Source organism: Schistocerca cancellata, chromosome 2 (assembly GCF_023864275.1).
Source record: "Schistocerca cancellata isolate TAMUIC-IGC-003103 chromosome 2, iqSchCanc2.1, whole genome shotgun sequence".
Taxonomy (NCBI): Eukaryota; Metazoa; Arthropoda; class Insecta; order Orthoptera; family Acrididae; genus Schistocerca; species Schistocerca cancellata.
In genome coordinates this window covers 255900889-256045067 of record NC_064627.1, presented here as the reverse complement: position 1 = coordinate 256045067, position 144179 = coordinate 255900889, and the positions used below count along the sequence as shown (strand labels likewise).

Genomic DNA, 144179 nt, shown 5'->3' with positions numbered 1-144179 from the left:
ACACTAGTATATCTGATGGATTCATACAGCTTATAGGAACTAAGTTGGAGGAGGACATCTTACATCTGTTCAAATATACGCTTACCTCGACTTAGTTTTCATTTAATGAACAATATTTCGAGCAAACTGATGGTGTTGCTATGGACAGCCATTGCCCCCCAGTAGCTAACATTTTTATGGAAGACTTCGATGAAAATGCACTTCAGTCAGCGATATTGCAACCTAAATATTTCTGGAGATATGTTGACGACACCTTGATAGGTGTCATGTATAATTTTGCTATATGAATTTTTTTGTATCTGAATCGATTGTGAGTGAGCAGTGATGTTGTAAGCTGTATCGCAGAAGTTACATGAATATCTTTGAACTGCGTGAGAGCACAGTGGAGCTCATATTTCTCCCTTGTGTGTTTACTCTGCAGAGATAGTCTACATATTAGCACAAATATTTTTTATGTTAACATAGAGATGTTCTTGCTATTATATGGAAAGTGTCTTGTCATAAAGCAACTCTGTTGGCACACTTCTCTGAATGCACACAACAACTATTTTATATAATTGTGTTTGCTCTTGATAACTATTTTTCACATGCCACCACTATAACTTTGTATGCAATGATTTTGGTCACACTGGAACTAAGTTTGCACATTACATTGAATGTAACGGGGTGTTCCCATGCCATTTGTCTGTATTATGACATATTGGACTTTATATATACTCTTTTCTTGCTGATATTGCTACCTTGATTATTTGCTTAGTTTTAAGCCACTTCTTTGATGTTAAGATGTACTGTATTCTGATATTTGTGCTCTTTAAGTTAAGGTCAAAAATTCTTGTCACAGAGCAACTAAGTTTGCACATTATTCTGACATGTGGACTTTGTAAATACATTTGAAAATCTGATTATTTGCTTAGTTTTAAGCCATTTAGTCAGTGTTCAGATGTACTGCTTTCTGGTATTTTCTTTCTCATTTTGTTTCTAGATGTAATATGTTTACTAGTTCACCATTGTATTTCATTGCCTGGACATACCCTCTTGTTTTATATGAAGCATTGCACTTTATTTGTGCTCTGCACAGTGGGGAGCCACTGTTAGCTCTCACATTTTATTTGATTATCCCCTGGCTCATGGAGATATGTTTTTAATGAATGGTTAGGTTCTTGCTACAGTGTGGATGGACCACTTTTTTAGCACATCCTGAGCTTGCTACCTTCTCATTACTGCCAACACGAATTTTTCTGATGTCGGTGCCAGTGGGTCTGCAAGATTGTCATGCAGTGTCCAGTGATACCGAACACTGCTCATGTTGGTGCCAGTGGGACTGCAAGACTGTCCTTTACTGGTGAGTTCTCCCAAATATTTCTGATGTTGGTGCCAGTGGGACTGCAAGATTGTCCTGCACTGGTCTGTTCTAACAAATACTTCTGATGACAGTGCCATTGGATCTACAAGATTGTCTCAAATAATATTTATACTGTCACTGTCTGTGTCATATAGTTTGCCTACGTGCTTATGGTTGGCAGTTATTTACAAGTTTTACTGCTGTGAGGAAACATTTTGTGCCGCAACCTAGGGTGGTGACAAACATTTTCTTTGCAATTCGGACACTACTGTGTGCAGTGCATATATGTGTTCTACCAGCTCTCTGTTCTAAGAGTCTACACATGTAATGGAGCATGAAGTGCAGTGAAGGTACCCTAATATTTCGCAAATACTATGCTTGTAACAAACTGTTTATGTCCTGCAATGATTTGTAGCTATTTTCAATTACGCAACTCTTTATGTCAAGCAATGATTTGTACTTATTTTCTGTCGTGTATAGTTTTATTATTACTTGTGTACTCATATTGTATCTTTAAACTTTTGCATTCATCTTACTACATCTTTCTATCAGAATACTGTTTTTGGAAAGTAAAATTCCCCAGTCTCAGCAATGTCAATGACATCACCTCACCTGTGAAATTTTGGTCTGCTGGACTGTGGGGTAATTATGGGTGTCACGTACAATTTTGGTATATGAATTTTTTGTATCTGAATCGATTGTGAGCGAGCAGCGATGTTGTAAGCTGTATTACAGAAGTTGAGTATCTTTGAGATGACGAGGGTGCAGTAGGGCAGAGAATGTTTAGCTTTAGAGAGACAGAGTCGAAGTTCAGCTGTGTTAGAGTTAGGCTGATAATGTTAAGCATTGTTAGTTAGGAAACTATGGCAATATAATGATTCAAATTTAATGTCTCAATTTACCATTTTGTTCAATCAACATGATTATGAAACTGATTTGTGAATGAAGAAATCTAATGTCATGTCAGGTAAAAACAATAATGATGAAATTTCTTTTTTTTTTGCTATTGCTGCACCATCAGACTAACTTGGTTATTGTACTAAAAGTTATTAGATTTGAGAGATAAGAAAGATGGCTGTTGAGAAGTTCATTAAATTTAAAATCTGCCTTGAGGTCTTTTTCTCAATATGAAAAAAAGCATAGTGTCATGAGCTGTAGTAAGTTCGCTTAAACAAGATGTGACATTGGTAACCTCTGTTGTAATGACATTTATATGGTCCGTTAAAGTTTTGTGCCTGTCAGAGAGTGCTTTGTGACTGTCACAGAGTGCTTCTAAAAATTGTTTTTTGCTCTTCGAATTTGTGATTAAGCTCTTCAAAGATGAGTAGCCTATGCATCAAAGCGTTCTGTAAGAGATTCATGATTTTTAGTACATTTTCATTAAGTTCTTGAAATTGCTTTGTAAGGGACTCATTACTGTTTTTAAGGTCGTCAAAACGAGTGGGCTGTTCATCAAAACGAGTGGATTGTTCATCAAAACGTGTCATAAATGTTTGGTTGTTTTCTTTGAGTTGAACAGCAAAACGAGTGGATTGTTCCTCAAGAAGTTCATTATTCTGTTTTTGCATTTCAAGTCAAATGAAGCTGTTGCATAACAGTTCTGTCGGAAAAATTCCGAAAAGGCAAAGGTAGTGGATCTTCCATGGTTATGTCTGTGATATAAGTGTTCTCTGAAAATAAAATATCAGAACTACCATGAACATTATTATCTGAATGTGGAGGTATGTCAGTATCAAGATTGTCTACAACGTTCATGACCTGACTATCCAGTTGCAAAGACACAGTATCTTGCATTATCATGTCAGTAATATGGTTAGCATTAGTAGCTACAGAATGATCAGCAAAGGTATTGTTGCTGTTGGTTGCATTTTGCAAATCAGATTTTTTCAAATTCATCATAGTGTGTGATTTGCTGACAAACGTACTACACAGTATGATAACAGAGAAACATAGGAGACAAATCAAAAATGTAAAAGACAACATTGAGAACAATAATGTCAAAGCTCAAAAGGTAAAATACAGTATTAGCAAAATATGCATTGTGCTAAAGCATAATAATAATTAAAGACAGAGCAGTATACAATTTCTGACTATTTCTCAAAAAGTTCCTACATCATCCATACCATACAAGGACATTGTGTTTAAGCAAACTTACTACAGCTCATGACAACAGTATGTTTTTCTTTTTGTATACTGAGAAAAAGAGCTCAAGGCAAATTTTAAATTTAATGAACTCCTCAACATCCAAACAATACAATCTGCTATATTCCCTTTTCATTATGACAAATGATTATTATTACCGTGCAGCTTTGCTTTCACATTACAACAGTTCATTTATTATCACAACTCAGGCTGAAAATCAGAAATGGATTACTTCAGTCCATATTTTTGTTGTTTAAATAGAACTTTTTCACTTGGCGACCCTGCCAGGATATGAACCTGAAATCTTTCTCAATATACAAAACAAAAAGAAATGTAGTGTTGTCATTTTTGCACATATTCCATTTTCTTCCCAACCTTTCTCTTACTATTCTTTTTAATGGATGATCCAATCAAGTATGTTCGATAAACTGTTGCAGCTTTAGCATAGTGGTGTGGAAGACATAGCAGTACTGCAACACATTATCCAGATCTGTGCTGAATGGAGGTAAAGTGAAAAGATAATGATTTTTTTATTTATTCAATCAGGTCACTTATGTTTTTCAGAGACAGTTCTTGTGATCAAATTTGGCACAATCAATGACTCTAGGTTTCATGTCCAAGTTAATTATTCAGCCAGTTTATACTGTTCAGGCAATGGCCTTGCCATAATAGATACACCGGTTCCCGTCAGATCACCGAAGTTAAGGGCTGTCGGGTGTGGCGAGCACTTGAACTGGTGACCATCCGGGCCGCCATGCGCTGTTGCCATTTTTCGGGGTGCACAGAGCCTCGTGATGCCAACTGAGGAACTACTCAACCGAATAGTAGTGACTCTGGTCAATGAAAACCATCACAACGATGGGAGAGAGGTGTGATGACCACACATCCCACCTGTCTGCATCCACAGCTGAGGATGACACAACAGTTGGATGGTCCCAATGGGCCACTTGTGGCCTGACAACGAAGTGCTTGCGTTGCTTGCTTATACTGTTCAAAATTCTTGCAGTCAGATTGTCAACTTTTACCGTGTGAAAGACTTCCCTTTTCATTATGACAATTAATTACTTCTGCAGTGCACATTACAACAGTAGAAGTTTCATAAAGACACATTTATTATCACAGCTCAGAGCTTACAATCAGAAACAGATTACTTCAATCTATATTTTTATTATTTGAAAAGAACTTTCACTATATTTTTATTTCATTTGATAACTTTCAACCTTTGTAGTTTGTCCACATGGAGCAGCAACGCTTACTTCTTTTCTGGAACACCTTAAATCCCTTCATCTGAACATTTGCTTCATCACAGAAGTGGAGAAAAATGGAGACCTCCCGTTCTTACATTTCTTGGTCTGCAGAAAAGAAGATGGTTCCTTGGGTCACAGTGTGTTTTGTAAACCAACTTACACTGGCCTATATCCACGAGCTACGAGCTGCCATCACCCTTCTCAACGAAATGCGCAATGGCGTGTTACGGACTCTCGCTCATAGAGCTAGAATTATCTCAGATGCAGGGAGCTTATCAGCAAAGCTTAGCCTTCTTCGTCCTGTGTTTGTACAAAACGGGCACTCTGATAAACAGATCCCGCATGCGCTGAAGCTCAAGAACAGCCGAAAGAAACGGAGAACTCCACGTGAATGGTTTTTATATCTTATGTTGGTGGCGTGTCGTTTAAGACCGGCAGGCTGTTCAGTAAACATCAAATTAAATGTGTCTTCTACCCTCCAGAGCGAGTCAAACTATCCTGGGTTCTGTTAAAGACAACCTAGGTCTAAGGAGAGCAGGGATGTTTAAAATCCCGTGCCAGTGTGGGAAATCATACATTGGCCTGACGTGTCGCAGTGTTAAGGATAGATGCACTGAACATAGAAGTCACACCAGACTCGGTCAGCCAGAAAAAGTCTGCTGTGGCTGAACACTGTCCTTGACATGGCACACAGCATGAACTACGGAGATCCTTTCGTCCGCTTCCTGTAATGGAACTCATTAAAGAAGCAGTCGAAATAAGTATAAGTAACGACATGATCAATAGAGACAAGGGATTTCAACTCAGCAAGGCGTGCGATCCTGCAGTGGCGGTACTAAGCCACCGCCGCCAGCAGACGAATGTATCCGGAGTCCGCACACTTAAAACTCGGCGCCAACGCCATGCCTGCGCGTGCGCTGGGTCGCTATTTGAGGCCACGCTTTTCCCGCATCGCGGATGCCAAGACCATAGTCCGTTCCTCCGGCAGGACCACATGTCGCCGAGCTCTATGATTCGTCTACAGGTTACGTTATAGCCGCTCCCCTTGATGCCTGCTCTTTTCTAGCGAGTCAGCGTATATATTGGCGAGCCATTGCAGCAACACGTCAGTCAGCTCCTGAAGTTACCGAGCAGCTGCCTCGTTCAAATATTGTGCACCTTCCATAGCACTGTCCGACGCGACGCCTGTGAGCCAAGGGAGCACTACTTCCTTTTCTTGCCCATAGACTGTTGTTACAGCTGCTGTCTAGTTTCTGTGCAACTTGTGTATAATCTTTCCCTCCCTATATTTTACCTCTGTTACCTTCAGAAATTCCATGATTGTATTCCACTTAATTTTATCAGAAGCAATATTGAAGTCTACGATTGCTATAAACGTAAACTTGCCCTTCTTTTACCTATCTTCTGAGATAAGCCGTACGGCGAATGTTACCTCTCGTGTGTCTTCATTTCGCTAGAACCCAACTTTTCTTCCCCGAGGTCAGTTTCTATCATTTTCTTTCTGTTCTTTTCTCAATACTTCTTGTCAGTAATTTGCAGTCACAACTTATTAATCTCAGACTGTCAGGACTTACTTTCTTTGGTATCGGTTTTATTAGAGTATCCTTGAAGTCTGACACCGTTTTCCGTTTTTCATACACCATCTGGCACACAAAGTGGAATAGTTTTATCACGGCTGACTCTCCCAAGGATGTTGTTTACTGTAGAGGCGTTGTTTCGGCCTAGTACTTTCAGCGCTATGTCAAATTTTTCATAGTATCTTGTTGGCCAACACATCTTCATCTAATTCCTCTTCCTTTTCTATAACATTGCCTTGAAGTTCATTTCTCGCATATAGGCACTCTATACCTTACATCTTTCAGCTTTCACTTCTTTGCGTAGTAGACCTACTGATTTTCCACCTGAGCTCTTGATGTTCACACACCTGCTTATCTTTTCTACAAAGGCCTGTTTAATTATCCTAGAAGTGATACTTAGCTATCTTCTAGCTTCCGTAGACTTGTATTTATCCTACAGGCAATCCAGCTTAACCTTTTTGCACAAATATGTCAATCAAATTTTTTAGACGTCTATATTACCTATTACCTGGTTATTTGATGCATGTTTATATTTTCTCGTTTGATCAACTAAATTCAGTATCCCCGTTCTTTCAACGTCTGCACGTTTGGTCTCCTTATTTTCCTCCTTTACTGCAATCTCTTTAGTTTTAATCTACTTTTCATAATCAATAAATTATGGTCAATGTCCAAATCTGGCCCTTTAATGTCTTATAGGTTAAAATCTGTTTCCAAACTCACTGTCTCACCATTATATAATCGTCTGAAACCTTCTAATATCTCCAGGCCTCTTCCATGAATACAACGTTCTTACATGATTCTTAAACAAAGTGTTGGCGATGATTAAATTATACTCCGTGCAAAATTCTGTCAGGCAGATTCCTTCCTTGTCACTTTGTCCGTGACCGTATTCTCCTATTATTTCCCTTATCTTCCTTTTCGTACTATCGAATTACACTGATCCATTACTATTAAATTTTCCTCTACTTTAACCATATAAATAATTTCTCTTATCTCATCAGAGATTCATTCAATCTGTTCATCATCTGCGGAGATATTTGTTATATAAACATGTACTACTGTGTGGGCGTTGGTTTCGTGTCTATGATGGCTATGATAATGCATTGACTATCCCAAGAGGATGTCATCACCACTTAACCATACTGCAGAACTGCATGCCCTCGAGAAAAGTAACGGCTGTAGTTTCCACTTGCTTTCAGCTTAACCGCATTACTGTTTTCTTATGCATCATTAGATCTTTTCCTGTGTTGCCCCTAGTTGATTTTGGATTCATAACCCTATATTCGGATTACTACAAGTCCTCTTTATCCTGCCACCGAACTTCTCTAGTTCGTACTACGTCTATCTTCCACCTATCCGTTTCCCTTTTTAAATTTTGTAGCCTACCTGTCCGATTAAGGGGTCTAACATTCACAATGTCCGCCTCCATAGCTGAGCGGTCAGCTCGGCCGAATACTATTCAAAGGGGCCCGGGTTCGATTCCCGGCTGGGTCGGAGATTTTCTCCGCTCAGGGACAGGGTGTTGCGTTGTCTTCACATTAGCATATCAATCCCATCGACGTGAAAGTCGCCGAAGTGGCGTCAATTCATAACACTTGCACCAGACGACCGGTGTACCTGACGGGAGGCCCTAGCCACACGACATTTCATTTTTTTCATTCCACAATTCGACCCGTAGTACGCCAGTTTCGTTTTTCCTGATAACGGCAACCTGCTGAGTAGTTCCCAGTCCATATCTGGTACCCAGAAATTTTGCGTCAAACTTCGAGAATATTTAGAGGATGTCTTGAGAAACAAATCGAGGATAGAAACCCATGCCCAGAAACGCCACCTAACGGCGCTACAGAGCGTCTAATTTGTAGGCGCTTCCACCTGCCACGAGGCCACCCCTTCGGCAGTAAACGTGAATTTGTGTGCTGACGCACCTTAGGGGGAACGGACCGTAGGAGAGGCAAACCAGCTCTCTGACCGGACACGCTGAGCTACCGTGCCGGCGTATGAAACTTCCTGGCAGATTAAAACTGTGTGCCGGACCGAGACTCGAACTCGGGACCTTTACTTTTCGCGGGCAAGTGCTCTACCAACTAGGCTACCCAAGCACGAAAATCTCATTTTGACCTATATTTTTCGTTGCATTTGTCAGGAGCGGACGTCCGATGACACTCGTTTAGGTTCTGTGTTGATCCGTGCACTCAGTTTTTTTTGTTGCAGAGGGTAGCTACCATGCCGGCACGATCGTTGTGTTTGGTAGTTCCGGACGTAACATGACATCCGTTAAAGTTCGTTTGTTGATTCTTCCGCTCAGTTTTTTTTATCACAGAGGCCAACCAGCTTTCTGACCAAACACGCTGAGCTACCTTGCCGGCCTGCGTCAACTAGAGCTGAGCAACGGGCCGCACGGGAGTGTCCCGGGGGCCCGCGCTAAAAAAAAAATCTTATTTTGTTCGTTTCATCTGCTCATGGCGGACGTCACAAGACACCCGCTTCAGTTCGTCATTGATCCATTAATTCAGTTTTTTTACTACAGAGGGCAGCTAACCCTCTGACCGAACACGCTGTGTTATCGTGCCGGCATTGTCAGCTTTGAATGCGATGCTCTGTTGCCACAGTGGAAGATTGTTTCGGAAATGGGATTCCATCCGTAGTTTTTCTCCTGGAACCCTCTAAAATCTCCAATATTTCTTGCCATACAGGAGAAAAATAAACTGCAAGTGGAAATACGTGTCCGAAACCATCATACACATAGGCAACAGAACATCGCATTCATAGGAGACAATGCCTTTCACTGCAGCGTCTCCGTCTTCACCGCTGGCAATCGTGACAATCAATCCGTCGCGATCACTGGATAACAATCAACGTTGTGAGACGTTCCATCAACGGTCCGTCAGCGTGCAAAGTCACGTTTGCTGCCGAAGTTTTTACCTAGTGGCAGGTGGCAGCGCCTATAACTACGACGCCCTGTAGTGTCGTTGTTTGACGTATTTGTATTTGAAACGTAAACTTTTCGGTTAAGTCCCCATGTAAATCCACTCGAATTTCACCTACAACATACCTTACCTCGCGCAGTGTTATAGAATGTGGTGCATGCATGATGGTGTGCAGGCACGTGTTGCTGCTAATCTAAGACGACGTGCAGTGCGCCAATATGGACAGGTACAGTGCTGCCTGCATCTTGGCCTCCAAGATCACCTCAGTCCTTTGGATTTTTCTGTCTGGGGTCATCTCAGAAGTGAAGTGTACAGCGCTCCCGTTGATACAGTTGAAGAAATGGAACAGCGAATTGTTCAGTCTTCGTAAGCTTTACAAGGTTTTCTGGAATGTGTTGAAGTAATTTGTAACTCACTGCACAGACGAGAGCCGTATTTCCTCCATATGTGAGGACAACACATGGGGACCTTCTTTCACAAGTATGAGTGTACAGTAGGTTACTACGTGTCACATGTAACGGGCCGCAGTAATATTGTATTTATTCTTAGGGTAGACCTTGAGTGAAATTTCAGCACAATTAGATGATGACTTAGTAAAAAAAGCTTGCATTTCAAAAACATATGTTCTAACTAGGACAATATTTGATGTTGGCGTCAGTGGTGGGTTCTAAACATACGTCGACAATTATCTCTCGGATGGGATACTAGTATTATCGAAAGCAAATAAAAAAAGACACACGTAATAGTGGCATGGAATACAGAAGTTGACAACATCGGTTGTATCGTGTACTTCCGTTGACCTATATAGATCAGCGGAAGAATAGGCTACTAGTACAAGCGAAGGCGAAAAAAAAGCAAGAAACGTAAAATTTGTGTCCTGCACCTCAGTTGAGCTCTACAGGTCAACTGAAGAATAGGATACTAGTACTAGAGAAGGCGAAAAGAGCGACAAACGTAAAATCAAAAGTAAAACTTCTATCCTTTACTTAGTTGACAGAGATAGATCATCTGAAGGACAGGATACTAGTGTTAGAAAAAAAAGGGCAACATACGTAGCATTGGCATGGAACACCTCAGGTGCACCTTCTCAAGTACTACTATCATCTGAAGAATAGGATACTAGTACTGCCGAAGGCGAAAAAAGCCACAAACGTGAAATTTGTATACTACTCTTCAGTTGAATTATGTAGAATAGGATACTACTTCTAGCGTAGGCGAAAAAAGGCAACAAATGTAAAATTTGTATCCGGCATTTCAGGTGACCTATATACGATACTAGTACTAGCAAAGGGGAAAAATGCGACAAACGTTCTAGTATTAGCAACGGCGAAAAAAGCGACAGACGTAAAATTTGTACCTTGTACTTCAGTTAACGTATGTAGGTTAGCTGAAGAATATGACACAACCTTCGCAGTTCAACTGGAACACAAGCTGCCAGTGTTATGTATGACGCCTTTTTTTGCTTTCGGTAGTACTAGTATCTTATTTTTCAGTTGACCTACGTAGTCAGGATACGGATGAACTGCAAAGAAAACAGCAATTGGAACGACTGACTATGAGAAAAAGTTATAATCCAAAAGGTGTACACAAATGATTTAAAGTTACCACAAGCGACAAAAAGTGTACACAATATCTATCTCTTAACAACACATTCGATTATTTTTATTTACGATTATGACGCTTTGCCACAGAAGATAACCGATTTGTTATCTATGGCTCGAAAATAAACAACCAATATCTATGACTAAAATATGACATCGTTGGTCTAAGCCAACGAGCTGTATCCCACTCTTCAGTTAAACCGTTCGAAGCAAGTACAGAGTGAAGTAGCGCAGTAGTTAAGACTCCCGATCCGCACTAGGGTGGAGTGAGGATCAGATCCTCGTCCAGCCAAAAGATAAAAATTTCTTGTACTTTTTTAAGTCAACTTCGACTAACGCCTGGGTGGGTCTTACAGGAATACTACGGACGTTTCCATGAGTATTCTCGTACGCCTGAACCAGTTCTTCATATTTAATGATCTCACGGCCGACAGACGCTAAAATGAAACATAGCTTCTGACCAATTAGTTCCTCCCTCGGCCGCTGACGTAAGCAAAACGCTTTCACCTCCCAAGTTTCTGTAATGATTGTTTCATGGTTATCGTGGACGTGTTCTGTTCTTTGTTTCTTGTTTACATGTTTGTAATCTGATTTACTGTGCATTCTGGGTGAAAAACCGGTATTGCATGGAAACGTGTGGCACGATCTTTTAACGTAGCTTCATAACAGCGTCATTGATGGGTTTCGGACTAAGCCTCTTTCACAATCGCCGCTTCTCTGATGTGCTTTGGACATACATAACACCAGAACTTACTTACAGGCTGATTCAAAAGGTAGGTTTATGTATATAATTTATAAATGTAGTAATGAGCTTGTCATAAATGAGTTTATCTGGGTCATAATCAATTTGCATTCCCAGTGACATCTCGTGGCAATATGACACTATGAGTTGGTCAGCTACAGAGGAGGCGGTATGTGGCGGAAAAAGCCGTAAAGTAAACAACTACCGCAACTCAAGATAGCAATAGGGCTTGACCAGAATCTATGCATTCGTACACATCTTCTATACATGTTATTAATTAGAGTTCCCCGCCACATTTACTTCAGCCTAATGCTAATCTCAGGATCTACGGTAGGGCTTTTGATAACGTTTTCGCCAATACAACGTATACTGTTTCATGAGGCAGGTTTGAGCCCATAATTTATAAATATTTCGTGTAATGTGGCTCCAATATGATGAATTTAAGTCCAGTGCCATTTTTTTCTGTATGTATGTGAAGACTAATATCAGAAAATACAGTAGGGATTTTGATACGGATTTCACTAACAGAAAGACTGGTTCCCGAAAAAAGTTCCTGTATATAATGTATTACTGCTACGTCAGGCAAAGTCGTCCAGCTGTAGATTACTGCTGCAGATACTTGCGTTAGTGCTACCCATGCGAAGCAGGCGTGGTTAGCTAGTTACACAACAGTTTGTTAGAACGCATCAGCATCTCTCCAGTCCCAACCAAAGTATAAAAAGCTCTTTCCTTTTGAGCTGGAAAATTTTTGACTAACACTTGAACTTCTAATTGTTGATTGCAGGTGAGTCAGTGATGTTACCATGCAAGAACTTACTCAAGAAATATTATCGATGAGCCGGCCGAAGTGGCCATGCGGTTAAAGGCGCTGCAGTCTGGAGCCGCAAGACCGCTACGGACGCAGGTTCGAATCCTGTCTCGGGCATGGATGTTTGTGATGTCCTTAGGTTAGTTAGGTTTAACTAGTTCTAAGTTCTAGGGGACTAATGACCTCAGCAGTTGAGTCCCATAGTGCTCAGAGCCATTCGAACCATTTTATTATCGGTGAATATCTGAGCATGGGCGTACAGAGAAATTTATCCAAACGGGAGAAAAATTATAAAATTGCCATTTTTGGTATAACAGATTAGATAAGTTTGAAAAAGTGTCGTACCCAAAGCACTAATTTTGACGCGAAGTAAACAATACCTCTCGGATCGCAAACAGTTCATAATTATCCACTTAATACACTATATGATCAAAAGCATCCGGAGAACTGGCTGAATATGATTTACAAGTTCGTGGTGTCCTCCATCGGTAATGCTGGAATTCATATGGTGTTGGCCCACCCTTAGCCTTGATCACAGGTTCCACTCTGGCAGGAATACGTTCAATTAGGTGCTGGAAGGTTTCTTGGGGAAGGGCAGCCCATTCTTCACGGAGTGCTGCACTGAGGAGAGGTATCGATGTCGATCGGTGAGGCCAGGCACGAAGTCGGCGTTCCAAAACATCCCAAAGGTGTTCTGTATGATTCAGGTCAGGACTCTGTGCAGGCCAGTCCATTACAGAGATGTTATTGTAGTGTAACCACTCCGCCACAGGCCGTGCATTATTGAACAGGTGCTCGATCGTGTAGAAAGATGCAGTCGCCATCCCCGAATTGCTCTTCAACAGTGGGAACCAGGAGGGTGCTAAAAAAATCAATGTAGGCCTGTGCTCTGATACTGAGCCCGCCCCCCCCCCCCCCATGAAAAACACGACCACATTATAACACCACCGCATTCGAGTTTTTTACTGTTGGCACAACACACACTGGCAGATGACTTTCACCGGGCATTCGCCATACCCACACCCTGACATCGGGTCGCCACATTGTGTACCGCGATTCGTCACTCCACACAATGTTTTTCCACTGTTCAATCGTCCCACGTTTACGCTCCTTACACCAAGCGAGACGTCCTGTGGCATTTACCGGTGCGAAGTGTGGCTTATGAGCAGCCGCTCGACCATGAAATCCAAGTTTTTTCACCTCCCACCTCACTGTCACAGTATTTACAGTAAATTCTGATGCAGGTTGGAATTCCTGTGTGATGGTCTGGATAGATGTCTGCCTAATACACATCACGACCTTCCTCAACTGTCGGCGGTCTCTGTCAGTCAACAGACGAGGTCGGCCTGTACGCTTTTCTGCTGTACGTGTCCCTCCAAGTTTCCACTTCACTATCACATTGGAAAAAGTGGACCTAGGGATGTTTAAGAGTGTGGAAATCTCGCGTACAGAGGTATGGCACAAGTAACTCCCAATCACCTGAACACGTTCGAAGTCCGCGAGTTCCGCGGAGAGCCCCATTCTGCTCTCTCAAGATGTCTAATGACTACTGAGGTCGCTGATATGGAGTACCTGGCAGTAGGTGGCAGCACAATGCACTTAATATGAAAAACGTATATTTTTAGGAGTTTCCGTATATTTTTGATCACATAGTCTACTTTTAAGACAAATACCTAAACGGTACGAATATTCCAATAGTGTATGCTACCTCTTTTATTCAACAATCTGATATAATATCATAATTATGGTTATATCCAGCATAATCACTAAGTTATGAAATACATATATATATTCAAAAAACTTACTATATTCCAATAATGTTGAGCTGACAGTAAAATTAAACATGTCAAATTTAAAAATTCAGAACGACTGAGACAACCCTGTCGGACATCAATAAAAATAACCGCCAAAAAATGTCGCTTTAATGTTTGACGAAGAGGAGAAACAATGAATAAAACATTAAAGAATACTCATTCAGCTTTGAGGACATTTACATAACTTTGTTCGCTAGCAAAACGTCAAATCTGGTCACGTTAATGGATTCGTTATATCTCCTCGTTTTTAATGTTGACAGTCGTAACGAAAGTTGAACCATAGAAAAGGCCAAACCAAGGACCAGCATTCGACTGGCTGAATGTGAGGAAATTCCCAAATGGTCCAGTAGGGCCTACTTTTGACAGCCTAAGACTGAACCAAGGCATTCCTCATCTCTGTAGCTTGTAACATCATTGTACAGTCAGGCCAAATTGACTCAATAATCTATAGTTCTATGGCTATATTTGGAGTTGTGTTACACCCCATAGAGTTTGAGAAAGCCCCAATCCCAGGACATTTCACTCTTTCTTCCTCTCTTCTACCGTTTCTTAAACTGATGCATGTAGCTCCCTTGATGAAGTGTAAATGTACACACACACACACACACACACACACACACACACAGTATAACATGCTCGTGTTGTGTTCTTCAGAGAGCACCACAGTTGCTTTACAATACAAAACTGAATGTAGATTCAGAAAACCATCGGTCTTCTTCGTCCACAGAAACGGTAAACTTGCGGCTCTCATATGGGGATTGAAAGACGGATGGAGGGTACGTACAGTGTTGCCATGTTTATGTTGTTCTGGGAATTCACGGACCAAAGAATTGCAGTCCGATAAGCGGTGTGTGAGAAAGTCACAGCGAAGAGACTGCGGAACTATTTCGGTAAAGTTTTGCATTCATTTTGACTACAGACGAGTGACCAAATAATCGCCACATGCAGGAACTGGTATAATTTCACGTGTGACAACGACAAAAAGTGTGAGATACATAGCGATTGTTAAATTCATGTATTCCTCGTCTGGCTCAGCATTGGTAAACCTGTAATTCAGTAGATTCGTTGATAATCATTGCTAGAAATGTGTGAGAATTCCGTATTGGATAAAAACCTCTATCCAGGTTCCAGGAAGTGCAAGTGCCCGCCCCCCTCCCCTGCGGACATCTAGGTGCCTGTGAGCGTTATCTGGGGCTTTCGACTATTTGTTCATATTTCACCATCATTGGCTTGGTGGCTCACTGCTTTACCCGTAGTGCTCGATTACTAATCCGAAGGTCTGGCTTTCGATAGTACTTTTATATGTCACTTACCACTTCTTGCACGTTTATCATTCAATGTGAAAAATACCGAGGCACGCGTTGGTTTGAAGTCCATGTAAAATTCTGTCCTCCTGTAACTGGCTGGGTAAACTCATTTTAAATGGCGGAGCAATGCAAAGGCATATGTCTTTCATTAGCTGGTAAACCAACATTCAGTTTAATGACAGTTGTATCTTTACGCCCAGGTTTCCTGTCCACGTGCAGACAAGCGTAATCTTCTTCACCGTCTTATTGTATGCACTCCGCCATATCTCTCCTCGGCCTTAACGTTCCTGTCTGAACAACGCAGCAGAAATACTCGTTCCCATCAGAGAGCGAAATCTTTCCTGTTCCACGCAATTATTCAGCTGTGAAGTCATTCTCAATAGCTCTTTGGAATGACCTTCCTCATTATATTAGAGAAATAAATACATCTGCAACTTTTAAAGACTACTAGAACAACAATGGTATATACCGTTGTTCTGTACGCACACCTTTGTTGCATTATAATAAAATACGCTTCTCTACCACCAGACCTTCCCCAATCCCAGCGGGTGCAGTCTATCTCAGTTTCTCTCCTTCAGCGCTCGCTGATATAAAACGTCTGTTCTGTACACCCATAAATACATTTCGTATCTTATAATGTCACTAATCTTTTCATTGTTAATAGCAGCAAAAGTTAACAGTAGTAACACCAGTATTATTACTGCTGTTATTACTAACAGCGTTAGGTATATATAAATCTCGCATCAAATCATTTTAATTTAATGACTACCATTTAATTACTGTGTATCATATTAATGTTTCATGTAACCTTGATGTAAAAAGCACAGTATGCCTAAAGCTATGGTTCGATATAAGAGAGGGCGTGAAGTCCCTAATCCGATGAAGTTAAATAAATAAAACAGAAGAGAATAGAGCAGCACCACGTATCGGAAAGTGACAATCTGTCATCCTACAGCTTGGAAGACATCGATGCAGCGGTCAGTACGTGTAGCTAACCAGCCGAATTATTTGACATAATAACAAACAAACTTAACTGATCTGATAACGCGGCAGTGATGGCTAAAATTTATCAGCTACTGGCCGATTAGTGGATGTTGCTCAGCTGCTTCTTTGTCCGTATTTTGCAGTAAATAAATGCTTGGAAAAGTTTTTTTTTCATTTTTAGTTCATTCTAAATGGTTGAACGAATTATTAATTGTTCTTTTCAAATGAATGGTACTGCCACAATCACTCCAGCAACATCCAAAACAAGTGACTAGTGAACGCAAAAAACCGCATTTATGGCCAAATTTTGGCCTGAAGAGAATTTATTTTGTGCAACGTACGTAATAAAATGAATGAGTTTTGAAAACGTAAGGACATGGTAAAAAGCATCCAAAAAATATCGAGAAGGCTCTAAAAAGTTCTCTTCAACTAAACGTGGACTTAAATGTTACTAACCAGTCTAACGACTTCAAAAAGTGTAGATGAGCCACTAATATCGGTCTTTTCTAGTATTTTAACAAATTTCTGCTCACCACACCCAGCCCGCCCCCAACATTTCTGGAATCGTGTTACACTGAGGGTTGACTCTTTCAGTATGCACGTCACATGTGTGCCAAATATAAGTGACATTACACAAGGCGCTTCAGAGTTATGATTATTCATTTTGCAAACTTGCGCTGGAATCATATCAAATTAGTATATCACTTTATTTATATTTTTGTGTCTACATTTGGGATAAGTGTAAGCACAGCACAGATCAGAATAACACTGACCATAGAAACATGGAAATCAATCATTATTGCGATGTACTAGTATTACAAGTAGCGGTGTACAAGTACTGAAAGCCTAAATTTTGCTTGTGCATGGTTTGCACAATATGTCTATTTCAGAATTTCAGGGCAAACTTGTTTCACACGATTATGTGCTGCACTACGCATATATGTTGTTAGAACTGAGTGGGAATGAACGAAAACAGAAGAAAATACATACCAGCAGCGAGATTCGATTCACAGACCTGGCGCTTACATAACATTAAGGAACAAGCGCTTACTCGCTCGGTTTAAAATTTTCAAACTCGATTTTCTCGAAAACAGTTGAGAGTTGGGTATTTCTGCTCACGCATGTTGGAGTCCTAGCCGTGCCTTACATAGTCTGTCAGTATGAATCAAATCAGTGAGGGGAAGCTCGTACGGCCCCCTTGTGATCTAAAACACACTCCACACAGTCCGGGGCCAGTCTGTTTCCCAGGCCGCTGACCACAGAAAGACGAAGTTACGCTGAGGTGGCAAAAGTCATGGAATAGCAATATGCACGTATACATATGGCGGTAGTATCGCGTGCATTGGTGCAGCTGTCATTTGCACTTAGGCGATTCATCTGAAAAGGTTTCATACGTGATTATGCCCTCATGACAGGAATTAACAGACTTTGAACCTGGAATGGTAGTTGGAGCTAGACGCATGGGACACTCCATTTCGAAAATCGTTATGGAATTCGACATTCTGAGGTCAGCAGTGTCAAGAGTGTGCCGAGAATACCAAATTTCAGGCATTACCGCGGGAAACACCGTGAGCGACGGTCTTCACTTAACGACCGAAAGCAGCGGCGTTTGCGTAGAGTTGCAGATGCTAACAGAGAAGCAACACTGCGCGAAATAACCGCAGAAATCAATATGGGATGTACGACGAACGTATCCGTTAGGACAGGGCGGCGAAATTTCGCCAGTATAGCCTAGTATAGCCTAGACAGATGAGTCCGGATTTCAGTAGGTAATAACATGGTAGGGTTCGAGAGTGGCGCACACCTCACGAAGCCATGGACTCAAGTCGTCAACTAGGCACTGTGTGAGCTGGTGGTGGCTCCATAATGGTGAAGACTGTGTTTCCATAGAATGGACTGAGGTCTCTGGTTCGACTGAACCGTCATCGACTGGAAATGGTTACGTTAGGCTACTAGGAGACCATTTGCAGCCATCCGTGGACTTCATGTTTCCAATGAACTGTGGAATTTTTGTGTGGGATAGCGCGCCATGTCACCAGCCACAGGTTTTCGCGATTGGTTTGAAGAACATTTTGGACAATTCGAATGAACGATTTGGTCACCCAGATCGCCCGACGTGCTGTAGAACATTTATGGGACATAATCTAGATGTCAGTTTGTGCACAAAATACTGTACCGTTAACACAGACGGCTGGAGAGGTAGCGTGGCTCGATACTTCTACAGGGGACTTGGGGACTTTCAACGACTTGTTAAGTCCATGCAACGTCAAGATGCTGCACTACGCCGGGCAGAATTATGTCCGACACGATATTAGGAGGTACCAGATGACTTCTGGCATCTCGGTTTACAACTGCTGTAGTTTACGCGCAGAATAAATAGACTAAAGTCTTTAACGCCTCTATGGCTTCTCGCTGGACAACCATCAGTCTGCACGTAGCTGATGCCCCGCTAACAAAATCGCTATATCATCGCAACCTGTAGAGGGGTGAATACTTACACCTTCATCCTCATCTCCAGTACAGTGCTCTCAATGTCTGAAGCTGAAGAAATTACCAAAAAGGATGAAAGAGGTTCAAAAATGGCTCTGAGCACTATGGGACTTAACATCTGAGGTCATCAGTCTCCTAGAACTTAGAACTACTTAAACCTAACTAACCTAAGGACATCACACACATCCATGCCAGAGGCAGGATTCGAACCTGCGACCGTAGCAGTCGCGCGGTTCCGGACTGAAGCGCCTAGAACCGCTCGGCCACCGTGGCCGGCGATGAAAGAGGCAGATGCTTCTAACTTGGAACACTAAATGCTTAATATAAGGTTATCTATTTTGTATATTAGCTAAAATAACTATAGAAATTGTATTCCAAATATCCACAGCGGGTATTGACTTCCCAGATTGAAGGAGCAGTGCATGTTACTGCGAAGAGCTACATTATATGCTGCAATTTAGCTTGATTCTCTTCATGTGCCATTTGCTCTGTCTTTAAGATTCAAATCAGATGACTCTTGAAAGATATGTTCCGTTCTATAACGTACTAACTTTCACATTGGGCAAATCTCTGTACATCATATCATATTCCACATTAAACCACAGACAGTGTCATTTATTGTTTATTTGTTTACTTATCTAAGATGTACCATGGGATTATGCGAGCAATAGTCAGTACACAGTTTACAAATTTGATCAGAAAAGTTTAAACAAAAGAACTGAAGAATTAATAAAACACGAAAAATATTTTTGAGAGATTATATGAATAAACCGCAGATTACAGTGAAAAGTTCTCAACTTTTGCGACAAACTCCAGTACATATTCAAATAATGTACCACAAGAGTAGCTTTCATTTTGAATTTGAATACTTGGGGTTTATCACTCAACCTCTTCATTTATACTGGAAGCCTATTGAAAATGAAACATGCTAAATAAAAACATCTTTCTCTACAATGCTTGAGGAAGTTTTATCCAAGTGCTTATTGTTTTTCCGTTTATAGTGTTCACCGAATGAATGTTGCAGTTTCTCCTGAATGAGTCAGTAGTGTTAACACCAAGTCCCACAGAGGGACAGAATTAGTGCTACCTCACCTGTTGATTAATAGTAACTGTCGATATTTCTGATGTTGGTTATCTTTGTTTGTGTTGACACTTAGTCTGTGTGTGGTGTCTTCCTTGTTTCTCCTCTGTGAACCGAGGTATTAAATTTGCTTGCACATTTCCTCTTCCTTGCATTTGTGCCTTGAGAATGGCAGGGTGTGCTCCTGTCGAAATATCGGCGGTGTTCGACGACGTCACCCAGCAGCAAACCCGTAAGTTATTTGAATATGGTTTATTTACTTAGTTAATGAATTCGTCTGGAAATCGAATGCAGAGTATGGAATATTGTTTAAACAAGGTAGACAATGTGTGGAATATTGTTTATTTAAACAATTTATGGGATTCAAGGCAGTGTATGGAAAATAGTTTATTTACTTATTTTAAAAAATTTTCAGGGAATCGATCCCCCTCTTTTTGCCACTCCATAACCCGCCCTCCCCACTCACCTGCTCCCTACTCATCCTCCCCTCTTGTACGTGGAATTGGCAGCTCTCCGGTGGAAAGGAACAATCTTATGAAGGGAAATTAAAGTGTATTTGTTTATTTATTTAAAAAATCAGTTTGCAGGAGTTGGCTTTCTCTTGCTCGTCATTCTCTGCTGTTGGAAAAGATGCATGTCTTGTAAGAAGTTATAAAATCGATCGGTTTTCTTTTTATTCCAGCCATGCAAGGAATACTGTCATGAAACACACATCACATGTAAGTTAAAAATCTTTCGATCGCGAAGCACGCACCGCCCGCTGTCCCCTCTGCACTGGACCGCAGAGAATGCCACCACAAACGCTTCGAGGAGTGGGGATGCGGGCCCCACAAAGCGATGACGCTGCCGTCTGCTGCCCAACCACGCTCAGGGGTGTCAGTTTGAGTCCTACGAACATTAGGTGGTGGCGTCCCTTTCATACTTGACACCTGAGAATACCTGTCGAAACACTTGTCGACATAGACACCATTGCTGGCGCAATGACGCATAGCTTTTGTCCCTGCAGTCCAGCGAGATGTTTGCATAGCAGATCACCCTCAGCAAGATGTTTGCTATGTATGTGCATATATCGCAGATGGCTCTGAGGACCCACAGTAGCTCGAGTTATCGTTCGAGTGTGGATCCGTGACACATGCACATACATAGACATATGGAAAACAGAGCAAACGCACTGCAAATGTGGAATATGTGGCTGGAGGCAACTGGATGCAGTCGAATACTGTGCTGTACTATGCCTCCCAATCAGAGAAATAGTGCATTTGCGCTAGATGTTAGCAGATTTACTACTTTTACGAATCGAGAGGTGATATCATGATCGCATGGGTAGAAGTGACATAAAAAGATCGATAGAACTGCGAAAAATGATGGAAAATACTCAATAATTGATGGAATATAGACCGAAATGAGGGGAAACTGAGAAAGTACTTCATGCTTTCTGGTTGGCACAGAACAATTCTTGTACATGGGGCAACTATACGACAGCAAGAGGAATCTGAGAAAACATCGATATGAAAGCGAAGGGAACCAGGGAAACAGTTACTTTTTTGAAACTTCCTGGTAGATTAAAACTGTGTGCCAGACTGAGACTCGAACTCAGGACCTTTGCCTTTCACGGGCAAGTGCTCTACCAACTGAGCTACCCAAGCACGACTCAAGCCCAGTCCTCACAGCTGCCAGCAAGTTTCATATCAGCACACACTCCGCTGCAGAGTGAAAATCTCATTCTAGTCACCTTTTTTTCCGCCGAGGCAGCATTCTACTATATGTCTATTGAGGTAACAGTGATACATACTAGTTGACTACTGTATTTGACGCTTTTCAGGAAAACAGAGAGCCATCTGCCTCTAAACTTACATGCATCTGCGTTAAAGGATGACAGGAATGGATGGAGTGATCGATTGAGATGGAGCTGTAACGAGATAAGATTTAATGGCAGACTGATGATGTACTCTAGAGAGGGAGATGTTGCTCCAGGTCATTTGACCATTTTTTCAGCTTTTCTGTCAGGATGCATCAGTCGCATGACATAGCATGCATTCGACTCATATACAACTGCGTTTTCTATGTATGTCTTAGAGCATTGTCTCCTTGCAGTCGTTAACAGCAAATCTCTCGGTCGTCAGAGGACTTCCGTCTCATGTTTGAGGAAATGTGACCATCCGTTTTGACACGTTCCTCTAAACGAATGAAGATTTATGCGATGTACTCCATTCCCCTGTCGCATCTTGTGTATAAAATCGTGACTTCAGTTTCATCACTAAGATGATTCTAAGTTATCGATAGGTGTTTGTGAGGCACTGCAATCCCCATGTATACGTTTGCATGACAGATGTCCTGTTTACAGAGTTAGTGGTGGGATGAAATGTAATTTCACATGTCAAATGCCGCTGCTCTGTGTTTATCTGTTTCCTTCTAAGAGATATTCTCCATTACTAACGATCATTTTATATAGGAGTGATGCGGGCATAGTATAATTTCTGAACCATGATTGGATGTGAACAGTGGATGCTATACATCTCTGGAAAGCTGTATTGTGTCCGTCTGGGGTAGCTGCACAGTCGGGGACGCCGTGTCACAGTCCGTGCGGCTCCCAACTTCGGAGGTTCAAGTCCTCGCTTGGACATGGGTGTGTTTGTTGTCCAAGTTAGATTCAGTTATTTAAGTAGTGTCTTGCCTTAGGGACCGATGACGTCAGCAGTTTGGTCCAATAAGACCTTAACACAAATTCCTGTATTGTGCATATATCACACAGAACCAATGTTTTAAGGAAGGAGTTTTTTTTTCATTTTACAATTTGTTAGCATAGTTCACCGTAGGGGTACCTGCAAGAAGGATGTATGTCATGCATTGTAAATATATTTCTTACATTGGAATGCTAACAGCACTGCTTTCCACACGACTAATAGGTCAGAAACTGAAGCGATCAAACATTACACCCTGTTTTAAGCGCAGAACCATGTAGCCTTAAGACTGCATGTGTTTATGTTCTCTCTTATCAATGCCCTCTTGGTACTGATGCTAGACACTAGAACAATACTCTAGAATTGATAACATAGTTGATTTAGTTAAAATGCTTTGAACTCCATCTGTCTGGAGCTCCATCATGTATAAAGACCACTAATTTCTTGTTCTTCTTAACTGCCTGCTGCCCGCATCTCGTGGTCGTGCGGTAGCGTTCTCGCTTCCCACGCACGGGTTCCCGGGTTCGATTCCCGGCGGGGTCAGGGATTTTCTCTGCCTCGTGATGGCTGGGTGTTGTGTGCTGTCCTTAGGTTAGTTAGGTTTAAGTAGTTCTAAGTTCTAGGGGACTGATGACCGTAGATGTTAAGTCCCATAGTGCTCAGAGCCATTTGAACCATTTTTGAACTGCCTGCTATTACATCACAACACTTTCAAATCTACTACTATATGCCGATAAGAGGTGCTAACCTCCTCAACATGGGTGCATCTGGAGAAATCTGAAGTACTTGGGTGGGCAAGGACTCGGCAGGCTCCATTCATTCACGATACATGGGATGTAGTGGTCCACTCTTGGTCAGCTGCTAATTAAAACTGTAATGGTGCTGCAGAGCAGACTGTTCAAAGACAGTGAGAGAGGATCTTTCAGTTTCTAACTTCTAAGACTGTGGGAATGCCCTGTGACTGCCATCTCCATAGAGACAGATCGCAAATTACATACTATGCTCGAAGTGTTCGAAATATGTAGATCACTGTCTGGTATACTTTGATAATGTATATGTTCGAGAATTAACAATGAATGGACGTATTGAACAGACATCTACCTGCATTCGCAATGGTACCCGCAAAGTAGAGGAGGGACGATGTAGTGATGATACTGAAATTGGAACACATGCTGTCATATCACTGGTCGGTGTTGAAATTACTGTAATATTGCTAAAATTTTTCACACTTTCAACTGTCATGCTTATTATTACAGACATCAATGGCGCCTTTTCCATCATATCCATCCACTGGTATGCTGTTGATTGCCACATAATGATTGACTGACATTGCTTGTTTGAGATGCAGAACGAGTATTGGTGGAAGGGCAGCACCATCTTGGGGGCGGATAGCGCCGAAATAGTGATCACATACATGACAGCAATAAGAGGAATCAATCTAAATGGAACACCGAGTCATCGGCTATCCTGTGACTGTGAGAGATGATTTTAAATGTAGAGGTCGTCAGTCACCTTCGGACAGCAGTTTGGAAACGCTCCACAACATTGCAAAATTCTTACAGTTTCCTTATATTGTAACTGTTTTTTATTTAAAATCATCCACTGTGTGTGGTGTTCAAAAATCGTTCAAATGGCTCTGAGCACTATGGGACTCAACTGCTGTGGTCATCAGTCACCCAGAACTTAGAATTATTTAAACCTAACTAACCTAAGGACATCACATACATTCATGCCCGAGGCAGGATTCGAACCTGCGACCGTAGCGGTCACGCGGCTCCAGACTGTAGCGCCTAGAACCGCACGGCCACTCCTGCCGGCTGTGTGTGGTGTGTTAAAGTATCAGCAGTAACAACAAGATTACACTGTGTGACGTCTAAGTTTCTGTGAGAGGCAATGGATCAGAACGTGTTAATGTCAGTTTAGAACCTGACACAGATCTCATAGTCGTGACAGAAAAACAAAATTTATGACAGTGTACAAAAGGCATTCAAAAAGTTTTGCACAGTCTCTAAGTTTTTTATTTTTTGCAGGAGGAGGATGAAATTTTTTGTGGACGTACTTGAAACATTCAGCTATAAGTTGATTTATTTTCTTTTATTTACAGGTGAGCCATAATGGACCGTGAAGTAGATGTCAGGTTGCAACAACGTTCGGTCATGGAGTTCCTCTTCAAGACTGGCGATGACTCTGCCACGCCGATTCATAGGAAGTTGCTCCCTGCTTGTGGGGAGGACACAGTGGATCACAGCAGTATCCAGCGGTGGTTGCAGAGGTTTAAAGAAGGTGATTTCTCTCTGCTGGGCAATCCAAGATGCGGTAGGCCATTGATGACAGTGAGTGGTGTGAATAAGGAGACCATTGATCAAATAATCCAAAATGACATGTGTGACGACACGACATCTTTCTAAAATGACTCGTTTGTCATTGGGTAGTGTGGTATCACTGGTACAGTCACTAGGGTACAGAAACATCTGTGCACGTTGAGTGCCTAAATTATTGACTGGAGAAATGAACACGATTAGGAAGAATGTGTGCGAGGGTCTCATGAAGACCTTTAGTGAAGAGTGGAAACAGTGTTTTGATGGTGTGATTACCCAGGGTGAAACATGGTTGTTTTTATCCGAACCTGAGGGCAAAACCCATATCATGGAGTGGCGCCATCTGGATTCCCCTCGGAAGAAGAAACCAAGACTTTCACAAACAGCAGGCCGAAAGGTGACGGCCTCCTTCTTCTGGGATCAGTGTGGTGTCATTTTCATTGACTTTTTGGAACCTGGCTCCACAATTAACCGATACCGTTACTGTTTGTCACTGGACAAGCTGCGACATGCCATCAAGACCCACAGACCACAGCTTCAGGCTCAACACATCAGACTCCACCATGTCAATGCCAAAACCCATACAGCCCTTATGATGCAGGGGAAAATCAGGAAAATGGGTTGGAAAATTGTTCCTCATCCTCCCTTCAGTCCGGACTTGGCTCCATATGATTTTTACCTCTTTGATCATCTGAAGGCACACCTGCACGGTAAAACATTTGATAGTGAGAAAGACCTTATTTCCAGTGTCAAGCGATGGTGTAAAAGTCAGTCCTCAGAATTTTACCAAAGTGTATTTACATCATGGGAACAACATTGGGACAGATGCATCATAGCTGATGGAGGCTACTTTGAGTAGGCTCAATGTATAGCTAAATGTTCCAAGTATGTTCACAAAAAAATTCACTCTCCTCCTGCAAAAAAAAAAAAAAAAAAAAAAAAAATAGAGATGACTGTGCAAACTTTTGGAATGGCCTTTGTACAAAGCGTGTTACAGCAAAAAAAAAGCAATCTTTCAAACAATGACACAGGGTCACAGGGAGCGTCTCTTGCGACTGAAAGTATAGTTTGTGGGATACGGTCATTTCCTACAGTACAGGTGATGAAACTTTAAACTGGTCTGTGCAGTGGATCAATATCTGTATATTTAATAGGATTGCCACATGTTCTCGGCGCCGCCACACATACGGTACTCGTTTCGATATATGAGAAGAGAGAGATGCGGTAAAAATGTTATCGAGTTTTCTGTCGGCTGAAGTTAATGGAGCTTTCATAGTTTGTTATTTTTCTCTTTTAGATGGTACAGAATAATGATGACAGCATGTTGGAGAGATAGAGGTGAATGGGCGCTGAGGGACTTGTATCTACTTCGGACTGCAGTATTTTTATGTAGTTTGGAGAAGCACAACAATGCAATAGCAAAATTCTCGTCCTTCTCCCAGTTCCTGTACTGTCTTTTATACTACCTCATGTTGCAGGAGTGGGCTTCATTTGGCGCTGACCTTACACATAGTGCACAGTTGGCGGAACTACGACATGTCCCTGTTTCCATTGAATGGTCAAAACACAGTCCTGACGCTCTAACTCAGCTTAGCCTATTTCTACATGAGTTGCAGAAGGTAGCAGATCTAGCTTTCTCCGACTTCTACTCAGTTCCGACTTAAGTTGGAACAATCACATGTGCAGAGCTGCAGGGGTGGTAGCGCAGAGTCTGAGGTCAGTTGCAAGATGCATAGAGAATACCTAAAACGATGTTTGAATTTTACTGTAGCAGATAGGTTCGAGAAAGGTGCCTCGTTTCGAGAATGAGAGTGCCAGAAATATGATTCACTAGTGGCTGTAGTCATTAAAGGACTTCTCCATAGGATCAAACAGAGGTATGTGGTTGAATGGAAAGACTTGATTCCAAATCCGAGACTGCATTTCTACTGGATAGCGTAACACTATAGGTCTGAAAAGCTTGTGTAGATTTCTTACGACCTCAATCAGCACACCATCTACCGTTTGTGATCCTTCTCAATCAACCTTCACCTATAAACCAGTGGATATATCACAGAACCTCTGATATGGCATGGATACATAATGCGTTATAAATACTGGAGAAATATCTAGAGGCCGCGTGAGGGAGTTGCAAATACCGGTTTCGTACCACGTTCCATAGCCGAGTCACTTTCTAAATTCGGTATTTTTAATATGAGGTTGCACCGTCGGCGACGTGTAGCCGCATTGTTGGTCTGATAATATACACTCCAGCGATCACTGTCAGTGTTGCGATATTTGTCTGGAAAATCCACTTCATTTGGAGGTAATGCCATACCTCGATATATAAAGCCAGTATAGCTTTTAACATAGATACTTGTCTGCACCTGTAGAACCAAGACCGCTTGTGACACTAACATACAGTAGTTGTTTTTAACATCTGGCGGTTTGTAAGACGATTAAGCCTCTCTTTCTAAGACATAGTGGTCCTACTTGCAGGAAAAACTAATGAGACATGTCCAGCCATCGCTGATTTTCGGTCAGTATTATTACGTATCGCCGGCAGTCAGGTATTGGCGAAGTTTATTTTTAGGGGGTGCGTGATAGGTTCGCCTTGAGCATCAGGCAACTTTTACGGAGCTACATTCAAATTTTGTTCGAAGTCGTCTGCAATATCCACTTATAAACAACCTAGGAACGTCGTATGCGATATCCACTTCTGAAGACGCTGGCAGATACTGCAGTACCGTAACAAGTAGTTAAGAATTTATTGTTATTAGTCCATGCATGACACTTTATTGCAGTATCAATTTAACGCATCTAGGTGTTTGTCCATGACTGAAAATAATGAACAAAAAGTAAATAAACAGCAAACAACTTCGATCTTCAAATCAAATGTAACTCACTTGTCGCAATTACGACATAATTTCGTTGTTACAACTACATGACTACATCTACAGGATTTCTTTGCAATCCAGACTTACGTGCACGGCAGAGGGTTCATCGAACCACCTTCGGACCATTTGTCTACCGTTCAACTCTTTTAACAGCGTGCGGGAAAGAGGACCACTTAAACGTTTCTTACGAGCCCTGAATTATATTATTGTTATGGTCATTTCTTCCTGTGTAAGTTCCCGAGGAAATAATGTTTTGGCATTCAGAACAGATGTTGGTGATTGAAATTTCGTGTAAAGATCTCGCGGCAACGAAAAACGCTTTTGTTTTCGTGAATGTCATCCCAACTCGCTTATCAAATCTGGGACTCTCTTCCCCCCTATTTCGTGACATTACAAATCGTGCTACCGTTTCTTGGACGTTTTTGGCGTACAGCGGCTGTCAAGGATCCCATACCGCGCAGGAATACTATAGCAATGGACGAACAAACGTAGTGTAGGCAGTGTTTTCAGTAGATATGTTGCGTATTCTTAGTGTGTGGCCAATAAATCGCAGTCTTTCGTTTGCCTTCCCCATAAAAGTACCTTTGCGATCGTTCCAGTTTAAGTTTTACTGGGTGAATAGACAGTATTTCGACTTGTGTTTTTTCATGTAACCGAAAGTTAATTATTGTTACTGGACGCAGCTTTCGTGTTTAATGTATTCCTCATTCAACAGAGTACACTCCTCTTACACCACACGTAACTGTTTCAAAGTATTAAATTGTTACTGATGTTACCAAGTTGCAGTGGTAAACTAAACTTGCCGTTTTGAAACATAGGAAAATATTATAGCGCAATATGGCAACTAAGAAGCGGTCTCTCCAAATAAACAAACATTTCCGGTTCAAGTCGTTGCAGTAGGTCTACTACACAGTAACGTAAATTAGGAGAAAAGTCCATTAGAAGATCGTTATCAGGAAAACCAGCCCTCATACTGCAGACTGCCGCTACAAGAACGAAAGTTTCCAAACATGTCAATGAGTAGTCGAGGAAGTGGACGCATTCTGTCTACTGAATCGCAACGCACGCCACTTACGAGGGGACCCGCCGAGTGTCATAGCCCCGATCTTGCTGAAACTTCACTCAGTGAAAGAGGGGACAAAATAAGCGAACACGTGTCTCGACTTATCTGCATGCATTCGACCGCTTCTGAGAAAACGTCGGTCAAAGTTGTCAATGTGCTGTTGCTATCGTGTAGATACCTTTTAGCGTGTAAGGATTCAATTGAAGCGGTGGCTCAGCGGCTACCGTAGCGACTTCAGAACTTTGCGCTGCGAGTTCGAAATCCGGTTGCTCCTCCCCCCCCCCCCCCCACTCTCTGAATTATCTACGACTGTTTATTCCAATTCGTGTTGAAAGAATGTTGTCAGTATTCGTCAGTTAATTTACTGGGTAATGAAAGAAGTTAAAAAAGTAAACGAATGAGAAAATGATGTGAAATATTTGTGAATGTCCTTGCAACCTTACAGGTTGTAAGGAGGTTGAAAAATATTGCACATTATTTTCTGATTTGTTTATTGTTTCTTTTAATTCATTAATTACACAGAAAGTTAATTGACGAATAACGACAATATTACTTTAACATAAATTGAAAAAAAAACATTCGTAGATAATTCTGATAGAGAGCAAGAAAAAAATAATAACAAAAAAACCAATATGGTCTCGAAGTCGGGAATCAAAGTTAAGAAGGAACGACGGTAGCCACTGAGCCACCGCTTCAATTGCATTCTCGGGCGCAAAAGGTATCTACACTATAGCAACAGCGCGTTGATAACTTTGATCGTCGTTTTCTCGGAAACGGTCGAGTGTCTGCAGATAAGCCAAAACAAATGTTCTCTTATTTTGTCCTCTCCTTCACTGAGCAAAGTTTCCGGACAATCAGCGTATGGCACCTGGCGAATTCCCCTCGTTAGTCGAGTCGCTTCTTACGCCCGGCGAGAACACTCAGAGTAAACTGGGCCACTTGGAAACACGGCGAGCGAGAATAAACACGTTTTCCTCCTTATAAGGCAACCTTCTACAGCTAAAATTCACGGAGTGTTGGTCAGTTTGCCTCAGATATTTCAGAACTGTTTCTTGCGTTAGGCCTGCCGTATATGCAAAACGTAAACATTTCATTTCATGTAATATTTATCAGTATAAGACATGACAAGAGCGGACCAGTCCCTTCTGAGAAAAGTTACGGGTTCTAAGTTGCTCGACTACGTAATGACACGGGTACGGATTTGCGATCTCTGGTTTATGCCCTCGATTTCCGTGTTATACATACTTGGCCACTGCGTTGCAGCTGCAGTCGTGGAGGAGGCAGTCTGTTTCCTACTAGCGCTGTTTTCGCAGCAGATATTAACCGCGACGAATCATTCACTTAACGCTAAATGGCCCATCTGGCTGAGGCAGACAAGGGCGCTGTAATAGCACTCCATGCAGAGGGGTTTTCAAATGGTTATGTACCAAGAACTATGGGTCTTCACAAGTCGGCGGTAGCTAGGTGGATTAGACGAAAGGAAGAGGGTGGTAACCTGAACAGAAGGCCTCATGGCCGTCGCCGCAAAACAACAGCAACTCAGGATCGGCAGATACGCCGTTTCAGTGAGAACCACCATTTTTTAGTGCACGACAAATTCAGCAGACTTTGGGTGTCAACGTTAGCAGTAAGACCGTCACTCGTCGTCTAAGGGAAGGTGGACTGACAGCAAGAAGCGCTGCTGTGAAAGAGACATTAACTGTTTCCCACAGAGAAGCCCGCCTTACTTTTGCTGCTGAAAATGTCGACAGACCTCTCCAGTTTTGGAGGCGAGTGATTTTCACGGACGAAAAAGTTTTCTGTATTGCATCAACCGGTATAGTACTTGTTTACCGGCCAAAAGGTGCTAGGTATACTCCAAAATATATTTACAGTTGCCGAAGGAGTGGCAAGGAGTTGGTAACGGTATGGGCATGGATATCGGCCGAAGGGTGTGGGCTCCTGTGGGAAGTGGAAGGAAGACTCGGTGCGCGCAATTACATATCAATTCTGGAGAATGTGATGTTGCCTTCTGTGACAGCGAGATTTGACGATGATCAGATCATGTTCCAACAAGATCGCTCGCCTATTCATATGTCACGTGTGGTAAAGAGGTGGTTCGACAACCATAGTAATATTACTGTAATGGAATGGCCACCTAAAGGAGCTGACATGAATCCCATTGAGGCCGGCCGGTGTGGCCGAGCGGTTCTAGGCGCTACAGTCTGGAACCGCGTGACCCCTACGGTCGCAGGTTCGAATCCTGCCTCGGGCATGGCTGTGTGTGATGTCCTTAGGTTAGTTAGGTTTAAGTAGTTTTAAGTTCTAGGGGACTGATGACCTCAGTAGTTAAGTCCCATAGTGCTCAGAGCCATTTGAACCATTTTTGAATCCCATTGAGAATATTTGTGCAGAAATGGTCAGAGTAATACGGGAAAAGGGATAGTCACCGTCGACTCGCCGACGGCTTTCTGATGTGATCTATGACGCTTGGAATGAGTTAGTTGAATCTCCTAGTTATGTGGCTACAGTTGTGGGTTCAGTGCTCAACAGAGTTCGAGCTGTTGTGGAAGCCGAAGGAGGCTATACGCGATACTAAGCAGCATCAGCAGAGGTGTTCTTTTTTTTCAGCCCTTAACTAATCAGCTGCAACAGATGTTTCAAGTTATTTTTTTTACAGACGTATATTTTATATAATTTTAAGGAAACGCAGTAAGTGGAATCTGGAAAACAAATTAATTCAAAAGATATGTAATACTTAATTTGCTAAGAGAAGAAATACTCACGTTATATATTCATGCAGTCTCTAAAAAATACATGACACACGTGTATATGCAAGAAGCGTAAAAAGCAGATCAGCACAAACGAAAAATATTGAGGAGAAGCTCGCCAATGAAGGTGTAATTGAAGATAGAAGGTTGGGATGGAAGGGGGGGGGGGGGAGGGAGGGGTAAGGAGGCCCGAGAAAGAAGAGAAAAATCAAATACCCAATAGATTTCGTTGTCGCTGCACAGGGCGGTTGGTATATGCGATTCGGAGCAACATCAGAAGAATAGTTTAATTTACCGATTTTTGAGGCTTTATTTTGTGACGGCTAAACAGTGCTGCTTCATGAGACCCCTATCTGCCCACATGTGGCTAGACATCAGAGGTGTAAAAAATTTTGAGAGGTGCCGAAGTTTTCTGGAACAGTAACGTGTTTTAGACAAGAAGATGATTTTTAGTTCATTTCATTTTAACCACTCACAGTGCGCTTTGAGATTCTAATCTATGATTTCATTTTATTGTTATGTGTCTTTTCTTCAGTGAAAGTGAGCGGTAGTAAGTTTCAAGTTATAAAGAATAACTGGAAGTTTTTAATTTGTGGAATAGCGTATTTAACAGTTAGTATTTCCAACAAATCTGTAGTTATAGGACATATTAAGAAGCAGGTCAAAAATGGCATTGCGGAAAGATCAGTTGGTCTCTAAAGTGTGACGACGGTCAAATAGCAAATACAAAACTATGGGTAACAGCTATTGTTGATGGTGAGGAGCCATAATCGATATGCCACTATTCTGTAATTGTATTTCTGAAGTTTATCGTCGATCCTAGAACTGAAACCGATACTCTGTTTTACGTAAAGAATATAACCTTCAAAATTTATTTAGCAGCGCAGAATAGTAATACACAGTGTATGGATCAGGAACCTAATCCCACTGCCTTTAATTTTATTCTCACAGATGACATCGAGACAGTAAATAACAAGAGGAATAACAAAACTCTCAGAATCAATATAGAAAATTCAAGTGACAAGTGGATTCAAAAGTTTTCTATATTAGCGAATAATTGCTTTCACTGACTCCTTCATGCCTACCTACGTTTTCTCAGTCAGACAATGTTTGAAACTAGGACTAGCAAGGTAAAACTTTTTTCCACAAATTGTCAAATTGGAAGTCGAACAGCAAGTTACATAAATTACGATGACAACAAACGTTTTTCAAGTAGACTGATCACTGTAGGAATCCAACGCTTTTATTGTGTGTTACACGCGCAGTATGTAAACTTGCAACGCCACCAACACGCAATACCACTAAGCTATGAAACAACTGTAGCAAAACGGAGCGTTCTCGTTGTCCATGTGATGGATAAGACGACTAATTCGCAACATAATTGTGAACGTAAGCAGCAATTTATGTTATAAAGACAATGTACAGAGGCCACAATTGTAGAATTAGAACACCATTGGGGAACTCTGAATACTTCGAAATAAGACAAGGACTTAAGCAAGGAAGTATTCTATCTCCTGCGCTTTTCAATGTTGTGATGGAGGGAATGAATAGGGCAGTTAAAGATATAGTAAAAGAAAAAGACAAAAAGATGATTTTTGCAGATGATATGGTAATATGGGGTGATAAAGAGGTAGATGTACAGTTTCAGCTTGATGCGTGGAAGGAAATAATGAAAAGGTATGGATTAAGAATAAATAAAGACAAGAGTGAAGTAATGGTATTTGGAAGAGAGAAAGGAATCAATGGAAATATTACCTTGAATGGAGAACCCCTCAAAGTAGTAGAAAGTTTCACTTATTTAGGGAGTGAAATATCTAGGGATGGAAGAATAACTAACGAAATTAATAGGAGGTTACAGAAGGGAGGCAATTTCTACCAAACAATAAAACATCTGATTTGGAATAATGAAGTTCCAGAAAGAGCAAAACTCCTGATGTATAAGAATTATTACTTCCCTATTGTCACCTATGGTGGAGAAACATGGACAATGAAAGAAAGGGACTGGAGCAGACTGCAAGCAGGTGAAATGAAATTTCTCAGAGCAGTAAAGGGAAAAACAAGAATGGACAGAGTAAGGAATGTAGAGATTAGAAAGGACCTCAAACAAGAAAGTATGAGAGAAGAAATTGAAAGAAAGAGATTAAGATGGTATGGGCATGTTAAGAGGATGCATGGGCAGAGACTCCCCAAAATTATGGAAGAACTAAAGATGGATGGGAAACGACCTAGAGGGCGCCCAAGAACACGGTGGAAAATGGGAGTGAGAATATCTGTTGAAAGGAGAGGTGTGACCTGGCAGCAAGTGGAGGAAGAAAAGTGGTGGGAGGACCGAGCCAAATGGAGAGGACTCGTCAGCACCCAGACCCGGCAGTAGCTGGAGCGGGATTCGGATATAGATAGATAGAAGCAGCAATTTCTGTTGGAACGTGCTTCCTGGACCAAATAACATATATTTCCTACGTCTTCAAAGCGAATAATGTACTAGCAAATGTAATTAAAGGACATAAAAATAACGAGTGGATCTACTAACATAATTATGAACCACTCAAAAACGTAAATCGATGGTCACATAGTTATAAAACGTATTCTACGGTGTTGCCATTGTCCACTAGACTAGCAATAGGAAGAAGACGTTCCGCTCAGGTGATGTGCTGAGATAGCTAGCACTGGCGGAGCTAGCGCCTCGAAGGCGCCACAGCATCGTCTGCCGCCACTTCGTGAGAAACGAAATACCTCAAATATAAGCCACTGTGTTGTATTCGCATATCTGTGACTTGGCGCTAAAGTGTGGTTATGGTTAGTACGTATGCTCAGATTGCGAATCTAACATCATAAATAAAGACAAGGGGGAATGAATTAGGCGTCCTTCCTCTTTCGTAACATCAAATATATTTTAGTCATTCTGTCTTAAATGAATTGAGCAGAAAATCATTCACCAGAAGTGAAAAACTATTTAGCAACACCAGATGATATTAACAGCTTGCCGGCGCGGGTTAGCCGTGAGTTCAAAGGCGTCATATCGGAGGGGGCTCTCGCTCGTTTTGTCCACGACTGTACATGTCCTTGCGGGTGTTGCATTTCTTTCCAGCAGTATACGTAATTAAATATGTAGGTGAGAAACTTAGAATACGAATCGGCATTTAGTATAGCAACCATCGAGTGGCGTGCAAAAAAATAAAGAATAGGATAAAAACATTACCTTTTATTCTACATGTCTGGGAACAAAGCTTGTACAATTACGAGTATAATATCATTTTCATAAGCTCAGTATGAGCTATTAGTTGTTGCTGGTATTCTCACATTACATGTTTTCATACCTTTATTGTAGTGAAATTCTCAGTAACGTCGTTGAAATCTGTTTCATTTAAAACAGTGATTCCAAACCTGGGAGTAATTACACCCTGAGGGATAAACTGAAATTATCTGAAGAGTAAAAACTGAACGATTCGATTCTGTTTCAGTCACGAAACTAAATTATTTTCAAAATATCATTACTATTATCACAGTTTTGTAAGATTCTAATACTGATTGTATAGGTTATCAATGATTACTTTTTCTCAATTAGTAGCATTAATGCGACGAAGGTAACAGGTTTCTCACATAGCTAGCCCACTACACACATACGTTGTTCTTTGTCATTACTGATGATAAAAGTGAGGCATATACGTAACAGGTACTAAATATCTCAAGAAACTGTATTCTCCAGGTTGTAGATAGTACCTACAGTTGTCCAGGAATTGTTTCACTACTCGCTTCGAAACAGATAAGTGAATTAATTGACAGCACGACACAGCAGTAACTACATAAGTGCTACTATAGTGCCGTACACATTGTTATTATTATTATTATTGTTATTATTGCCACTACTACTACTACTACTGCTACTACTACTGACTGTGGGCAGACACAGTTTCTGCCAGTTCGGAAGAAGGAGTGCAGCAGTCAAGTGATTTATGAACAATAAGTATAGTGCACACATTTTAACTTGCTTGATTTTAAATGGGGTTGCAGAGTGCAGGTCAAGCAAGTAACAAAGAGGGGGGGGGGGTGCAGATGGACGGGAATACTAGCTAAGGTCAATTGCACTTAGCAGAAGAAATGTTGGTACACACATTTAAAGCTTTTCTTTCAGTTGTTAAAATGGAGAGACTGACTAGTCGTTACTGATTCATTGTAGATTGAAGATAATTTTTTATTCGTTTCGTCTCGCATGATGCGTCTGAGGCACAATTGGTGAAGAACTATTGGATTATAAGTGATGTATAGCGTAATTATCCAATAAAGTCCCATTAAATTAAAAACTCAAGGATTTCTTGAGCTGTCCATCTAGCAACTACATCCACATTTGTATCGGACAGAGCAAAGTGACGCATTAGTTAGCACACTGGACTCGCATTAGGGAGGACGATGGTTCAAACCCATGTCCAGCCACCCTGATTTAGGTTTTCCATGATTTCCCTAAATCGCTTCAGGAAAATGCCAGGATGATTCCTTTGAAAGGGCATGGCTGATTTCTTTCCCTAATCCATTTGGACCGATGACCTCGTTGTTTGGTCCCCTCCCCTGAATCAACCAAGCAACCCACTTGTATTGGTTGCACGCAGAGGCCTTCAATACTTTATTTCTTGATATTGTCATAACAGTTCTTGTATAAATCAGTCTTTGCATTCAAACACTGACTGACGAATTTCTTCTTGAATTAACAATCCAGAATCATGAACTAGTTCACCCATCATTGTTTTATTACCCTTCCTTGTTCCTCTTCGGTCAATGTGAATTCTATATCACTGCAGTTTTTAGTGTGGCCTATAGCACTGTCTCACCCCATACCCCACCCCCATGAACCACGGACCTTGCCGTTGGTGGGGAGGGTTGCATGCTTCAGCGACACAGATAGTCATACCGTAGGTGCAACCACAACGGAGGGGTATCTGTTGAGAGGCCAGACAAATGTGTGGTTCCTGATGAGGGGCAGCAGCCTTTTCAGTAGTTGCAGGGGCAACAGTCTGAATGATAAGCTGATCTGGCTTTGTAACATTAACCAAAATGGCCTTGCTGTGCTGGTACTGTGAACGGCTGAAAGCAAAGGGAAACTACAGACGTAATTTTTCCCAAGGGCATGCAGCTTTACTGCATGGTTAAATGATGATAGCGTCCTCTTGGGTAAAATATCCCGGAGGTAAAATAGTCCCCCATTCGAATCTCCAAGCAGGGACTACTCAAGAGGGCGTCGTTATCAGGAGAAAGAAAACTGGTGTTCTATGGATCGAAGCGTGGAATGTCGGATTCCTTAAAAGGCAGTTAGGTTAGAAAATTTAAAAAGGGGAATGGATAAGTTAAAGTTAGATATAGTGGGAATTATTGAAGTTCGGTGGCAGGAGGAACAAGACTTCTGGTCAAGTGAATACAGGGTTATAAATACAAAATCAAATAGGGATAATGCAGGAGTAGGTTTTATAAATACAAAATCAAATAGGGGTAAATTCTTTAATAATGAATAAAAAAATAGGAGCGCGGGTAAGCTACTACGAACAGCATAGTGAACGCATTATTGTAGCCAAGATAAACACGAAGCCCACTCCTACCACAGTAGTTCAAGTTTATATGCCAACTACCTCCGCAGATGAGAAGAGATCGAAGATATGTATCATGCGATAAAAGAAATTATTCAAATAGTGCACGGAGACGAAAATTTAATAGTCATAGGGGACTGGAATTCGATAGTAGGAAGAGGAAGAGAAGGAAAAGTAGTAGGAGAATGTGGAATGGGGGTAAGGAATGAAAGAGGAAGCCGCCTTAATCATAACTAGGACATCGACTGTTCGCAAAAAAAAAAAAAAAAAAAAAAAAAAAAAAAAAAAAAAAAAAAAAAAAATCCACGGTTTCTTCAAAATGCAATATGTATGACATCTGTACAATGTTTAGTTCTTGTGCAATAAATGATTCAAATGTGTGAATTTTTAAGGGACTAAACTGCTGAGGTCATCGGTCCCTAGACTTACAGGCTACTTAAACTAACTTATGGGAAGAACAACACACACACCCATACCCAAGGGAGGACTCGAACTCCGACGGGAGGGGCCGAGCAGTCCGTGACATGGCGCCTTTAACCGCGCGGCAATAAATAAATGAAAGTGTTCCGGGACTTTATGTACACCCTGTACTACATAAATCTACACAACATGTCAATGGTAACTGCAGATCGAGACTTGCTGTCGCCTCTGTTCCTACTTTCAAGCCGGCAGGAGTGACCGAGCGGTTCTAGTCGCTACAGTCTGGAACCGCGCGATCGCTGCGGTCGCAGGTTCGAATCCTGCCTCGGGCATGGATGTGTGTGATGTCCTTAGCTTAGTTAGGTTTAAGTAGTTCTAAGTTCTAGGGGACTGATGAGCTCAGAAGTTAAGTCCCATAGTGCTCAGAGCCGTTTGAACCTATTTTTAAAAGAAACGACGTGCATACTAGGGGCGCTAGATGAGTAAACTCTGTTTTATGGGGTTCATATTTTAGCAGATAGGTCATTTAATAGACAAGAAATACTGACGGATGTCGCAAGAAGACGCGTTTTCTAAAATCATTCAACATTACAGTAGATTAGTCTTCGTTCCGTGACAGTTATCAGGTTATAAAAACCTTGTCAGTGAATGAAGAACATGGAACTAAAGAGTCAGCGGTTTCCGGAATGACGATAAAACCAGGTGGAAGAAGATTTCCTACTGGTTTAGAGTTGTAGCAAGTCTGGCTTTCTCCGGATTTGTCTTCGCACTGACCATAGCAAAGACTGTCCATTGCGGGGAGGGACTGTCTTGAGATAAGCCCGAACTTGTTTCTGTTGCCGGAGAAATTAAAATGATAAAACAATATATTAATAAATACTCTTTGCTAAATATTTTCTAAATGATGACGATTGTGTGCGTAATTTCGTTCAACGGACATTAAAAAAAAAAGTCAGATCCACGCACACTTAACTGCTCCCCTGCACACGTATTTTTTTCGCCACTTCACGCGAAATATAGTTTTGAGACTGTTCATGTGCTTTATTAGACTGTAACTGGTTCCAGAGACATCTTTGCTTTGTACATTTTTATGCCGCGACAAGCTTATATCCGTGACTTCGTCCGCGCATAAAATACGCCGGCGCGAGAAGCAGCTCACAAAGCTTTGCCGTCCTGCCGGCACATTTGATTTCAGCAAGCGTCAATGTCCTAAGGTGTGTAACAGCACATGCTTTTATGGCAAAACTGCGGTAACTTCCATTCTACCCGACGTGTCAGAATGAAAGCTGTATCACATTTTACGTTAGACCTGCAAAAATACAACTGAAAATCGCATCCAATTCCGTGCATTAGTTTTTTGCGAGGTGCGCTTACAGACATACACACAAAAATTCTAAAAATAATTGTTTTCGCTTCGATAGGTGTTATAAAACACACCGTCATAGTCAGTTTTCTTAAATATCTCCTACATAGACACATCTTCAAGTTACAATTTTGTTACATGTGTCAGTTCACAATGCAGTGGATACCGCTGATCCTATCATTCAAAGGGTATCGGCTTATATGCAGCAAAGCTATGTCCAATACTGAATGAGTTTCGCTGCCAATATCTTGAATAGCTTGGTGGACGTCACTCCAGATCACCATCCTTTGAAAAATTGTTAGAGATACCGTTAAGGGAACACTTCCTTTGAACTGTAACGCTGACAATATTATTATGAAGTACAGATTCAAGAGCTACACCATTCTTCAACGCTACCAATTTGTAAATTGAAAACTATTAACCTGTTATCAAAATAACTGTTCAACCAATTAGCTGTGTTCGTGCTTCACGCTTTACGATTGAGAAGATACAGTGGGGTGGGGTACTGCAACGTGCTAATGCTTAAAACGTACATCACAGATGGTCAAAGCTGCGCACTATCAAAATTATTGCTCAATTTTTGACGCAAAATCGATTGCAAGGTTGTTATTTCACCACTGTTCTGTTTTCCTCTTTATAATATGACTTCAAGTCGACGACGTTCCATTGTGGTATTAAAAACCCTCAAGTATATACCAGTACTAAGGGTGAACAAAAAAGAGTGCTAAATAAATGTCTACTGTATTCGAAATCATCCAAATAAAAACTACAGTTTCCAGAATGAGATTTTCACTCTGCAGCGGAGTGTGCGCTGTTATGAAACTTCCTGGCAGATTAAAACTGTGTGCCCGACCGAGACTCGAACTCGGGCCTTTGCCTTTCGCGGGCAAGTGCTCAACCATCTGAGCTACCGAAGCCGGGAGCTCAGATGGTAGAGCACTTGCCCACGAAAGGCAAAGGCCCGAGTTCGAGTCTCGGTCGGGCACACAGTTTTAATCTGCCAGGAAGTTTCAAAAACTACAGTGTTTTATGATGATAGCAAACACAAATAGCTGATTCCTACATAGTTACATGCCGAGAATCAACATACTTTTTTATTGTTTAAACTTTGGGCTATATTTGAACAAACAAGGTCCTTACCTTATGCTTCAGTGGTTCCCTCTTTTCAGTCAGCAACTTTGGAATCACTATTTAAAATCGATGTCACCCACTTAATAATCTTCTACTTTGTAAAAGAAGTTGACGATTGGCCTCCAAGCCCCGATTGTTAAATGTCTGTACCTCTCGGGACTTGGGCCGACTGCCCTTTTTGAATCACTGTTGCCAACGTCAACATTCCCGCGCTTTTACATTTTGTGCTGGGTGGCGTTAGTTGCATGCAAGGGGTTTGCCGCATAAACTAAATGTCACTAAGAAGTTATTGCTGGCCATCTGTTCTTCGTCGTGACGCCAGAAACATTATTAATCAGTTGGCACAACGTTGCGAACTTAACCAAATGGTGAGCTAATTCACCTTTTTCACTAGTCTACTTGCAACAAATAATTGCTATACTTGAAGTGACTGTCAATAACGAAAAAAAAAAAAAAACCTCTGACTTGACAAGAGTTTTCGCGCCCATGCACGGGGCCCCGTAGCATTTGCTAACTCCTGTTACGTGGCTAATCCGGCACTGCGAGAGGGAATACGTGAGAGTGCGTGAACTCTATCTTTTTAATTAGCGCCATACGATCATTTCATTTCACTTCTTCAGTTTTTCGTTGTGCTACTCCATGCTCACCTGAGACTGAGGCGGCATTACCATAGCCTTGAGCACAACGTAATATCCAGCCCATCTTTTTCCAGCTACTGTTGAATATCTTTTGATTTATCCTCTGCAGTCTTCCTCGACATTTATTTCGAATGTATTTTGCATACATATGGAGCCTTGAACTCCAAACTGCTTCCCATTTATTGAACATATTTATACCTTGTTTGGGATTGGATTAAAAACTGTATGGTCCTGGGACGCCCCCAGGAACGGAGGACAGTGGCAGGCCGCCTCCTCCGCCACCCTTTTGGTCTGCCACGGCACTGGTTAGAGAAATGGAGTAGACTAGGACGGAAGTGGCGTCCAATTGAAAGATTTGCCCACGGCCCTTGAGTCACACTTTAACAATCACTTCAGCACTTCCCCCACCCGCCGGCCTTGGGATTTTCCCCCACTATAGCTGTTAAGCTTGCGTCACACAGGACGCTGCTCGGCTGCTTGTTGCCGCTAGTCAACAAGTGACTGCGGAGGTTATATCACAGAACAGAACACGCGGGAATACGGTAGGCGGCATTTCAATATCGTTATAAATGTATTGTTGAAAGTGTGAGAACATCAAATGTGTTCAACTTTACAGTTCTTTATAGAACTCTTGTAACACCCATTATCGCTTACTGCAAATTTTACTTCACTTTGTGGCGTAGCCTATAAATGAAAATAACTTAGTAACTGGTATGTCGATCAAACCGGTATCGGTAATGTTTGTTGTTTCACTTCTTCATCTGACACATGATTTACATGAACATTACTGTTGCGTGACAGTGATGGGATGATATACACCATCATATATGGTATCGGTGTTGTTAATACACGTGGGAATGGGCGTTTCTTAGCTCTTTTAAGTCGAGCTAACCACGGACAGGTGATTTTTCCAAATGATTTCGGGTTAAGTAATGTAAAAAGCAATAATTAACGTTAGGCCTAACTGAATTTGAATTGTACGAACTGTCAGTGCACTGTAGTGTGCAGCGTAACTTCTTTTCTACGTTATATTTGCAGTCTTTCGATCGTAATAACCTGTCTCACAAACTGCGTTTTTCATACGATTGCAGTAACATACAATGGATGGATATTTGAGACAAGTATTGCATTTATGTAATTGGCAAAGATATGAAAACAACATTTAGCATCCTGTCAGCAACAGAACACACTGTAACAGGAATAGCATTGAAAAGGATATTTCGCCTTTCGGCACTCACGAAACAAGTTGTCATAGCCTTATTAGAAGTTTTGACTTAACTGTTCTGATATATGGTACCAGTACTAGGTCTGCTCTGTAGACCTAGTAACTGGGCACTTTTCCGTGACTAATCAGCAAGACTGCTAGAATAATGGAGAATACCGTATGAAATATATTTTTCTGGGTAAGATTGTGGAAGACCATGTTTTTTTTTGTAAAAGCTCTGCTTAGAAGTTCTGCGTACGGACACTGAGGCAGCGTTGCAACTATAAAAGTGCATCTTGGCAGATGCATTTATCACAGATATCAAAGCTACTGGGGAGGGTAAGTTTCGATATGTAGTTGATGTTACTTGTCAAAATAGATTTGTAGTTAGTTTGCATTGTTAGACAGTTTTATAGAGCCATCAGAGAATCGACCAGCGTATGGTGGCATGCAAAGTGTTCATAAAGATGTAGCATGTAGATAAACAATCTCATCCACGAAGATGGCTTGTCATAAATCTTCATTGATCTTGCACATAGTTGAGTCAGAGTCTTTAAGTCAGAGAATTTTAATGAGTTGGAATAGATTTTAGCCCACCATTGACACAGCAGGTGAAATGTGTGTATTAATCTGACAATTTTTGAAATGTGTTCAGTCCATCTTCATATACACTGTTGTGTTTGTCCTGTTTTCAAATATGCATGTAATCTGTACAGATGTATATTGGTACTGGTTTCTTATGTACCTAACTCAATACTGGCACATCAGTAAGTACCATCATTGACACAGTACTATTTATTTACTTATGTTGTTTGTTTTGGCAAATGTCTGATCAATAATGTATATAGTCCTGAAGATGTAATGATCACAATCTGTAACAAATTGTGCTGATAATACATTTCAGTTGTGCCAGAGGCCGTGGATTGGTGGTAGCTTTATACTGCAAGTGAGAAGTTGCTGCAACAGCACATTCACTTACACCATGAATAAAATGATTCTAATGAGTCATTTTCCATTTTTTTGAGACAGTAATAAATTTGTTACTAACTTAATAAATACCTCAGTAGTTTAATTGGCTCCAACCAGCTCTTATTTTTTTTAAGTGTCAGAGATTAGAAATCATGCAACTGTGTGCTGCTAAGAAGTAGAGTTTTTCATTTTACAAAAACAGTCAATGAGAATGTTTGGAACTGTGAAACGAATCAATGAGCAACAGAGATACCAGTCAGCATGAGATCTTCTCATTGTGATTCCTTGTAGTGTCAAGTTTTGTCTTACATTTGTTACCGCCAACTGTGAATCTAAAATCTCAATAGTGGAAGTGCATTAGTACAAGGAACCTTAGACATGTTAATTAAAAAACACAGACACACGTCATCACAATTTCTGGACAGTTTAGGCCTACTCACACAACATATATAATATTGATGATGCCAGATACTGATCACTCATCAGTCTCAAAATACATACACCATAATAGCTGTTAATAGCTTGGCTACATGTAAGTGCACAGTTGGAGGTCCGTATTTAACCTGCTCGCCCACCATTCTCATAACATTAACATATTTCTCAACAATTCTGATAGTGCATGGTACACTTTGCAATAGAGATTTTCATCACTGCAGTTAACACGGTCTATTCTCATATGAAGTCACGGTCCAAGTCCTTCTACCGCCTTGCATCTGGCTATTTATAGTCTCATCCTTTGGGCAGTAATGCATCACTTCATGGTTTTTAGCATAGTACAAGAGAATGCTTCATTAATTTACGATACAGAAGGCAGAATATATAAAACTTGTCCGGCTGGATTTTTAGCATCAATTACTTAATGCACCATGTTGTTTGACTACTTGTGTTTTACAGAAACATGAGGCACTACTATTTGATTTTATAATGATACTGTACTTTTGTGTTCAACAAAACTCCCCCGGCTTCTAAGAGAGCCACCATTTATAATTTATTTAACAGAAGTTTAAGCTTTGAATATTTCCCTTAAAAATCAAAGTTTGAGAGGTCTAAACATCACTGGGTTCAGAAAATTTCAGGCAACAGTGCTATGAGAGCAAAATTTTGAAATATTAAAACATATGAGTGGGTTGTGTGTTGAAATCATATCTTAATTAATTAATAACTTTTGACTTACAGAAATTTAGTCAAAATGAATCACTGTCTTAGAATCAGGAACAATTGATTTACAAAGCTGATTATTTTGTTGGTTCTTAAGTTTCAACTTCTATCCGTGTATTCTTGCATGGTAGGCGTAATGAAATTATATCTTCTAATTTACAGCTACACTCCACAAACCACTGTGAAGTGCATGACAGAGTGTATGACACATTGACCCAGTCATTAAGGTTTTTCCCATTTCATTCATGTATGGGACATGGGAAAAATGATTATTTGAATGCCTCTGTGTGGCTGTAATTATTCGAATCTTATGTAATGGTTCCTATGTGTGTAATATGTAGGGGTTTGTAGTATATTCCTAGTGTCCTGAAACTTTGTTAGTAGGCTTTCCCAGGATAGTTTGTTTGTCTTAAAGAGTCTGCCACTTCAATATCTCTATGACTCTCTCCCATGGGTCAGATAAGCCTGAGACAATGTGTTGGCTTTCTCTGTATATGTTCAGTATCCCCAGTTAGTCATATTTGGTACAGGTCCCACACAGAGCAATATTGTAGAATGGGTCATGTGAGTGATTTGTAAGTGATTGTACTTCCCCAGTATTTTACCAATAAACCGATGTCTGCCTCCTGCTTTACACACAACTGAGCCGATGCGATCATTCCATTTCATATCCCTATAAAGTGCTACACCAGAGTATTTGTATGAATTGATAAATTCCAGCTGTGATTCACTGATATTGCAGTCATAGAATACTACATTTTTGTTTTCATTTTTTGAAGTGCGCAATTTTACTTTGCTGAACATTTAAAGCAAGTTGCCTAACTTTGCAACACTTTCAGATCATATCAAGATCTGGATGAACACTAATGCAGCTCCTTTCAGACAGTAATTCATTACAGATAACTGCATCATCTGCAAAAATTCTGAGGTTCCTATTAATCTTATTCACCAGGTCATTAACAAACAGCATGAACAGCAACACTTCCCTGGGGCACATGTGAAGGTACTTCATCTGATGACGACTCCCATCCAAGACGACATATTGTAATGTAAATGGATAGATAAACACACACATACATACAGATTTAACTGTTACAAGCTATCAGAGCCAGTGGCTCCTTCTTTTGGGAGAAGAGAGTTGAAGGGAAAGGAAGATAGGTGAAGGAAAAGGACAGGAGAGGTTTAGGGAAAGGGGCACAGTTAAGAAAAGTCACCAAGAACCCTGGGTCAGGGGAAACTTGCCAGACAGGATGAGAAGGAAAGATTGATTGTAAGACAACATACTCAGTCCAGTCACAAATTTCACTTGAGGACCCATATGATTGAACATTTGACAGTAAGTGTAGATGTGGTACTGAGTCAAATGCTTTTCAGAAATCGGTAAATACTGCACCTGCCTGTCTGTCTTGATCCAAAGCTGTCAGTGAGATTATTGTTAATTGGGTTTCACATTATCAGTGTTCTCAGAATCCATACTGACTGTCGTCGAAGAGGTCATTCTGTTCAAGATACCTTATTATGTTTGAACTCAGAATATGTTCTAAGACTCTACAACAAATTGATGTTAAGGATACTGGACAATAGTTTTGTGGATCACTTCTGCTATACTTAGATGGGTGTGACCTGTGCCTTTTTCCAAATCTCATGTGTTTTCCTTTCTAAAGGAACATGTGAAAATGGAGTTAAGCATTTCATCATTTGCTTTGCTACCCTCAATTTCAATTCCTGTGTCATTTGCTAGGTTCTGTGTACACTAACTTTGGTGCCACTAACCACTTTTACATATGAGCAGAATTTCTTTGGGTTCTTGTACTTTGGTAATGATTGTTGTCACCACAGCCTGAATTAATTAACTTTAAAGGGAAAACAATTAGCCTACCTCACAGTGTTCATGGTTAGAGACAGTATATTTCTAACGATGCTATGTGAAATCCTGTACGAAATGTAAAATTTGTTGTGGCTGTATAAATAATAGTTTATACAAAATTAATTTTAACGATTAGTTGCAAATACTATTAAATATCAGTTGCGCAGACAAGTAAGTGTGATAGTTGCAGACCATTTGAAGAAATATCATTAAGATAATGTGGTACATATTTCACACCGTATTCTTATTGCCCCCATTTGCTGAGTAATACTGGATAGTCCATCACTGAAGGGGGAATGAACTGAGTGTCCCAGCATTTACAATGAAATCATTCAGTGATATGTTATCATTAATTGGTTGACCTATTACTTTCTTTTGATTATTGGACACCTGATTAATGCGAACTGTGCATGTTGGTCCAAATGTATGGTTATCCAGGAAACATAACCATGGAAAAATGGCAAAGTAATGTCATAAACAACATGACTTACTGCTTTGCATTTGTTGATTATGCCACAACGTATAGTAAATGTCATGTCATAAAGTATTGAGCATTAATACTTAACTTGCAGCATTTGATCTGTGGAGCATGAGGAGTTAGCAGTTAACTTAAGCTTTGATATTGGGTTTTTGCATTAAATGATGAGTTCTCTTCATCATTGATGCATCGTGCTTGGGATCATGGAGGGGGGGGGGGGGGAGCCTTTGTAACTTTGCTTCAAATTACAGTGAAGCGTCCTGCTGAACTATGGCACTCTGATGTCATAGCCTAGAACATATTCTGAGCTTGAGCATAATGCGATATCTCAGACAGAATAAACTCCTTGCCATCCTGTACAGATTCCAAAAAATCAATCATGCAAAACCCAACTTGTGCTTTTCTAATGTTAAAATACTGAAGGCCATGAGTTAAGATAACTAAGTGCATGAGTATGTATTGATCAAATTCTGAAAAGCATTTAACTCTGTACCATATCAGTGTCGATTGGTGAAAGTACTACCATTTAAATTTTTAAAAAAGTAACTGGATCGAGGATTTCGTGGTATGAAAGATACAGCATGTTATCGTGGACGGAGAGTTGTTGATAGAAGTAGAAGTAACTTCATATGTTCCCTAGGAAAGTGTGTTGATACCTTCACTCTTCATGTTGTGTAATAATAGTTAACAGATAATATTAATAGTAACCTCAGAGTTTTTTGCTGTTGTTGCAATTGTTTATAGTGTAGTATAATAGATTAGAAAATGAAACACTTGAAGTAGTAAATGAGTTTTGCTATTTCGGGAGCAAAATAACTGATGATGTCAAAGTAGAGAGGATATATAATGTAGACTGGCAATGGCAAGGAGAGCATTTCTGAAGAAGAGAAATTTGCTAACATCGAGAATAGATTTAAGTGTCAGGAAGTTGTTTCTGAAAGTATTTGTATCGAGTGTAGCTCTGTATGGAAGTGAAACGTAGGCGATAAATAGTTTAGACAAAAAGAGAATAGAAGCTTTCGAAATGTGGTGCTACAGAGGAATGCTGAAGATTAGATAGGTAGATCACATAACTAATGAGGAGGTATTGAACAGAACTGGAGAGAAGAGAAATTTGTGGCAAACTTGACAAGAAGAAGGGATCAGTTGGTAGGACACATTCTGAGGCAACAAGGGATCAGCAATTTAGTATTGGAGGGCAGCGTGGAGGATAAAAATCATAGAGGGAGACCAAGAGATCAATACACTAAACAAATTCAGAAGGATGTAGGTTGCCATAGGTACAGGGAGATGAAGAACCTTGCACAGAATAGAGTAGCATGGAGAGCTGCATCAAACCAGTCTCTGGACTGAAGACCACAACAACAACACAATAATAATAAAAAAACCACTACACAAATATCCACTCAAATCAGCATGGTACAAATATTGGCAACTTGCCTTACATGCACAGAAATTTAAATTTGTGTGCTTTACAAACTTCAGAAATGTAGTATGTAATGAATACAATAATAATGCATCACAGTTTGAATCAGCCAACTCAAACAAATACCTGGGTTGTACAGTTTGTGTGAAATTGAAATGATCACATATGCTCAGTCATCGGTAAAGCAGCTGACAGACCGGTCCATTGACAAGGCACATGGGAAATATGTTTAGTCTACAAAGGAGACTACTTACAGTACTTTCATGCTTCTCATCTTAGGATATGTGCAAGTATGGGTTCTATATCAAATAGGACTAACTGGAAATATTAGATATATTCAGTGAAGGGTCACACGGATAGTGATGGGTTTGAAAATGGAATTAAACTAAGCAAATTAAACGAGCCTTCGGAGCATTGGGATCGTTTTTACAGTGGAGACAGTAGCATTCAGACAAGATCTGGTATGAGATACTTCCTTCCAAGTTACCTTTTCATCTACTGTCAGTCCTAAGAATGTAAAACAGCTGATTTCCCTGAATGTTTGAACACCTTGGGGCAGTAAAATTTTGCTGTTGGGTTTTATGTCAAAAACTGTAGGCATACTTTATTTTATGTACCTTTTCAACTTCTCACGGTGTAATGAATAGTCTATTAAATTTCGGGGATGCAGCTGCGCAAATAAAACTTCCTCCACTGATATTTCGGCCACATATTGTCCAGCCATTCTCAGAGTGAGTCACAAGACTGACAATAAGATACCAAGCGCAGCCTTATGTGCTCCGCCGCAGTGGTATTGTGCATGCGGGTCACAGACACTGGTCATCGGCAAGGAAATATGCTTACACATGCGCCGCCTGTGGCGAAGGCGACTGGTGTTCGATTCGCTTATCGATGTATGTTCGGCGGCAGTGACACCATGACAACTTCTCTGCAGTTTGATTACCTCGAGCCGGATTCCATGCTTTGTCCAAATTAAAAACATTATCTCTATTTATTAAATTACTAACTAATCTAATCTCTATAGATTCCTTGAAAACAGAATCCCAAAAGGAAGAGGTGGATGTTACAATCTTCACATCACTGTAATTCAGGGAATGCCCTGTATCAGTGCAATGTCCGGCAACAGCTGACTAGTCTCTCTCTCATAAGCATGTGTCTCTTCAATGCTCCACACATCTCTCATGAATGGTGCGAGTTGTTTGACCTATGTACGATTTCTCACAATTTCCACAAGAAATCTCATACACACCTGCTTTACAAAGCAGTAAATTGTCCTTTATAGAGCCGAATAAAGCTGCAATCTTCGTAGATGGCCGGAAGGTCACCTTAACACAGTGTTTCTCAAGAATATGGCCTATCTTCAAGGAAAGAGCACCCACATAGAGCAAAAACTCATTTGATCTGAAGGAATTAATACTTCTTCCCCATCATATGCCTGCATTCCAAGTTTTCCATTGAATGATCTAGGAATTTGTTGCGGAGAAAATCCATTTGCTTTAAAAACGCTCTTGAGGTGTGTGAGCTCTTCTTGCAAATTCTCTTTATCGGATATAAAACGCGCCCTATGCACTAAAGCCTTAAGGACACCTATGGTCTGTGAAGGGTGATGGCAGCTACTCGCATGTAGATATAGATTTGTGCGTGTTGGTTTTCAATATACGGCATGTCCTAATGTGCCATCATCTTTACAGTTCACGACAACATTCGGGAAGGGGAGGCAGCCGTCATTTTCTATTTCCATAGTAAATTTTATAGTAGCATGGATATAATTCAAATGCTCAAGAAATTGATGTAATTCACCCATCCCATGCGGCCATACCACAAATATGTCGTCCACGTATCTCCAGAAGACCGTTGGTTTAAAACTTGCTGAGTCAAGTTCCTTGTTTAAAAAGTCTTCCACGGATAAATTAGCTAGCAGGGGGGAGAGGGGGCTTCCCATAGCAATGCCATCAAGCTGCTCAAAAAATTCACCATTAAAGTGAAAATATGGTGATAAAACCACATGTTCAAATAAGGCCATAATGTTCTTATCAAAATGTTGGCTGATGAGAGATAAAGAGTCCTTTAAAGGTATCGTGGTGTTTAATGATACCACAACAAAACTAACAAGCACCTCTGTACTTTTCAGCCTTACATTGCTAAGTCTCTGAATAAAATGCATAGAATTATGAATGTGATGACTACATTTTCTTACCAATGGTTTTAATAAGAAAGTTAAATATTTGGCAGTAAAATACGTTGGTGAACCAATAGTGCTCGTTATAGTCCTCATAGGCAAGTCCTCTTCACTCTCATTCTTATCCATCTTTTGAAGTTTAGGAAGACCCTAAAATCTCGGTGGTACTGCACCTCGCACTTTTTAAACTTATTGTGACTTCCTTTGGTAGTGATGAAGCATTCAGCAAGGCAGCAGTCTTATTGTCACCTTGTTGGTAGGATCTTTGTTAATCTTCTGGTATGCACCAGAACTAAGTAGACCTCATGTCTTTTCCTTATAGACTTCTGGAGACAAAAGGACGGTAGCATTACCTTTATCAGTATGCAGGATGACTGTCAGTATCCTCACACAGATTTTGTATTGCACATCTTTCTTCCTTGGAAACATTACTTCTTTGTGGATGATTTGTAATTGCTCGACAGGTGTCACATCTGATTTCTTCAGTGGAATCCTCTGACAGTGGTCGGACAGCTTCTTCAATGGCACTGATGAAAGATGATATCGGCAAAGTCTTCGGACTAGGAGCAAAATTTAGCCCTTTACTTAAAACGGAAAACATGTCTTCGTCCACACACTCACCCGTCAAGTATATGACAGGACGTGGATTCGCGAAGTGGCTACAAAAAGACAGATTGCAAAGTACAGGTGATTGGGCCAGCCTTGCCAAGTGGACTCTGTTGTTCGATGTCCTGTCATAAATTTTATGAGCAGATTGATTGCGTTGATATGGTACGCCCCCTCTCCCCACTGGTAGTTGATTTATTCATGGAAGACTTCGAGGACAAGGCACTTGACTCAGCAAATTTTAAACCAACGATCTTCTGGAGGTACGTGGACGACACATGTGGTATGGCAGCACGGGATAAATGAATTACATAGATTACTTGAGCATTTGAGTTCTATCCATGCTACTGTAAAATTTACTATGGAATAGAAATCAACAGCTGCCTCCCCTTTTTGGATGTTGTCGTGTGCCGTAAAGATGATGGCACATCAGGACATACCATATATTGAAAACCAACACACACAAATCTGTACCTGTGTGCCAGTAGCTGCCATCACCCTAAGGTCACAAGTGTCCTTAAGACCTTAGTGCATATGGCGCACTGTATATCCGATAAAGATAATTTGCAAGAAGAGCTCACACACCTTAAGAGCATTTTTAAAGTGAATTTATTTTCTCTGCAACAAATTCGTAGAGCATTCAATGTAAAACTTACAATGCAGGCATATGATGGGAAATAAGATTGTAATTCCTTCAGATCAAATGAGTTTTTGCCGTATGTGGGTGTTCTTTCCTCGAAGATAGGCCGCATTTTTTAGAAAAATTGTGTTAAGGTGATCTTCCGGCTACCCGCAGAGATTGTGGCTTTACTTGGCTCTGTAAAGGAAGATTTACTGCTTTGTAAAGCAGGTGTGTGTGAGATTCCTTGTGGAATTTGTGAGAAGTCATACATAAGTCAAACAACTCACACCGTTCATGAGAGATGTGTGGATCATTGAAGATACACGCACTTACCAGCGCCAGACAAGTCAGCTGTTGCTGAACATTGTATTGATACACAGAGCATTCCATGAATTACAGTGATGTGAAGATTGTAATATCCACCTCTTCCTTTTGGGATTCTGTGTTCAAGGAAGCTATAGAGATTAGATTAGCTAATAATTTAATAACTAGAGATATTGGTTTTAATTTGGACAAAGCATGGAATCTGGCTCTTGAGGTAATTAAACTGCAGAGAAGGACTTCATGGTGTCACCGCTGCCGAAAATACATCAGTAAGCGAATCGAATGTCAGTATGCCTTCACCACAGGCGGTGAATGTGTGATGTGGAAAGAGAAAATTATTTGAATAAATTCTCGTGAGCCAATCATTGATGTACAGGTATATCAAGAAAAGCAATGTATCCATCTATCGCCCACCAGACTCATCTCCTGATGTAATCAAAAACATTAGAGAAAACCTCAGTTCGTGTGTACTTAAGTAATCTTTGGTGGAGACTTTAATTATATACTGAGAGATGCTGCATGAAGTGTGCTTGGCTGTCAAGAGGGCAGTGTGTGAAGCCTTCAATAACTACCGTAGCAGAAAATTGTCAAGTGTTCCTTCATGAAACCTGGAGAAATTCTGATCGCATGTGAAGGCACGAAAGTTAGTGTCCAGTCTCTAACGAATGAAGCAGGAGATGAAATTAAGGGTAGCAAAGCAAAGGCTGAAATGCTTAACTATGTTTTCAAATGTTCCTTTACAAAGAAAAATCCAGGAGAATTTCCCCAATTTAATGTTTTTACCACTGAAAATATGAGTGAAATAAGTATTAGTGTCACTGGTGTTGAGAAACTGCTGAAACGGTTTAAACTAAAAAATGCTCCAGGGCCCAAAGGAAATCCTAGCAGATTCTGTACTGAATTTGTGGCTGAACTAGTCCTCCTTCTAACTGATATATTGTAGATCGCTCAAACAGAAAACCGTGCTCAGTCGTTGGAAGAAAGTACAGGTCACAGCTGCCTCCAAAGAGGGTAGTAGAAGTGATCCACAAAACTACCATCCAATGTCCTTGACATTGATTTGTTGTAGAATCTTAGAATATATTCTGAGCTCAAACATGAAGTATCTTGAATGGAGTGACATCCTCCATGCCAGTCAGCATGGATTCTGAAAACACTGATCATGTGAAACCCAACTAGCACCACTCTCGCATGAAATACTGAAAGTTTTAGATCAAGGCTGTCAGGTAGATTCAGTATTTCATGATATCTTAAAAAGTATTTGACTCAGTGCCACAACTACGCTTATCATCAAAAGTTCAGTCATATTGGGTCTCAAGTAAAATTTGTGACTGGACTGAAGACCTTTTGGTAGGAAAGATACAGCACATTATCTTGGACAGAGTGTCATCATCATTTCTAGATGTAACTTCAGGTGTGCCCCAGGGAAGTGTGTTGAGACCCTTGCTGTATGTTAATGACCTTCTGGACAATATTAACAGTAACCTCAGAATTTTTGCATATGTTGCAGTTACCTATAATGAAGTACGGTCTGAAAGAAGCTGCATAAATGTTCATTCAGATCTTCATAAGATTTCAAAGTGGTTTGGCAACTTGCTTCAAATGTTCAGAAAAGTTAAATTGTGCACTTCAAAAAATGTAGGAAAAAAGTATTATCCTATGACTGTGTCAGTGAATCACAGTGGAAATTGACCAACTCATACAAGTACCCTTGTGTAGCGATTTGTAGGGATATGAAATGGAATGATCACATAGGATCATTTATATGTAAAGCAGATGGTAGACAGTTTATCGGTAGAATACTGAGGAACTGTAATCACTTACTCATGTGATCCATTCTAGGATATTGCTCAAGTGTGTTGGGCCTGCATTAAATAGGGCTAACTGGGGATACTGAATGTATACAGAATTGGGAATATGAATGGTCTCACATTTGCTTAACCCATGGGAGAGTGTTATCAGGATGCTGAAGAAACTGAACTGGCACACTCTTGAAGACAGGTATAAACCCTAGAAAGTCTACCAATAAAGTTGCAACAACCTGCTTTAAATGATGATGTTAGGAATATACTACATCCTCTTACATATTGCTTACATACAGAATAATTACAGCATGCTCAGAGGCATTCAAACAAACTTGCATGAATGGAATGAGAAGAAACCCTAATAACTGTTACAATGGTATGTATCCTCAGTCCCGCACTTCTTGGTGGTCTGCAGAGTATAGAGGAAATAGATGTTGATGTAGAACAGAACCTTTTTGCACACTCCACTGTTCATAATTCCAGTCATTTCTATTTGGTGTGGATTCGACATACTTTAACAGTATTCTAGAATGGCTTGCATGAGTTTTGTAAGAGAACCCCTTTGTAGACTAATTGCATTTTCCCAGTATTCTGCCTATGAAGTTGTGTGCCACCTGCTTTACGTATGGCTAAGTCAATGTGATCATTCCATTTCATAACTGTATGAATTGTTAAACCTGGTATTTGTGAGTTGACTGATTCCAATTGTGACTCATTTTATTGTAGCCAGAGAATACTACATGTTTGCATTTTATGAAATTTCTGAACATTTAAAGTATGTTGCTTCATCCTTGCACTGCTTCAAAATCTTATCATTGCCTGACTGAGTATTTGTGCTGTGTTTTTTAGACAGTACTTCATTACAGTAACTGTATAATAATAAAACAGAGGTTACTGTTAATATTGTGTACCAGAATGTCTTAATATACAGCAAGGGAGCCAATTCAATTCCCTGGGGCATGTGCCTAAAGCTGTTTATAAATCTCTGGATGACTCCATTCAAGATGACATGCTACATCCTCCCTATCAAGAAATGTCAATCCAGTCACAAAGTTTTTTTGATGTAATGTATGACGGTACCATTGTTAATAAGTATCGGTGCAGTGCTGACGGTGAGTCAAATTCTTTTCATAAGTCACTTAACTGCCTTGATCCATGGATTTTAGGATGTCAATGAGAGAAGCACATTTTGAATTTTAAAAAACCAATATTTTTCAAATGCGTACTGGTTGTGATGGATGAAACGTTCTGGGAAAGGGGTGGCTGGTGAGATGCTCAGAGGGATGCAGCTGGTTTGCCAGCTAAGAATGCAAGAGGGAGGGGTGACAGGCGCATTAACTCCTGCCACCCAAACCTAGTCCACCAACAGATTTCCCATGCCATATCCTCACACACCCTCAATCCTCCCACCACCCTCAAGAATTACCTATGATGGAACTCTCCCCAGTCAGCCAATATCACCTTGCACTGGAACAACTGAATCATAGGGTTTTGATTATCTCCCATTGTTCCCTGAAATGAGGGAAATCCTGCCCAAGATCCTTCCCAACTTTTCTAAACTGGTGTTCAGTCACCCACCCAACCTACACGTCATCTTAGTCGACCACTGTGCCACTCCTACTTTCAACCTGCTACAAGGATCATAGACCTGTAGAAGATTTAAGACCTGCCCAAACCACACACCCAGAACTTTCTACTTCAGTCCTGTCGCAAGCTTACCCTACCCCACCAGAGTCTGGGCTGTCGCTGAGAGCAGCCATGTCATAGACCAACTCTACTGCAAACACTGCACAGTTTTTTATGTAGGTATGATTACCAGTCATCTGTCCACCAGGCTGAATGGCCACTACCAAACTATTCCCAAGAACAAAGGGTTGAGGTTGAGTTGTTTGGGGGGAAGGGACCAAACAGCGAGGTCATCGGATTAGGGAAGGAAGTCAGCCATGCCCTCTCAAAGGAACCATCACGGCATTTACCTGAAGCGATTTAGGGAAATCAACGAAAACCTAAATCAGGATGGCCTGACACGGGATTGAAGCGTCGTCCTCCCAAATACGAGTCCAGTGTAAGAACAAAGTTGACCACACAGTGGCACAACATGCAGCTGAACACAACATGCTCAGTTTAAATTTCTCCTTCACAGCTCGGACCATCTGGGCCCTTCCCACCATCACCAGCTTCTTTAAGCTACACAGTTTGAAGTTACACACACAACACATCATTTGCTGCTGTAGTTGTCCTGGCCTCAATCTCTGGTAACCCGCTATCCCCACATGTTACACCCAACAGTTTCTCCTCCCTTTGTCCTGTTGGCTCCTCCCAATCATGTCCCCATGTCACCTTCAGCAAGCAGTGCTCTCCACCAGCTTCAACAGAAGTGTCCAACTTGTGCAGCTGCCACCCCTCCCTCCCACATTACTAGCCCGCAAACCAGCTGCCTCCCTCTGAATCGCTATCCAACCACCCTAACCCCTCTCCTTGCCTTCCAACTCTCTGTCCCTCTACCCACCCAACCACCCCACCCGACACAAACCTCACTTCACCCCAGTCCACCCTACATCAGTCCACCTGCTGAAATGAGGCATTGACATTGTATGTCCAGTTGGCACCATGTTTGTTTGTTTGTGTACTTTCTATGTGTATTTTACAATAGCTGAAAAGCCCCCCAGGGGGTCCACAACTCTTTTGTGGATACGTGCGTAGCGAGTACAGGACCCCGAGCTATGTGGCCCTCCTTCCTTTCCAGGCTGCATACCTTCCTTTTCCGCACCCTTCCCCATCCCCCATCTTCGCCCCCCCCCACCTCCGCCTCTTTCCTTCCCTTTCTCCCCCTCTGGGAGTATGTTTTGTGCCTACGTCCGGAGACGGATGCTCGAAAATGTAACACATTTTTCACTTTCTTCGTTTTCTCTGCTTGCATGTCTTCATCCTTCCTTTGTCCTTCTTTTTTCCTTACCTCTTCTCTTTACCCTTTTCTCCGCTACAGCGTTTGAGACCTCTGTTTTTCCCTTTCTCTTTTTTCCTCCGTGTGCGTGTCTGAAGGCCGACCCACGCAATTTCATGCGCAGCCAGTGACAGGGTAACGCATAATTCTCTGCCCCGGGTAGACAGGTAGGACATGTACGTACCCCCTGGTAACGGCCAGGCCCAGGGAGGGGTGATTACCCGAGCTGATACCTTCCGAAAGTGCCGATTGGTCCTTCCGTCCGTTTCTCGGGAGGTGTGACCTGAGGTGTGAACAATCACCCAAGGTGGGAGTGCCCTCAGAGAGGGCCCCCAAAAGGGAGGAGCGCACCATCGGAGACGCCGGTAATCATGGGGGATCCTTCCGCAATGGTTTCCTCATCTTCTACTATGTCTGCTCACAAGCGTAAGTTCAATGAGTCTCAGCCACTGACAGTTCTTCCATTGTTGCCACAGTTCCTTGTTGTTTCTCGGTCAGGCGAAGGTCACGACTTCTCCACAGTCAACCCTTTCATTATTCAGAAAGGTGTCGACGCAATTGCAATTCCTGTAAAGTCTTGTTCCAGATTACGAAACGGCACCTTATTGTTAGAAACAGTCAGTGCCATCCAGGCACAAAAATTGCTGCGTACTTCACTGCTACACACCTTCCCTGTCCAGGTGGAAGCCCACCGCACTTTAAATTCATCACGTGGGGTCGTTTATACACGCTCCCTCGACGGATTATCCGACAAGGAAATTCAACACTACCTGTCTGACCAGGGCGTAACGGCTGTTCATAGAGTCATGAAAACCTCCGCCACACACCGTCAGGTGGCTTGCGGAGTATGGATGTAGATGTAGAAAAGGGTTGACACGAACATCGTTCCAACCCGTACTGTCTTCTTGACATTTGACAAAGTTCAACTCCCATTGAACATAAAAGCGGACTATGAGATAATTTCCATTTGCCTTTACATCCCAAACCCTACACATTGCTATCAGTGTCAGCGGTTCAATCATACCAGCCAGTCCTGTTCCAATCCGGCCAAATGTGTTACGTGTGGCAAGCATGTCCATGAGGGTGCTTGTCCACCTCCATCCCCTCATTGCATCAACTGTATGGGTGACCATGCTGCTTCCTCTAGAGATTGCCGCATTTTTAAAGACGAAAAGCTCATTCAGGAAATCAGAGTGATTTGCTGCTTGAAAATTATTTGCCAGTCGAAAGCCCACTGTGCCTCAGACAGATAAATACAGCACTGTCCTTGCCTCTCCTCGGCCAACAAAGGAGGTGGCCATGCAGACTTGTGATCTCACCTTTAGTGCCTCGGTCGTCACATCAGCCAGCGCAAAGATCGCCCGTTCAACCTCCCCACTTTCGCCTGCTCACTCTAGGGCTCACCCTTCATCAGGTTCTGCTAAATCTCGAGCCCAAAAGTCAGACACCCGGACTTCCAAAAAAGAGCCTACTTGTGAAGATTTTTTACGTACCCCAACTTCACAACCATCGGTTCCTCCTTCATCTAAACATCCTGTTTCCAAGAAGGCTAATAATAAACCCAGTTCCTCTTCTTCTCCGCCACGGCGTGTCTCTTCTACAGCACCACCTGGTGGTAGCCGCCATCGGCCGTCATCTGTATCGCCGAGGCGCCCTGCTGGCGGCCGATCAGCCGGCCGATCGCTGGTGGCAGGAGCTACTCCTGAACAACCTATAGATCAGGATCTTCTGCCTTCGGCTGAATGCCGTTCCACGCTGTTGGTTGCAAGCTCTGAGCAGTCGTTGAGTTGACGGCAACCTTGGTCACATTCTTCCATTTTCTGTCCACCCTATGTCCATTATCCATTGGAATATCCGCGGGATGAATTGTTGATCCTCTTATGATCCTACTCGCCGGTCATCTTCTGTCTTCAGGAAACAAAGCTGCGTCCCCACGTTCACTTTGTTTTCCCCTATTTTCAGTCAGTTCGATTTGATCTCCCCTCTGTTGAAGGCACTCCAGCCCATGGAGGACTCATGATTCTTCTCCATGATACTCTCCATTATCACCCAACCCCTTAAACACTTCCTTCCAAGCAGTCGCTGTCCGTCTTTCCCTTTCTGGATACACCTTCTCTTTTTGTACTGTATACATTCCATCGTCCACACCAATGGCACGAGCTGATCTCCTTCATCTTCTTGGTCAGCTTCCACCCCCCTATTTGCTGGTTGGGAACTTCAATGCCCACCACCCGCTTTGGGGATCTCCACATCCTTGTCCGCGTGGCTCACTATTGATAGACATCTTCTACCAAGCAGATCTTGTTTGCCTCAACACTGGGGACCCTACATTTTTGTCTGCCTCCACAACAAATTTCTCTCATTTGGACCTTTCGGTCGGTACTGTTCCGCTAGCTCGGCACTTCGAATGGTTCGCCTTTACTGTTACACACTTGAGTGACCACTTTCCATGTGTCCTTCGATTGCAGCCACAACTGCCATATATGCGCACGTGACACTGGAAATTTGCCCAAGCTGATTGGACACTTTTTTCGTCTCTAGCGACATTCGATGACGATGAGGTCACTCATATTACAGACGTTATTCTTACAGCTGTGGAACATTCAGTACCTCGCACCTCCGAATTTCGCGTTTTCAGACACCATCCTACTTTGGCCAACTGTATCCACTATAAGCAGTTCCGTGCACGATGCCGTCGTGTCATCCGTGATAGCAAGAAGGCAAGTTGGGACTTCTTTACTAGCTCATTTAATGCCTTCACTCCCTCCTTGGAAGTTTGGAGTCAGATTCGACAGTTGCCTGGCGCGCCTAGTTTTTCCCCTGTCTCTGGGCTCACTGTCGCCCATGATACATTAGTGGACCCCGTCGCAATTTCTAACTCATTGGGTCAACACTTTGCTGAGATTTCGAGCTCTTCAAATTACCCGCCAGCGTTTCTCCCGAAGAAACGTGCAGCGGAAGTGCAACCTCTTGCTTTCTCCACTCAAAATCGTGAAAGCTATAATACTGTTTTCTCCATGCGGGAACTCCAACATGCACTCTCTTCTTCTCGCTCCTCCGCCCCAGGACTGGATGGTATCCACATCCAAATGTTGCTGCATTTATCATACCATAGTCTGCGTTACCTCCTTTGCCTTTATAATCGAATTTGGACCGACAGTACTTTTACCAGACGATAGCGGGAAGCTATCGTCGTTCCTGTTCTGAAACCTGGAAAGGACAAACATCTCCCCTCTAGCTATCGCCCCATTTCTCTCACGAATAGTGTATGTAAGGTTTTGGAGCGTATGGTGAATTGCTGTTTAGCTTGGTGGCTGGAGTCCCGCAGTCTTTTAACACCTGCCCAATGCGGTTTCCGAAAGCATCGTTCTGCAGTTGACCATCTTGTTGCTCTCTCCACTTATATCATGAACAATTTTCTCCGGAAACACCAAACAGTAGCAATATTTTATGATCTGGAGAGAGCATACGATGCCTGTTGGAGGACAGGCATCCTCCGCACACTGTTGTCTTGGGGCTTTCGAGGTCGGCTGCTCCTTTTTCTTCCCGAATTTATGGCAGAGCGCACATTTAAAGTGCGGGTAAACACTACTCTCTCCCGCACTTTCTCCCAAGAAAACAGGGTACCCCAGGGTTCTGTGCTAAGTGTTGTACTGTTTGCCATTGCCATAAATCCAATTATGGATTGTCTCCTTCCTGATGTCTTGGGCTGTCTCTTTGTGGACAATTTTGCGATCTACTACAGTTCTCAACGGACCAGCCTTCTTGAACGACGTCTTCAGGGATGTCTCGATTGCCTCCACTCTTGGAGCATCGAAACAGGCTTCCGCTTTTCTCCCAGTAAGATCGTTTGTGTTAATTTTTGGCATCGTACGGAGTTTCTTCCACCCTCTTTACATCTAGGACCTGTCAACCTTCCATTTTCAGACATCGTTAAATTCTTGGGTCTTATGTTTGACAGAAAACTGTGCTGGTCCTCCCACGTTTCCTATCTTTCGGTCCGCTGTCTGCAATCCCTCAACACCCTCCGTGTCCAGAATGGTACGTCCTGGGGAGCGGACCGAGTGGTCCTTCTCCGCCTCTATCGCGCCTTAGTGCGCTCGAAATTGGACTATGGAAGCATAGTTTACTTCTCTGCTCGGCCGTCTATTCTTCATTGTCTCAACTCTATCCACCACCGTGGATAACGTTTAGTGTCTGGAGCCTTTTACACCAGCCCTGTGGAAAGCCTTTATGCTGAGACTGCTGAACCCCCGCTATCCAATCGGCGAGCTGTCCTTCTGAGTCGTTATGCTAGCCACCTGTCTTCCATGCCTGCCCATGCCGGCCGATGACATTTTTTTCGACGCCTCCTTGGATTTAGGGTATGCAAGCCGCCCTCCCTCCCATCTACCACCGGGAGTCCGCTTCCGTCAACTGCTCCATTCTCTTTCCTTCCGCTTTCCTAAAACCTTCTTGACAACTTGGTGTACAGCACCGCCTTGGCTCCGTCCCTAGACCTGCCTGCTCCGTGACCTTCATCAGTTTCCCAAGGATGGTACCCCTTCACTCGTTTATCGTCAGGCATTTGCTGCTCTATGTGCACAAATGAAGGAAGCCACATTTATTTACACTGATGGCTCGAAAACATCGTTAGGTGTAGGGAGTGCCTATATTGTTGGCGACACCCCAAATCGATTTAGACTTCCCGACCAGTGTTCGGTTTATACTGGGGAGCTTTACGCTGTTCTTCAGGCTGTCCAATATATCCATCGCCATCAGCGGATACAGTATGTTATCTGTTCAGATTCTCTCAGCTCTCTCCTCAGTCTCCAAGCTCTCTACCCTGTCCACCCTCTGGTCCACCGGATTCAGGACTGCCTCCACTTGCTCCACTTGGGGGGCGTCTCTGTGGCGTTCCTCTGGATCCCAGGACACGTCAACCAACCCCCTTCTATAGTGGTTTTTTAAAGCTTTTCTTCTGTTTTTAGTTTCTCCAATTTTTTGAGTTTTGTTCCCATTGCTGCTGGTTTTCAGTTTCGGGGTTTTTTTTTTTTTTTTTTTTTTTTTTTGCCCCCCTAAGTAACAGACCGGGCGCTAATGACCGTAGCAGTTTTGCGCCCTAAAACCATAACAAAAAAAAAGAAAGAAAAGGCTGAAAAGGGTTACTCCACAACCCCGCAAGTCTTCTTTTTTTGTGTGCATGCCTGTCAGTGACTCAATGCATCTGCTTTTCAGTGACTGGTCTCCTTCAGTCCCAAAGCTCTTTCAAAGATCATCAGTTTTCATTATTATAAAGCAGAACAGCATGCCATAAAAGCATAATTTCTTAAGAGACAGCATAAGAACAAGACACTGTAGACATTGTAAATATAAGACTGCTCTTTTTTAGTACTGAAGGTCAGGCCTTCTGTGTCATCTTTGGGGCACCAAATCAGTATTTAATGGTAATAGTGTGGCAACAGATAATTTATGGAAGTAATTGTGCATCCTCCACTGCAAATGTACAGTCATGGGAATCGCGCCAGGTTATTAGTCTCAAAACCTAGTGATTTGTTCTTTTGAAATTTCCTGTGAGATTGTGGTATATGACTAATTTTACTTGCCAAGGTGGCAACAGCATTGGCCCTGTATTATTCTGTGCACTCGGTTGGTGGGCTCATTTTTGTGGTAAAGATCTGCTGTATATGTAGCATGCTGCTGGAAATCCTTATATTGATAATCATTTGCTTGCTTGTGGAGTTTCGTTTGCTGATGAGGTGTGTATGGGAACTGGGAGTGGCGCAGTAATCCTTAGATCAACAGATACAATAACTAAAATATATTTCATACTTAGCCATATTTCTGTAGAAGATAATTCTTTAGAACGATAGGTAATAAAATTATTCAAAATAAAGTTTGTCATTTCTTCAAGACAACACAGTAAGATGGATTTGGTAGTGCAAAACGTGCCAAACTGAGCTTCATGAATTTTTCAATTTGTTGACCCTAATTTAACTTTTTATTCACTCCAAGGACTTTTACTTAATATGTTTAATTTAGTGTATAACCAGTAATGTGCATTTCTGGTCCCAACTGTTCATTTTTTTCTCTTTTGTTTCAAATTGAACGGAGTATCATGAGATAAAGACTATAACTATTTTCTGTGTCCATTTACACACCTATTCAGCTACCACCTGAGCATGTTGACATGATGATCACATATGAATACCACATGTTACACTTTTGACACATTTTTGTGCATTGATATTATTCAGCCTGTAGTAACTTTCTAAGGAACAATTTCTTTCAGCAGTTTTGCAATGGCAACTCTTGACTTTTATGGTGAGACAGGGAGTCCACCCTGCAGAACAGTTAAGATGGTAGCTGCTGCCATTGGTGTGAAACTTAACAGCAAGTTTGTAGACCTTGATGCTAAAGAACATCTGAAGCCTGAGTTTCTGAAAATGAATCCCCAACATACGATTCCTACAATAGATGATAATGGTTTTTATCTTTGGGAGAGGTGAGAACTGTTCTAATAATGTTCTAGCATTTAATCAAGTTCAAATAATTTGTGTACTTCATTTCACAAAAGATCCCACATTCTTTATATATCATTTTTTAAATAATATATTCTTATTATTAACCACAAGCACTATCAAGAGTAGATGTAGTGATTTGTTTTGGTCAATTACAAAAGTCCTTGAAGAGGACGCCATGTGACACACACACACACACACACACACACACACACACACACACACACAATATATTGGCTATACATGGTTGTTCCTGCAGACAAGTTTTGTTGGAGATGAAAGAATTGTGGTTAGGGAAAATTATAAAGGAGAGGAAGTATCAGTATATATATATATATATATATATATATATATATACAGGGTGTTTCAAAAATGACCGGTATATTTGAAACGGCAATAAAAACTAAATGAGCAGCGATAGAAATACACCGTTTGTTGCAATATGCTTGGGACAACAGTACATTTTCAGGCAGACAAACTTTCGAAATTACAGTAGTTACAATTTTCAACAAAAGATGGCGCTGCGGTCTGGGAAACTCTATAGTACAATATTTTCCACATATCCACCATACGTAGCAATAATATGGCGTAGTCTCTGAATGAAATTACCCGAAACCTTTGACATCGTGTCTGGCGAAATGGCTTCACATGCAGATAAGATGTACTGCTTCAGCTGTTCAATTGTTTCTGGATTCTGGCGGTACACCTGGTCTTTCAAGTGTCCCCACAGAAAGAAGTCACAGGGGTTCATGTCTGGCAAATAGGGAGGCCAGTCCACGCCGCCTCCTGTATGTTTTGGATAGCCCAAAGCAATCACACGATCATCGAAATATTCATTCAGGAAATTAAAGACGTCGGCCATGCGATGTGGCCGGGCACCATCTTGCATAAACCACGAGGTGTTCGCAGTGTCGTCTAAGGCAGTTTGTACCGCCACAAATTCACGAAGAATGTCCAGATAGCGTGATGCAGTAATCAGTTTCGAATCTGAAAAATGGGCCAATGATTCCTTTGGAAGAAATGGCGGCCCAGACCAGTACTTTTTGAGGATGCAGGGACGATGGGACTGCAACATGGGGCTTTTCGGTTCCCCATATGCGCCAGTTCTGTTTATTGACGAAGCCGTCCAGGTAAAAATAAGCTTCGTCAGTAAACCAAATGCTGCCCACATGCATATCGCCGTCATCAATCCTGTGCACTATATCGTTAGCGAATGTCTCTCGTGCAGCAATGGTAGCAGCGCTGAGGGGTTGCCGCGTTTGAATTTTGTATGGATAGAGGTGTAAACTCTGGCGCATGAGACGATACGTGGACGTTGGCATCATTTGGACCGCAGCTGCAACACGGCGAACAGAAACCCGAGGCCGCCGTTGGATCACCTGCTGCACTAGCTGCGCGTTGCCCTCTGTGGTTGCCGTACGCGGTCGCCCTACCTTTCCAGCACGTTCATCCGTCACGTTCCCAGTCCGTTGAAATTTTTCAAACAGATCCTTTATTGTATCGCTTTTCGGTCCTTTGGTTACATTAAACCTCCGTTGAAAACTTCGTCTTGTTGCAACAACACTGTGTTCTAGGCAGTGGAATTCCAACACCAGAAAAATCCTCTGTTCTAAGGAATAAACCATGTTGTCTACAGCACACTTGCACGTTGTGAACAGCACACGCTTACAGCAGAAAGACGACGTACAGAATGGCGCACCCACAGACTGCGTTGTCTTCTATATCTTTCACATCACTTGCAGCGCCATCTGTTGTTGAAAATTGTAACTACTGAAATTTCGAAAGTTTATCCGCCTGAAAATGTACTGTTGTCCCAAGCATATTGCAACAAACGGTGTATTTCTATCGCTGCTCGTTTAGTTTTTATTGCCGTTTCAAATATACCGGTCATTTTTGAAACACCCTGTATATATATATATATATATAATAGACGGAAACATTCCACGTGGGAAAAATATATCTAAAAACAAAGATGATGTGACTTACCAAACAAAAGCACTGGCAGGTCGATAGACACACAAACAAACACACAAAATTCAAGCTTTCGCAACCAACGGTTGCTTCATCAGGAAAGAGGGAAGGAGAAGGAAAGACGAAAGGATGTGGGTTTTAAGGGAGAGGGTAAGGAGTCATTCCAATCCCGGGAGCGGAAAGACTTACCTTAGGGGGAAAAAAGGACAGGTATACACTTGCACACACACCCATATCCAACCGCACATACACGGACACAAGCAGACATTTGTAAAGGCAAAGAGTTTCGGCAGAGATGTCAGTCGAGGCAGAAGTACAGAGGCAAAGATGTTGTTGAAAGACAGGTGAGGTATGAGTGGCGGCAACTTGAAATTAGCGGAGGTTGAGGCCTGGCGGATAACAAGAAGAGAGGATATACTGAAGGGCAAGTTCCCATCTCTGGAGTTCTGACAGGTTGGTGTTAGTGAGAAGTATCCAGATAACCCGGACGGTGTAACACTGTGCCAAGATGTGCTGGCCATGCACCAAGGCATGTTTAGCCACAGGGTGACCCTCATTACCATCAAACACTGTCTGCCTGTGTCCATTCATGCGAATGGACAGTTTGTTGCTGGTCATTCCCACATAGAAAGCTTCACAGTGTAGGCAGGTCAGTCGGTAAATCACGTGGGTGCTTTCACACGTGGCTCTGCCTTTGATGGTGTACACCTTCCGGGTTGCAGGACTGGAGTAGGTGGTGGTGGGAGGGTGCATGGGACAGGTTTTACACCGGGGGCGGTTACAAGGGTAGGAGCCAGAGGGTAGGGAAGGTGGTTTGGGGATTTCATAGGGATGAACTAAGAGGTTACGAAGGATAGGTGGATGGCGGAAAGATACTCTTGGTGGAGTGGGGAGGATTTTATAAAGGATGGATCTCATTTCTCCTCCATTTAGCAACCGACTGACATCTCTGCCGAAACTCTTTGCCTTTACAAATGTGTGCTTGTGTCTGTGTATGTGCGGTTGGATATGGGTGTGTGTGCGAGTGTATACCTGTCCTTTTTTCCCCCCTAAGGTAAGTCTTTCCGCTCCCGGGATTGGAATGACTCCTTACCCTCTCCCTTAAAACCCACATCCTTTCGTCTTTCCCTCTCCTTCCCTCTTACCTGATGAAGCAACCGTTGGTTGCGAAAGCTTGAATTTTGTGTGTATGTTTGTGTTTGTTTGTGTGTCTATCAACCTGCCAGCACTTTCGTTTGGAAAGTCACATCATCTTTGTTTTTGTGTGTGTGTGAACAGGAACTAGATGTAAAATATCTAGGTACATGAATAATAGGATGAAAAATTTCAAGTGAAGGAAAGCGAGGTTATGGGGAAAACAAAGATGGGGGCAGTTGGAGGAATAGAGAAATGAATTACAAGAAAGGAGCTTATTTTTGGGTTGCCTTTCCCCTCCCAGAGAGAATACAAATGACGGAGATAATGAAGAAGTTGTTGAAGTCTTTATGTTTTTGCACACAAATTGTTCAGCACAGTAGTAGAGCTTGTAGTTATCCACAATTTTGTGGTGGGCATCACACAGGTACCATCTGGTTAGTTGTCATACTAGTGCTTGTGAAACAACTGCATTAGATGTTGGTTGGATTGGTGTACGCAGAATTTTGCACTAGTTTGGCTCACAAGGGAAGGAATAGTTTGCAGTTTTGATCTCGGAAAACACACAAAAATTTTTATCATTTAATTAAAGAAATATAAAGATGGATCTGTAGTAGATTTTAGTTTACAATTTGTGTACTGTAATTAAACAGTTTGTTATGAAATTTCACTATAAACAAAATTTACTTAATTTACTTCTATTAATGGATGACTGAGATGAATAAATAACTGGGGTATGATGATTAATAATGCAAAAGGACTACAAACACTATGGCAGCTTTGAATTTTGAGTCTTGACAACACTTGGTATTGCCCAGCCCCCTATTTCAGTGGCCCTTAAAGAGCACCAGGCTCGGCACAAACACAAAACATGTGAAGCACTGGAGTGCATACAGTAGCAGCTCATATTTTTATGCATAAAAGACATTGTGTTAACTCCCACAGCGACAACAGCAATATGCAGATGCTTAGAGAATAATTCTTTGGAAAATTGGTATAGCTTGGAGAATTTACCCATTTCATTTCTGAGTTGCAGATGAAAGTACGGTATTAATCAACTTTAAACCAATGTTTTATTGCAAATTTTCAAAAAACTTGGGTGTAAGAGAAACAGAGAGAGAGAGATTTTTTCCGAAATTTATGTTAGTATGATGCATTGTTGTGTGTAAGAGGTCTGTCCAAAAAATTTCAGAACATTCGTAATTTCATGCCAGTTGTGTGTTGGAGTGAAATATGGTTGGTGTCCCTGTGTTTAATGTGACTGCCAGAAGTTTCATTGTTGTATGTCTTTTAGTTATTATCCAGTGCTGTATTGAGCAGAACATTGTCACACAGTTTGCAAATTTCGAGATGACGTGGTTAGAGGAGTTGTGCACCTGCATTAAATTTTGCATGGATCTCAAGAAAACCTTTATAGAGACACACCAAATGATGCAGGATTTCTATGGTGACAAGTGCTTAAGCAATACTCAGTGTTAAGAATGGTTCATATGATTTAAAAATAATGAGACAGAAGTTTAAGACCCTCGTTTAAGATGCCATTTATTTACTGACGATGTCAGGAATATTAATGAAATTGTGCATGCCAATTGGAGACTGACTGTCAGAGAGATTGTAGAAGAATGTAACATTCCAGTTAGATCATTTAATGGAATCCTGACACAGCATCTTGGAGTGCATCGTGTTGCCACCAAGTTTGTCCCACAGTTCATGAATCAAGACCAGAAAGACCTTCTCCTCTCGATCTGTGGAGAGCTTTTCGATCACGCAACTGAGAACAACATGTTCCTTAAGAGAATCTTAACTGGTGATGAGATGGGGGGGGGGGGGTCTACAGTTACGACGTTGAGACCAAGGTTCAACCTTCACAATGGGTCAGGAAAGATTCTGTGATACTAAAAGAAGCTTGTCAGATCGGCTCAAAGTCATGCTGATGGTTTCCTTTGACTTTGAAGGATTATTTCATCATGAATTCGTCTCACAGGGACAAACTGTTAATCTGTGGTAATATCGGGACGTGATGCATCATCTGCAAGGAAATATGAGAAGGAAACAGTCTGAAATGTTGCGAATTCATGACTTGCACAGTGATAACGCACCTGCACATTCAGCCCTGTTAGTATTATTGCACAAAAAATGATATCTCTGTGCTGCCTCATCATCTGTACTCCCTAGATCTGACCCCTGCAGAGTTTTTTTTTTATTTTTATTTGTAAAGTTGAGAACCCCATTGAAAGGACAAAGATTTCTATTGTGTACATAGTTCTGCGTAGTCAGTGCGTACACAACTTTCCCACTAGAGCGCGCCCCGCTAAGCACAACAGCGCAGGTGCAGCGCTCGTCCGTCTCAGCACTATGAGATGGCGCTGCCATAGAGACGGACCAAATACTGCTTCCGCCGATCCACGTATTAATATGTAACGCAGCCAATGAGATTGCTGCTAACGTAGAATCTTTTCTCCTCACGGTTCACACTCGCGCAGTGATACATGAACGCGTGAGGTATTATAACGAGTGTACAGACCTCCGATGACCAGTCTGCATTAGTCTGTACCAGTCTGTACGAGTTCAACATTTGTCTGTACCAGTCTATAATCGAGATTCAGTCTGCACCTAATAAGATTACCATATTCCTATACATAGCCATGAAGATAAATGTATAGACACTTTTGTCAAGTATCAGAGATATATATTTGAGAATAAGATTAACGTACCGATACCAAAGGAACTTCAGATTGTCAACTGTAAATAGCATCCAGAACCAAGTTAAGTAATTTTTACTCTTGTTATTATTTTAATAAATGTGTGTGAAATTTGATCAAGTTCTGTTTAAAGTTGGTCACCGTCAATCTGCTACTCTAAGCGTGCAAGTGGCATTTCTATCGTCTGACCTAACAGCAGAAGATAAACACGCCATGTTAAGACCACGAGACATATTCCTGTCACAAGTCAAATAATCTGATGGTGTGTGTACTGAAGGTCGTACACTACGCACACCACAATTTGCAATTATAGCTGAGATAAAAGAAAATTTGAGGATGGAACTTAGTGCAGTCCAGCAAGAGACATACCAAGACTGCTTCCAGAAGTGGAAACAGCATTGGAAGTAGTGTTTCAATTGCGGAGCAGAGTATTTTTAAGGAGACCATGCACAATGAGTAAAAGATAAGCATAAAAAAATTTGTGGACAAAGTTCTAAAATTTTTTGAACAGACCTCGTATATGGGAATGTCATACAGCTCTTGAAGGCTGTGCAGACAATATAGTCACTTTTCAAAGAATGGCATCAGATTTATTTAGTATATTATGCTGTAGAATTAATACTCGTGACACAGTCAAGGTGTACAGGACATTTTGGTATAGTGTGCATGTATAAGAAACTAATGACATTCACAAAAACAAGTTTGAGGTAGTAAATTTCTTTGAAATCCCTGTTTTCTTAAAAAAGTAATTGTCTCTTCTAACTTGCATTGATTTTTATATGAAAGAAATGTTTCTGATGAATTATCATTTTAAATAGCCGTGCTATAGCTGCTTACTTAGTGGACCAGTATGCCAAAGATGATTCTCTGTATCCCAAGGATGCTAAGAAGAGAGCTCTTGTGAATCAGAGGCTTTTCTTCGATCTTTCAACACTTTATGGTGCCTTTGCTGATTATTATGTAAGTAACAGATTTATAGGTTAAGAGCTGGATAGTTGTTTTTCATTGATTAAACGTAGAGAGGGTGTGTGGATATCTGTGAAGTTTGATTAGGATATTATGAAAGAAATGCAAAGTCTACACATTTATAGAAAGGTACATCAGCATTTAGCCACAAGCTTGCATAACAAATATTATATACAGGTTGGGCACACTGATTAAGTGGAACGTAGTGACCATTCTGTAACAAAATCATTTTATTGTATTTCTGGGCAACATATCATGCAATAGTAGACTGGTTCTTCTTCGTGGTAAGTTGGCATCAAATGCTTTGAATCTGTTACATAGTAACACGGTAACTAAAAGAATACAAGAAAGGCCTCTCTCAGCCTGTTCAGTTTCTAAGTTACTGTGTAACAGATTCAAAACCTCTGACTTACTAAGGAGTCGAAACCAGTCATTATAGTATTTGTATGACCCAAAACTGTGAGATACAATTAAGGAATTTAACTAGTTTCTTACTGATGATAGTTTTCCACCCAATTTATTCTACTGTTTTCATGTAACCTGTCCAGTGCTCAGTTACGCTAGTTACAAGGAATATAAATAAAACCAACTGGATCAAGAACAACATTTATGCAAGGGTAAAACTACATTTCTTCAATACGCAGTGTTAAAAGGCAATATAAATTGTAAAATAGTAGCTACATTTAAAAAACTACACTGTTAGGCAGGGAGAGGTGAAGAGCACGAATGCTCTATATTACTACCCGTCCAAAAATTATTTCTGCAATAGTTCATTTCATTGTTAGCATTTCAGTATTTTGTTTCTTCATTGTTGGTCATTTATTTCCTTTGGGTTTGTTTTGCTACCAATAATGTGACACAGTAAATCAGTGGTTAAATCCCAAGGTCAGGTATTAAATACCCAGTTGATGGTAGAATTTTTTCTGTCACTAATCGCGATTATTCGTGTTTGTCGAAAATGCCATGTTTTACTGTTGTTCGTGAAGTACCGTTGCCCAAGGTGTGTAACAAGGTAGTGACTGATATGCACAGTGGAATAACAGGTGGTTGCTTATTGACCACAAACTAAGTAGAGCTTTAGAGGACAAAGGTCCACACTTGATTACAGCTGAAATGTCCTTGTGTGATGATGCATAGTGAGTGCCCATTACAATGAAGTCCATGATTGTTGGTAGTGGCTATGAACAGGGAGGTGCCATGGATGCATAGTGACAAGATCCCTCAAGGTTATGAGGTATTGGGAAGTTCAGGCATAGATCCAGTGGAATGAGGGCTGATGGAGGTCTGAAGTCTAAGATCAAGCAGCTGTGATCCTGATGAAGATGCAAGATGGCTGTGTCTGATGGGTAGTGGCAGGCATGGTCCAAAGCCTAGGCTTGAGGCAGAGGCTAGTGGTTGGTCTGGTGCCTGTTGATCAACTGTTCACTGAGGGGCCGAGTGGCGATCTAAGCACCCACGAGCAGAGGAATCTGGTGTGGTGTCATGTGGATACATGACCTCGTTCACACTGATATGTGCCTGCGATTGCAGCACTGATCTGCATGCGACGTATCACGTGGCCTGCACTCCAGATGCTTTGGTTGCTGAAGGAGGCTTGTTGGTAAACAGCTGTGATTTTTCTCGTGACAAACCACATCCCGCACTTAGGCAGTGGCCATACCCGGCACACAAAGTGTATCTGCAAGTGTGGGGGCCAAATATGAGGCACAGAGCAGCCTCAGGAGCAGACTGGAACAAAACAACAGGATAGTCAGTCAGTGAACACAAAAAAAGTGATCCCAATGAAAGAAGCGTAAGATTCTGCATAAGGGACAGCAACTGGCTGCTGTAGGTGGTGAGGAAGGCCAGGTAGGCACGGCTGGCAGCAAAGTGTTCAACAAGGCACAACAGCAGGGGTGGCTGGCTGCATGCTGGAACAGCTGCAGAGGAGGCTGCAGCAGCACTGTTAGTGGTGACTGTCAGGAGTGACATCGAGAGGGCTGGCCACATCAAGGGGTGGAGACGATTGCAGAGGAGGCCACAAGAGAGATATGACAGTGGCGCAAGTGGTGACGATGAATTGGAAAGGTGTTGTGAGGGCCGTTTGAGATATGGCAAGCAATGATTAAAAGGCTGGACGCGACAGGGCCAGTGAATGAGCAGACAGTGTGGGCTGGCTGCCTAAAGGTCAACGACGAGTGGGTCAGGGTCCGATGGCATCATGTGCAAGGACTGGACCAGTACCAGAGGAATGTCTGGCGGAGAAGTCTGTGGACAAGAGTGGAGTGCAGCATGGCATGACAATATTTTAAACTATCTGGATGGCAGGGGGCCCAGCTTGCCACACAGAAAACTCGTTGATTTCCTGTCCAAACACTGTAGGAAAAAAAAAAGATCCTTGTCAACCTGAGTGAGTTGAATGATGCACTGCAGCAGGCCTTGCATTGTACAACCCCTGAATGGAAGTATTAGAGACACTGATGGATTGGCTGACCCCTGACTTGGAGGGCTGGAGGAAGTGATAGTTCTGGTGATTGAGAATACAATACAAGTTAACTAGAACCTAAATGAACACAGAAACATAAGGTATTCACAGACCAACAAGACCAGTAAGAGAATGTACATTGGAAGAACTCGTCACCAGATCGCCCGAACTATGCAGAAGAGAGAACATTGCCAAGAGCTTATATGCGCTGAGAAGTGTGAAGACAAGTTTCAAAGGGATACATACCAGAATCGAGACAACCAAACAATTGAACAGTGATACTGATTCCAACAATTGAAAAATCCATGTCTGGTACATGAAAAGTCCTGGTCCAGCATGTGGTTGGAAGAGTAGTATTCTCTTACCAAGGAGTGAGACTTCGTGAAGTGGGACACACGTGTTACAATGACAGCTGTTTATTACAAGAATCAAACCATATACACCTCCCGAGAATAGTTTCTACACATCAGAACAGCAGTGTCTTGAGAAACAGGGAAGATTAATAATGACACAGCCTGACAAGGCGATGAGCTTGTAGGCAGCCTCCCGATGAACAGTACGTGCTGCGACAACACTGTCCTACAGGGATACGTGCTCATAGGCAACCTATTGGTAATGACATGGTCCCCCAAGGAGATGAGCTCACAAAAAGTGACAACAAATATGGCCATACAATGCCCTCAGAGCAGCTGGCAGAAGCACAGCATTGGATATGGATCACAATGAGGGCAATTCGGCACCTTGGTGGACATTGAGAGTGGCAGTGGCAGTCGTGGACAATAGCAGAAACTCAAAATGGCTGTTGGTTGCTCAGAGCTCAGGAGTAACTGTGTCTCCCTGGACAGATCACTGAACTAAGTACACATCTTCAGAAGCATACACACAAAGTATTATATTTACACATGACCATGCAGTCATGAGTTAGTGCCCGCAAATGCAGCGCTGTGCGTTGTGATTTGCACGCCATGTAGTCTCAAGGCACTGTACCCCTAGGCACTGTAGTGGCTGTTGGTGGCTTGACTGTACATAGTGCCGTGCCTTTTTTTTATACAAATTAACACCTAGATGAGGCAGGGGCCATACCTAACGTGCAAAACATACACATTAAATGTTTTGGCTAAAATATGCAGGGGCCAGTCCTGGATACACAACATCCCTCCCCCTTAAAAAGAAAGAGATTGTGCAACCGTCTCAGAGAAGTGCTGCATACAGGGGAGGAGGCACTCCACTGCTGCCAATACTGACTGTCCGAGCAGCTGCAACAAAACAACAGTACATCAGCCATTGTGTAAACATGTGTTGGAAATGATCAACATGTAGCTAAAGATTTTAACAAAACATTGCATTCCACAAGCATTGAATATAACCAGAACATCATGCACAAACAGAACCCCAGACATGACATGAATATTTAAACAAGAATGCAAGATACAGTGAACAAGAGTGCTGATCATGTGGTGTCGGACCCATGACATCTGATACACAAGACTAGAAAAAGCACACAAACATTGCATAAAAAAACTCAGCACCAGATACATAAATACGCTGAACTAAACTACTAAGAAACACAAGAAAGTGAGCGCAATGCAACACACACAGAGCTGGTGATGTGTAGACATAGGGCTGATGTCATCGCCAACTGGCAGGGCAACAACATGTGGTCTGGCCTTAAGAGGGGTGGCACCAGTAGGAGTGCCGAAGAGAAGAGGACTGGCCATAACAACGCTGATGCTGATGTAAAAGCTGGCAAGGGCTGGCCCGAGGGTGGTGGGACTGCCACCATAGAACCGAGGGACACCCAGTAAAACAATAGTGCACACGATCTGACTGAAGGTGGTCCAGATTGCCACACACAAAACTAAATTTCTGGTCGTCCTATCCAGACATTGTACATGAACAGGCTCACTCAAAGATTGTGGGTAAGAGTCCATCATTAACCAAGACCGTATCACAAGCACTGCTCGGCCAAAGGCAAATTTCACAACAAAAATGCACATATAATTGTTCAACTAACAACCCAAACTCTTATGTTATCCAGACAAGAGCCTGGGAAAAATGCATTGTGCGCAGAAAATTTCTGCACCCACATTGGCAGCAAATGAGCACTATGTTGTGTGTCTTGTGGTATGTAGGCTACGAAGTGTAACTCCAACTGTTGACGGTACAGGTTCAAGTCCACATGAAAAGGCGGTGCAAGCCTGAGTGAGCTAAGTTACGTCCTGCCTATGAATTTGCTGCTCCTGTAACTGAGTGACTTAAGATAAAGACAGCTCTGACAGTTTGACATCCATGATAAAGGAAAAATGGCACTCAAACCTTATGTGGAAAAAAAAACCCTTAGGCCAACAGCATCAACTAACAGAATTGACAGTCATAAAACCTATGAACAAACTACCTGAACTCTGCAGAAAAGGCAGTTACTAAGAAACTTGGTTCACGAGCATGCATAGATGAGAAACCTGGCTTGGTTATAAAAATCATTGAATGTGACACCACTGCCTACATATTATAGCAAAACAAAACTAATACACAGCAAGTAGTACTAAAACAAGTGTGAAGAATACAGAAACATGAAACCTTTTACCTCATTGTCAATGAAGCATATGGCTGATGAGAAGAGACAAGAAGACATGAAAACACACTTCTAACACATGAGCAAGATAGGGTTGTTGCCAATGAAGTACAGTGGACTAGAGAAGAGCTCTGAAACATCTCACAAAACCTTTCACCCTGCCGCAAGTGAGGTACTGCGTATGAGAGAAGAGCACTAGAAAACTACATGAAACCTTTTTTTTCCCTCATTGACAATGTGCTGCCCTCTTACTGAGGAGTAACATCTACACATCTTGAGAACAGCAGTGTCTGCAGGAGCAGGGAAGATTAATAATGGCACAGTTCCACAAACTGATGAGCTTGTAGGCAGCCTCCAGATGAGCAACAAGTGCTGTTAGTAATGACTCAGTCACATGAGGCAGTGAGGTGTGAGCAGTCACAATTAATACTGTAAAGCGGGGCCCTCTGAGCACCTGGCAAAAGTGCAGTATCGGATATGGCTCTCAACAAGTGTGACTTGGCACCTCGGTGAGCAGTGGGGATGGCAGCAGCATGTGTGGTCCGTAGTGGAGCCTCCAGGTGGCCGTTGGTTGCCTTGAGCTTGGAATGTAACTGCTTCTCCAGGGGTAGAGCACAGACTTAAGTACCTGCCTGAGGACAAATACGTCCATGTGGATATAAGTTAGTGCCCATGACTGCAGCGCTGTCGACTGTGATTTTCACGTCATGTACTGGCAATGCTGATGCTCCCGAACATTGTGGCAGATGCTGGTGTCATGACTACTCAGTACCTTGGTGCCTCTTGTATCCCAAATTACCTACAAGGTGAGGCCTGCACGACATACATGTAAGTGCGGTGAATGAAATATGCAGGGGCCACCCCTTCATACATCACAGAAACAGTGCATTTTAGTAGGATCTGAATACAGAGTGGTGCAACACACTAAAATGACTATGTTGCCCCACCAAGGTGAGTTAACACATGAACAGAACTGAACAACTGAAAAAAGGATGAAACACTGCTCCAGCAAAAATGAATGAAGACACATCAGGAAACACTGAAACACACACAAAGGAGGACAAGATTGAGCATGGTTTGGTGGTGGGGAGACGGTCAAGACGAAACCAGGAGCTGGCACTGGAGCGAGCAAATTTTGAGCGGGTACTGTACTGAGAAACCACACATGTGGCATGAAACCATCATCATCATCATCATCATCACCACCACCACCACCACCTGTTAACACGTATGACAGACAAGTGAAGAGCACCGTAACACAAAACATTATCCTTGTTGTCCTTTGAAGTATCCCTGACCAGGTGTTGTACCCAGGTAGTGATTAATATGCACATTGGAATAACAAATGTTTGTTTATTGACCATGAACTAACTCAGTACAACTTTAGAGACTGAAGGTTCATACATGAGGACTACTGAAATTTCCGTCAGCGATGATGCATAGCAAGTGCTTACCATGACAACATCCACAACTGTCAGTAGTGGCGATGAGCCGGGAGGTGCTGTGAATGTGTAGCAACATCGTCCCACAAGGCCATGAGCTGGTGGGCAGTCCAAGTGGAGGTCCAGTGGAATAGGGTCTTCCACAGTGGCTGTGATCAGACGGCACCGTCTGATGGGTAGTGGTAGCGGCAGGTGTTGTGGTCCGAAGAGTAGGCTCAAGGGTGGCTGGCAGTCACTCTGGAGCCCGGACCTGAACTGCCATCAAGTGGCTATCAGTAACCTAAGTATCTGTGAGTAAAGGAATGTCAGAGTGCTGTCACTTGGGCACACAACCATTTGGATACAAATAGCTGCCTGTAGTTGCAACACTGTTTACTGCGACTGGCACACCACATATTGTCATGGCTTGTGCCTCCAAAGCTGTGGCAGCTGCACGAAGCCTCTACATGATGTTCGGTTGTCAACTTTATTCTTAGAGCACACTTATGTAGAGTAACAGCTTTTTTGACTGTAGTTGCATTGACCCAAATGATCATGGCACAGGATCATACTGAGTGAAACATTGCTAGTGACTCCTGTTCTACTGTATTGTATTGGGAACAGACAGATTAACCAGTTTTTATAAGGCTGCTGTTACATTATGGAAAGAAGAAAACCTAAAAAGGATTGCCAAAGTTCGTTTTCCAAAGTGGCTATTTTAACTGCAATTACTTTTTGTGTATTAAGAAGTTACATTGGTCATGTTATTGCAACCAAATGTAAATTTTATTCTTCTCTAACATAATATTAAATATAATGTCATTAGTTACAGAACAACAGTTTATGAGAAAAATGTGCTACATGCAAGACTTAAATTAGCAGAATCATTGGCCAGTACTGTTTAGCTCCTCCTGTATCAACTGCATAAATATATCCTATGTAACTGTAGTCCGATTTAAAGTAGCTGCTTCCTCCAGCAATACACCAATGGGAGCCAGCATCAACTGCTCCCACTGTGTCGCCTCTTCAATTATGTAAATCATTGTGCCTGCCAGTTCACAGAGAGTCATTGCAGGAGAAGATTGCTGTAACATTTATTTTCACATCCCTTATGATGTGCTACAAAAGTAGTTCAGAGGTGGGCGTAGGGAAAGCACGATGAAGGGCTATATCATACATAAATTTCAGGTTTTTTATGTGATTTCTGAAGAAAATAGAAAATTTAAATTTCATAATTATTAAATATTGACAAAAATTGCAAGAATAAATGTTGTTTCATGAATAATTTACATATCAAACATAATGTGATACACAAAATTGGAAAGAGACATTACCAAAAGAATTGCATTGAGCTCAGTAGTTTTCTAGATACACAGAGATTCCTACATCATATGAATATCAGATATTTTATTTGATGTTTGTAGGAGGTATATACTTAGAGGGATTTTTTTATTCCCATGAAAAATGCAGCATTGTGGCAGAGCCCTGTGAGCATTACTTGTTGTGACGTCACCACGTCACCACGTTTCGACCTTAAATGTCAAATGCCTGCTAATAATTGAAACCATACTATGGTTCATAACAACACATGTTACTTTAATGAAAATTTTGAATGTTTCGAGGGTGGTTTGAAAAGTTCTCGGAATCACCAGAAGTATTGTATTTGCAACAGACAGATTAACCAGTTTTTATAAGGCTAGTGCAACGAGTTGTTCACATGATATTCATTGGAATAAACGAGTGCAACATCAGTGCTGTTGGAAGAGAGCTGTGGCGGTGACATGGCTCTGCTGTTGTTCCTGTGTAGTGACTTACATAGATCGAAAAAATCGACATTCGAGCAGTGATTAAGTACTTCGTAAACAAAGGTATGAAAGCAAAGAACATTCACGCCGATTTCCAGATTACACTGGGGAACACTGCTCCTTTGTATTCAACTGTTGCCAAGTGGACAAATGAATTTAAATTTGATTGGGAGAGCTTAGATGATGATCCGTGCAGTGGTCGGCCTAGATGTGTCTACCCCAGAAATCATTGCAAAGTTGCACAAAATGGTCATGGAGGATTACTGATTGAAAGTGAGAAAAATTGCTCATGCTTGACAGATGTCATCTGAAAGGGTGTATCACATTTAATGGAAGAATTAGAAATGAAAAAATTATCTGCAAGATGGGTGCCGTGACTCTTGATGCGCACCTGCACACATGTGCCGACGCCATGGCAAAATTACATGAACTAAGGTATGACTTGTTGCCACACTGCCTTATTCACCTGATATTGGTCCGTCAGACTTCCATCTCTTCCCAAATCTGAAAATTTTTCTTGGTGGACAAAGATTCACTTCAAACGAAGAATTGATAGCTGGAGTTGACAACTGTTTTGCAGACCTGGAGGAAACTCATTTTTGAGATGGGATCAAGGCACTGGAACATTGTTGGACCAAGTGCATTAATCTACAAGGAGACTACATTGAAAAATAAAAAATATTTCAGTGATGTTAGTACTTTTTTTGTATTCCGTTTAAAGAACTTTTCAAACCACCCTCATACTTCAGACTGTGTTTGTACTAAGTGATAATAGTGCCCAGTCTCTAGTGAATGAGACTGGAACTGAAACTGAAAGTAGCAAAGCAAAAACCGAAGTTCTTAGATGTTCCTTTACAAAGGAAAAATCAGGAAAATTACTCCAGTTTAATTCTCGCGCCACTGTAAAGTTGAATGAAATATGTATTAGTGTCAGTGGTGTTGAGAACAGCTGCGTTGGTTAAAACTGAAAAAGGCTCCAGGCCCCAATGTAATCCCTGACAGATTCGATACTGAATTTGCAGCTGAGCTAGCCCCTCATCTAACTAAAATATGTCATACATCCCTCGAACAAAAAACTGTGCCCAGTTTTTGGAAAGAGGCACCTGTCTACAGGAAGGGTAGTAGAAGTGGCCCACAAAACTACCATCCAATATCCTTGACATTGGTTTGTTGTAGAATCTTAGAACATATTCTAAGCTGAAACATAATGATGTATCTTGAACAGAATGGTCTCCTCCATGCCAACCAGCAGGAATTCCGAAAATATCGATCTTGTGTGACAATTCATGCTTTTTTCAAATGACGTACTGAAAGCTTTGGATCAAGGCAATTGTGTAGACGCTGTAGTTTCTGACTTCCAAAAAGCATTTGACTCACTACCACCCCTACGCGTATTGTCAAAAGTATGATCATATGACGTATAGAGTAGAATTTGTGACTGGATTGAGGACTTTTTTGTAGGGAGGATGCAACATGTTATCTTGGTTGGAGAATCATCATCAGATGTAGATGTAATTTCAGGTGTGCCCCAGGGAAATTTGTTGGAACCCATGCTGTTCATGTTGTATATTAATGATCTAGCAGACAAAATTAATAGTAAAATCAGGCTTTTTGCTGATGATGCAGTTGTCTGTAATGAAGTACTATCTGAAAGAAGCTGCATAATTATTCAGTCAAACCTTGATATGATTAAAAAGTGGTGCAGAGATTGGCAAGTTGCTTTAAATGTTCAAAAATGTAATGCACTCTACAAAATGAAAAAAAATGTAGTATTCTATGACCATAATATCAATAAGTGACGGTTGGAGTTGGCCATCTCATATGAATACCTGGGTGTAAGACTTGTAGGTATATGGAAAGGAATGATCATATAGGTTCAGATGAGGGTAATGCGTGTCGCTGGTAGACTTTGGTTTAGTGGTAGAATACTGGGGAGTACAATCAGACATTGCTTACAAACCACTCGTGCGACAAGTTCTAGAATATTGCTCAAGTGTGTGGGACCCATACCAGATAGGCCTAACAGGGGTTATCGAATGCATACAGAGAAGGGCAACACAAATGGTCACAGGTTTGTTTAATCCATGGGAGTGTGTCCAAGAGATACTGAAGGCACCGAATTGGAAGACTCTTCAAGATAGACGTAAACTATCCTGAGAAAGTCTATGGGTGTCGTACCAAAAGTAAGGTTCCCAGTGAGCTACAGCCTTGAGGGAAGGTGTAGGCTAAATCCAACAACAGTGCCATGCGCAGTGCTTCCCCCATCCTTAAGCCCGCCCGTCCGTGATTCGCTACATAACTTAGTATTGGCTTGGCAACCATCAGAGAGGGAAGTGTTGGTCACCGCTCCCGCCAAGTGCGAAGTTCGAGCAGTAATCCGGTTTCTCCATGCAAGGAAGTTATCACCTGTGGAGATCCATCAGCAACTGACTGAGGTTTATGGTGAAGAGTGCATGTCCATTCAGCACGTCCGCAAATGGTGCAGGGCTTTTGCTGAGGGTCACACGGAAGTCCATGATGAAGAATGGCGTGGATTTTCCAGAAGATTAACAGTGAGCTGCTTAAATTGTAAGACATTTCCAGGGGCAGATGTGGGCTCTGACCATAATCTACTGGTAATGAAATGTAGATTAAATTTGAAGAAACTGCAAAAAGGTGGGAATTTAAGGAGACGGGACCTGGATAAAATGAAAGAACCAGAGGTTGTACAGAGTTTCAGGGAGAGCATAAGGGAACAATTCAGGGAGAGCATAAGGGAACAATTGACAGGAATGGGGGAAAGAAATACAGTAGAAGAAGATTGGGTAGCTTTGAGGGATGAAATAGTGAAGGTAGCAGAGGATCAAGTAGGTAAAAAGACGAGGGCTAGTAGAAATCCTTGGGTAACAGAAGAGATACTGAATTTAATTGATGAAAGGAGAAAATACAAAAATGCAGTAAATGAAGCAGGCAAAAAGGAATAAGAAGTCTCAAAAGGAAGTGCAAAATGGCTAAGCAGGGATGGCTAGAGGACAAATGTAAGGATGTAGAGGCTTATCTCACTAGGGGTAAGATAGATACTGCCTACAGGAAAATTAAAGAGACCTTTGGAGAAAAGAGAGCCATTTGTATGAATATAAAGAGCTCAGATGGAAACCCAGTTCTAAGCAAAGAAGGGAAAGCAGAAAGGTGGAAGGAGTATATAGAGGGTCTATACAAGGGCGATGTACTTGAGGACAATATTATGGAAATGGAAGAGGATGTAGATGAAGATGAAATGGGAGATATGATACTGTGTGAAGAGTTTGACAGAGCACTGAAAGACCTGAGTCGAAACAAGGCCCCGGGAGTAGACAACATTCCATTGGAACTACTGACTGCCTTGGAAGAGCCAGTCCTGACAAAACTCTACCATCTAGTGAGCAAGATGTATGAGACAGGCGAAATACCCTCAGACTTCAAGAAGAATATAATAATTCCAATCCCAAAGAAAGCAGGTGTTGACAGATGTGAAAATTACCAAACTATCAGTTTAATAATAAGTCACAGCTGCAAAATACTAACACGAATTCTTTACAGACGAATGGAAAAACTGGTAGAAGCCGACCTCTGGGAAGATCAGTTTGGATTCCGTAGAAACGTTGGAACACGTGTGGCAATACTGACCCTACGACTTACTTTAGAAGAAAGATTAAGGAAAGGCAAACCTACATTTCTAGCATTTGTAGACTTAGAGAAAGGTTTTGACAGTGTTGACTGGAATACTCTATTTCAAATTCTGAAGGTGGCAGGGGTAAAATACAGGAAGTGAAAGGCTATTTACAATTTGTGCAGAAATCAGATGGCAGTTATAAGAATCGAGGGACATGAAAGGGAAGCAGTGGTTGGGAAGGGAGTGAGACAGGGTTGTAGCCTCTCCCACATGCTATTCAATCTGTATATTGAGCAAGCAGTAAAGGAAACAAAAGAAAAGTTCGGAGTAGGTATTAAAATCCATGGAGAAGAAATAAAAACTTTGAGGTTCGCCGATGACATTGTAATTCGGTCAGAGAGAGCAAAGGACTTGGAAGAGCAGTTGAACGGAATGGACAGTGTCTTGAAAGGAGGGTATAAGATGAACAGCAGCAAAAGCAAAACAAGGATAATGGAATGTAGTCGAATTAAGTCAGGTGATGCTGAGGGAATTAGATTAGGAAATGAGACACTTAAAGTAGTAAAGGAGTTTGGCTATTTGGTGAGCAAAATAACTGATGATGGTCAAAGTAGAGAGGATATAAAATGTAGACTGGCAATGGCAAGGAAAGGGTTTCTGAAGAAGAGAAATTTGTTAACATTGAGTATAGATTTAAGTGTCAGGAAGTCGTTTCTGAAAGTATTTGTGTGGGGTGTAGCCATGTATGGAAGTGAAACATAGACAATAAATAGTTTAGACAAGAAGAGAATAGAAGCTTTCGATACGTGGTGCTACAGAAGAATGCTGAAGATTAGATGGGTAGATCACATAACTAATGAGGAGGTATTGAATTGAATTGGGGAGAAGAGGAGTTTGTGGCACAACTTGACTAGAAGAAGGGATCGGTTGGTAGGACATGTTCTGAGGCATCAAGTGATCACCAATTTAGTACTGGAGGGCAGCGTGGAGGGTAAAAATCGTAGAGGGAGACCAAGATATGAATACACTAAGCAGATTCGGAAGGATGTAGGCTGCAGTAGGTACTGGGAGATGAAGAAGCTTGCACAGGATAGAGTAGCACGGAGAGCTGCATCAAACCGGTCTCAGGACTGAAGACCACAACAACAACAACTGCTCAAAGATCAGAGGGTCACTGTCCTTGAACTAGTCAAACGCATTCTTGACGCTTCCCGTGGCACAATCGAAAGAACTTTAACAGAAACGTTGGGTTATCACAAGGTGTGTGTGCTCACTGGGTCCCCCGGATGCCGACTGACGGACACAAGAAGCAAAGCCTTGACTGTGCTCGCAAGTTTCTTCAACAATGTGAGGGGGGAGGCAACAAGGAGAAGTTGTTGGGCTCTGTAATCATGAGAAATGAAACGTGGGTGTTTCATTACACTCCTGAAATAAAATAACAATCTTGTCAGTGGCGTCACTCCGTTTCACCACCACCAAAGAAATTCAAACAAATGCAGTCGGCAGGAAAGGTTATGGAGAGTGTTTTGGGATTGGAAGCGGGCACTCCTCATCGATTTCATGCAACCTGGGATGACAATAAGCTCAGACAGATATTGTGAAACATTGCCCAAATTCCGGTGAGCAATCCAGAATTACCAGAGAGGACGACTGACAGAGGAAGCAGTGCTTCTTCACGACAACACTTGACCCCACGTCACTCATCAAACACAGGAACTTTTGAAGAATTTTGGGTGGACTCTTCTGGCCCGTCCCCCATACAGCCCTGACTTGGCCCCCAGTGATTATCACTTCTTCCCCAAGCTAAAGGAACACTTAGGTGGCAAATGCTAAAGAGCAGCAATGAAGTCTGAGCAGAGGTCACATGCTTCCTCAGCAGGTTGGTGGGAGACTTTTTCAACTTAGGAATACAAAATCTGGAGCACTATCTTCAAAAGTGTTGGGAAAAAAGGAGATTATGTTCAAAAATAGACAAAAGTGTAAGCTTTTCAACAATGCAAAAATTAATAACAATAAACAATGTTTTCTATATGTATAAATATGGGAATCTTACTTTTGGTACAACCTTCATATTAACAAAGTTCCAAGAAACTGCTTTAAATGATTACTATCCCCTAAAATATCACTCACGTAGGGTTTTTGAAGATAATATTAGAATAACTGCTGCATATACAGAGGCATTCAAACAATAATTCTCCATACATAAATTGGAACAGGAAGAAACCCTAACAACTGGTACAATGAGATGTACCCTCTGCCATGCACCTCACAGCGGTTTGCAGAGTATTGATGTAAATATAAACAATGAAAAGATTAAAGGTACCTAGCCATGCATGTTAACGTGCTGCTTATATATTGGGGAGGGGCACTGGCCCCAGATCAAATCCGCCCAGTAGATAAATAACAAGGGTCATGTGCCAGCCAGCCTGGATCTGGTTTTTAGGGGGATTTACACGTCTTACTAGATGACTACTGATTTGCTACCAAAGTTTCACCTCAGTTACATGATTCACAAACATTAGAAAAATAGATACTTTTGTTCACTTTCACATGAATAACACTAAACACAGATTGTTGAGGTACGCATGTTCCATTCTGCCTAGGTAAGAGGGTGGGAGCAGGAGGGGCATCTGGTCACCCCTTAAATTAACCAGCCAAATACATTGATAACCATGCTGGCCATGCACCAATGTGGGACAAAGGCACCAGAAGAAGAATGAATGGAAAGAGTAAAAGTAACATCTCTCCACGGAGTTCAGTCATCAGTGGGTTCAGAAAAACGGTTGTAAAAGGTAATAACATTTGGACACATCTTAAATTCTGCAACTGTCCTGCCTCATTCTTTGCTTGCACCTACCATACAACCACCTCCACCCCATTACCCTAACTTCACTCATCTCGCACTCACAACCCTCGTTCCAGCAGTTTTCCTCTGTTGTAGCTTTTCCTCACAGTCTACTCCTCCACATCATTGTGTGCTGCACGTACCTCTTCCTGCTTATGGCCACAACAAGCTCACTGTATTCATATCCCATCTATCTGCCACCCACTCCCTCCCCACCGTCAGACAGTATTTTGTAACCCTTCTTCCTCTTCCCCACCTCATTTCTCCCCTTGCCTCACCTAGCACAACCTCTCACGAAGCAAGGTGGCACAGTGTTTAGCACCCTGGACACACATTCGAGAGGATGATGGTTCAAACCCCCATGAGGCCATCCTGGTTTAGGTTTTCTTTGATTTCCCTAAATCACTTCAAGTAAACACCAGGATGGTATCTTTGAAAGGGTGTGGCCTATTTACTTTTCCATCCTTCCCTAATCCAAAGGGACAGATAACCTCTCTGTTTGGTCCCCTCCCCCAAATGAACCTACCAATCACAACCCCTCGCAGTGCATGTGTACACTATTAGCCCTGAAGAACAACTTGACCAAGCTACCAAATTTCTAAGTTTTGTTTGTGTTCCAATTGATGGCTCAACCCGTCAGCTGTATGGTAACTAGTTACTTTTATTCTTTCCATTATTTATATTCCACCGAAGACTATCCATTACCATATTGATAATATATAATTAACGCAAAAAATACATACACATTGAAGGTAAGATCTGAAATACATCATAGCTAATAACTGCCCGTAAGAAATCAATAAAACTAATGTCTTATTTAGAAATATTACTTTGTCTTGTGTCACAAACTTTTATTTATTATTATTATTATTATTATTATTATTACTATTATTGCAAATGTGAAAAAAAGGAGTTCAGAAGGACAACCAAGCATAATTTCCAAAGTCTCATGAAAAGCTTAAACCACTGACTAGTAACAGGCAAACAACAGAAAACCCAGGATGGAATATAAGAATATTATAAAAAGGAAAGTTGCTACTCAGCATATAGGGGAGATGCTGAGTCGCAGATAGGCGCAACGAAAAGACTTACAATTAAAGCTTTCAGCCATTAAGGCTTTCGTCAAAACTAGATGACAGACAGATGCGCGGGCGCGCACGCGCACACACACACACACACACACACACACACACACACACACACACACACACACACGACTGCCAGTCTCAGGCAACTGGAACCACACTTTGAGCAGCAGCACCAGTGAATGATGTAAGTGGCAGCTGGATGGGGGTAAGGAGGAGGCTGGAGTGGGAAGGGGGAGGGATGGTATGGTGGGGGTGGCAGACAGTGAAGTGCTACAGATTAGATGGAGGGCAGAGTAGAGGTGGGGAGGAGGGGGAGGGGTGAAGTAGCAGAAAAGGAGAGAAATAAAAGACTGGGTGTGATGGTGGGGTGATAACAGTGTAGTGCCGGAATGGGAACAGGGAAGGGACTGAATGGGTGAGGATAATGGCTAACGAAGGTTGAGGCCAGGGGGGTTATAGGAGTGTAGGATGTATTGCCGCTTGCGCTGCTCAGAAAAGCTTGTGTTGATGGGAAGGATCCATAGGGCACAGGCTGTGAAGCAGTCAAGGAAATGAAGGATAACAGTTTGTTGGTTGTCGTGCCTACATAGAATGCAGCACAGTGGTTGCAGCGTAGCTTGTAGATCACATGACAAGCTTCACAGGTAGCCCTGCCGTTGATGGGATAGGTGATATTAGTGATCAGACTGGAGTAGGTGGTGGTGGGAGGATGTGTGGGACAGGTCTTGCATCTAGGTCTATTACTAGGGTATGAGCCATGAGGTAATGGATTGGGAGCAGGGTTGTGTAGGGATGGAAGAGTATATTGTGTAGGTTCATTGGACAGTGGAGTACCACTGTGGGGGGATGGGAAGGACAGTGGGCAGGTCATTTCTCGTTTCAGGGCACAACAATAGGTAATCTAAACCTTGGTGGAGAATGTGATTGGGTGGTACTGAGTTACAAGGGGAATGCTCCTCCTTGGCAGTATGGTGGGACTTTGGGAGGTGGTGGGAAACTGGACAGATAAGGCACAGGAAATTTGTTTTTGTACAAAGTTGGGACGGCTTCAGTGAGATGCTCGGTATATTGTTAGAGGGACTGCTCGTCACTGCAGATGCGAAGACCACAGGTGGCTAGGCTGTATGGAAGGGACTTCTTGGTATGGAACGAGTGGCAGCTGTCAAATTGGAGGTTTTGCCGGTGGTTAGTAAGTTTGATGTGGATGGAGATACTGATGTAGCAATCTTTGAGGTGGAGGTAAACATTTAGGAAGGTCGCTTGTTCGGTTGAGCAGGATCAGGTGAAGCAAATGGGGGAGAAGTTGTTGAGGTTCTGGAGGAATGTGGATAGGGTGTCCTCACCTTCGATCCAGATAGCAAAGATGTCATCAATGAATCTGAACCAGCTGAGGGGTTTAGGATTCTGGGTTTTTGGGAAGGATTCCTCTAGATAGCCCATGAATAGGTTGGCATAGGATGGTGCCATGCAGGTGCCCATAGGCCATACCCTGAATTTGTTTGTAGGTAATGCCTTCGAAGGAGAAGTAATTGTAGGTGAGGATATAGTTGGTCATGACGACTAGGGAGGAGATTGTCGGTTTGGAATCCATCAGGCGTTGGGAAAGGCAGTGTTTAGTAGCGATAAGGCCATGGGCATTAGGAATGTTAGTGTACAGGGAGGTGGCAGCAACAGCGACGAGTAGGACACCGTGTGGTAAAGGGACAGGAACTGCGGATAGTCACCAAGGATGCCCCGTTGTGGCCAGTTACTGTGCCCCCACTGACTGAATCTCTGCTTTCAAAGACCAGCCCCTTCAACCTATTACACGGAACCTACCCTCCTCTATAAAAGATACCAACCATTCCACCACCGACAAACATTCAAAGTCAAATAATAAAAAACCCACCAAAAACATGATTCAAATGAAAGTAGTGGCATACTCATAAAATTAGCCTTTTCAGTTGATGCCAATTGATCCAGGTGCAGTTTGTCCAAATTTGACAATAGGTATTCATTGAATCTATCACAGAATAATATGTATACAGTAGCTACATGGAATTTAGTATTAACTACAGTTTGCATTCACAAGATGATATTATAAAAGTATTATTTGCTATTATAATTATGTGTGTCCGTAAATAAAAAAACTGCACACATTGAACTAAAACTTAGCCAAGCAATATACTAAAATATGTAGACTTGTAAAACAGATTATAAAGATTAAAATGATTTGTTTACCAAATCAAAATACTTTGGATGGCAGATCCGTCTTGCTGGAGAACCAGTAATTTGATTTATATGAGGCAGGTTGTTTGCTGCAAAACTAAAAAATAATAATAAAAAAAATAAATCAATAAAATTTGAAGGTAATGTTCTCTACACTGGCACCATCTGGCAGCTGAAACTTGCAGCTTTGTGAAATTTGTGAAGCAGGCTGGTAGTTGACACTCTGAGTAGGCACACGTTTTTATTCCTTACATTGGACCTTTTTTTGCAATTTCTAAGTTTGTGGTGAGTGAGTTTTTATAATTATGTTTTAACTTTGATTTTTAATCTTTTGTAGCTTGATGTTGTGTTACAAACACATGTTGCTTGTTATTTTCCTGTATTCTTAATTGCAGGTATCTGATGATGGCAGATGCCAAAACTTAGTAAGCGACTAAGACAGTTATACACACAGAAGGGAGATTAATGTATTCTGTACCATTACATTGTATTCATGGTACTAATGACAGAAATTTCTTTGCAGTACCCAGTATTGTTTTATGGAGCACCAAAGTTTGATCCAGAAAAGTTTAAGAAAATAGAACAAGCCTATGATTTCCTAAATACTTTCCTCGAAGGAAAGGAATGGGTGGCTGGAACATCTATGACTATTGCTGATTATTCCATGGTATCTTCAGTTGGCGCAGCAGAAGTAAGTACTGTTTGTGAAAAGTTAGTCAGTGGGACTGTTTCATTAAGCTGGAACATTTCTACATTATTCAGCTATGAAACTTTTTATTCACTGTTATCAACAAAGAAGCATTACATCGAGTGCAATATTGATTTATTTATTTCTTTATTTGGACAAATAACAGTTTGCTCCCTACATTTTAAAGGCCATTTGTTCAATTATGCAGCATGTTCCATAAATCCCATAATGAGGGAGAGTATGTGGCAACTATTTAGGTGAGAGAGGGGAGGGAGTAGGAAACTTCTGCTCTTTCTCATACAGTATTCAGTTGTTGTTTCTATCTGCTATTTCATTCTACGAATTTAACAGTATTGTTTCAGGGAACATAAGCAGCTGTTTACACATACTGAAAAATTAAAAACCTGTTTAGTATGATTTTAGTCTTAACAGGAATTTAGATCAAAGTCTAAATATTGTGATAAATTGTAGGAGTGTCTTCTTTGTTTGTGCAGGGTCCTCATTTAATTTTATGTTGTATTTTTTTTTTAGCAAAATTCCTGTACTGAAAGCATTCTGTCTGTAATGCTTCTGTGTCACAGAAAGAATAGCTTCTTGTCAGTCAGATGTTATTTAGGCTATGCGGTTTTTATAGTAAAACTTCTATCATTGAAAGAATAGTTTCATCATTATTGGTAGAGCATTAAATAAAATAACACATAAATTATCATTCTGTGGGTAGTGATATTAGAATGTTTAATTTTTGTGATTTTTGCGATTCGTATGAATGGTGATGAATATTTAAGAACATTTTCATTAATTAGTCATATAGAGTAATGTTATGTAGAATTGTAACTTTACTTTTGCTACTCTGAGCCTCATCATCATTCTCGCAGAAAAACAAGCATGCTGCTGTTAGAACTTGCTGCTGTGTGTTCAGTTCTGTTTGAGCTGTCAGTGTAAGCTGAACCATCTGACTGTATTCTGGAATGAGTCTAATAATATTGCAGGGTTAATATGCCATCTCCCACTTCACTCTTTATCACACAATCAAATACTAAATTGCTTCTAAACAGATAATCATATTTTTTTACTCACCTTCCACACTGAAAATATTCATTTCTTTTGTAAATCAACCAACACATTTCACACTATAACAAGATAATGTACACACAGGACATGTATGGGCTCTGTTCTTAACAGTTTGAGGCTTTTAAATACATGGTTCCTCACATTAAGAAGTGAAAATGAAGATAATGCTTTGTCAAGAAGCAACCAGTAGTTGCAGAACATAAGTGAATCAGAGTGAGGCCACTTGGTAGTATTCCAGAGAAATTTGTTATACAAGATGTGTTAAAAACGTAATGGGAATTTTGTAATTTTGCATGTTGTATTAATCTGATTGGTGCAGTTTTGTCATTGTTGTGTTGCTAAACATGTTTACATTATCTGCAGAGTGTTAGCACATCAGATATTTAATTTTTTGTCAGCTGTGAAAAAGGTTACATGTGTTTTTGCATCAGCAGTTATTTGTTATATATAAAAATGGACAAAGGATTTGTATTAAATTGTGCAGTATGAATGGAATAAAATTGAAGTTTTTGGAATTTTAAATATTGCTTTTGAATGAAGAAAAGTCTGGGATGGAGTAACAACAATGAAATGGGATAGATTGCTCTTCTTCACACAAAGGGGGTGTTGAGTGGCAGACAGGCACATTTAAAGTACATTTAATGGTATATCAAGCTATTGGACCAAGTCCTTCCTCACCCATATTGCACTGTATCCTTGTCTTTCCCTATTTGGCCACTGCTCCCAGCCCCTTGTCCCCTGGCTCATATCTCTCTGATAGACTCGGATGTAAGACATGTTCCATACATCTTCCCATTACCATCTACTCCATCGTTTTGACAAACATCTCCAACCCCATCAAAGGCAGGACTACTTGTGGATGCAGGCATGTTGTCTGCCGTTGGCTACAAACATTGTGGCATTCTACATGGCCAAGTTGTCTGTCTGCAGGAATGGATACCACCAAGCTGTGACCAAGAGACAGTTGGTCTTCTTAGTTCCTAAGCATGATACACAACATGGTGTGTTGACTGCTTCATAGGCTGTGCCATAGGCTGTGCCACTAACATAAAATTCTCAGAATTGTGCAACTGGGAACTCTCTCTCTATAACATATTCTACATTTCTGTAACCTCCTAGCCTTGACCTTCAACAGTCCCCGTCCCACCTGCATCTATCCCCTATCCTGCCCTCATTCCCGTCTCTCGTATGCCTGCTGTGCTCCCAGTGGTGTAGTCATTTCCCCTTCTCTCTCTCTCTCTCTCTCTCTCTCTCCCTCTCCCTCTCCCTCTCCCTCTCCCTCTCCTCCCCCCCCCCTCCTCTCTCTCCTCTCCCTTTTATCCTTCCAAGCACAGCTTCCCGATGATGCACCTGACAACCCTCCATCCTGTCCCCACAATGTCCTTGCACCCTCACACAGGCATCACTATAGCATCTCCCCAGCCCTAAGCTGGTGCCCCTCGCCAACCCTGTCCAATGCCTCTTCTGTACTGCCACTACCTACCCCAGCCAAGATTGCTCTCATTCCATTCAGATCTTTGCACCCGGAGATCACAATGGCCCTATGTTTGTGTGTATTTGTGTTTTCTATGTCTGAGGAAGGACTTTGTCTGAAAACTTAATCTACTTTTGTATGCACTTTATACGTATCTCTCTACTGTTCAGTGTCTCTTCTGTGTGGTAAATAGCAGTCTGTCATACTTCAAATATCCCTTTTGGTGAATGTGCTATGAACAAAACAATGGTTCATGGTTGATATACAAGTAAGCCATTAAAACATTGGAGATGACTAGGACTCTGGACACCCCAGCACATTAACAACAATGGAAATATGGAAAAAATGAAAGTGATTATGATTGATCACCAAATCAGGGAAGTTGCTTGCTGATGATGATGGCACATCAGCAGGTTCATGTGATGCCATTTTTTCATAAGTTTTAGGTATGAAAGAAGAGATGGCAAAATTTGTTCCAAAATTAGTTAATTGTGAACAGAAACTACAGTGAATGCAATTTGCTTAAGAGTCACTAGACGAAGTGAAACAAGGTTATCTGTGTTTTGGTAGTTCCAACATCGTAGAGTCAACAGTGATGCAGAACTATTGAAACATATCATAAGATGTGATGAAACATGTCTTCATGGATATGCATCAAAACTGAGACTCAGTCATCCCAGTGGAAGAATTGTGGATTGCAAAGACCAAAAAAGCTCATGTGTGGTCAGACATGAATGTGATGCTTACTCTGTTTTTCGATTTTAACGTGTACTGCACTGATGGGTTCTTGCCATAGCGACAAATCATTGAGAAGAAGTACTACTTACATTTGCTTGAAACAATGTGGAAAAATGGTTGAATTTGTGGCAAAACAATTAATGATTTCTGCATCACAGTATTGCAGCTACTGACACTTTGTTGCTTGTTTCTGAATTTTTTGCCATAACCAATACTGTAATGATACCCCGGCCTCCATAGTCACCAAATGCGGCCACTTGTGACCTTTCCTGATCCCAGAAGTAAGGAAAACATTAAAGGGTTGTTGTTTTACAAGCATAGTTGAGTGAAATGCAGTTTCTAGATTACTGTAAAAATACAAAAGAATAAACAGGAAGATGTTGCTAGCAGCAGAAAAGTCACGAATGAGAGAATCGCATACAATTTGGGCAATTATAGCAAAGCAATCTGGACAGTTGTTAAGAAAGGAAATGGAGGAAGAAATCAGAGAGAAATAAATTCCAAGTAAGGGACAGAGGAGCGTTAATTTTGTATCCCAAGTAAACCGAGCTAGATGGATTTCCAGTGTGTAGGCTCAAGGAATTCATTGATAATGTGAAGGGGCCCTTAACACACATTCTAAATTAATCTTTCATTTCAGTTACCTTTCCGGAATACTTAAACAGACTGGAGTTTACCAGTACACAAAATGAGTGATACTGAGAACATAGAAAATGTAGACTGCTATCACCCTATCTTCATTTTCAGAGATCATAGAAAAACAGATGTGGAAGATAAACTCATTGACTACCTTAATAATATAATTTGCTAATAGAATCACAATTTGAATTCAGACTAGCAGTAGTTCAGAAATGGCAATAGCAGAATTCATTAAAAGCATAATGGGGGCCCTGGGTAGACACTGTTGTATTAAAGAATTTTTTTTAGATTTGCCGAAGGTGTTCAGCAGAGTAGATCACAAAATACTTTGCCACAAACTAGAGGCACTGGGAATAATAGGAGTAGTAAACATGTGGTTCCAGTCATATCTCATGAATACAGTACATAGAGTAGAAATTTCACAGGCCAATAGAAATCTCAGTTCCATAAAGGAGCATCTATCAGATGCGGAACATGTCAACCTAGGTGTCTCACAGGGAGTATGTCGAGCACTAATCCATATTAATGACTTCTCTGAAAGAGTCATGCAGGCAGGCAAAATTCTGTTTGCTGACAGCAGCAACAAAATAATCACAGATATGTCACTAGAGCTACTGCTGTGCCAAGCTGATGCTAATAGAGTACATATATGGTCAGAGGAGAATAAAGTAACACTTAACATAAAGAAGACAAAAGTATACATTTCTATACAAAGAAATAATAACAACAACAACACTGCATTGAGTGTAAATCATGAGTCGCTAAGCTGTGTTAACTAACACAGAGGTTTTAGAAATGGATGTAGATAACCAACTGAAGTGGTGGACAAAAAGAATCGCAGAAAGGGTTTCTGCCTCATGATACGCTCTGTGGGTACCAGCATCAGTGTGTGATAGTAATTGATTGAAAGTAACTTACTATGCATATATTCACTCAGTCACTAGATATGGTAAAATTTTTTGGGGCACGGGCAGATTAAACATTGAACAAATTTTCAGATTACAAAAGAGGGCTCTTAGAACAATAACGAAAAAGAACAAATGAGATCACTACCTGGAATTATTTACAGATCTAGGAATCTTGAATGGGCACCTAAAAAGAAAACGCACAACATTATTGAATATCAGATAAAGTTTGAGACATCTTTCAGGGATTGGAAAAGCTTATTACGTCTAATGGGGACTATTTTGGAGGGGATATACCTTTTTCATCTACATCCATTTCATCAGCTGTGTATTGACGCAAATTAACTTTCAGCTATCGGAAATGAAAATTTGATAGCTGCTGATCACTCCCCATTCAAACAGTATATACCATATGCTTAGACACTCGGTGTGGCATCCCTGATGATAATTTTACACAATCATGTGGAATGAAAACTTTTTCCATCCCGAATTTCGTTGATGTAATAAACATAGAACTATAAACTGAATACGCTTTTCGCTCAACACTTTCATAAATGCTTTCATAACATGTTCCATCAAATGGGGTGATTTCGGAAACCGAGTGAATTCGGACAGTATGGCTTATTTGCTCTTTGCCACTGCATAGAAACAAAGAGTTACTTATTTTAACGTCTGTGCACCAGTTATTTTAAGCGCAAGATTGCATTTATTCCTTTCCACAACTTTTATTGTGCATCAATTGTTTCCCTAGGTGAATAATTGACGAACAGTCTCACTGTTAAAAATCCATGCATTATCGTAAAGTGGAAACTTTCTATTGTTGCACCGAGCGGGAAGTTATTGTAACCGTAATTGTCGATGCGCTCAGTAGCTAACAGCATTGAGACAATTTATGTACTAGTTTGTCGAGTTTCTCGTGCAAGGTTGTAAAATAACGACGGTTTTTGTAAAACTGTGTACTGTGTGGGGTGATTTCGGACAATGCCAAGAACGTATAAGAGCAGGAGATGTGCTATAGTATGATGTAATTAAGACCCGGAACTTTTAGATAAAGCTGTTCGTGATATTCGGAGTGCTAAATTATCATACAGAAAAGCGTGTGATTTGTATGGTATACCTAAATCAACCATACAAAATAAAGTGCAGGAAGCACATCCGAAAAAAATGGGAGGACAGTCAGTGCTAAATAAAAAAGAAGAAGAAGAAGAAGAAGAAGAAGAAGAAGAAATGTTGAAGCAAGGTATCTTGAGGGCTGCACATAGGGGAATTCCCTTCACTAAATTGGATATTAGATATTTAGTCAAAGGCTATCTTAATAAATCTGGCCGAAAAGAGAGGAAATTTCGTAATAATTTGCCAGGAGAAGAATGGGTGCATTTATTCCTCAAACGACAGTCAGAAGATCTTGCAGTTCGCTTCAGCGAAAATATTTAATGAGCTTGTGCAGAAGTGAAAAAAGACTGTTAAGATCTTTTTCTCTAATATCAAGGCAAAGCTGGAAGATCTCCCACCTAGCAATATGATCAACTATGATGAAACCAACATGTCAGATGATCCAGGCAAGCACCAGATAATTACGAAACTAAAGAGTAAGCATACTGAAAAAGTGATGGAGTCATCAAAATCTGGTGTCTCAATAATGAAGCCAGCTAGTGCTGATAGTAAACTGCTTCCTCCGTATGTCCTTTACAAATCAGAGCATTTGTGGGACATGAGGCAAGAAGGTGGACCACGAGGAACCCGTTTCAATAGGAACAAAAGTGGATGGTTTGACCTGCCAGTATTTGAAGACTGGTTCTTTACAATCGCTTTGCCCTATTTGAAGAGGCAAAATGGGCTAACAGTCATGATTGGAGACAACTTATCCAGTCACGTGTCTTTAGGTGTTATTGAAGAGTGTGAGCGGAACAATATTTCATTCATTCTCCTTCCCCCCCAATAGCACGCACCTCCTCCAACCGCTCGATGTAAGCTTCTTCAGGCCAATGAAAGCAGCGTGGCAAGCTGTATTAACTGATTGGAAGAAACACACTCGTGGGACCATTTCCAAGGATGCCTTCCCACTTCTTCTGAAGCAGACACTGACTAAGATTTCAGCGAATTCCAAGGTAAACATAAAGGATGGCTTTCGTGCCACGGGCCTAATCCCTTTTGATCCAGATCATGTCTTATGAAAATTGCCTGATAATGGGGAGAGCCAGCAAAGCAACGCAGACGCATGGTCTTCCACTTATGAAAAAATGCCCAAAGAACCGTTATCCTCCAAATAAGCTTGGTAGCTCCTGCTGCTGCTGCAAACTAGACGTTCAACCTGGAAAATCAATCACTGGCCGAGATTTTCAAGGAAACTGAAACAGTGCTGAAACAAGTCACAGTGCTTGCTTCTAGCAGTAGTGAAAGTGAAAACTACACATCATCCATTGAAGTTTCACCACTGAAAGAAGAGGCTTTTCTTGTTGCAGAGTACAAATATAAAAGTGGAAACAAGGAGCAAACAAGGCAGTATATTGGAGTGGCTACAAATTTTGGTGTTACAGAGGTAAGTATGAAATTCTTGCACCCACACGAGAACAGTAAAAACATATTTGTGTTTACTAATGTCCCCGATGAAGACACAATACAAAAACTGCAAATTTTGAGAATACTTCCCACACCAGTTGAGAAGAGAGGAATGTTCATTTTTTGAGATGATGTGCTTTAGACTCGAAGACAGTCGTTTATTTAAAGTGTTTGCAACTTAATTTAGAATGATGAGTGAGAAAAATTATTTTGACCTTTTAGTTAAATTACTTTGTTTGTTTCTGTCTGTTTCTAATATTTCAGTTAAGAACTGTAAAAATTTTTATTTAAATTCTTGCAAAATAAAAACTTACCTGTAATATATAAAATTCATTATATCATTCCATATCAGTTATTCATAACAAAGGGCTACCTTAAAATGTGTAAAATGTCACCAAAATCAAATAAAAAGCATGTAGAATTTAAAAAAAAAAGGCAGTAACTATCCGAATTTGCCCTCTATATACTGTAACTTCGGACAGAGATTTAAAAAACAGACTTGTCCGAAATCACCCCAATCCATGGGGTGACTTCAGACGCTTTATTTAACTGCCTCAGATAAATATACCTACACATACACTTTCTGGTTCGGGGATATTTTATTCGTTACACATATACCCTACCACTTCCATAACAATCAATTTAATCTAACAATATATACGAAAGTTACAATCAAAATAATAACAAAACTGTCGTCCAAAATCACCCTGTTTTGATGGTACTCATACTTTTCTGTCTTCATTTTACCCTTTTTCAGCTACCCTATTTGGTTATTGAGGTATTTTTATTACTATTGCCTGGTACTACAGATTAAACAATTCCTATTAATATATCACTCTTGAAAGTTATTTGGTTTTTGTTCTGTTTTTAAAATACTTTACTGAAATGAAGACATTTCTGCCCTGGACTATAATTATTGTTTATTTCCACTATTGGTCAATTTCGACTATTAAGCAATTTTTCAAGTTGTAGTTTATATGCTTCAGCACAAGCCACCAAGCTGTCCAGCCACCAGAGTATGGCGAGTAAATGTAAAACTTATGACAAGAAAAGTATAGGTTGCTTTTCATTAAACTCAATTAGTGGTTTTGGTTAAATAAACATCTTCAGATCCACTCTTAAAAGAAGAATAAAATATGTCATCAAAACATATAAAATCAGAATACATTCACCATTATATTGTACTGTCAAGTACAAAGTGCAACAAAACAACACCAACAGCTTTGACGTATAGTAGATTGTGTGGCGACAAACAAACTGAGGATGCGAATCCATGTCTGAGAACCTCATAAAACAGTACTGCAGGATGTTGATGTCATAGAGATCAACACCTGCAGTTCATCCCTTTTGGCAGCAATGCCAGCAGATAGCAATCAGTGTTCTTGTGGCAGGTATGAACATATTTCCCGCCATCCAACATCGTTAACGCAGTCACGCTTATTGTGAAAAGCACGTCCATCAGCGCTAAGACTTACATTCACTGCCGAAGGGATGAACTAGCGGCCGGCATTGGCTCCTACAATTTTGTTGAAGGATGATTATCTGGAAATGGGTTTCTATCCTCAGTTTGTTCCTCATGGTATCTTCCATTAACCCTTGAACTTCACTAACATAATTTTTTGCACCCTGTATATTTGACATCTATTCTTTAGTCTGGTATTAAATAGTTGCTCTTCAGATAGTTAGTTAAATGAAGCAGTCACTAAATGTAAACTAAAATCAATGTGGACCTTTTCAACTTGAGTTTTTGATAATCAGTGGCTGTAGTTGCATATACACTAAGCCTGAAATAATACATGTACTGTATATTCTTCAATTGTACTCTTTACAGGCTGTTGGTTTTGACTACAAGAAATATTCTAATGTTCTTGCTTGGTTTGAAAGAGCAAAGAAGGCAATAAAGTCATATGATGAGATTTATCATCCAGATGCCATGGTGTTTAAGAAGTGGTATGATGACGCAGGTGCTGGTGATAAAAAATAGTCCTATGTATTTCAAATAGTCCTAGCTATTTTGTCTTCAGACTGTCTCATAGGACTTCCTCTTTGTATTAGAAAAAAAGTTTAATATGTACAAATAAATCAGTTAATTCAAACTGTGCATGATAACATTTCTCAAAATACTTGAAATTTATTCTGAATGTATATCCAGTAAACTAAATGATCTGCTATTTTTGACTGAAATATTTTCCATTAGCACTTATATGCACAAGAAAAAAGTACATGGTTTACGACCAGTGGTTCAACTTCGCGAGGTAATTTAATGATGCAAAATGATATTTTGGAAGAGTCATTGAGATTTTATTATTACTATTTCTACAATTATGTGAACTGTCACAGTAACAGGTTATAATTTTCATTGTATGAAATTATATACCTCATGTGTAAATTGAAGCTGGATGGGGGGGGAAAGGAAAGGGCAGGGACTGTTGTTGACAGCTGCATCAGGACTCTTCACGGAACCAGTGGCAATGAGTGAAAATGTGTTTCGGACTGCAATTCGAACCTGGGATCTCATGCTTACTGGCCAGTTGTGTTAACCACTGCACCACCCGGACACAGTATTTATGGCAACTTCATGGACTAGCTCAGTATGCTTCTCGGCAGACGGGCATTTCTACCTGGTGCCACCTGTCCATAGTCCATGTCCATGTCCTCAGTGCTCACTACTTTGAGATTCCTGCAGGAGGTCAGATATAATCATTCATCTGCACTGAAGGAGGTGGATTTGTTGCCCATCGAGGCGAATCAGTTATATGAATGCATGCTGTCTGTTCTTTTTGAAATGTCCAAAAGAACAGACACCACACATTCGTAAAATTATACGTCTCATTATTTGAAGTGTGTCATTGAAATTATTACCATTTTAGCCATTGAATTAATTTTAATTGCATATGATTATTTCTGTCAAGTGTAGCACTAAATAGAATTGTTTGATTTAACTCAGTATCCATAGCATAGAATATAAAACTAAACAAGAAAAAAAAAAAGATGAATAATAAAAGCAAGCAGCTGTCTGTGTCATTCACTGTGTATGTTTGCTCTGTGAAAATGTTGTAATTAAATAAAAGTGCTACTGTTATTCATGATTTTCTTCTTTACTTTTTAAGGAGAAATTTGTTTGTGCACCCATAGTTGATAGAGTTGGGCTGTAATCTGGCATCGCTGCTGGTTGTAACCACTCTGTCCTATAGTAATGCCAGATTGCAGCCTGACAGCTTAGCTGATGGCAGGAATGATTGCTTGAGTATGAGGCTGTGACCCAGAAACTAGTCACAAAAGAGAGAGAGAGAGAGAGAGAGAGAGAGAGAGAGAGAGAAATAAAATGAATGGAAAGTGTAGCTGTGTGATGCCTACTTAAAAAATAAATGTTACTGTTGTAAGTTTCTCAGGATGACTAAATATGAATCTACTCCCCTGCTCTGTCGAATAATAATTGTAGAATACACACATTTTGTTCTATACCTGCTATGATACTAGTAATGTATTTCTGCATTTTGTCTACATCCACATTCACTGTGAAATGCATGTCTTGGGATACTTCCCATATAGGGGTTTCATCCTGTTGCATTCATATGTGAAGCATGGGATGAATCATGGCTTCAGTGCTTCTGTGGATGTTGTAATTCAAAATTTTAAACATGGCTGAAACAGCAACTGTCGAAAATCTTCACAGTAAATAACAGCCAACTGCAACTGTTTGGCTGTTATCATTTACCTTGAAGATGTTGTAATTAGCGTAATATTGTTTTTGGGTTGTCTACAAGAGTGATGCACAGGGCACCGTAATACATATCTCTAGATCTGTCTCTTAGTACTCGCTACTGAAGCTTTGTAAGTGGGTTTTCTTGGGAGAAGAGGAGGGGGAAGGTGAGTTAGATATCCATCTCCAAGCATTTGCCGGTTCAGTTTTTTCAGCATTTCTTTAATGTCCTCCCATGAATCAAACAAAACTGATCTTTCACGGCACCATTCTTTGAATACCGTATTTACTCGAATCCAAGCCGCACTTTTTTTCCGGTTTTTGTAATCCAAAATACCGCCTGCGGCTTAGAATCGAGTGCAAAGCAAGCGGAAGTTCTGAAAAATGTTGATAGGTGCTGCCACAACTAACTTCTGCCATCGAATATATGTAGCGCTACACAGGCATCCTTTGTACGCACAAAGATAAATACTGGCGCCAAAACCTCTGCGTCAGTAAATGAAATTTAAAAAACGATTGGAAGACGAGTTTTTTTTCTCCGCCCGAGTTTCGACCACTGCTTTTTCATACATTATCCAATGAAGTAAATAAAAATTCCGTATTGTTCATCTTCGAATTTCAATGTACTACGAAAATCCGACTGGTAATACTGGGATTTTTGTCAATATGGCCAACTCTACGTTCTGAATTTTTCCTACCTGTGAGAAGAGATGGTTGCTAATAGGAACCTGATGAAATGTGAATCACATGCAGTATTCTCTTCACCATAAGAATAATACGAATATAAACATTTTGCCATGTATTCTTTCAGGTTTGCTTCTATCTCATTTAAATCCTGTCTGCCAAATAAACTACGAAACTAGAGTGAGACAACAGCAAACGCGGAAGAATATACATATCATGTCATGTTTATATTCGTATTACTCTTATGCCTAATAGTGATACAGTCAGAAATGAAGCACGGCAACTGACTAGATTTTTAAATCTAAGATGACTAATTTCTGTGCAGAATTTGATGTACTAAAGAAGCGGCCGCAAAGAGTTTCAAACAGAGAAAAATTTTCGTCAAACTCTCGTTCAGAACATGTTCTATCATACGCAGTCTATTATTTGGTTCTTGTTGATCATTATCAAAGAAAGCAGCAGTGTAAGTAACAACAAATAGCAGTCTCTTGCCATTGTTTCCCTAATGAGACGATTCCTCTCTTTTTTTTTAATTGTAGGTGGCGGTAGCGCGCACAAAAGCAAGCCATGCCGCGAGCAGCGACAGGCCGTAAACACGCACTATCGAATGCGTCAAACAATGCATGACACAGTATAGTAATGCATTTTCAGCGTAGAGTGACTGACGTAAACACCTGTAACATAGATAACGGCACTTATTAGATCAAAGCAAAATAAGCAATCGATTCAAACCAGACGAAGCACGTGAAAAAGGAAGGGTACCCGTATAAATACGGACGGAGCGCCTGACGCATAGCAATGGCTACCTGGTAAAGCTTAACTGCTAAGCTTTTGACTCGAACCAAACTACTGTAGCTGTATCGTCATTCATTCGACCTAAATTGTGTCTCATATTACAATGGACCAACTTTGTTTCGATTTGGAGGCACGGCCTAAAACTTTTCTCTCCCCTGGAATTTCGAGTCTCAAATTTCAGGTGCGGCTTAGATTTGGGAATTTTTTTTTTTCCTTTATTTCGAGTCTCATTTTTCAGGTGCGGCTTAGATTCGAGTGCGGCTTAGATTCGAGTAAATACGGTATATTTAACATACAGTGTTAGTCATACTTATGTGTGGGTCCCACACACATGGACAGTTTTCTAATATGGGTAGCACAGATGATTCATAAGCAATTTCGATTGTAGACTGCATTAACCCAGTATCCTGCCATTGAATTGAAGTCTACCACATGCTTTACTGATGACTGATCACATGTTATCATTCTGTTACATATCCCCACAAAATGCTGCACGAGAGTAATTGTACGTGAATTGTGCTTTATTTATCTCATGACGCCTTTTCAATCCATGTGGTTTGTGTACACTGTTGACTGGTTCCAGTTTACTCATTGATGCTATTGTTGTAAGATACTACTGTTACATCCATAAGTAGCCAGATATCAATGCACTTGTCAGAATGCAGGAGATAAATGAGTAAAGCTGCAAGGTGGAAGGACAGCCTGCAGAAAAGACGCCAAGCGGTAGTTGAGCTAAACACAGCTGGCTGATGGTGGACAAGACACAGACAAGTACAAGCCAAAAGCAACCTATGCAACAACGAAGTGCAAAGCAGAAACTTTCACCACAACATTGTCCACAGGCCCACAGCAAAGAGAGAGAGAGAATCTGAATTGCGACCACACAGGACATCCAAGTGCCAAGTGAGGTTGTTATTGAATAGTCTGTTGTGTAGTAATGATAATAACTGATGATATCAGACACGAGTACAGAAGTGACTAGCCATTCACTGGGTGACTTTTTATACCTGCCAGAGGGAACTCTGTTGGCTGGAGCACTGTCAATGCAAGTGCAGTACTGTGGCAATGCTATGCCCTCTAAAGGCCATCTACTTGCCCTTGCCCAGAAATAAACATTTCTACTTTCTCTTAGATGTATGAAGTTATTGCCTCTTCATTTAGTCTAGGGAGCAGTGATGCTGCAATTGAGACAGTCTATGGAACAAAGATTTAACTGAAATATATTGATATTGAGATACAGAGCATCAGATATTTTTTGATACTTAGATACAGAACATCAAATATTTTAAATAGTTTTTTATCCATAATGTGTAAGAATTGCCGACTAACTTGGATTTCAGTTAAGTCTTTGTTCAAGAGAAACCCTCAGATGTCATTGGTACTAAATCCATTGTGGACATCTAAGATAGATTAGGTCTTTTTGATGCCCTTAGATCTCACAAATTTCTGTCATTAGTGGGCTTCTTAACCTGTTCAAAGTAGCTTTCAAGAATGTGTTTTTTATTGTTCCACAGGGTGTCTTATTGTGTCTGCCATTTACAAGACCAATTATACCAATCAATCCCTAGATGATCAGTCACTGTCAGTGATTACAGTATGACTGGGGAACACAATTAGTGCTGACCGTAGATTTTCCTTTTGAAGTTTTTGTTCTCCTGGGCCTTTTCATTTGGTCTTTGTTGACAAGTGAAAGCATTGTGATAATCTTTCACCTACCAATCAGTTCCTACAGGACTGGATTACTCTGGAAAAGTTCACATTCACAATTCACTGGTTATTCCCATAAAAGCGTATCAGATGGTACTCAAGTGCTATACACAGGCATCTCCAGATAACATCAAAACTTAATGCATCTTTCTTTCCTGTTATAAGGACTCGTAATTTGTCCTTAAAAACATGTTAACAAACCATTTTGTGTTGTGCAGGTATACATTGAGAATGCACTTAGGTTTTGTAATGGAAAAAATGCAGGCTGCTATTACTGTTATTTATGTTGTTGAAACCATTTAATTGCATCCATACACTGTGTCTTATTGTGCACACATAATTATTTGCAGCCATGAAAAAAATGCATAAAGGTATCTACACTGCAACCACAGAGTTCTATTCATAGGTCCTATATACTGTCAGATTTCCAGTTCAGACATATTTGCAATTATGAATATCACAATCAGTTTGGCCATGATCAGCTTTTCTCTTAAGGTTCACTTTTCTGCTTTGTTTTAGTTTTGAGCACAAACTCGCTCACTGAACATAATAAACGTAAGACTGTAAGGGAAGAGACTATCCCAGGCGAGCTTTAATAGAGAGAGAGACTTTTACTGAATGTTAGAGTTGACTTGGTGCTCAAATTTTTTGCTATGTATCTGTGTCCAGAACTACAGGACCAGATACTGATGTAAACTATAGGCACTTCGTTCATCCCACCGCAAAACTATCACATGTTAAGTCCACACACGTAGTTGAACATGGTCAGTTGTTCGCAGTGCTCCATCTATTGACGCAGGATGAGTGCCAACTGATATTTGCACAGAGTAAGTATGCAGTGGAATGGCTCCAAAGAAGATTAAAAGAAATGTTGGTGAATTTATGATGGTTTCAATGTTTTTATTTTAGATCTTTAGGGTTTTTTATGTGTGTTTTGACCTGGTGAAGCATGTGGCTGAGGAGCGAATGTTGTTATATGAATGTATTAGCATTCGTAAGAAACGAACTACACCACTATAAAATACCTGTGTATTACGAGGAACTGCTTCACTTGTTGGTGGTGAAGTTCCTGTGGTTTGGTTTTCCTTGACTTGTATCATTGACAAACTGAAATTTGAAAATAGTGAACAAATATTAACATCCTATGTAATCAGAAATATTTATTTGAAGTAGTTCTGCTCTATACAGATGGTGCACTGAAGAAACAAGATTGCAGTCAAAGGCTATAATTTTCTTACTACCATGAGAAATTATACTGGTGAGCCAAGTATTACACTTAATAACGTGTTGATCTATCTTTGGAAACCAGTAAAGCAAAGATTCTGCATGTCGTAGATTAAAAAGATCTTGGTAAGTTTCTGGAGGCATGTACCACAAGGTGTCTGCAAACTGAAGGCCACTAGTATGTGGGTGCAGCAGTGGAGCCAGATGCATATCATTGGATTCAGCAGTGGTAGCTCGTGCAAAATTTTACCAATGTGCTACACTGTTGTGGCCTATAGCCTTTTGACTTGCGAGGATAGTAATTATAACTAAATTGAATATATTAATTTTATGTGCATAAATTGAACTGTTTAAATTTATTTAAATTTTGTATTTAATCATTTATAAGGTGTACAACTTTGCTTCCGCTTTATTTTCCCCAACACTTGAGGCTTCAATGAAACAAATTGGTTACACATGTATCATTCGAAGTATCTTCCATCACTGGCCACTACTTCCATTGTTTGGCCAGTGTATGAATCTTGCATCGAAAACATTTTTCGTCTATTGAAGCGATCCACAAATCGATCGATTTTGTGACTTCTTCATGAGATCAGAAAATGTTGGTCAGCCAGGCCATGCGCCATTGATCTAAACAGGTGATAGTCAGAGGGAGCAATGATTGGAGAAGATGGTGGGTGGTGTAGGACTTCCATTTTAACGTTTCCAAGTACATTTTTACCTCTTCTGCAATGTGGGGTCGAGCGTTGTCATGCTGCAAAATCACTTTATCGTGCCTCGCTGTATTGTGGCCGTTTGTCTTTAAATGCTCTGATCAGTTGCATTAATTGCATTCAATAACAAGCACCTGTGATTGTTTCACTTTTTTTCTTTTTTTATTGTAACACCTAATAGTACACGATGCCGAGCTGGTCCCACTAAATGCAGAGCACAATCTTGGAGCCATGAATATTTGGTTTGGCCATCGACGTGGAAGCATGGCTGGGATATTCCCATTATTTTTGCGTTTAGGGTTATCGTAATGAACCCATTTTTCATCCCCAGTCACAATGTGATGCAGAAATGCCTTCCGTTTTTGCCTCTGAAGCAACTGTTCACAAACACACAAACACTGTTCAGCATCTCTTGGTTTCAGCTCACATGTGACCCAAGTTCCTTCTGTCTGAATCATGCCCATAGCCTAGAGATGTTTTTAAATGGCTTCCAGTGTCACTCCCACTAATTGTGCCAAATTCTTCTTGAGTTTGAGGTGAGTTTTCACTCAGCCATGTCTTCAATTCTACACCTTTGAAAACATTCTCTCTTTCACCACTATGCTAGCCTATGACGTTAAAATCACTGTTCTTGAAGTTTTGAAGCCACTCACAACACATTCTTTCACTAATAGCATCCTTACCCTATGTACTTGATAGCATTTGATGAGACTCGGCCGCTGTTTTCTTCATTTTGAAACAAAACAGTAACACGTCCTGCAAATGATGAGAATTGGGCTCATAAACTGACATTTTCAATCAAGAACAACTTTATGATGCAGACACAAATGGACTAAGGTTTGAATGAGGTTATGTTGACTGCAGTCCAAGCTGACTGCCTGACATCTGTGATCTGTTTCTTTTGACCACTACTTACCATTGTCGCCACCTGTCGGCAAATGGCGGAAGCAAAGTTGTACACCTTGTAACATTGTGAGCAATAAAATAAATCAATCAATCAATTATGGCAGCAGGGGAATTGAACAGAAGCTGACAAATTGCCAGTGAGTGAATTTGACCCTGCATTATTTCGCTCCACTGTATTATTTTGCTGTTACGTGAACTGGTGCCTGTAAATCTCTTACACTCTACGCGTTAATCTTTAAAGAGAGTTTCACCTTTTCCCTATGGTCCACTCAGGTGAAATATTTGAGGAACTTGAAAGGGGCATCAACTGCTTCTACCCACGTAATTTTATTTTATGTATGGTTTCTATCAATGGAATCAATGGCCTTCAGGAAACCACACTACACCTTTTGAATTTAGTAATCTGTGGTGAATGATTGACTTCAGATTAAATATTTGCTCGGATAGTGATCTGTCCTTCCTAAAACCGCTTTAATATTCAAGTAGATTAACCCCCAGAGTTACTGTTGTTTCTCCTCTGTTCCGTATAATCTTGCAAACATGTTACATGCATCTGGTTGGAAAGAAATCCACCTGTAGTTGTTAACATCTTGTTTACCGTATTTACTCGAATCTAAGCCGCACTTTTTTTCCGGTTTTCGTAATCCAAAAAATCGCCTGCGGCTTAGAATCGAGTGCAAAGCAAGCGGAAGTTATGAAAAATGTTGGTACGTGTCGCCCAACTCACTTCTGCCGTCGAAGATATGTAGCGCTACACAGGCATCCTTTGTACGCACAAAGATAAATACTGGCGCCAAAACCTCTGCGTCAGTAAATAAATTAAAAAAAAAAAGTAGAAGACGAGCTTTTTTTCTCCGCCGCGAGTTTCGACCACTGCATTTTCATACATTATCCAACGAAGTAAATACAAATTCCGTATTGTTCATCTTCGAATGTAGCACAATTTCAGTGTACTACGAAAATCTGACTGGCAAGACTGTTTGGGATGTCTGTCAATATGGCCAACTCCACGTTCGGAATTTTTTCCTACCTGTGAGAAGAGATGGTTGCTAATAGGAACCTGATGAAATTTGAATCACATACAGTATTCTCTTCACCATAAGAATAATACGAATATAAACATTTTGCCATGTATTCTTTCGTGTTTGCTGCTATTTAATTTAATTCCTGTCTGGCTAATAAACTACGAAACTAGAGTGAGACAACAGCAAACGCGGAAGAATATACGTATCGTGTCGTGTTTATATTCGTATTATTCCTATACCTAATAGTGATACAGTCAGAAATGAAGCACGGCAAGTGACTAGATTTTTAAATCTAAGATGACTCTAATTTCTGTGCAGAATTTGATGTAATAAAGAAGCGGCCGCAAAGATTTTCAAACAGAGAAAAATTTTCGCGTAACTCTCGTTCAGAACATGTTCTATCATACGCAGTTTATTATTTGATTCTTGTTGATCATTATCAAAGAAAGCAGCAGTGTAAGTAACAACAAATAGCAGTCTCTTGCCATTGTTTCGCTAATGAGATGATTCCTCTTTTTTTATTGTACGCGGCGGTAGCGCGCACAAAAGCAAGCCATGCCGCGAACCGCGACAGGCCGTAAACACGCACTATCAGAATGCGACAAACAATGCATGACACAGTGCAGTAATGCATTTTCAGCTTAAGAGTGACGCAAACACCTATAACAAAGAAAACGGCACTTATCAGATCAAAGCAAAATAAGCAATCGATTCAAACCAGACGAAGCACGTGAAAAAGGAAGGGTACCCGTACAAATACGGACGGAGCGCCTGACGCATAGCAATGGCTACGTGGTAAAGCTTAACTGCTAAGCTTACGACTCGAACCAAACTACTGTAGCTATATCGTCATTCATTCGACCTAAATTGTGTCTCATATTACAATGGACCAACTTTGTTTCGATTTGGAAGTGCGGCCTAAAACTTTTCTGTCCCCTTGAATTTCGAGTCTCAAATTTCAGGTGCGGCTTAGATTCGGGAATTTTTTTTCCCTTTATTTCGAGTCTCAATTTTCAGGTGCGGCTAAGATTCGAGTGCGGCTTAGATTCGAGTAAATACGGTATCGCCTTATTGCATTGTGCATATATCAAGGCCACCTTACATCCTCCTGAGAGTTTGTCTGTTTTCCAGTTTTGACAAAGATTAATTTTAGCTCATTTATTTACTTTTGTAGAGATCATTTCATAAGTTCTGTTGTAATAGTCTTCTCCACTAGCTTTATAAGGTTTTAATAACTTCTTTAATTTCTGTGACAGTTGGGGGTAAATCTTATTCTAGAGTTTCACAAGTGTTTGGGTATTTGAGCTTATGAGCTTGTTCTGGACAATTAACCCAGCGGTGCATGCATCGGGAATCTCGATGTCAGTACACACATCTGGCCCCACAGACCTTTACCGCTTCCATCACTTTTTACTTGAATTGCATTATAAGTTAGGGAGAGAAGTGTTAGTAAATGAAATATTATCGTTACCAGTCACTCTAGTATTTTATTTAAAAGAAACCTTTTATATTTTGGTCAAAAGCAAATGGAGATACTGGTATGGTCTCAGATGCCAAATGTGGTGTATTGACACCAAATGTAGTGGATGAGTGCCAGGAGGTGCCGTCTTAAAACTCGGCGAAAGTGAAGCAGAAGGAGGCCGCTGGCCAACCTAAGTGTTACGTGTACATGACGCGAACTGGTGCGCTTGGCAAAACAGAGTCGCAAAGCTAAGCATAAATAGGTGCCGTTTTCTAATGACATTCATTGAAGCGTGGCAGCTCTCCTGCACGGCAGGGTGCGTCACACCACCAGCTACACAGGGCAACAGTTGGGGCGCCAGCATCCCAGACCATGGCGGGTCGTTGGTTCGACCCTATGAGGCCGACGCGGGGTCTGCAGCCAGCCAGGATGGGCCCCTCTTCGGCTCGCTACCGCGGGCAGTCGTCTGTGCTCCCGACACACGTCGGAGACTTCTGAGGCGAGGGCCCAGATACAGACGCCGGATAGCTGGCGCTTGTTGTTCGCCGCAATCTTAGCTGCGCCAGTGGGAAGAAGGATGCAGCTGGCCGTCTGCAGCTCACACCGAGCGGCGCTGAGTCGGCAGGGACGCAGACCGCCGAGTCAACCGCGGCACTCCGACGACGACGACGACGATGCACTCTGCTGGCGTACAAGGCCGGCACGACACAGCGTTGCGTTGCACAGGCCGCTGGGGTGCTTCCCCAGCATTGCCAGTTTTTTTTGACAGTTCGAGTGGCGCGGTCTATTACCTGACGAATTTGTAGCAGTTCTGAAGCGAATGCCGTGAAGTGTTTCCTTCGGTTTAGAAATGGAGTTGAACTCACGAGGGCTTAAGTCAGTGGAGTGCAGTAGGTGGTATAACATTTAGCAGCCCAGTCAGTCAAACAAATCAATAACAGTTTGCACTGTACGTGCTTGAGCATTGTCCTGCAAAATGATGGTCAGGTCCTGCAGAAGGTGTCAGCACTTCCGTCTCCATGCTGTTCATTTTTGGAACAGCCTACGACTAGCTTAGACAACCTCGTCCAAACTTAATGGAGCGTTAATAATGGTGTCTCCGTTGCCTTAAAAGCTTTCCTGACTAACATCAACTCACCAAAAACATGGTTCATATGGCTCTGACCACTATGGGACTTAACTTCTTTGGTCATCAGTCCCCTAGAACTTAGAACTACTTAAACCTAACTAACCTAAGGACATCACACACATCCATACCTGAGACAGGATTCGAACCTGCGACCGTAGCGGTCGCGCAGTTCCAGACTGTAGCGCCTAGAACCGCTCAGCCATTCCGGCCGGCTCAACTCACCACATCCAATTAAAAGAAAACTGACGCTCACAACCGTTACAGAGTGTATTTAAAGCAAACTTGATATGCATGCACATTGTGCCGCTATTAGCACTACCCTTATACAATTGTTGAACAGAGATCATCTTTCAGAAGTAAAAACACTCCTACCAACTTTCGTTTATGTCACAAAACTCATCCTTGATGTTGCGATTTTTATTCATCACTGTAATAGTACATACATGTACCGCAACCAAAGAGGTAAAGAATACATAAAGGGGCTGTGTCAAGTTATTCAGCGTTTCCTGTGGTGCCACGTTGTACTATAGCCGCCATGTTTCCGGATGTCTTTCTCTGGTTGTTTTGAAATTGAAGGTGTTGGCTTATAGTTTCGTAAACTTCACAACTGTAGAATTTCTTTTCGGAAATTTTCTAGGCTTATGAAAATTAATCCAGAAAATCAAGATTTTTGTTCCAACATTAACATGATCATGTATGTATGAATAAATATACAACTAAATTTTAAAAGTGTTGCAATCAAGGAAATTTTTTTCTATACTGTGTTTAATAGTCTAGCTGTTAAATTATTACTCTACTGCACACCAATAATCGCCACGTGAAATCAAATTAAGCAGAAGTGTTATCAAAAACTAACCTATTATTAAAAACCAGCTAAAGGTTAAATACGTTTTGAAATAGAACCTACTGAAAAAGAACACTTATTTGCAAGACAGATAAAACCGTTAAGACATTAAAGAAACTCAGTTACTTTGCAAAGATAATATCATGCACGGTAAACGATCTGTTTCTAGGTACCAGATGGTGCGTAACCGATGGAGTATGACTTAGCCGTCCACACGTTTTATTACTAGTTTTATCACTGCATAGAATTTTACTTGCCGTAACAACTGTAGAATTAGCAGTGTGTTCCAAATAGCTGTAATAGATTATACAGAACTTAAATATGCACAACTCTAAATATTTATAAATGTTGTGTTAAATACAACCTCATATTTAGCTACAACTAAAAGTGTAAAAATGTTGGAAACTGCTTATAGCGGTCTCTGGTGCGCATTCTTTAATGTTGTTCTAAAATCAGTGGCAAGGCTGAAGAGCCAGCCATACAAAAGGTATTCTATCCTCTAGGGACAACACTCTCTCTCTCTTACCTTAAACCATAATCCGAGAATTTTGTGACGACAAAGGAGCCTGACAAATACTTGCATTATTCTTCGTAACATTTCAAAAATGACAGGAGCCTAAGAGCGTTGAGTTTTTCTTGTGACTGTGAACTTATTTGTGTGGTGGAAGGTATGGTGAATTGCGTCTTTGTTGTACAAAAGTTATAAATTAAGTGATTTAGTTTTCGCAGTTGCAGTAGACATTACTCCAATGATTGTTTTTGTTGCTTCCTTGAAATTTCAAATGTTGTATGCTTTCACATTCGGAAATATGGATTACGGACATAAAGCACTGTAATTTCTTGTGAGCAGATAGTGCCTTGTTTTCAATTATAACTTCAAATTGTAGAGGAAAAGGTGTAAAAATGGGCACAGGTGTAATTATGGGCACTCCTTACGAAGAGGGTATGGGAAGTGCTGCAGTCTGGTGACCAGGACTGAAAACGGCACCTATTGTTGATCGACGGTAGCAGTGCACAGTTGGAAACATTGTTTCAAGCAGTGTAGTTATAGCGTCGGTTATTGTGTGGACTGCAAACATTTGGGAGGTATGTGAAATCGTTTTCTTTTCATATCCTTCTGATTAGTTTGAAACAATTTCCTAGTAATATCCGGAATAACGAAATCCAAAGCTACTTTTAGAAGCCAGTTTTACATTACACACGCTTTTAGGTGAGACATGATAGTGGCCATGTTACTTAAGAATAGTTGGTGTAAATATGGACCCCTATTTAAGGAGGGCCAATAATTACACCATCTCTTCTCTTAAGCAATGTAAAACATTGAAATAATTTTATGGGGATATGGTTAGTCGAATTTTGTTTAAACTCTTGTATACAATTCACACAGCAACAAACAAACAGAATTTTTAAATTGCGATAATAGACCCTAGTGCTTCTGTTCATTCTCGCAGAATGCTGATAACGAAGTAGTGCTATGAACGTAAGAACCAGAGGTCTCATTGGGATAAATCTTAGATGGTATGTGCCATAGCAGCTGTGAAAGCAAAGGAGGCTTCTGTGAAAGCTGCTGCAGGAACTTTCGGAGTGCCTCGTACCACTTTGCAGAGATTTCATAAACTTGATAAAATCCCTGAGCAAGCAGTTCAAGAGACAAAGCTTGGAAGGAAACCGATTTTAAATGCAGACCACCTTGAGATGAAGCCAAAATTCTTTTTCGTGCACTTTGGCGGATCTGAGAAGAATGGCATTTTTACTTGCCCAGAGAAATCGTTTGACAACCCCTTTCAAAGCAGGAGAAGCAGGGCGAGATGGGGCTGACCTTTTTCTTGAGAGACACAAGGATCAGCTGTCAATTTGCAAACCTTGTGGAACCTCATATGCTGGAGCCTTAGGCTTCAATAACGAGAATGTGATGGTTTTCTTTGATTTATTGGCAGACGCTTTCAACAAAAACACATCCAGCAGGCGAAGTGTATAACGTGAACGAGACAGACCTGTCCATTGTCCAAAGCAAACTTCCAAAAGTGATAGGAATGAATGGGAAGAAACAAATTACAGCTCTGACGTCTGCAGAAAGAGGGGCTACAATCACAATTATTGAGTGCATGAGCGCTTCGGGACATTATGTCCCATCAATGATAATTTTCTCTAGAACCAACATGTTCCAAGCTCCAATGAGAAGCTGCCCCCCTGGTGTCATTGGTAGACACCATTCTTCAGGATGGGTTCAAAACAATTTGTTCACCGAATGGTTCGTTTCATTTCATTGAGAAAACATGTTCGCCTCAACAAAGGCCTATTCTCCTCATCTTGGATGGGCATTATAGCGACGTTCGAAATCGAGATGTGATTGACTTGGGGAAAGAACACCAATTGACTATCATCTCATTTCCTCCACATTACACCCACAAATTGCAGCCTCTAGATGCGACGTCCATGGGACCTCTGAAAACGTACTACATTGAGGCATACAAACATCAGTTGACAAAGTCGCTTGACAAAAGTGCTGTCAAGAAGAGGTCGTAGAGTTTCTCTCGGGTTAGAGGCAGCTATGCGGACAGAGGTGCAAAATCCAAAGGCCTTCAAAAAAATGAAATTTGTTCCACAAATCTACCTGATTTATCATTGGACTCTTCAGGCTCCTGCAGCCCTCACCTTGTGGCCAGCGATAATGACCTTGATGTGAACGATGGGGATACACCAGATTCAGGCGATGCAAGTTGCATCTTTTGCGATGAAAAGTTCTCTCAGGATAGGAGAGGAGAGGTTTGGATGAAATGTGTTATGAGCCAAATGTGGGCACACCTAGATTGTGCTGGCGCTGGAGCAGCTACTTACGTTTGCGATTACTTTAAATAATTTCAGTGTTTATGCATAAATGTACGAAAGTTCCTTTTTATAGTCTAGTCTACCATTCTGCATTGTGTCAACCAATTTCATCAAAATATTTCAGAAGATTTCTTGCGCCTTTTTGTGGATGCCCGTATTTGCAACCCCTATTTACACCTTCTCCTGTAATGCAAGCCATTTGTATACAAAGTAAAAAGTACAAATTACTCTATGGAACAATTTTGGTATGCTTTTATATATGGGTAGTCACTTTGCAAAGTCTGGATATATATAATGAGCTGACGGTAAACTAATTCAGGAAAAAGCTAGTTTATCTAGGCAGTGTCTTAAGTCTTCATTTCATATACTTGTATACCTACGATCATCCAGATATTTTCCAATGGCTGGATGCATTAGGTCGTAATGTACCTGATTCGCGAGTCTGAAGTGTGTGTTCGATGCGCGTAAGCCATGGTTTATTTCACTTATTTCAAATTCAAATATTTATCCATACAACCATGTGATATGTAAAATTGATATGAAAGCAAGCTTTATATAGAATGTTTTCTCTTCAGTCTGTTCTTCGGGACTTGTGTGTTCCACATATCTCCAATTAAGGATGTACGTAAACCATAGGAAGATTGCACCTAAACTGAATTTTCAAGAGCGTGCTTTTTATCGTGAATGTCGCACAAATTTTTATCTATGCATCACAGTAATTGCTGAAGCACGATATATATCAAGTGTTCGTTCATCATAATTAGGGATAATTTGGCTTCTAGCTGTAACTGTTAAACATTAACGGTTGGTCGTTATTTCATAGTTATTTGACATTATCTTCTTGCATCCTATATCACGCCCATTGATTTTGACAGCATGGCAAATGGTAGAGGGTTGTTAAATTTGCTTTACTGTCGTCGCTGTGTCGCCTCTCTATGGTCTTCTATCTGTTTGGCCACAACAGCCAACTACAGGAAAGCAGACAGAGATGTCAGTCCAATAATACAGAGTAACGTTATGATGGTCGTTCTAATGCTTCAGGTGTTATACGAGGGTGGTTTGAAAAGTGCTCGGAATTACCACGAGAGGCTAACGCTAGCGCAACGAGTTGTTCACGTGACATTCATTGGACTTTTGCCTGTATACACGCGCCACGTCAGTGTTCTTGGTAGATAGCTGTGGCGGTGACGTGTCTGTGTTGTTGTTCCCGTGTAGAAGATGGAAAAAATAGATATTCGAGTAGTGATTAAGTACTTCGTAAAGAAAGGTATGAAAGCAAAGGACATTCAGGCCTATTTCCAGAATACACTGGGGGACTCTGTTCCTTCGTATTCAACTGTTGCCAAGTGGACAAAAAAATTTAAGTTTAGTCGGGAGAGCTTAGATGATGATGAACCGCCGCAGTGGTCGGCCAAGATGTGTCACTACTCAAGAAATCGTTGCAAAAGTGCACAAAATGGTCATGGAGGATCGCCGATTGAAAGTGCGTGAAATTTCTCACGCTTGCCAGATGTCATCTGAAAGGGTATATCACCTTTTAACTGAAGAATTAGAAACGAAAAAATTGTCTGCGAGATGGGTGCCGCGACCCTGGGGGCTCGCCCGCACACGTGCCGCTGCCGTGGTTCAATTACACGAACTGAGGCATGGATTCTCGTCACACCCGCCATATTCACCTGTTTTGGCTGCGTCAGACTTCCATCTCTTCCCAACACACAATTTTTGTTGGTGGACGATGATTCACTTCAAACGAAGTATTGATAGCTGGAATTGACAACTATTTTGTAGGCCTGGAGGAAACTCGTTTTCGAGATGGGATCAAGGCACTGGTACATCGTTGGACCAAGTGCATTAATTTACAAGGCGACTACACAGAAAATTATAATAAGTTTCGCTGATGTGAGTAATTTTTTTCTATTCCGTTCCGAGAACTTATCAAACCACTCTCGTACTTAGTATGCCTTCCCCTCCCCGCCCATCCACCCACTTGGGTACAAAGCATAATGTAAAACTGCCAGAAAAGTCTTTCTTTGGGATGTCGTTCACCTTCTGCGTCACATTGGCTTGAATGTCTATTACGCCATCAAAGCGTTGACGCTTTATGTGAATTTTCGCACAGTGTTGTTTTGTAGTTGGCTGTACTGATAACACCAAATCTCGTCACCTGTGACACAGGAGAACTTCTGTAAAGTTTGGAAGGTAGGAGACGAGGTACTGGCAGAAGTAAAGCTGTGAGGACGGGCCCGCATCTCGTAGTCGTGCGGTAGCGTTTTCGCTTCCCACGCCCGGGTTCCCGGGTTCGATTCCCGGCGGGGTCAGGGATTTTCTCTGCCTCGTGATGGCTGGGTGTTGTGTGATGTCCTTAGGTTAGTTAGGTTTAACTAGTTCTAAGTTCTAGGGGACTTATGACCACAGCAGTTGAGTCCCATAGTGCTCAGAGCCATTTTGTGAGGACGGGGCGTGAGTCGTGCTTGGGTAGCTCAGCTCAAGGACGGTGCATCGCCGGGTTTCACTCATATTACGAATCATTCCGCTAGTCGCATCGACAGGATCTATGTAACACTCGACCTGGAAACGCACGTTCTCCAGGCAGAGTTATGGCCCACTATCTTTTCGGATCACGCTGCATCCATATGTACCATGAACTTAAAACGGCAAGAAACGTACAGGGGACGAGACTTGTGGAAGTTGAACGTGGAACATCTAAAAGACCACGAAATATTCAATAACATATGGAACGCGTGCGAGAACAAATTCACTTCATATACCTCGGCACTGGCATGGTGGATGAAATGTGTGAAACCCGCGATAAGAAAATCGCTGATGAATTACTCCCGCGAGAAAAGTGTTTGGCAAAAACGGACGACAGAATATTACTTCCAAGTCCTTTGTGACCTATATCAATCTGATGCGTCCGTAATCGCCAACTACGTGGAAATAAAACGGATTCAGGCTAAACTTCTCGGACTGAAGCGGAAACAGCTGGAAGATCATCAAGTAAGAACAGGACTTCACGATGCTGTAAAAGGAGAACAAACATCTATATATCATGTGATTAATGAGAGGAAAGGGCAACGCAGGAAAATAATAACCGAACTAAGATCTTCTGACGGCAGGTTACTGACGCAGCAAAGTGACATCAAGAACGAAATTCACAAGTACTTCGCAGAATTATTAGGCAAAACGACAATGGATATCCCGGTGGACAATGACATAATGACGGGATTCACACGCGGGCTCGACCCGGTAGAAGCAAACAACTTGTTAACTGAAATTACAGAAGAAGAAGAAGAAGTCGCAGATGCTATAACACGAAGCCCGAAAAATAAGTCTCCTGGGCGTGACGGAATCCCGGCGGAGTTTTATCAAATGTTCAGAAGGCAGTTGATTCCCAAATTAGCGTGTATCTGTAACGAATTAATGAATCCCGCCAATGGCGTCCCACGCGACTTCCTAGAAGGAACCATTGTTCTGATCCCGAAACATCCTACAGGAAAATCTGTAACAAATTTTAGGCCTATCACTCTCCTAAATTCGGACTATAAAATATTTGCCCGCATCATTAACGAAAGATTAAAATCAGTATTGAACACAGTCACTGGATCATGTCAATCGAGCGTAGGAAAAGACAGATCAATTTACCAAACACTGTGCGACTACAGAGATTGCCGCAGCCTGTAAAATAAAATGCGCCATCGTATCATTGGACTTTGAGAAAGCGTTCGATAGAGTCGATCATGCTTACCTTTTTCGCACCATGCGTGCCATGAACTTTCCGCAAGGTTTTATCAACATTATTACAAATCTTCTGCAGAAGTCAACATCGACAGTTATGGTAAACGGTCAGTCCAGTAGGCCCATTGTAATGAAAAGTTCGGTGCGACAAGGGTGCCCGATGTCTATGTCACTCTTTGCAATAGCAATCGAGCCATTGCTTTTTCGCCTGAGCCACAACCTACAAGGATTCACTACACGCGGCCGTAGGATTGTCTGCAGGGCATATGCCGATGACGTTGCATTTATTGTCAAAGACAACGACGAGATAGAGAAAGCACTCGACATAATAAACAAATATGAACAAGTATCTGGTGCGAAACTGAATACAAATAAGTCTGGCATAATGAATATTGGAAGCGGATTAGGAGTTCCCATTCATGGGCCAATAAAGGAAATTGTCACCATGACATGTCTCAGGGTGGAGTATACAAGGAATATTCGGCAGACCATCGCAGTTAATTACAAAAGAATCCTCAACACCATCCGTGCCTGTATACGTCAGCACAATCTCCGTACTCTTGATGAGATACAAAGAGTGGCTCTCGTCAACATCTATTTGTCCTCTAAATTAAATTACGTGGCGCAAGCCCTGCCAATGCCGAGGGAAGTGGCGAACAGGATTTTGGCTCCTTTTGGCCACTTCGTCAGCCGCGGCCACATCTTCAAGTTAAGTACCAAACATTGACTCTATCGATTGAGAACGGAGGATTGAATCTCACAGACGTGTACAATAAAGCACAAGCATTGTACATCTGTAAAACATATAAACTGTGGAAGCGGTCAGTCGACAGTGTCACCGCATTCTTGTTAAATGAAATAGCGCCGGCCAGCCAGGACGCCCCAATAGACGTTCACCACATCCCAAATGAACTTTACCACCTAAAACATTTCTTCGTAGAATATAGCTACATTGGACTGGGAACACCCGAGAATGATGTCATCAGAGTCAAGAAAATATGCCAAAACTTAATGAACTTTCAGACCAAGATCATCATAGAACAAAAATACATCGGTCACTCTTGGCATGATATCTGGAGGAACATACACCACCCGTATTTACCAACAAAAGTGCGGTCATTGTGGTACTACTTTGTGAATAGGAAATTTCCAACGAGCTTCAGACTACATTCCATTCACCTGGCTGATTCCTCTTTGTGTACCACTTGCAACCTGATTGATACAGATGAACATCAATTTGTCTGTGGAAATGTGAGTAATATATGGTTGTCAATCAGAAAAAAATTAGCAACTATGCAGAGAAAACCGCCGTATTTGATAACACCAGCGTGCCTTTTATACCCGGAAGAAGAGCTATACCCCACCTGGAAGAAAAATGCCGTCAACTGGTTGAAGGGACACGCGGTATTTTACCTGCTGTCCAGTAAAGAAAGGAGCGAAGGAGATTTTTGGACGTACATTTCCGACCAGCATCACAAGCTACTACACATGAATAATTATTATGATACATACGCCAACTTCCTCAGAAGAACAGTCATGTGAACTCCATTTTCGATGATGCGATTCAGAACACGAAGAAACGAGAGACAATTTGATCTTTGAAAAACAAATACGATCAAGTAACGAACATCACTATCTGGTTTAGATTTGGATTTTTTTCTAAAATGCCAAGGAACCTGTAATTAATTTTAGTTTGTTTTATTACTTTTATATGTCAGTTGAAAATTATGTACTACTGTGGAATGTTATGACTAATAAAGAAAAAAAAACTTGGTAGAGCACTTGCCCGCGAAAGGCAAAGGTCCCGAGTTCGAGTCTCGGTCCGGCACACAGTTTTAATCTGCCAGGAAGTTTCATGTCAGCGCACACTCCGCTGCGGAGTGAAAATCTCATTCTGGAAATAAATAAATTATCCGCATTTTGCATTTCAGTCAAGTTGCGGGAGGCGTTCAAGCGCCGTTGTTCTTCGGGAGTCAAGGTGTGCGGAACAAACTTTTCTCTCCCTCAAACCATCCAGGTGGCTGTGTTGACACTTGATTTAGCTATGTTATTCCTTTGCGATTTGTGACACAACAAACTGACGCTCTAGGGCCGCACGTCCGTTACTTAAACTCTGGCTGGTCACTTCTACGCGAGAAATAAAATAAGTTTCGGGACGTTAGCGATGGACGGTGTATACATGCCGTTGTAAGGAAATCGTACACTTCCTGATGGCGAAAGATTGCAGAAGGTACAGTAACCCATAAAAATACAGATACATTGTTGGAACGTTAGTAAGTTGAACGTTGTGACTATCTCCACCTTTTAACCCTCTCACATTTTATCTTTGTTTATAAACTACGAGGCAGAACAGTGTTAAACGGAAAAAGGAAAAAAAGTCTTTTTCGATTAAAACATTAACAGAGTGTTGTTTATTATGTGGTACATTTCCAACTTTTGTTTGTATTTATGTATTCCTCCGCTGAAGTAACTGCTTCACATTCTCACGGAATTCTCTGAGGTGCTCCACATATTTTGGGTTAGAAGTCTCGACTCGTGAAAGCCACTCCTTGATGTTAGGGTACGTCTTCGGATCAACTCCTGATTCTGGATTTAGCTGAAATAATACGATAAAATTTTTTTATCAGTACCTGCAGACTATAATACTGTAAGATGACTAAATGTGGCACAATTAAAGAAAAATGTCTCTATCAGTGAGATATAGCAATTTGGTTATATTTCCTAAATTGGAAAAATGTGCAGAGAAACAATATCACAACTGCTTAAATGGACAGATAGAGTTATAGATCAGAGTAGCTGACGTCCATCTGTTGCATTTCTTAGAGTACATTCTAAGCTCAAAATTATAAGTTCGTGGAACAAAAGAAGTTTTTCTCAAAGCATCATCAAGAAATCAAGGAAAACTACTTGACACTTAGTGTGCTTTATTCAATCACTATGTCTTTCAAACATAAATACAGGTAAGTAGGTTAATTCCATTTTCCTAGAATTCAGAAAGTTAAAAACTGTAGGCCTACCATATCGTTGAGTAATTAAATTACTATACGAATTTTCTCCGCAGATATGTGATTGGACCGATGGATGCAATATGTGACGAAAAGTATCCAGATAATTATTAGTGAACATTAATATGGGATGTGTCCATTGTTCGTCTTTATAACGTCTTGAACTTTTCTAGGGACACTGGGGAATGGCAACCCATTGTTCCTCAAGAGGTTTGCCGCCAGATATATCGTGGTTTATCGCTTCAAATCACTCTTACTAGTCATCCACTGGGCACTGGCGTCTCTCTTTACATCACCCTTTGCGTCAATTAGTACTGACTACGGAAATGTATGGCTTGTGAGGAGCTGCCCGATCATTGCACCGCATTCTTTTTTAACTCCCTACGCACAGAGGTTAGCACAGGAGAGGAATTCGTGGCGAGCCGCATCAAAGCAGTCAGAAGACTGATGACCGCCGCCGCCCCCCCCCCCCCCCCCCACAACAAAACGCACAGTCATTGTGTTACTGCCGATATCATTTTTTGAAGCTCATGTTCATTTCATACAATCTTAAACAACCACCGTCCGCAAAGCTCGACGGTCCCTGGCCGTAAGCACATGAGGTCATGCTTTAACTGTGCTTGTTCCCTCACATTTCCAATTCACAGACAATTCACCAAAAAGATCTGAAATATACCTTATGGATTTGTTACTCAGGTGACATCCAGTGACAAGTCCACGTTCGAAATCACTGAGCTCTCCTGACGGATCCATTTTGCTCTTACTGCCTCCTTACTGAAACACAACAATCCCCACCTCCTATATTTGAGAGTCCGCCTCTCGTGACATCTGGTGGTCAGTTCCGCAATACTTTTGATCAGGCAGTGTATTTGACTAACAGACTCCAGTATATTACACTAGATGGAGAACGTTCAGCAGGAACGAAAGTAACGTCGAGTGTGCTCCAAGTGAGCGTGACAGGACCTGCACTGTTCTGAATACAGATAGGCTTTATCAGATCGCATCGGTAATCGATAAAATTAGACAACATTGTCTGATGAGTGCAGCGATTTGGTGCTAACTTTGATTAAAACAACAGTCGATATCGCGATAACATTTGTTTATTATTACCAGCTTCGGCTTATATTGAAGCATTGCTCAGACTTTATGGGCCCCCTATGCCAGGTGGTGATGGTTCCTCGGTTCTTCAGGTGGTGCAACGAAAAACCGTGGTGTGGCATGAAGAACCGAGGAATCGCCAGCACCAGCATAGGGCGCCTAAAAAATGTGAGGATGGCTTCAACATAACCTATAATAATAAACGAATGTTATTGCGATCTCGATTGTTATTTTAATCATAGGTTCAGAAGCTCTCTCACATTGTTCGCTGTGGTGTTCGTTAAGTCCATAGTCTTTGCCTTCTCGAACATTGTTCCTTTACAGCGTCATCGCGAATATGAAACATCTTCAACGAAGAAAAATAAAACGAGAAAAGTTACCCAATTAGCTTTGAAAACGAACGTTACAAAATCAGCTGTGGAATACATTAATATGACAAGAACTTGGCCCTCGTTGAAGGCAATTTTAATGCTATCGGAGAACATGAAGAATACAATTAAACGTGCTATTTCGTCAAGGAACGAAGTAACAGTGGAGTAAGTTTGTAGCTAAATAAAAGAAATAAATACAAAGGAAATATATAATAACTAAATACAAAGGAAATATTCAAAAGTAAATCCGCAAAAGGCTGACGTTTCTGTGTGGGAGAGCAACTACGAAATTTCCGACATCGAAAATCTTGGAGAAGCCTTGGCAAGTATGCGCAGTTACACAAGAAATACGAAACATTTGGCAAAAGAAATGTCAATATAAAAAGAACTGTGAGTACATACACACCCCACTCCCCACACACATTCAGCTAGCTATTCTTGCTGCTGCAACGAGTTGAGTGACTTGGTTTTAACGCTCAGGTGAGACCCACAATAGTTTTATCTTCATGTAATCATATTCAGTCTTCATTTCCCGTTCCATCACAAGGTTTCACGGTTTCCCTTGTTGTTGTTACATGACAGTTTCTGAGCAACCTGAGTGCCGCAATTGATGAATTGACAAATAGCGCTGGTACGCGAAAACTTTGGCAGTGTTACATTTATAACTACGTGGTTCTGATTCGTCCGGATGTCTCAATTGCGACTAGTTCTGTCGAAATGTGTCTTAAGTTTTCCCTAACGGATCCATACATACCAGCACAACTACTACGACATGTCACACGTGTGCATTCCTTACTAGTATATTTGTAAGTCGGAAAGCCGTACACAATACGACGTCGGTCCAGAACCGCCCCATGAGGCCGAGGCGTTAGTGCAAGCGGCCAGCCGAGTGTGTCGGGTCGTCTCGTTATCGAGACCGATTCTCGGAACACCGTAATCTGCCAGGCAGCATTTTCGCTAGTCAATCTCGCTTACGAAAACGAGGGGGAATACGGCCTCTACTGTGTGGTGAGCCTTTCGCGTTTGCGGTTTCAGGGTAACGTCAACAATTAACGTAGCCGCGGTCGCAGGTTCAAATCCTGTTTGCGTATGGAATTTAATACGCGTCAGTGCTGAGTACACTCTTTGTGCGGATCAGAATAACAGTATCAACTACCACCAGATTTTCATTCGATGTGTTGTTTGCTTGTGAAAACACGTTGTGACGGAACTTGTGCATACCAGGGGAAGCGCAATCTCGTAATGATAAGCAGATTCAAATGAATGTAGGCATATATATTTCTTGCCGTTTTGGAGCCCTACTAACCAAACTAATTACCAGTCTGAACTAAATCGCTATGAGGAAAAGGGTTGCATGTGTCGAAAACAACCTATGTTATTGTCAAATCCATAATTATGGGGCAACTATGCCGAGTGATAACATGCCTGATAACATCTGTCTCCATGTTTAGCAGGAAAGAGTATTCTGTAATTACTTGGAAACAAACAGAACTCTTTCGGATCATCTGTCAGGAACTAAAAAACGAGACTTTTTTTCAGCCCATTATGTTCTGAGAAATCATTCATCTTCTTATACACATACAAACATAACGGAATAAAGACTAGAACCAGATCATACAAATGGCTCGGACATTATTTTCAGTTTGTCTAGGAATGCAGCAGGTACTATATTGGTTGCGTGAGAGTGATTAAAGAAAATTAGCTGCAATGTACTAACAGTTCACTTACGAATTTTCATGGTGAAGTCAGCGTAATAGCAATGCAAATACACATTTTTCAATGTGAAAAACTCATTGAGTTTGGCAGTAGTTTTAACTGCAAAACATATAGAAAACAACGGAAACCGATTATAGCAGCACTGACACAAGCAATTTCTGTTTTATCTTTCTCCGAACACTCCTTATAATGTACGATTTCACTCTTGTTTGTAGCACTTCAGATATAGCAGCATAGTATCTGGAAAGTACACATCCTTTTTTTAACTACTTACAAGGACGCAAATGTCCAAGTTTATTACTATGAAACAAGAGGTGATGGGCTGTACTTGATGAAGTTCTCGGGTCCCGCATGTATATTCGATTCCTTTTGGTTCTCGACAATAGTGTTCTCGATTCCTTGAAGTTCTCGTTTACGGACATATCTAGTCCGGAGGAGAACAATTATCCTTGTTCTACGGCTGGGTGCTAGGAAAGAGAGTAAGTCTCCTTAATGAAGGGAATGGAAAGAATGGCTGAAAAATGGTCCGGCTTCCAAAGTACTGCAGAGTATAGCCATATTCTCTTAGATCTGGTGGTGCGGAATTATTTTTCAATGCGATTGTAAAACTGCTATGCTATGTTTCATGGAGTGGCAATAGTTATACTTTGTTACCTCTGTTCTACATTTATTTCCACACCTTAGCAGCAACGGTAATGATATCACTCGCAAAGAGGCCAGTCACCCTAAAATTATTCCACACACCCCAGAAATAGTCATACGTTTTTTACAGTACGAGGCTCGACAATCACCCGAACAAATCCGCACAACTTTATGATCTCGTCTTGAATGCCATACTTATTGTGCTACCTTCCAGCTTTTACAACAATTTTTATGGATGATGAATACTAGCCATAATATCTCGCTTTTTAACTATTTTGGAAAAGCACGAATCACAACATCGAGTGATCGCGTGTGCATGCATTACCTCTAGCGATAATAGACAGTTAGCAATACTGTAATCGACAATGGTAACATTGTCCCCCGCCAGCCACTGTTTGCCGTCAAGCATTCGGTCCAGGGTCTCCAAACCTTCCTTTGCTTTGTCAATGTCATTAGGTTCTATCTGCTTTCCATGAAACTTTGGCACCTGTAGGCAGAAAAATCACAGCTCTGAAATCTCAGATGCTACTCAAAAAGTATACGAAACACACACACACACACACACACACACACACACACACACACACACACACACACACGAACAAGATATTGAACAAGTGAACATTAACTCTAGAAAAAGATTTTGAGTATAGGCGCATTTTTTTTTAAATCTTTGCTGTTCGACTAGTAAGACACTACTTCATTAACGCCAGTGTCACAAAAGTTCAACTTAGGAGTTAAATAGAGCCAAAACACTTCACGAAGAGTGTTCCATTCGTGAAAGGTCTGGAGCGAAATACTAATAACAACATTTGTTGTACAAATGATGAATAGCTTTTTATGCAACTGGATTTTACTAATCTAAGAATAAACGAATAAACTGCACAGCTGTATGCCATTCTTAAGCGCTATTGAGAAATTTGGTCAATTTAACTCTCGCGCAGTGAAAAATATCACTTAAACATAGTGCAAATTTCAGTTGCCCACATATGTATCTATAGACAGGAACGACTTTTCACGGAGTATCGTTAATTAACAATTGTAACGAAAAGGCATTTATTTCTATAGTGATAGTGAAGACCCTGATGTTGATGAAAGTTTCTTCTCATTTGCCTACCGTTTTCATTGTAGACACTATAGGATCAGAGAATAACGCTGGCAGTTATATTTTCAGCTACTGGCGTTTCTTTTTAAATAATATTTGAAACGAAGTCCTACTAAGGAAGATATATACCTTCTCCAAAATGAAAGTACTTAAACATAGAATTGACTTTTTGAGATGAGGGAGGGGGAAAGTGTACGGAGAGATACTCCGTCTTCGGTACACAGTCCCTCGACTAGAATAATTCTAGTTCTATTGCGATAATTCTACTGTCAGTTATTGATAGTACAGTAGAACCTCACTTATCGGTTCCCTATGGGACCGGGTACATGGCTGAAACCCAAAAAATGTGGGATTATAAGAGAAACACTTTTAATAAACCCATAACATCACAATACAGTAAATACAGTATAGTGCGACTTCAGTTTTCAACTGGAAGTATTGTCTGAGTGTAATTTACACTAGTTCCTTTACTGCAAACTACGTATGTATTGTACGGTTAGATATTGTTACTGTGAGTGAATTTTAACATCTGTATACACCTTATTATAGTGCCGCATTGACACGCAACCAATTGGCACTTAACTGTATAAAACGTGAGAAATTGCACAGCAAAAAAATGTTCTCTTCTTAAGGAAGAAGAAAAAAGTCTGTAATGTTCTTTTGTTTAGCAGACGACAACCTTGATTTTGTCGCGATGTTCCGCTATTTCCCAATCCACGAAATGTCTGTTGGGCTACACGTAGGACTTCGTTTGATTTGTTAAAGGACAACATCAAATTCATGTTTAGCATTTGTGCGTGATACAACGGGTGTTCAAAAAGAAACGAGCCGGAGGCATAATCACAGAAACCAGTACCTGTATGATAGAAGTATTGACCCTGGCTGCTGAGACACTTGTCCCACTGTGACACAAGGTGGTAAATGGCTGTCTGATGAAGTTCCCGGGGCTGTGATGTTAACCAGTTCCGCTCGTACACATGGACGTCGTCGTCCGAGGTGAATCGATTGCCCCTCAGAGCCTTTTTAACGGGACCAAAAATAGCGTTATCACAGGGAAAGAGGTCCGGACTGAATGGAAGGTGGCGAAAGGTCCCATTCGAATTACTGCAGGAGTGCCGCGACTATGTTGGCCGTATGAGGCTTTGCATTGTCGTGAAGCAGAATGACCCCACAGGTGAGATTACCTGGTCGTTTCGATTTGATCGCTTGGCGAAGGGTGGTCAAGGTTTGCGAGTAATGCTGGGTATTCACTGTTGTCACGTGCTGCTGGAAATGAATCAGAAGGGAGCCATCTTGGCCAAAGAAGAACGTCAGCTCTGAGGAGAAAACGATTCACCTCGGACGACGACGTCCAGCTCTATGTGCGGAACTGGTTAACATAGCAGCACCGGGAATTTTCCGCCTTGTGTCACAGTGGGACAAGTGTCACAACAGCCAGGGTCAATACTTCTAACATACAGGTCCTGGTGTCTGTAATTGCACCTCCGGCTCTTTTCGTTTTGAACGCCGCTTATACTCGAGCCGTAGGTTCATTTCCTTCGTTGTCATCATCTTTCTCGTTCTCATCGGTTGTTGAGCTACAGAGTCAATGAGCTGGTCGTCATTTAATTCTGCTTCTGTTGTCCAGTCAACGTCAGCTGTACTGACCCACCCACTTATACGACTGGGCTCAACGTCCAATTGTAAAGAAAGCGTCACATGTTTAAGTTTTAGATGGTGGCATGATTTATTATTGCACGCTTTAATGTGTAAGAAGAACACTGTCACTAAATTTCAAAACAAACGCGTGCACATTAACACTTATGATCGAGTCAGAAACAAGTTATTTCATATTAAAACTGACTGAGCTAACGCACCTAGCAACGACCAACTGGCCACTGATCTATGGTAGGTCATCGACGATTCCAGACCTGACTGTAGCAGCGGCCCGTGTATGTCAACAACACCAGAAATGGGATGGTCAGAGCAAGCAAGAAGTCGGACCATCTGAGATCGGATTAGCTTGATTCTACTGTATTGCTTCTTTCATGGAAGAGAGAGTTACTGAAAATTCCACAAGACTTTTGCTGATGTAATTGTCAGAAGCGTTTGAATTCCAAAGTGTAATTTTGAACAATAGGGATAAATTGCAGGAGTTGTTTCCAGAGAATAAGGAACAACCCATGTCCAATCAAGGTAAGCTCGGAAACCCATGGATTGCTACATTCATTCGTACCCTGCAACTCAATCCCTCGTGAGAGTACAGAATATGGATGGGGCGTCATCAGTCCTCACCTGTGGGGCGTCGTGGACAGGACAACTATCAGTGAGCAGATAAACCAGAAAGCAGCTCTACTTAACAGCATAATAGCATCAGTGACGTGAGGTGACCTAGCGCGACAGTGCAGTGTCCGGGTTGATGTAAGTGGAATGACCCTTGCGTGGATATTAGCACTTAGGGACTTATATTCAATAGATCTCATTTGTTAATTATCCCATCAGCGATGGTTTTCCCCAGTTCGTATGCATAGTTAAAATCATTCCTTGTCCATCGGTTAATTATATCTATGCTGGAGTTGTATGTATGGTGGAAATTCAAAAAGAGAACTCTGAAAAAAGTTCAGTTGAGAATCAGTAATGAGATGATGAATGTACTGGGTCGTAGGATCATTCCGTATTAATGTGTTTAAATCATACCTAACTGGAACAGTGCAGAAAGTTGAAATAAACAGTCCACATAATATGCAAAAAACTGGTGATTTCTCAGACTGGAGAACAATCAAGAATGGGGTGCTACAAGGTTCGATCTTAGGTCCTCTGCTGTTCTTAATATTTATTAATACTTGCCATTCTATATTCACGAAGATGCAAAGCTGGTACTTTTTGCCGATGATACAAGTATAGCTATCATACCCAACAGACAAGATTTAACTGGTGAAATTGTAAACGATGTTTTTCAGAAAATCATTAAGTAGTTCTCTGCAATTGAACTCTCATTAAACTTTGACAAAACACAGTATATACAGTTCCACGTAGTAAATGGAATGACACCATTAATAAATATAGACTTCGATCATAAATCGGTAGCTAAGGTAGAATATTCAAAATTTCTAGGTGTATGCATTGATGAGGGGTTGAACTGGAAAAAACACACTGAGGATCTGCTGAAACGTTTGAGTTCAGCTACTTATGCTATTAGGGTCATTGCAAATTTTGGTGATATACATCTGAGAAAATTAGATTACCACGTCTATTTTCATTATCTGCGTTCGTATGGCATCATATTTTGGGGTAATTCATCATTGAGTAAAAGAGAATGCATTGCACAAAAGCGTGTAATCAGAATAATTGCTGGAGCTCGTCCAAGATCATCCTGCAGACACTTATTTAAAGAGCTAGAGATCTTCACTGTAGCCTCACAATATATATATTCACTTATGAAATTTGTTATTAACAATCCGAACGAATTCAAAAGTAATAGCAGTGTACATGGCTACAACACTAGGAGGAAGGATGATCCTCACTACTCAAGCTTAAATCTAACTTTGGTTCAGAAGGGGGAAATTATGTTGCCACAAAAGTCTTTGGTCACTTACCTAATAGCATCAAAAGTCTGACAGATAGCCATATAGCATTTAAGAAGAAATTAAAAGAATTTCTTAATGGCAACTCCTTCTACTCATTAGAAGAATTTTTGGATATAGTAAGTGGGTAACTTCCCCAACCTACACAAAAAAATTGAAAATATTAAGTGTAATGTAATATTTTGTGTAATGTAATATCTTGTATAGACACCTTTTATTAACCTGACACGTTCCGCATCATTACGAAGTGTCGTATTCATGATCTATGGAACATGTACTAATCTGATCTAATCTCTAATCTAGATGTGCTATGGAAAGAGACGAAGCATGCAGTAGCAGATAAAAATTAAAAGTAGTGTACATCCTGAGGAACATTACACAGTAACCTAAGTAGTTACTCTAGTAATATTTTATGCGAATATTACTTACGAAAACTTGAGTAATTTTAGAGTATAGGTCCACATCGAAAAATAGCCTCTGATCAACTAGTACACGTTTGTTGAGGTCTTTCGGGTAGAGTGAATCATCCTTTCCATACTTTGTGACGAGGTACATGGCAATAGCACGGCTGTAATAAGAATATCAGAGGTTAATGTTTAACGAAGGGAAGAGTAAAAATTAAAAAAAAAAGGATGAATGAAATGCATATTTCAGCAATCAGCTGCTTTTATTTTAAACCCAAATATCAGCAGGTTTCAGTCTTGGATCATCTTCACGGATAAGGGTTAAAATGGTTTAAGCCACCATATTACGTTAGTCATTTCTTAAATAGTGCGTAATGCATGCCATGGATATCAATATATAGCACACTACATTTAGAAGCAAATATACTCATTCTAAATGTACGTTTCAATAAACGGTGTCCTCACAGCCACAAGTGTGACAAAGTGACTGATGTTTCTATAGTGCTCAAATTTTTTGGCGTCCAGAAAGACAAAAGCAACTTCATGTAGACATTTGCACAGGAAATTTTATTTGTACAAGTGGAGCCATGGAAGTGGTAAGAGTACGTTTTGAACGCACTCAACCGTATTATGATGTACGTTACATCAGTTACTTAGGTTATGGAAACAGTAGAGCCTATAATGAAGTTGTGGCATCCAAACCATATGGGGACTGGCTAGAAATAAAGAAAATTGAGTGTGTGGGGCATGTGTAGAAGAGAATGGGGGCTCGTCTTCATGAACTGAAGTCGTCGCTAGGGAAAAATTGCCTTAGAAACCAATTGGTGTCAAAGATGAACTGACAATGCAGCCTATAAAGAAATTCCAAGATTATTATGGTTTAGCAATTAGGCCAAATTACTCATTGTGTAGAACCAATGAAGAAAGCTGTATGGTCAGTGTATATTCGTACACTGTCCAACACTGATGAATCTCAACACGGATGTGCCTGGCAGTGGGGCAAAGCTAGTGCAAATATAATAAGGGTTTAGTAACTAGTGAAAAATATAATTATCGAAAGAGTCTGCCTTTGCAGTTACGGAGCCAGTAAAACAAGTATTCAGAGACTTGGCAAACACTGATCTACTTCGAAAGTGTTTGTATGGGAGACCACAAAATGCAAACGAGTCTGTGAAAATGGTCTTTTTGATTCGCTTACCCAAAAGTGTGTTTGTGTTCTTATCCACTTTACACTGTGGGGTGTATGATGCCTTTGCTAGTTTCAATCAGAGCAACATCAGTAAATGTGAAATGCTGCAATCTCTAGGATTAGGTGTTGCACTGCTGAGACGATTAGAAATTTGGATAGCGAGAGACTGATAAACGCAGAAAACAAGCTAAAAACGTACGATAGGTATGCAAGATCAACTAAAAAACGTGCCAAGACATGATGTCTCTATGTCTCAACTTTTGACTTCGTTTTCCATACGTTTATTTTTTCGATACAAAAGGTACATTTTCTCTCTTTCTACTCAATAAAGAAAGCTGAAATTTTCAGGATAAACTCGAACACACATTTTGCATCACATGCTGAAGCTTTTTTAATATTAACAGAGATGTTTTTAACATTATATCAGACAAATAGGACTGACGTTTAAAAGAAAAAATCAGTCTCAGAGAAAAACATTTATATCCTCCTTTACAAGAGATAATATTAAATTCCTGTAACTTCAGCAAATACACAAGGAATGTATTTATTATTCCTAAAATTTCAATAATTTTTATTGCGTATTTTCTGAGATAATGTACCTTATACACGACCTGGTTTTACATTACCCAGATAGGGCATTCCATTTCCCCCGCATAAAATATTAGGAGAATCTACATATTTGGAAACATATACACACTATTTTTCCTTAACTTTTTACTGCCTCATCCAGTGCCGACCTAGTTAGAGGTTCCATACAGAGAAAACATATTTATTGACATTTCTTTTCTCCGTTTTACGAGACTAATCATATAACAGAGACTTATCAATTAGCTCTCATTTTCTCACATATTTTAATTCGAGCTCACCTTTCAGAAATGAATAAACCATTGTCTTCCAGCGCTGGGATTTTGTGCTGCGGGAATTTCTGAAACAGATGCAAAAGATGAACAATAGGAGGAAAAGTAAATACTGTCAAATGACACTGCTCTGAGAAATACCTATATTGCAATCCAGTAATAACTAGTGCACAATGGAAAGAGACATCGAAGTTAATTTTTCAGTATGCTACCGTCCGTCCAAAAAGTTACAGGACTGAATTTATTCTGGGGGTATAAGCGACGTCAGTGAAGAAATTAGGATGCGAGCTTGAACTAACAACTGCAGAGAACAGATGTGCCTTCTGCAGTGTAGTCGAGTATCGACAGCGGGGCAAGAAATTTCGACCACCGCAAAGATACTGCACAGCAAAGCGGTACCACGAGGCGCCAATGACATGCTAGGAAGAAGCCGTGCCTCCCGTGGTTATAAGACCCCACCGCCTCGCCTCTGCCCTGAACTAGCATCAGGAGAGACGTGAAGGACAATTCTGTTCGAGGTCGGATCCTGCCAACTTCCAGGAAGTTCGTATCGAAGTGACGTCGTTGTGATGTCTGCTTACCGTGCCGCAGGCCATGTCAACTGTCAGGGAGTGAAGAGACAACCGTCTACGAATTTGTGTTTTCTAGTGTCTGTAGTGCAGCCACAGTACGGCCATTCTGAACTTGTTTCAATTAGCCACTCAGTAATAGTGACTCTTTTAGTGTGTTCTAATCCGCAAGTCCACGTGAACAGTTTCATAGCTACAGCCGACCATGACGAGCAAAGATAAATCATTTTTGTAATTAATAGTATTTCTTATTCAGAATGCTCTAATTAACTCATTACTAGCCACCTCAGGGTCCAAGAAGTAGGACACAACAACTTCGACCTGTCTGTTGTGAGAAGGCAGTGTTAAGTAATGAACATCAGGCCGTAAGTGTATATATGTCCTTGTTTTGCAGTGGACTAAGAACTAAACGTCTCTAAATAAAATGTTCAAGACGTCCTCCAACTTTTGAAGAAGACAAAATTAAGATGCGAATGTAAAGCGGAAGCGAACAACATCCTGAATAAGGACATGGTTGTATAACTTTCTGTTCGTTTAATGAAGTGTGGGGAAGACTATGTAGAACACTTGAATTATTAATAGTCCAGTGAAACTGTCAGAAAAAAGCCTGTACCGTGCAAAAGGTGGTGTAGAAGATTTTATTTTTTTAACTCGTTAATATTGTTGGAAAGGTTAGAAAACCAAGTTTTGCCAACAAAATTTCTCTTGGGAAAACTTTCTGCAGTCAAAAAACTTCGAAAATTAGGACTTTTTTCAGTTTTTTTCAAAATACCTCAGTTTCATTTGCTCCTATCGCTTTAACGTCTATCTTATTTTTTAAAGAGCACAAAATCCTCTACAAATTTGATTGTTACCATTTTATTCTACTCCCAGTATCTAAGGTGTTACAGTGCGTCAAAAAATACCAATTTCTCAAATTTCGAGCAAAGTGGCAAATTACCTAATTTTGGAACACTGTTATTTCAGTTTCTATTTGTGTGGTATAAACATATTACTCATCATGTTATTCATTGGAATTTACCATCTCACTCTGCTGCAGGGCCAGGACAAACAGCATCATACTCAGTAACTACGAACACATTCACGTCGGATTGCGTGAAGTTTATTTATGTTACAATATGTAATACGATTGCATGCAGGTGCCGTACATTTTCTACAGTTGATTGACGTTAATGATCAGTTATAAGAAAAAGTATGTAGGAATTGTTCTTTAGCGGACAAAAGCGTATTTATTATTTGGCGGGCGGAAGGCGATTATCTCTGGTGATTGTTCACAGCGCACTGACAGCTGTTAGCACACAACAATAAGGATCCTACAGTTTGGAGTCGCTTCCATTCAGTATATGTTGTGGTGCTGAAAAAGAGTATGTCTGACATGAATTTGTGTTTCATTTGCGAAAAAACTGTGGTGAGTGGTGGACGCAATGTGAAAAAGAAGCCGGCCAGTGTGGCCGTGTGGTTCTAGGCGCTTCAGTCTGGAACCGCGTGACCGCTACGGTCGCAGGTTCGAATCCTGCCTCGGGCATGGAAATGTGTGATGTCCCTAGGTTAGTTAGGTTTAAGTAGTTCTAAGTTCTAGGGGACTGATGACCATAGATGTTAATTCCCATAGTGCTCAGAGCCATTTGAACCATTTGTGAAAAAGAAAGGACTGAGCACACTTATCGATTGTAGTGCTAAACGCAGGGAGTCTGCCCACACCCGTTTTTTGAAAACGCTCAGTGAAGTGATGTTGCATGAAGCATGTTACAAGAAGTACATTAATGAGAGAATGATAGCAGCTAGCCTTCGACATCCTCAGGAACCAACAGGCGTGCTACGTCAGTTGCAGAAAAAAGGTCAGTTCAATTTCAAAGAGAAATGCTTCTTATTTGCAAAAGGGAATTCTGATGACTTTTTAACCAAGCAGTTAAGATTACCATATGCCAAACGAAATTTTGTTTACAAAGTAATGAAATTGGAAGTGCAATCGACAGTATTAGAACAGGCTAAACGACGTGGTGATGAATTTGGGCAACAAGTGATAGAGCGGATTCAAAATGTAAATGATTTGGTTGCTGCAGATGGGTGATACCACAGATTTTGCTACAGAAAGTTCTTTCACCGTGTTTCAGCTACTGGGCAGAATCGAGGTTACCGACCTGCAACACAAGTAGACGAAGGCATGGAGGCTATATTTGCCTACCTGGAAACCAATACGGAAGAATGTCAGTTTTCTATGGACGATCTGTTAGAGCAAATACCCAAATCACCTCGTCCTGATATTCGAACTGTCAAGGCTCGCCTTTTCCAGAAATATGGGGACGATGTGGTGATAGCTGAAACAGCTTCAAAGCCAGCCACAAGAAGATGCTGACGTTATGATTGTAACATCTGCCATTCAAGAACCAAAGATTTAGGAGGTGTTGTCATTGTAGGAGAAGATGTTGACCTGCTTTTGCTCATGACCAGTTTGGGGCAAGGCACTGAAAACTTATTTTTCTTAAAGCCAGGAAGAGGAAATGCAGAAGACAAGTGGTTTTCCACTGCATCTTACAAGTTTGACAGTGAATATATTCTGTTCACTCACGCCTCTACACAAGATGCTGCACAACATCATTCGTTGCGGACTTACCAACAAGTCCAAAGTTGTATGGGAAACTGGAAACCTCCTGAGAAATGGGGCTGGAATCACAGTGACCACGGTCCAATATTCGTTATAATGAGCCAAGATCCAGCACCTGAAGCACTTCTTCACATTGTTTCATGCTCATGCAAGCTGAACTGTGGCGGAGCGTGCTCCTGCAGAAAAGCAGGTTTGAAATGTTCTTCAATTTGCAAGAAATGTATAGGGGTCAACTGTGAAAACGCGCCAAAATTTTTATATGAAGACAGTGAAGAAGATGTTATGGAGGATGTTGAGGAAACCGCTGACGAAATCAACGAACTTGCTGAGGCTGAATCGCTGTTTAAAGAAGAGGTCAATCTGGGATCAACTCTATGTACAGACCCTGAATCCGTAACTCAAGGTATTTCTGATGACACTAAGGAACCTGGCCCATCAAAACGATGGAAATGATGCTCATACCTGTCTCAAGTGCGCTAAAGTGCGATATTACAAGTATTACACACCCAGAACTGTCAACATTTTTTAGTAACTGACAATGCATTTTAATTGTAATAAAGCTATTTATTTTTAATGTCAACTGTGTGGCCTTTATACACAAGAATAATTACCTACCTAATTAGGTTGCCTATTGCACTAATAATAGTTCAGTTTCCTGAGGCAATTTATTTTGTGTGTGTGTGTGTGTGTGTGTGTGTGTGTGTGTGTGTGATGATGATGTTTGGTTTGTGGGGCGCTCAACTGCGTGGTTATCAGCGCCCGTACAATTACCCAATCTTTTGCTCAGTCCAATTTCGCCACTTTCCTGGATGATGATGAAATGATGAAGACAACACAAACACCCAGTCATCTCGAGGCAGGTGAAAATCCCTGACCCCGCCGGGAATCGAACCCGGGACCCCGTGCTCGGGAAGCGAGAACGCTACCGCGAGACCACAAGCGGCGGACTCTGTGTGTGTGTGTGTGTGTGTGTGTGTGTGTGTGTGTGTGTGTGTGTGTGTTAATGACGTATTTTTATATTTATAGTTTTACAAATACTAGGGCTGAGGTGGCCCATAGTGTACTTCAGGTAGTGATGTAAGAATCACAATAGTTGGGTGCCCAGCAATCCTCATGTTGCATACAGAGAAATTGAATACCTGAAAGTGAGGTGGTAAATTCCAACATATAGCATGATGTATAATGTATTTATACTACACAAACAGAAACTGAAAAAATAGTGTTCAAAAATAAGGTATCTTGCCACTATGCTCAAAATTTGAAAAAATTGGTATTTTTTGACGCGCTGTAGCGCCTTAGATACTAGGAGTAGAAAAAAATGGTAAGAATCAAATTTGTAGAGAATTTTGTGCTCTTTAAAAAACAAAATAGACGTTAAAGCGATAGGAGCAAATGAAACTGAGATATTTTTAAAAAAACTGAAAAAAGTCCGAAATTTTCGAAGTTTTTTGACTGCAGAAAGCTTTCCCAAGAGAATTTTGTTGGCAAAACCTGGTTTTATAACCTTTCCAACAATATTAACGAGTTAATAAAATAAAATCTTCTACCCCACCTTTTGCAAGGTATATCTGCAATTTGACTGGGCTATAAAACCATCGTCTTAACTTTTTTATATTTTTTAATAATCCAATCTCGAAACCTTTTGGACAGACGGGATACATGGAATACCACTGAAGTAGGTAAGAAACTTTACCTCGAGCATTTCCGGTGTTCGCATTTCTTTAGTAATTTCTTGTATATTCACTATTTTCAGCTCCACTCCAATAATATTGGCTATAAGGCGGACGAAGCGACTAGGAGTGCTCAGCGCGTTGCTGTAGAGCTTAGGTGGGGCCATTCTGATGTCCTGAAGATCAGAGCGAGAGGTGATGTTGTTCTGCTGCTGAAAAAGAATTTCATTCATTCGTGTGTATCTATGTCAGTCAGGTATTTTACAAGGGGTCTTGCGTGACACTTTTACATTGTTTGTGATGCATACTTTTTTCAGTGACCGAAATAAAAATGAATGGTTTGCCGGTCCTTTATTATCTAGATCGGTATTGTCAGTGTTAAAAAGGAGTAATTCGTCACGAAATTTTATTACAAATTTCTCTCCACTGGTTGCGAACTCTTGAACCTACTGACCTAATGTCCGGTTGCTTTTTTTCCTACTACCAGAAAAACTGAAATTACGAGTATGATTATCATTTATTAGATCGAAGTTTTGCCAGAGTCAACCGTCGACTTCATAGCAGAGTGCTTGCAAGACTTACAAATCGTAAAGTCACACGGATTATACTTTGGGATTCGCTGCTTTGAAATCAGAAATCATTGGGAAAGAGCAACGTCGTTGTATTGGAAAGTATTGTCCACGCAGTATGTGCAACGTTTAGTTCCTTGAAACTCTTTGCCTTCCTCAGAAAATTAAAGAAAGAAAATATCCCTAACAAGGTTTAGTAGCAGTGGAAATGCAGGCAAAGTAATGTGGTTAGAAAAGGTTTTGCCAGATTGTGTCATTTTCTCTATGAATGACAATAGAAGGAAGGAAATTTCAGGAGGTGGAGAGATTTAAATACCTGGGGGAACGGATAAAACTTGGACTGACAGAAAAGGAAGCCATAGAAGAACGAATAAATAAAATGAATTTATCATACAAACTAACTACGAACATCTACAATAGGAAGACTATTCCGATTAATGCAAAATTGAGAAATTTCCTGGCAGTTATCCACCTTGAAGCCTTTTCCGCAGCAGAAAATCCTAACCTAATAAGAACAGGAGTACTTAAGAGACTAGAACTTGTGGAGCGAAAGATTCTCAGGTGGATATTGGGACAGAAGATGGTCAGTTTAGAAGACGAACTTATCAAGAACAATGTAACCACGCTAGAGAAAATAACAGACATCATCAGCAAAAGAAGAATCGTGTTCTTCAGACACATCATTAGAATGGACCAGAGGAACACAGTAATTAATAGAGTTTCTGGTCAACAACATAACCAAAGTACGCAGGTTACAAGCGGTGCGAATGAATCTGGAAGAAATGGGAATATTGGAATCAGAGATGTACAGCAGAGTGATTTTTAAATAAAAAAAACACGTTTCCCCGCTTTTCGAGGACAGAACTAGACCCAGAACAAAATCATCGTGGTCAGAAAAGCGAAGAAGGTTGCAAAGTATGAGAATAAAAAAATACTGGACAAGGAGAAAGGCCACAAGAAACGAAGCTGACGCGAATTAACGTGGTACCCAGATGGCCAAAACAAAACGAAGAAGAGGAAGAAAGAAAGTGTGCAAAGGTGAAATAGCTTTCCCAGCTGGTTGGCTTGGCAAGGAGTACCCACTACCCTGATCACAGCTCTGACTTCTACTAAAGTAGCGAACTGATCTGCCGCTACATGCGTAATGCGACCTTGTCATCACAGGTGCAGTGGAGCAAATCAAATGTGATGACGGATTAAGGATGGAAAGGGATAGTACAGCTGGATGACTGACAAACAGTGTTTTGCAGTTTTCAGATATCCAGCTGTCCAGCGCCTAGCATAACCCGTCTGTTATGACGTACAGTGGAGCAAGACAAACGTAGACCTTCAGCCGATAGGTAGCAGCACCTCCTTGGAGCACTCAACAAAATGCCTTGCGGATATTAGTGAAATGATCCATAAAATTTCGGGCGTGCAGCCACATAAATTTGACTTCTTCTAATATTTCGGCTGAATACTGTCCAGCCACCTTCAGAGTGAGCCGAGGTGACTGACGCTCCAGTACTTGCTCCGTCCTTTCAAAGCCGTAAGCCGCACCACTGCGCATGCGTCCACAGATACACAAGGCGCCAGAGACGTTTATGGGCAGCAAACACGTATGGCATATGCATGGAAATAGATCTATGGCTGCGCAGTCGACCCACACGGCGATACCGATGTATCACTGCGAGCTGTGACGTCTTTGTGATTTTGTTACAGAAATTGCCGTATTCCAAGATTTGTCCAAGCTGAAGCCGCTATCTCTATTAATTAAATTCGTCGTCAAGCGAATTTCAATTGCTCCCTTCATTACTGAGTCCTAGAAGGATGAAGTCGAGGCTAAAATTTCGACGTTATCATAAAGCATTGAGTGCCCAGTGTCAATACAGTGCTCGGCCGCTGCAGATTTATTAGGTTGTAAGACCGGCTTCAGCTTGGACAAATCTTGGAATCCGGAAATTTCTGTAATAAAATCACAAAGACGTCACGACGGTGCAGCTCGCAGTGATATATCGGTATCGCCGAGTGGATCGACTGGGCAGCCATATATCTATTTCCATGCATATGCCATACGTCTTTGCCGCCGATTAACGTCTCTGGCGTCTTGTGTATCTGTGGCCGCATGCGCAGTGGTGCGGTCCACCGGTTTAAAAGGACGGAGCAAGTGCTGGAGCGTCCAAAACCCAGGCGAACATTAGGCAAAACCACCCCTTCCTTCCGCCTCCTTGATTTATATCTCACCATCTATGGCCGTCCTATCGCCCTCACTCCCACCCTTACGTACCTTGGCGTCACTCTCGACCGTCGCCTCTCCTGGACTTCCCACCTCCGGACAATCCAAGCCAAGGCATGCTCCCGACTCAGTCTCCTCAAGCTCCTCTCCGGCCGTACGTGGGGTCTGGACCCCTCCACCATCCTCCACACCTATAAGTCCCTCATCCGCCCTATCCTTTGTTATGCCCATCTGGCTTGGATCTCCGCCCCCCCTACCTTTTATAAATCCCTCCAAATCCTTGAACGTCATGCTCTCCACCTCGCCTATCGCATCCGTCTCCCCTTCCCCACGCGGATCCTGTACGATCTCATCCCCTTCCCCCACCACCTCCTTTTCCTTGAAAGGATACGGCTCCTGTACACCTCCCGCAAACTCGATCCTCCTCACCCACTCGTCACCCCGATCCTCTCCCACCCCCACCCGCTGCCGCCCCTGTATTCGCACGTCCCACCCGGTCTCCATCTCTCCACCCTCCTTACCCTCTCCCAAGGTGGCTTCCGCCAGCTCCCCCTCCCTGATGATGCCCTCCTCCCCTCCATCTACCCCTCCTATCAACTTTGATCCTCCCGCCCTCCTCCTGTGCTTGCTCCTCTGGGCACCCTCCCTCCCTTCTCTCCCTTTTCCCTCCCTCCTCCTTTTCTCCCCCCTCCTCCCCCGGGCTTCCCCTCCCCTGTCCCTCTCCTCCTGCCCCCGTCTCCTCAGCCATTGGCATCCTTTTTCTCCCCTCTCCCCCACCTCACCCCTGTTCCCCTCTTGGCAGGTCCCCGGACTCGCACACGCTAAGTGGACATTCGCGCGCCGGAGATCACCGCCATCAGTGTTTCGTGTGTGCCGTCGTGTTTAGTGCTCAGTGTTCACCGTCACACTCCATCGTTCACCAGTGCCATCGTCATCTTCAGTGTTTGTGCGTCGTGTCATCAGTTGGCAGTGTGGATTATCGACGAGTGTGAACGGCTCCGTGTCTGTCTCTATGTGTCTCCTGTTTTATTGCCCACCGTTCTGTAACTTATGTGTCTTCTCACTGTTTTTGCTCCTTGTATATTCTATGGCTGAAGAGCAGCGCAGTGTGCTGCTGACAGCCTGCCTGTTGTACAGGTTTTAAAATAACGATAAAGTAAAAAAAAAAAAAAAAAAGCTGGAGCGTCAGTCACCTCGGTTCACTTTGAAGGTGGCTGGGCGGTATACAGCCGAAATATTAGAAGAAGAAGTCAAATTTATGCAGCCGCACGCCCGAAATTTTATGGATCAGTATTTGCGCCGCGGAAATATGAAGATACATAATAGTGAAATGAGTCTGACTTACACCACAATGTTCTCAAGCCTCATTAACAAATCAGACTAACTACACACTAGCACCATGGACACAACAGTGATGAATTGCGTGATATTCTTCTTGATAGTGATGACAGCGATCCAGATAAGGACTAAAATTCTCTTTGGCAAAAGAAAATGAAGATATATGCACCTTAACTACTGTTTTACAGAAAGCCCTCCCATTTCCAAAACTGATAGTGTCTGAGGCATACTTCTGTAGAAACATTTACTGTCACAAACTCTGGGTGAATGATACAGGGAAAAATTTAGGGTACATGTACGTATGGGATGAGCCCATAGAAAGCAGGGGATCACAAGAAATCTCTGCTTGCTTACCAAGCACAGAAAACACACTCCTGTAAATACATAAGTAATATATACAATATTAATGTAGCTTTAACTGTAATGAAATTGACACAATAAACGAGTGTAGACATCACTGATCTAAAGTTCGTGGTTTCAGGGGCTCTATCTGCCTAATGATGCTGACTTTGGTCACATAGAACAAGCAGCACGAAATCGAAATGTCTTCGCTCCAAATGACTGGAACAGAATAATACTAACTACAGGGAAAACAAACAAATTCCTGTTAGTAAGAACGGAAGGTAATGAGTTTCAGAGTATTAATAATTTGACAAAGGCAGTAACAAAACGAAAAAAATGTAAATGAAGACAATGTGTACCGGTTGAAAATACAGCGGCTACATTTTGAAAAGGAAAAGGAATATTCTACCCTGTACAAATACACACTGAATGAAAACATGCCGTTTGAAGAGCTTGTGGTAAAACCTATCAAACAGGGTTGACCTCGTAGGCTTGCTCTGACTGAACAAGAAAAACTTTACAAAGGTCCACAAGCTATACCCGTTCTTAAGAAGAGAGACTTCGCGAATTTGATAACATACACTATGTGATCAAAAGTATCCGGACACCTGGCTGAAAATGACTTACAAGTTCGTGTCGCCCTCCATCGGTAATGCTGGAATTCAGTCTTGTGTTGGCACACGATTAGCCTTGATGACAGCTTCCACTCTCGCCGACATATGTTCAGTCAGGTGCTGGAAGGTTTCTTGGGGAGCGGCAGCCCATTCTTCACGAACTGCTGCACTGGGGAGAGGTATCGATGCCGGTCTGTGAGGCCTGGCACGACGTCAGCGTTCCAAAACATCCCAAAGGTGTTCTATATGATTCAGGTCAGGACTCTGTGCAGGCTAGTCCATTACAGGGATGTTATCGTCGTGTAACCACCCCGCCACAGGTCGTGCATTATGAACAGTTGCTCGATCGTGTTGAAAGATGCAGCCGCATCCCCGAATTGCTCTTCAACAGTGGGAAGCAAGAAGGTGCTTAAAACATCAATGTAGGCCTGCGCTGTGATAACGCCAAGCAAAAAAACAAGGGGTGCAAGTCCCCTCCACGAAAAACACGACCACATCGTAACACCACCGCTTCCGAATTTCACTGTTGGCACTACACACGCTGGCAGATGACGTCCACCGGGCATTCGCCAAACCCACCCCCTGCCAACGGATCGCCACATTGTGTACCGTGATTCGTCACTCCACACAACGTTTTTCCACTGTTCAATCGTCCAATGTTTACGCTCCTTACACCAAGAGAGGCGTCGTTTGGGGTTTACCGGCGTGATGTGTGGCTTAGGAGCAGCCGCTCGACCATGAAATCCAAGTTTTCTCACCTCCCGCCTAACTGTCATAGTACTTGCAGTGGATGCTGATGCAGTTCGGAATTTCTGAGCTGTGGTCTGGATTGATGTCTGCCTATTGTCTGCCTGTTACACACTACGACCCTCTTCAACTGTGTGTGGACTATCTCTGTCAGTGAACCGAGGAGGTTGGCCTGTACCCTTTTGTGCTGTACGTGCCCCTTCACGTTCCCACTTCGCTATCACATCGGAAATAGTGGACATAGAAATGTTTAGAAGTATGGAAATCTCGCTTACAGACTCTTGACACAAGCGACACCCAATCACGCTACCACGTTCGGAGTCCGTGAGTTCCGCGGAGCGCCCCATTCTGCTCTCTCACGATGTCTAATAACTAGTGAGGTCGCTGATTTAGAGTACATGGCACGTGGCAGTAGGTGGCAGCACAGTGCAACTGATATGAAAAACATATGTTTTGGGGGTGTGCGGATACTTTGGATCACATAGTGTACATCCCCCCCCCCCCCAGTGAATCATGCTTTTTTTAGAAACATAACAAGCAATCAGAATGCACAAGACGTCGGCCCATCTCCTGACGCGATCTCTGAAGAGAGTGAGGAACAAATATGAGCTTAAAATGTATGTCAATCTTACGACTATATTTTTATAAATGTGTTATTAAACATAAATATCTTTTTGAAAATAATCTCTTTTTTTTAATGTCCAACCTCACTTTGATGTAAGTCATATTTTTACATGCCCAGTGGTGCTTGTATTTCCCTGAAGAAAAATACATAAAAATTATAAAGATCACAATAAAATGTTCTTTTTTAGTTTAAAAGGTTAATTTAGTATGTAGACTATCAAAAACTTTCAATCAAGTTCCTCTCTTCGCTTCACTGGTTTTTCTACAGTGTCAAACACAAATTCTTCATAATAGAATAAGTAGCTATTTGACTTACGCAACTACACTCCTGGAAATGGAAAAAAGAACACATTGACACCGGTGTGTCAGACCCACCATACTTGCTCCGGACACTGCGAGAGGGCTGTACAAGCAATGATCACACGCACGGCACAGCGGACACACCAGGAACCGCGGTGTTGGCCGTCGAAAGGCGCTAGCTGCGCAGCATTTGTGCACCGCCGCCGTCAGTGTCAGCCAGTTTGCCGTGGCATACGGAGCTCCATCGCAGTCTTTAACACTGGTAGCATGCCGCGACAGCGTGGACGTGAACCGTATGTGCAGTTGACGGACTTTGAGCGAGGGCGTATAGTGGGCATGCGGGAGGCCGGGTGGACGTACCGCCGAATTGCTCAACACGTGGGGCGTGAGGTCTCCACAGTACATCGATGTCGTCGCCAGTGGTCGGCGGAAGGTGCACGTGCCCGTCGACCTGGGACCGGACCGCAGCGACGCACGGATGCACGCCAAGACCGTAGGATCCTACGCAGTGCCGTAGGGGACCGCACCGCCACTTCCCAGCAAATTAGGGACACTGTTGCTCCTGGGGTATCGGCGAGGACCATTCGCAACCGTCTCCATGAAGCTGTGCTACGGTCCCGCACACCGTTAGGCCGTCTTCCGCTCACGCCCCAACATCGTGCAGCCCGCCTCCAGTGGTGTCGCGACAGGCGTGAATGGAGGGACGAATGGAGACGTGTCGTCTTCAGCGATGAGAGTCGCTTCTGCCTTGGTGCCAATGATGGTCGTATGCGTGTTTGGCGCCGTGCAGGTGAGCGCCACAATCAGGACTGCATACGACCGAGGCACACAGGGCCAACACCCGGCATCATGGTGTGGGGAGCGATCTCCTACACTGGCCGTACACCACTGGTGATCGTCGAGGGGACACTGAATAGTGCACGGTACATCCAAACCGTCATCGAACCCATCGTTCTACCATTCCTAGACCGGCAAGGGAACTTGCTGTTCCAACAGGACAATGCACGTCCGCATGTGTCCCGTGCCACCCAACGTGCTCTAGAAGGTGTAAGTCAACTACCCTGGCCAGCAAGATCTCCGGATCTGTCCCCCATTGAGCATGTTTGGGACTGGATGAAGCGTCGTCTAACGTGGGCTGCACGTCCAGCACGAACGCTGGTCCAACTGAGGCGCCAGGTGGAAATGGCATTGCAAGCCGTTCCACAGGACTACATCCAGCATCTCTACGATCGTCTCCATGGGAGAATAGCAGGCTGCATTGCTGCGAAAGGTGGATATACACTGTACTAGTGCCGACATTGTGCATGCTCTGTTGCCTGTGTCTATGTGCCTGTGGTTCTGTCAGTGTGATCATGTGATGTATCTGACCCCAGGAATGTGTCAATAAAGTTTCCCCTTCCTGGGACAATGAATTCACGGTGTTCTTATTTCAATTTCCAGGAGTGTATATTTCTCAGCTGTCCATCTCTGTTTCTCAGACGTCCAGCTCTACTTGAATAAGAGTTGACTACAGACTCAATTAAGTATAAAGTAAAAGACCCAAAAATACATGACTAATTGAGCTCACATGAGTGAGCAAGCTAAAAAGGCCCTGAAATAGTTGAAAAACGTGCCTGGATACAACACACTTATACTGTACTGGTGGCAGTGCTCGAATAATCAAGAAAAAATGTATACAATATGAAGAAATAAAACATGTAACTGAGGCCGAGCAAGAAAGATCCTGTCTATTGACGGCACATAACAGCAGAATGTGACCGACTACCTTAGCTGTGACGTGGGGCCGTCGGTTGTCCGGAAGTGATCGTAACTGCCAGTTGCCATTGTATTTCCAGATGACCTGATTGTCGCAACCAGCGAGAGACCATTAACTGTTTCTCCGTATTACTAGCGGTCTGTTATCGACCTGCTAATATCCTTAACACTCAGTTAAACTGTCACAACACATCGCGTAAAAGGTAGGACCAGAAAGTGTGGAGGCTGATGACTGATGACTGTACCAGCCACAGGAAAACGTGAAGACGGCAGGAGAACTCTGGTAC

The 144179-nt window shown here is 41.4% G+C and overlaps 2 protein-coding genes across 3 annotated transcripts; one reads left to right on the top strand and one right to left on the bottom strand.

The window, feature by feature from the left end:
• Positions 1-41294: 41294 nt before the first annotated feature.
• Positions 41295-98767, top strand: LOC126161589 (glutathione S-transferase 1-1-like). Of its 2 annotated transcripts, none has more exons than XM_049917534.1 (5): positions 41295-41417; positions 62732-62941; positions 69583-69724; positions 88288-88455; positions 97670-98767. In XM_049917534.1, the coding sequence occupies exons 2-5, from the start codon at positions 62739-62741 to the stop codon at positions 97820-97822; spliced, it is 666 nt and encodes a 221-aa protein (XP_049773491.1). In that variant the 5' UTR covers positions 41295-41417; positions 62732-62738; the 3' UTR covers positions 97823-98767. The 2 variants fall into 2 exon arrangements, with proteins under 2 accessions (XP_049773491.1, XP_049773492.1); XM_049917535.1 differs by having other exon boundaries at positions 41337-41417; positions 62729-62941.
• Positions 98768-119040: 20273 nt separating this feature from the next.
• On the bottom strand, positions 119041-135588 carry LOC126153005 (glutathione S-transferase 1-like). Its single transcript, XM_049916041.1, has 5 exons — positions 135412-135588; positions 130554-130612; positions 128524-128662; positions 123752-123913; positions 119041-119190 (listed from the first exon to the last, which is right to left on the bottom strand). Exons 1-5 carry the CDS (start codon positions 135553-135555, stop codon positions 119041-119043), a joined length of 654 nt encoding a protein of 217 aa, XP_049771998.1. The 5' UTR covers positions 135556-135588.
• Positions 135589-144179: the final 8591 nt, after the last annotated feature.

Coding starts and splice junctions, on each gene's coding strand:
- LOC126161589 (XM_049917534.1), top strand. CDS start 62,739: ATGGCAACTCTTGACTTTTATGGTGAGACAGGGAGTCCACCCTGCAGA. Junction 69,725..88,287: donor GTGCCTTTGCTGATTATTAT/GTAAGTAACAGA, acceptor ATTTCTTTGCAG/TACCCAGTATTGTTTTATGG. Junction 88,456..97,669: donor CTTCAGTTGGCGCAGCAGAA/GTAAGTACTGTT, acceptor TACTCTTTACAG/GCTGTTGGTTTTGACTACAA.
- LOC126153005 (XM_049916041.1), bottom strand. CDS start 135,555: ATGGCCCCACCTAAGCTCTACAGCAACGCGCTGAGCACTCCTAGTCGC. Junction 128,663..130,553: donor GGTTTATTCATTTCTGAAAG/GTGAGCTCGAAT, acceptor TTCTTATTACAG/CCGTGCTATTGCCATGTACC. Junction 119,191..123,751: donor ACTGTCTATTATCGCTAGAG/GTAATGCATGCA, acceptor GTATTATTTCAG/CTAAATCCAGAATCAGGAGT.